The sequence below is a fragment of the Sander vitreus genome, chromosome 20 (genome assembly GCF_031162955.1).
Source record: "Sander vitreus isolate 19-12246 chromosome 20, sanVit1, whole genome shotgun sequence".
NCBI classification, from domain to species: domain Eukaryota; kingdom Metazoa; phylum Chordata; class Actinopteri; order Perciformes; family Percidae; genus Sander; species Sander vitreus.
Window position 1 is genome coordinate 20114017 of NC_135874.1, and position 143658 is coordinate 20257674.

Genomic DNA, 143658 nt, shown 5'->3' on the forward strand with positions numbered 1-143658 from the left:
GTATTGATGTCTGGAAATTTAAAAGTCATATACTGTACACACCTCTATTCCTGTTGTTTTGATCTGATCTGCACACTGCCATTGTAAATTTGAATTAAATACAGAGGAAATGCTCATTTGCTTCTTCCTCTTTTTTCCCTGTTACTTTACTGTTACTCTTCATTTGAGAGTCATTTATTATGAAGATGTTTTCTCTTTTGCATGGCAATAGTCGAGCCCTGCCTATTACTGTAGCCAATGATGTTTTGTTCTGTTGTGATGTGCTCCCATCTGGTTTCCAGTGAAAATGCATCACTCCATTAACATTGCCTGTGATCTAGAGGATGCTTTAATCTAAGACTATAAACTCCACTTAATTACATCCTCCAAAAGAGCTCTATTAGTATATTGCAATCAAACAGGGAGCACATCCATTTTGGCAAGTCAAACATGCTCAAATGCTCTTGAAAGAGTTTACTTTCATCTTCTGATCATAGAATCATAGAATTATAGAATCGTAAAAATGTCATGCTTTGCTAATACATATGAGATTCCACTTCTCTGCAGCAAAAACAACCATAACAATTGAGTTTAGGGGAGTCTGAACAGACTCTCTGTGTGGCACACACTGATGACTTTATGCTTGACCTTTCATGCCTCTTACTGTATAACCTCCAGTCATATTCATAACTGCTGTCTGTGTGCGTCATGCCAGTTTCCATTAGTCGAGCAGTATTTTGCTATGAATTTAAACTTCAAAAGAAAGCAAGATGGCATGGTTTAAAATTATACACAAAGACATTCCTGTAAAATACAAGATGCCTGGCAATTACTTTTGCCATGGTGCCATGATAAAAAAAAGATCATTACATTGCAGCAAATAATTACAGTTTCTTGTAATCTAACAGGTTTGACATTTTATGAGTCTGATGACACTAAACTGCTATAGGGTTTCTAGTTTTCAAATAATTCCTGATAATACTTTCTAAACATGAGCTCCTGTCCTATTCTATTTTTCTGTTGTTATGTTGTTATGTTTTTTTTTTTTTTTTCAAGTAAAGGGTTTTCTTGGGTTTCCTTGAAAGGCACTAAAACAATGCAAGCTATTATTATTATGTCTATTCCTTGAATGTTTGATCAGATAAGAACATTAACAGGAGTTGTAATAAATTACAAAATGCCATCTGTTCAACAAGGGAAAGCCTCCAGCTCTTTTAGAGAAGAACGATGTAAAAAGCATCCTTCACAAGACAGAATTGTTTTCAAAAAAGTCCATTGTGACCACAGGCCATGTGCATATACCAGGAAATTTCATTTTTGTGATAGACTCATGTAGACACTCCACTGTTGGCCTCCTTGATATTGTTATAGGAGGTGCCCCAAGTTCTTTTGTAAATGTAAAAATGATTAGGTTAGACCTCTGAAAAAGCTGACACATATTTCAAATTGTAATCTATCCTCATATAATTTGCATGTGGGGCTTCCTTGTCATTAAGCCCCTTTTTATGTAATGTTACTTCTACTTGAGCCAATAGAGCTGTCTCTTGCACCTTACTTTGAGTAAAACATAAAATGTCAACCTTGAACTAAGCAAAAGGAAAAATAAAGGTCAGAAGCTTAAAGCGTAACTCTCGCCAAAATGCAACCTAGGGTCTTTTTGTGAATGTACCCGAGTCAAACTTTCGTTTAAAAGCATATTTAGGACGGATGCGTCACTTTTAAGATTTACCGTTTTCTCATTTTTCGGTCAAATGGCCTTTTGAATGGGAGTGCTAGGGGCACTTTTATGCTTGCCTCAAAATAGCTATTTTTAAAACACTAAGAAGGCTCAACACAACATGAAACTTTGCTCGAAGTATCACCAGTGTCTCTACACATGAATTCAAGCATTGAGAACATTGTTTGTGTACACAGAGTTTACTAAAAAGAAAGGTTTTGCCTTCTATCGAGGCAGTCAAAAATAGTCAAGGGAGGAGAGTAAAGATGAAAAGCTCCAAAAGCTTAGTTCCATATAAATGCACGGATAATTTGTTGTTTTGTCGTTAGTGAAACACAATATTGACCTTGTAGTTGAAAAAGGAGCCTCATATAAGAATGACATTTCCTCCTATGGAGTCCGTTCATTCACATTCGGAGATCGCCTATTTTGGACTGGGAAAATGGCGGACAGAGTAAACAACAACTGCTAACGTGAGTTCAAAGAATTTCTAATAAGGGAAGAAGTTCCACTCTCTCGTTACTTCCGGCTTCTGAACTGGTTGCAGTTCCACCAGAGTTCCATATAGGGGGCGCTCACAGGCCAGTGCAGAATGAATGGGACTCTATGGAGCTATACCCCTCAAAATCCACTTTTCTCAGGATATAATTTTTTGTCTAGTAATTTGAATGTTGCATTCGAAAGGGGAGGCTAAGAAAATACACACTGCTGGGTGTTAGATTTTTTTAAAGTGGCTTTTTTGTTCTAAAAAGCCTTTTAAAATGTAAATGACGTCATACACATATACGGCCAGAGATACTGCTTTACTGCAAGCTCTGAGTCGCTTCCTTTGTTCTCTCGAAGCATCGACAACACAGCTGACAGGTTAGCCTCTCCCTGTTAATACACGTGCTAGAAAGAGGTTTGCTAATGTTTTAAAGACCACGCCGAAATATTAACTCTGACATTCTGGTTCTGCTTTGGATGCCGTCAAGCGGGATCTCCGATCGTAATCAGTCCTTCACTGACCAATCAGCATTCATTAGCAGAATGCTAGCGTGTTATGGGCAACAACGACTCAACCTGTAAGAAATCGAAAGGACACAAGTACTCGTTCATTCAACTTTTGACCTATAATCCATGTTGAACTTGCAAAAGCTACAATCAAATCTGAGATTTCTCAACGACAATCAGGCGAAAGAGACAAATTTAGCCATCTAGCTCCGTAGAGTCCCATTCATTTAGCACTGGACCGCGATCACCCCCAGTGGAACTCTGGTGGAACTGCAACCAAATTCGGTACAATGGGGCTGAATAGGGAGTGGAACGGCTTTCCGTAGACGGGCTTTGGTGAGTTGCTCAAAACCTTTCTTTTTAGTAAACTCTGTGTACACAAACAATGTTCTCAATGCTTGCGTTCATGTGTAGCACTTCGAGCAAAGTTTCATGTTGTGTCGAGCCTTCTTAGGGTCTGTTCGGTATTTATGGAATGGACCACCGGAGGAAAATAGGGGCGGGTCATGTCTTTTTATTCTTTGCTGAGGGGAGGGTCATCCAACATTTTTCAGTCCAGAGGGGGGGGTCACCCAATTTTTGTATTCTAGAAACAGCAACATTTCAAAGTGACTTGTCTGGTGCATATGTTTCCATGTAGCTCTTAGTCTCGGCCCTCCTTCGCTACCAGATGGGTCTGACCCATGAGGTTGCTGTGGGGCAGGGGGAGCTGCCCCCTGGTGGCTGAAACGGATAATTGCATTGTTTAAAAAATGAGTGGAATAATTACGTCTGACATGATCAGATATTTTATAAATATCTTAAATAACACAAAACAACTAAATGGTGGTAGGTAATACATCTGATTCTGATCATATACTGCTTTAGTAAAAAAAGTGAATACTAGTTTACTAGAGGAGTAACTTAGTATTTGAAGTAATGCAGGAAGTGTGCATTTAGTTTCCATGCTTATTGTGTTTCCACAACAATGTTAGTGAGTAAATCTCCTGAAATGGCCACCACACCATAACAGAGGAGTGGGATGTGTCAGATGAGAATGCAGAGGTTTAGTCACATATGTTTTGGCTGTTAAAAAACAATGGGAATATGTATATTTGCCAAGTGCAAACCAGTACAGAAGGTATTGATGAGTTGCTGGGGGAGGGTCATGCCTTTTATCCAAATTGTTTTGGAGGGTCATAGAAATGTTTTACTGGCAAGGGGAGGGTCATGTCTTTTTTTGACTAAAGGTCCCAAAACTCCTCCGGTGGCCCCTTAAATAAATAACGAACAGTCCCTTAGTGTTTTAAAAATAGCTATTTTGAGGCAAGCATAAAAGTGCCCCTAGCACTCCCATTCAAAAGGCCATTTGACCGAAAAATGAGAAAACGGTAAATCTTAAAAGTGACGCATCCGTCCTAAATATGCTTTTAAACGAAAGTTTGACTCGGGTACATTCACAAAAAGACCCTAGGTTGCATTTTGGCGAGAGTTACGCTTTAAGCTTCTGACCTTTATTTTTCCTTTTGCTTAGTTCAAGGTTGAATACAATATTTACGTATATATTTTTATATAAAATAAAATACATTAAAAATTTTATTTTATATATATAAGGTAAAATATGACACAAATGAATGAAAATTTAAATTCTATTTCTGAAATTGAAAGAACAGAGAAAAACTAAATTTCAATCCTCTTGCAGAAAACTGCTTCAAATTAATCCCTCATCTTAGAGGAAGAAATGGAGCCCTCCCACACATTTGACCTTTCTGTATTAAAAATATGTTCTGACAAAATAATAAAATGTAAAACGTTTTTTTTTTGTAAAACGTTTATTTTCTTCGTAGTATCCGGTATGAACGTCACACTTCCTGTCTTCTTCTTCCTAACCGTAACATTAGTGCAACAATGGCGTCATGTAGTGAGGTTAGTAGCTTCATTTTAATGTCAAATTACCCAATTTATTTGGTTTTGTGGCAAAAATATTGTCGATTAATATAATTCCTGGGACAGCGATGATTCATTTTGCCGGCGGAGACTGTGTTTCTGGTCCACTCTTGTTGTTTACAATATCGTGTTGTTGTGCTAAGCTAACGTTAACCAGTGTTTGCGATGGCTAATCAACGTCAGCTCGTCCCAGACTATTTCTGCTCAATATTTTAAGCTGTCTTGTGTGAAATAAACTACGCTTTGTCATTAAACATCTCGTTCTATAGTGTATTGTCCATAGCTAATAGTAACGTTAACTGTCGTTATTTTCAGGAGTCAGCTAACGTTACAGCCACTGAAGAGGGACCGAGTGAAGCTCTTTCGTCCCAGAAGAGGGAAGCGAGATTACGGAAATTCCGAGAGTTGCATTTCAAACGGGTAAGTTGTTTACCTTTTCCTGATTAAAGCCCTTTACGTTCTGAAGACAAGATCGTATTTTCGAGTGTTCCTCTAAGCTATTTGGCTATGTGGCGATGGCAAGCTGGACTGACTCACGCCTGTGAAAAACCCTTTTAACAAGAAATTATCGTGTTTAGGCAATAAGACAATATACGCGTGGATGGTTATTTCTGATATATCCCACTTGTATACAGCTGCTTGTAAAACATTTCATCATGTGTTGTTATTTTTCACTGCAGAATGAAGCCCGTAAGATCAATCACCAGGAGGTTGTGGAGGAGGACAAGAGACTGAAACTCCCGACTAACTGGGAGGCGAAGAAAGCCAGACTTGAGTGGGAGCTTGCTGTAGACGAAAAGAAAAAGGTATTTATAAGCATAGTATGCATAAACTCTATGTAATAAAGAACCTTGAACCTATGGTACTGTATTCAGCATGATGACAAGATGTAGGGATGCACCCAAATGAAAATTCTTGGCCGAAGCCGAATATAACGAAAAACTTGACCATAGGCCGGATAACCTAATGCGGTTTTTCACCTTTTTTCCTTTTTGTTTTGCCAACTTTTTCATCATTGCAAAAATGAAATAGTCAAAATGTGCTTTTTACCGTTTGTCTTGCTTTTCAAAGGAAAAATCAGTTACAAAATTACAATTTAAAAAATATTTATTCTTTTTTTAAATATTCCAGCAGACATTATACCAAGAAAGCAAAATATTACTTAAAATAAATAAATTAGTAAAATATTTTTAATTTATTTGTCCATCTTTGAGCCCCCCCTTGAGTAGCCTATTAGACCCATAGAAAGAATGTAATGTAGCCTACTTTGTACGCCTACAACAATAAGTGGATTGAAAAGCGTGCAAGTGAATGGACCCACAACAAATGAATAATCGTCCTAGACAAAACACTACTTCTTCAGGAAAAGTGGCAGGTTCTTCTTTATGAAAAGTAGCTTCTCTGCTTTCTCACATGAAAGTCAACTCCTCCTTATGAGAGTAACGTAACTTAGAGCAAGAATGTCGGGTGCGTTGAGTGAGTGACGTCAGTGGGGGTGTGGAGCGGCCGGGGAGTGAGAGTAACTTAGCGTACAGGTGCGACTGTGTGAGGGAAAAGCGAGAGGAAAAAGAGATAGCAAAGACAATGTAAAGTGAAGTAACAGTGAACAATAAAACAACAAGCTTCTCAAGCCAGGGGGGGGCTTCATCTGTTAATACTGCTGCTTCCTGACCCCGAAACAGGAAAGGTGTAACACTCTTCTCATCGATGACATGAGATGCATGGAGCAGACAATTACCTAGGATCGGAGTCGTTAAATATTGGCGTTTTTTTTTTTTTTTTTACCGTGACAGTGCTTCCACCCTGCCGACATGTTTGCTGCATTAATAAAGCGTGCGCACTTTTCACTCTACGCTGGTTGCTATTTGATCGCGTCATCAAAGACCTAATTGTTCAGTCAAATTAATTCAGCCTTTTCACTTTTTGGTTGCCGAACATTCAGTGCATCCCTCACAAGATGGCACTGACCAGATTGTCAAAATGTACGGTGACTTGAAGCCGACAGTCTCTCTCTCTCTCTCTCTCTCTCTCTCCCCCCCGCCCCTTCTTCCTGTCTTCAGCTGTCCTGTCAAATAAAGGCCAAACATGCCCCAAAAAATATGATTTAGTAAAACTCCACTGACTAAGACAAAGGGCTGTGGTAGCACATTAATCACTGTGCAAAATATGTAGTTCACTCTGTCTTTAATTAAATACATGGCTGGAGGACCACTACTTGTTTGACTCCTGCTATAAGCCTGATTTCCTTATGCGCAGCTCTCAGGTGCCTGTATCGCCGTTTGCATGCATATACTCAGAGCCTAGATTGTGTACGACAAAATTAATTTCCCCAAGGGAGCAAATAAAAGTGTATTGCCACAAACTCAACAGTTTACATTATGAAATATCAAATCAAAGAGTCATATATGGAAGGGATAATGTAGAGCGAGACGGTCATTATTGCTATTAAAAACCAGACAGAGTGATACAGGACTTAAAATGATTTCATTCTTTTAAAATGGTTTAATTTTATTTAAAAATAGTCCGCCAGAGTCTTCGGATCAGAACTCTATGGCAATGAAGAATGCTGTGATTGGCCTGGCCATGTAATAACCAGATATTAATGTTTGTTTTTCAGGAATGTGCTGCCAAAGGGGAGGACTATGACAGAGTGAAACTGCTTGAAATCACTGCTGACGATGCAGAGCGGTGGGAGAGGAAAAAAAAGAAGAAGAACCCAGACACAGGATTTGCAGGTTGGTGGCAGGGTCTCCCGTGAAGACAGACATAGACTGTTTGCACTTGTTTTATAGTGTATATGAGACATGACGTGAAGTCATTAGTAAATAACTCAGAATTCATGTCAGTTAGTCGGCCTGGTCAGCTTTTGTAATTTTATTAATTTATCTTCAAAATATAAAATGGCAGGTGAATGACAGATGATCTATCTAAGGTCTAAGGCTGCGTTCAGACCGACTTGGCCCATTTGGGGAAAACGCAGCCCTCTCATTCATTAGAATGGAGCCAGTCTGTTGATGTGGCAGGAGTGCCAACGCACGGGGCTCTGGTAAAACAACGAAGGGTCGTCAATCATAAAAAGTGGAACCTTGCTCAACTTTTGTTGAACGTCATCCAGCAAACATTCCTGGTGGTTTAAAGAAATAGTTGGTGATAACGTTGTAAAATCCTTTCTGTGAGTATTGCACCTCGTTGTGCAGTGTTTTGGCATCTGAAGAGCCATTAAGCGCTCAAATCTGTTATAAAGACTGGACTTCCTTGATTGTATTTAACGTCTCACTGGTACCTTATGCACACATGCTTGGGGTATAATGACACAGCCTCCGGCAACTCTTCTTTTTTTTTATTTTTGCTTTTCAACCGACCTTGTGTCGGTAGGTAGGGCTGGGTATCGTTCAAACATTTTTGATACCGGTACCGAGACCAATACCGTGACTTCGATACCGGTTCCTGAACGACACTGTTTTCGAAACCAATTTTATAAAATCCATTTTAACAAAAAGAAATTACAACATTACGGCACAGATCTTAGCTCCTACTCGTGACATTAGACAGCCAATCAGCAGCATTATTAGATCTTGGTAGAAACATGCTGCATGCTTATTGGCTCACTGTTGCTGATTTAGATTTACTCTTTTAGCTATTGAAATTTGGTATTGAATTACAAGGCATTTTTTGATACTAAGGAGGCAATTCGGTCGCTGCCTATAAAGTATTGAATTCTGTACCTAGCCCCATCGGTAGGAGGAACCCAAAGGATGCTATCTTTTGATTACTCAACACCAACCTCATATTCACTTGAACAACTTATTAATTAGGTGTGTGAATTAATGAAGCCCAAAGTACAGACTAAAGACTGCAGTCTTGATTGGCTTTATTTTTTTTAAAGAAATCTGAACTAACACATTTCTTCAATCAACGGGGAATTTCTGTTGCTTTCACACTTAATATGATCAAGGCTGGCAGTCATTGTTTAACACACTGAAGTGATTGTCACTTACTGATTGTTTTGACTCTAATTTTATAGTCTCGTCAGAAAGTAACATGGAAGCAAATTGGGATTGGATTGAACTGCTTTATTTTAGGCATGACACCACAGAACCTCAGTCTACTCATTTAGTGAATAGTCATTTAATGCAGTTTACTCATGAGGAAACAAGTGGTAAACTGTGATTCTGGTCTACTATTCTGTCCTGCTGTGACATGGCATGTGACTTGTTTATTTTTTCTTTCTAGTTTTTCCACTTCTATACCACACACTGTAATGTTGCTACCTAAATCCTATACAGCAGCAGTGTAAAGAGCAGTACTGGTTGCATGTAAGAACCCCTTGGGATGTTAATCATCTCAAACTGCTCCCAATTTAATCTACTGGCGAAAAAAAACGTGCTGTGTCTCCTAAATATGGCTTCCATCTGTTGCATCCAAACCTCCTGTGAATTAAAACCTCTGGGGAGAAAATTGTCACCAGAGGGGCTTCAAGAGACGAAGGGAGGAGGAGAGTTGCCCCTTTACCCTCCCTAACCAGCCGCCGGTTGTGTTGCTGATCCTCGTGTCTGCTTGCTGTTTGTTCCGGTAATTCTAAGTCAGTCGGTTTTTATTTCTCTCCGTCTCACACGACTGCAGGTTATGCCGAGGCCCAATTCCGACAGTACCAAAGGCTCACTAAGCAAATCAGACCAGACTTGGAAAGCTATGAGAAGCAGAGAGAGGAATGGTGAGTTAAGCCTCTGTCCCATCTGCTTTTGCTGTGACAATATTGTATTTGTGCCTTTTAATACATTGTCCAGACAGTTCAACATGTGAAGAAATGTGGCATTACTAGATTTTTGTGTATTCCCACTAACGGGTCCATAAAAACGATGATGACATAAGAACCCTTTCTGATATTAAGTCCGTAACTGTGAAATTTCTAGTCAAGAAAAATAAATTTTAACAATGTTCTTGGCCTAATCATCTTAGAATTCCCCCATCACATGGTACACAAAGCATTTTTCATGTAAAGTTATGTACCCCTTCATTTGCCCTGGGGTTAGTATTGACACACTTCTGACGTTCTTTTAGGATGCAATGCATGTACACGAAGATGGAATAGTTCAGTGCCTGCAGGTTTTTCACCCTTAAGGACTGACGTTCATGCTGAACCGTGAAGAATACACATAACACATTTTTCTCTGAAAGCCACATTATCTTCTCTAATTGGGATGGCCATATCACAATGATGGAATAGAAAAGTCAGTTTTAAGTCTGTTAGAATTGTGATAATCTGTGGTTATGCATTTCTAATTCCTTTGCTGGTGCTCCACAGTGGTGTTGACTTCCACCCCACTTCTAATAGCCTGATCCACGGCACCCATGTGCCATCAAAGGAGGGCATTGACCGCATGGTGGAAGATGTTGAGAAACAGTAAGTCACACTCAAAAACAGACCATAGTCCCTTTCATTTCATTCTTACTCTCAGCCTGCCCATTAAGTATCAGCTTGACTTACTGGGCAAACGACTAAGATAAACCTTGGTACTAACGGCCCGTTCTTTGGTTTTTGCTCTCTGTGGCTGCTGCCCGTGACAAGTAACAAGCTTACATGGCATACACCACTTCCCACGCAAAAGTTGGGGGAATCTATAAAAACAAACCTGACGGGGAGAACGTACGGAAACACTAACAAATCTCAAATCAAATTCCGCTCAATATTTTCATCAGGGCTTTCTCTCCATCACATTCCCCAGCCCTGGAGTACCATGTTAGGATGATTCCTTTTTACCTCAACCACCCCTAACTAAGCTGATTTAATCAACATCGCTTGATGAATTGAGTTTTCATGTGGTTTTTGTGTGTAAAATCGCTGCAGTGAACATGACTGTGCTGCATTTTCTTTAGTTTGTGACCCCACTGCCGTGGCCACCAAACAATATGTGAATTCTACCCTCCACCTCACCCACAAGCATTTCCATTTCTTTGTCCCAAAAAATCCTTTTTTGGGTCTTTCTCTCGGTTGTTGCCATGACTCACCGTAAAGAAGAGTTGATCAGTAGGCTCATTTCTATGCATCAACATTCATTGCCTGCAGGTGTACGTGCACACAGTTTTATAAATTGGATTATTTTTTTGCCGCACACCATTTGCAGCTTTTGTGCGTACATATACACAGTATGGATCCTACGTACTGTTTTATAAATGAGGCCCCTGGTCAGACCATAGCAGACTATGTACATGACCTTATGTCAAACAAATGGTCCATACCATACTTGGTGTTTTGGTAAGCTGGCTTGCCAAATCTTTATGAAAGCCACTGTAAAGCCAGAACACAGGGTTAAAACCATTATCTTCGGTGTCCCTCACATGTAACTGACTGCAGCTTCAAACAGTTTTGGTTCTTAAAGTTTTTGTCTTTGCTACAGAAGTCCCTTTCACCTTTTGAAAAACAAAAGTCCAGGGTGCTCAGGAAGTTCAGTCCAATGTTTGAAGGTGCTCTTTGGGGTCGGGAATTCAATTAAGTGTAGAAAAAAAAAGGAAAATCCAAGGCACTCTTCTTCAAAATTATTAAAAAGCCTTTATTTTACTGGCCATTTCGTAATAGAAAATGTAAAAGACATGGGGAGAAGCAACCCACGCGTAGCGGCACAGAGCCTTCTTCAGGGTCCCTTTCACCTTTGATTACCCTGGTCGTACCCTGAGCTGTTCTATATTTGAGACAGCCTGTGGCTTGTGTTAGAGATGCGACTGTGGGGCATTAGACAAGGATTCAGTTGCCAGGGTATGACGCACAACAATGCTTTGAAGACACAGTAAATCAAGACTGGGAGCTCACAAATTGACAGTATTTTCCTCGAGTATGCATGTGTGTGTTTGGTTTTCCATCACCACTCCTTGCCAAATTTAAATGCACACCCCCAAATAATTGCCTGTACCCAATTATTGTTATTGGATATGCCATGGATAGTGGCCATACTGGTTTATGAAATCCTCCCTTAAGCTGCTTTTATTTGCGATTGTCAGGATAGAGAAGCGGGCCAAGTACAGCCGACGCAGGGCCTACAATGACGACGCAGACATCGACTACATTAACGAGAGGAATGCCAAGTTCAACAAGAAGGCGGAGCGTTTCTACGGCAAATACACAGCCGAGATCAAACAAAACTTGGAGAGAGGCACAGCTGTCTAGTGGGTCCAGTCAGTCACCTCAGTGGACATGCTCACTACTTCGTCATTTCTGTGATGGATATTCTTACCTAGAATACATATATTGAAATGCTAAAATGTACTCTGTATTGTAAGGCAGTTTGACATTTTTATACCATGCTAAGGTTATTTTGAGCCGAAAGATAATGAGTTATCTGTTAGCTGTGTGGTGTACCTTTTGTACATTATTAGAAGTTAAAACAACTGTTATCATTATTATCCTTTTTATTATTTTTTAAATAAACCACTTCCAGTTATCTTGCACACTTGTTTGTTTTGCTGTGGGTTTACTTGCATGTGGTCTCATGATAGAGATGTTTTTAAGCGTGAGAATAAACTAGTATCAAACCAAAAGAATGTTTTGGTGGAGGTGCACAAAAAGGACCAACAACTGAGCAATTCAATTTATTCATTATCAACTACATCTCAGTCTAACTTACTTGCCCCAAGCTGTGACATAAGCAGGGAAAGCCTTGTGACTGGAGAAAAGATAAGACAACAGGTTCCCATGCAAGCCTCCCATTCATCCAACTACTGTCTGTGAAAATAGGCGCATTGCACCCTCTACAGGGTAGACAGTCATTGGTGTGTGTAGACATACCAGCATTGAATTGAATCAAACCATTAGATATTCTGTTATATCTAATCTTGAATCAATCAACCTCACAATTAGAGCTGCATTAGTTGTCAACTCTTAAATTAATCGCCAACTGTTTTGATAATCGATTAGTCGGTTTGAGTAATTTTTTTAAGACCTAAGTAAAAATTCTTTGATTCCAGCTTCTTAAATGTGAATATTTTCTAGTTTTCTTCAATCCTCTGTGACAGTAAAGTGAATATCTTTGAGTTGTGGACAAAACAAGACATTTGAGGACGTCATCTTGGGCTTTTGGGAAACACTGATCCACATTTTTCACCATTTTATAGACCAAATAACTAATGGAGAAAATAATCAACAGATTAATCGACTATGAAAGTAATCGTTAGTTGCAGCCCTACTCACAATAAATGTATGGTATGCATTCGAAGGATAGTGTGCGAAGAGGCCATGACACAAATTGTTTGTTTTACCGATGAAGGGTAAGGGAGGGCTTTGATATCTGACTCTGCTCTAGAGCTTTGAGGGTGTGGATTAAACGTTCAGGTTTATGATTGTGATATTTTTGTAGTCTTATCCGATTAGCCTGAGGACATTGGCTGGGAATCGTAGAAGGAATAACGCTGCATAAATTCACTGTTGTGTGTCTCAGATAATCTGACGCCTTTAATTATTCCAAGACCAACTGCCAGTTAAAACTGTTTCCTGCAAAGCAAAATGGTTATGTTTTAAGCCTAGTAAACATAGGAAAATGACTGTATAAATAAGTGATTTTTTTTTCCATAGACACAAAAGCCTGCAAGCACCAAATCTTTTTTTCCAAACCTATTATGTGATGACTCCATAACAAAACAAACCTTGTCGCTCTTCTCTGCTTTGTCCGCTTCAAACTAGAGACTACTATGCTGTGTGTGCATATCAATGATTTTGATGCATATTAAGTTCTCAGTACCTACTCCCTGCGTTATGTATTTAAGTAATTCAATAAGTAATTAATCAGAATTACAGGTCAGTTTACAGCATGAGACACGCAGTCTGGCACTCAGACATAATCGGCAGATTGTGACATGTATGTTATTATCAGCCTAGAAATCTTGGGAGCATTAAAGTGTATCAAACTCACTTTATAGTTATCTTACCCAATAGATAAGTTACCTTCTGGCAATAATACACTAGTATATTTTAACATGTGCCAAGAACCAGTCACTTAGCAGCCACAACAGCAGGATATATATCAAGTTACTCAAGAAAGAACATGTTCAAATCATGTGTAAGCAGATGGATGATCACCAAACGTCAATCACCATCAGAGTCCCACAGGCAAAAAATTATTCTGTGACTGCCTGTGATCGATAGGTAGTACTAATGATACATTACAGGGGTTATTCACAGCAGAGGTTGTAGGAAAAGCACATTCACATTGAGGGCTCTGTTCTGTTCAAGTGCCTCAGTAAGCACAATTATGCACTATACCAGGAGGACACTAAAGCTAAATGGAATTCAGCCATCAAATATTAAACACCTGTGGTTTTCCAACTGACATTTCAAAATGTCTTCCGTTAAAAAGGCGTAAGTACAATTTGATTCAGAGAGCAAAATGAACTACAGATAACGGGTAACTTTTTTTGCCCTACTGTGGAATTGTTCGAGGTATCATGGGTTTTTGAAAAGACTTGTCACATAGCATTATATACATACTTTGGTATTATTTGTGTACCTTTAGAGCCACTGCATCATCTAGGCTGATATTCAGACTGAATTGCCATTTTGTATCACTTCATTTTTCATTTAAATCAAACAAATCAGAGTTGTTGGCAATTCAGAGGTCTGGAACCAGGCTACCACATCATCAGTCTGAAACATTACCCGTTCCTAATAAAGTGACACACAGACAAATTCTGAAATGTATAATACTGACAGTGTGGTCATCATAAAAAAAATGCAGCCAACTTAAATCCACACAAACACTCGGGCTGGACTGTAGGATAAAACCCTTTAGAAAAATGTCCAAATACACCATTACTTTACTCTAGTATGTAATTCCTAAGTAAGGAATAGGGGTGCACGATTAAATATTGATTTTCAAGCTCAAGATTCGATTCAAAAACTATTCTCAATAAAAATAACGATTCACAGTATATAAATATAGTTACTTTTCCCATGTGATTACAGTACACATACAATTTTTTGTATTAAAAAGTATGAATCGGTAGAGCTTGAATCGCGATACGCATGTCAATTTTTTTGCACACCCCTAGTAAGGAATACTATTGGTCAAGTTAAAACCTCATTTCTCTGCATGCCTGAGTTTAGTCAGTGTTCTCTACCAATTCTGATTTTATCAAGGCTTAAGATTGACTCACTGGGTGCAGTTCATTGATCTATGAGACTAGTTACAAAAGCAGTCAGAAACAATCTATCAAATAAATCTTTATTCAATCATAACCCGCACACTATACAACAAAAGGAAAAATAATCCCACCTGAATGAAATCTCCACTTCTTCCCACTTAACTTTTAACATCTGAAAGAAAACCTTGACCATGAAATGGTAAAATATATGTACAAAATATTTACAATGTCCATGTACTCTCTGCCACTCTAGTGTGATGTGGCAGGTCTGTGTTTGCGTGCTTTGGAGGTTTTGCCTGATTGGACTGGAACCCAGTGACCATAGGGCTTCCTGCTTTCATAGATGTCCATTCTGGAAGTTACCTTAGCACAAGATGAAGCTGCCACTGTTTGTTTGACCACAGAATTCTAACGGGACAAGATTAGGAGAGAAAGAGACATTAGAATACATAATTATATACCCAGGAAAAAATTAAAGCAGTTTGGTTTGGCTATTAACCGTTGGAAGATTCAAGCAATTCAAGTCACTTACATGAAGGCTGAAAGAGATTTTCCTTTTTGGGGACATTGTTGGGCTGGACACATCAGACTCCCCCTCATTGCTCTGTTAAAAAGAGACAAGAAAAACAGACCTAGTTAGACACGTGTGTAAAACTGATGGTAGGGTGAGCTTTGACAGTTTATGTTCGTATAGATGAATTATAGTTCCCATTGTTAATATTGTAAAAATAAAATAAAAAATAAATAAAACAACTTCTATTTCATTGTTAATTATTTAAGTGTTAGCTTCAACACTTAACACCCCCGTCCCACTGCCATCAAAAGCCTGGCTCGACCATTTAATGAATCCTACAAGGACAGACCTTGAAACAGAATAAAATGCAAACAAAAATAGGAGTAAAGGTTTGTCTTTTCTGTCTACAGTGGCAGAATGATGGTGACGTAGGTTTCCCAGCCCTCAGCACGCGGCTGGTGAACCAACTTATCTTTGGCATATGGAGAGGAGTTCTTCGTCTGTTTTTAGCTCTCGACAGGGATAGTCACTATAATGCAGTCCACACGCCTGTGCTCCATCAGCGAGTGGAGGATTCTGCTAAATAACAATGACCCATTTCAACTGCAAGCATAAATACATTCGAAATGTCAAAATTCTACTGCCTATCTATATGAAGTGGAGTCAGTGTAATACAATAGCTGAATTGCATCATCTACGTATCTATGTGTATAATTAGCATGTTTATGGACTTGTGCATCATCTGATTGTGAGGCAATCTACATATGTGTTTGTTTAATTGCAAGCCTCTAGTTGATAAACTTACACATTGTGAACATTACAAGAGTTATCAGATAACCTTTCACGCAAACACATATTGTCGTCACCCAAGTCACATGACAGCCCTTTAATCCCAGGTGCCGATGAGTGAAGGAGACCACTGTCATGTTATCTATGAAGACAGGAATAAATACAGAGAGCATGTGTATTCCCTCAGGGGTCCAAAGGTTAACACAAGACACAGGAAAATCAATCAATAGATCTGTAGACATCACATTGTGCTTCATGCACTGTATAATTGTTGCAACTTTACTTTTATGAAAAACCATTTGTCCTGTACAGCCAAAGACCTACGAGTCCCTTACCCAAGTAGTAAAAATGCATTAATGGTCAGTGCACTGTTAGGCACAAGTTGGTTGAAAAACTGAAAAATAACTAAAATACTCAACACCGCTTACCTTGTATTGACATGTAGTTCAAGATGGGAAAAACGTGTCTATGCCTTTAAAAAGAATCTGTGGCAAGTGGTTCTTTAGTGTGTGATAGGTTCAATGTGTAGCTGACAGTCACTCTCAGACACCCACCTGTGACAGAGTCTTTTCAGGGTCTTGTCTCACCCATGTATCTGACGACACCCATTTGAACTCCACCGACTGCTCTGACAGGATTGGTTTCACACAATCAGGAAGTTCCAGCTTCTCCACTTCTAGGATCCTCTCGGGAAGTTCCAGCTTCTCCACTCCTAGAATCGTCGTAGCATTGGCCTTTGCAGTTTTGAGGAGTTCTTTATCTGGGCAACACAAGTTTTGAGAGAAGATTTAAGGACTTGTGCAATTAAAAAAAATGGTCAAAGTGTGCCTCTTTGGGCAATGAATACAAATAGAGTAGGGACTGTTCCCTAATTTTGATCAAATCATCTTACCATCCAAATTTAAGTTGACAGAATGCTCTGAAGATCCGGACCTTGAGCCGCTTTTGTGGGTTCTGGGTGGGGATTGGGAAAACCGACTCACAGACCTCCTGTACCTGCGGCTGGAAGGCCTGGAGCGGGGCTGGCGCTCACGGCCATTTCTGCGATGATTGTCACAGCGACAACGGGAGGAAGGTCTGTGGCAACGAGGGTGAGAGCGGGACCTGGTGTGAGAGGAGGACCTGCTGCTGGATGAAGACGATGATGAAGACCTGTAACGTCGCCCGTGTGTGCCACGTCCCCTGTGGCGACCAGAGACGACAGAGCGTCTGCCGCCACCGCTGCTTCTGGCTGGTGAGCGGGAGCGAGATGAGGCAGGGCTGTTCTGGTCAAAGATTACATTGATGCCATCTCTCTGACGAACGTCGGCCATTTCAGAGTGCGAGTCTTCTCCCTTGGCCATTGTTTTGTTTGTTTTTTGTCACAAGCTGAAATGGCAAATATAGAAAAATCTGCATAAGTAAAATAAAAACTAGTTTTGACAGTATTCTGTAAACCTTGAATGGGCTGGCCCCTTGTAACGTTAGTCAATGTAGCAATAATGTGCGTCATTAGACCTTTTAGTGCCTTGATAACATCACCCACAGTCTAAACACATGACTATTGTTGCATAACAGTTTCCTCAGTGTTGCCCCTAGCGAGCAAAGCAACGTACTGCAGCTAAAAGAACTGCAGCGGCCCGACTGGAAAATACTGGAAATTTCCGGAATGACGCAAGCTAAAGATAGCCGGACTAGCTTGCTACCATCTGTTATCACTCCAAAAACGCAATATCCAAATAATTCGCACATAAACATTAAATTACATAGACAATACATTTATATTCAGTCGATTAACGTTAAATGCAACCGTTTACACATTACTCCAGTTTGGCAAAACAAAGTTAACGTTACGTTAGCTAACGTGAAATGTAGCTAAGCTGAAGCTACCTTTGTATCGTACCGACTTACCGTCGACTGTAACGTTAACTTGAAACCTTTGGTCCTGATGACTTTAAAATATACAATATATGAGAAAAGTCGCCTTCAAAAACGTAAAGATATCTTTCGAATAAAACTCAAAAATGCTCAATTGTGTTGGTTTGAGGAAACCGTTGTCTCCTCGTCGATGTTGACCCGTGTCTGTCGTCGTCACTCTAATGGAAGCGAACCGGCAGCAGCGAGTAGTAGCTAAGTAGTAGCCTATCCTCTCTGGAGGAAATTCCAGTCACGTGTTCTTATTCTTCTTCTTCTTCTTTGGGCATTACCGCCACCAACTGGTATGGGGTGTGAATCAGACTATCTAGTATTTCGAATATTTACACAAAACATAAAATAACATAATAATAATATATGAAAAAACGTATATCTTCTCATTCATATTAATTTGTCTAAGATACTGAAATAGAATCAGAAAGGAGTTTATTGCCACAGTAAGTTGCCTGTACGTGGAATTTGACTTGGTGATTGGTGCATACATAGGCTACACAAACAAACATATGAAACATTATTAAGGAAAAAACGATAAATACAGAAACAGAAAAAAAATATATACAAAATAGATCAATGCAATCAATGAAGCTCTTTTCTTGAGTTCCTTTCCAGAATATCTATTCGATCACACTCAATTGTACTTTTATCTTTGTGAAGTTTGGGTGACCAGCAGGTTTTCCTATGCCTGGGGCTACTACACAGGAGGTAAGACTGACATAGTGTTAATGTAATGTGGAAAGACTTCATGAAAAAAAGCACATGAACTCAGTTCATCCACTCTTTTTAACCGTCTACATTTACACACAGTTCTAGGCTACACACAGACTACCAATATTATTTATAATCTATGTAATATGTTATATAATAGTACTTGGGTCAAAGGTATATAGGGGCCCTTAAGGAATAAAACACAATCCACCACTACACTGCTAGTAATAAGGTAGGTGATACAATTAAATAAATCCTGTCATTCTTGTGAGAGATTCAACTCACAACAATCCATTTATAATTTCCACAATATAATACTCATAATTGTAGCATTAGATGTGTAAAGGCTGAGGTATATGTGTCACAGAGGTTACAGTACAGTGATTGCCAGAGCATTTAGTTGCTTCTCACCTAGTTTTGTTTAATCATTTACAGAAGATAGCATTGAGCAAAACATAGTAAAAAACTATCGATGAGGTCTAACTTATGGTATGTGTTTAAGTTAAGTAGTTTATGAACAGGACATTTAATGTATTGTCTGCAAAATATTAGGTGTGGATTTCAAAATCAGACCAAAACATTCCCCTGTGAACAAATAGTTCGGTATTTATTTTATTGTATTTATTGATATTTCATATATTTAGTTCTGCTTTGGTGAAAGTCTGTTTTATGTTTAATTCCAGATCCAGCCAAGAGGATGAATGGTGCCTATGGCTACATTGGATACTTTGGTGTCATCTTTCTGTCCATATCTGTAGCCTTGCAATTGCTTGGAGTCTTTTAAGACAATTGTCACCTTGTTTACTCATTTACACAGGCTTATATTTACATTTTCAGATGTGTCAACTAAAGTAGCTGTACTATTCTTTTAAATGCTAATTTCAAAATCAGCATATTTGTATGGACCACTAACTTGATATCTCTTTATTCAAATATTTGTTGTGAATGCCTACACCATGTGATCGTCGACAATAAAGTAGATGCTGATTGATGCTACAGCCCCAGATCAGAATCAGAATCAGAAAAGCTTTATTGCCAAGTACGTTTTTTTTACACATACAATGAATTTGTTTTGGTGTTGTAGGTGCATGTCACACATTCTCTAAAATAAGAGGTTAAACAGAACAAAACAATATAAGTATAACTATATATATATATATATATATATATATATATATACACACACACACAGTATGTATTAAAAATATTAATACAAATTAATAAATAAAAAGATACTGTATGTCCTCTAGTATTCTGTTCCCAGTTACAGGTTTGTGAATAATGAAAGGGTTGGCAGCATGCATTAAGGCCCCTTGTGACTCACACATGATGGGCACAAATCTCCCATCAGAGCATGCAGCAAATGGCTTCAAGAAGATCTACAGATAATCTTAACAAACAATAACAGATCTGAGAAAATGTTCTTTTGGTTGCTTTCCGAAAGTTGTTTCCTCTGCTTTGAGATAATAACCAAAGTGTAAACATTTCTCCCTTTGTTTCAGTTAGGCATGTTTTAAATACAAATGTAGCTGTCCTGCACTCACACCACTGAACCACGGATTAAGCAGTGTCAAATGCAAATAGTCCTTTAGACACATGAAATAAAATAAAATTTACATAAATCCCTTGTTTAACATCCGCTTTCTCATATGTAGGCCTATCTTTTAAATTATACAGTTACTAATTGAATTATATTTTAGTATTTATTGTTTTGTATTTCTGCTACGATATTTTAAATTAGTTACAAATATAGGCTACTCGTATTATTATTTTCAGGATCGAGTCCAGCGTGTGATAAAGTCTGCAATAGCTTCGTAAGTAAATGTGAAAGTATGCGGTTCGGTGCTTCCTTCAAGAACTAGTGCTAAGCTCGTACCTCCAACTTAATGACCTGTAAGTAACTTGTTCGGCAATTTTCTCTGGAAATAATGAAGAGCATAATCACGAAGTGGGGTTTGCATAGTATGGTGAGTGTTTGTAACATAGGTAGCACATATATTTATACTGCACTGTTGTACAGAAGAAAATGCGGATGTAGTATATTGTTTTCTATTTATCACTTTTAGTATGAACGAGTTACGATGTGATACTACCACTCCTATGCGTTCATTTATACGTTACATCTTTTCACATCTAAGTCAATTAACATATTCATAACCCTACATACCAAGTAGGCTACTTTTTGAGTAGCTCATTTCATGTGCTTGTAATTTTGCACAAATTACCATTTTGTCCACAACACTTGAAGGCACCAATATCAACAGCGTCTCTGAGGTTCCATCATCAAATGGGTGTGTATGAACTGCGCATGTGCATGACCGAGCTCTGTCTGTCGGAAGCAAAGTCAGGCTTATCCAGGGGATTCACATCAAAAACCGAAAATAAAACGTAAGAATTCCTTTGAAAATGACAATACAACCAAGAAATGCTTTTGGGGTGTGTGTTTTCGCTTGGTACTATCGTTGTCGTATTAGTTATGCTATTATTTGTAGCAACTTCATAGCAAGAAGAAACCTTCAAGGAAATGTTTGCTAGTGCCAAAGCGATGAACAAAAGAATCCGACGACACAGCCCTGTTTTTTATCTACTGTATAAATACACTTTATGTTTTTAACAGCTATACAACGGATACCTCGACAGCCTTGTTGTTGAATAGATGTTACCGAGCTTTAGTGTACAAATAGTTGGTGTTTGTTGGTGCTTGGTATATAAGCTAGGGAGTTAAGCATCATCGTTACAGCACGCACAGCGGTTGCGCACAAACGTACATTGGTTTTCATAGTTCTGAAAAGTGTTTGGGAACATTGAATTGTACTATTAAATATAGCGTACATTTGTGATGTCGATGTGACTATGAAGTTTATGTTGTTTTTGCTTTTACACATTGTTGTACACTACGCCTTTTCCCAGAATTATGTCAGGTTTTCTGGACGGAATCCGGTGCGGAGACTGCGAGTGCAATGTGGACTGGGGAGAAAGAAGAAACACAATCGCATCCATAGCAGCAGGAGTTCTGGTATTTTACTGTTTTTCTCCGGAGGGCAGATATGCTGTAGCTACAGAAGGGATATGTAGGCTACTCTGATTTGTCTTCCTGGTCTGTGTTTGCCTACTTACTAATGATGTATGTAGAGCTGTGGATTTCTGTTTTAAACTGTGGATCTTGTTGCAGTTCTTCACTGGTTGGTGGATCATCATTGATGCAGCAGTGAAATATCCTGACCAGGGGCAGTTTCATCACGCCTATCACACTTGTGGAGTCATCGCTACAGTGGCCTTTCTCATGTAAGACTGGCTTTGCAGACTGTTTCTATCACAGGAAATTTTAGATTCTTCAGTTTATCAAACCATTCCAACAAGGTTTAATTATTTGGTGTTTCTTAAGCTTAAAGCCCCATCACCAGGCCTTCCTCAGCGTATGGAGCTGCTCATTTGTCATGGAGATGGTATAGTTGAAGTCACATGATAACTGGTCTCGCATTCCCAGACCTTCCTCCTGGCTAGTCCACAGAACATTATCGGATAGGAGAAAAATGTGTCCTGGTTTATTGGCATTTCTTAAAACCAATCACAATCGTTTTGGGCGCTGGGCGGAGCATCGGTGCCTCCGCAAAATAGCCTCGGGAAGGAACTAGTTTTGGTGGAACAATTGTACATTCAAAAGTTGTTTGTCGTGCAACAGAAAACTCTGATTCAACAGTCAAGCTAGCTGTCTGGATTTACCCTGCAGAGATCGGAGGAGCAGTTAACCATAGTCCTCATATATCAACCAGAGTTTAGAATGCCAACTCAAAGAAAGCAGAAGGTGACGGAGAGCCGGTTATATAGACTACAGGATAACGGGTGGTTGTATAATAAGGGTGTGGGGGTTGTTACCCCTGCCTGTGTTCAAGAATGGTCTCTGGTGTTAGATGTGGATGGCCTCCTTAATCTTTCACCAACTAAACCATCTCCATGACAACTGAGCAACTCCAGGGCCATTGCATAATAATTACTTACATTTCTCCCTGGGGGGGGGAATTACATTTTTTAGGAACACACATAGACCTGAAATACATACACAGAGATTTTAGAGTGACGTGGCTGCCACCGAGGGGCTCGGTGCCTTGCTCGAGGGCACCTTGGTAGTACCCAGGAGGTGAACTGGCACCTCTCCAGCTACAAATCCACATACTTGATCCGTGCCGGGACTTGAACCGGCCACCCTCCAGTTCCCAAGCCAAGTCCCTGACGGAGTAGTGTATATCCACGACGTTCCACCAAAACAAGTTCCTTTCAGAGGCTATTTTGCAGTGGCACCGTGGCTCCGCTCGGCGCTTAGCACCGCCCAAGACGATTGTGATTGGTCTAAAGAAATGCCAATAAACCAGAGCATGTTTTTCTCCCATCTCGGATTGTTGTGTGGGCTCACCAGACCTTCCTTTGCAGCGCTGCGGAGGAAGGTCTGGCAATGCGAGACTACTGACGGAGCTACTGGGACTGAAAGCTTCTGAAACACTAAATATGTGGAGCTTGTGATTGTAATTTTTTTTGTCAATTTGCTATTTCCCAGCACGTTTCCCAGCTTCTTATTGTATCGAATTACCATGGAGACTGTCAACATAAGGAGTCAAATAAGTCACTTACTAAGTAGCTTTTGATAATGTCTGTAATTTTTTAATTTTTATCATTTGACACATCTAGGATAAATGCTGTTTCAAACGGCCAAGTGAGAGGAGACAGCTACAGTGAAGGCTGCATTGGACAGACAGGTGTGTATGATATATGCTGTACAGCTCTATATTTGGAGTATATTTCCCCACAAATGGTTAACTTTCCCCATGTATAGTGATGGGTTTCTTTACTGGATATTTTAATACTGTCACAGTACTTTTGCCCTAATTTCAGACTGTTTCCTTGTATTAGCATTACAGCATTCATGTAATTCAGTAAGACACAAACTTATAGAAAGTGTTTGTGTTGCATCACCCAGTAACGCACCCTTTCTTATCTGTTTGCAGGCGCTCGAGTTTGGCTCTTCATTGGCTTCATGCTTGCTTTCGGCTCCCTCATTGCCTCCATGTGGATCCTGTTTGGAGGATTCGTAGTGCCTAGTAAGTTCTGTTCTTCTGCCTAGCACATCGTGACTTGCGCTGACTGTTCAGTAGTCCGTTTTAGGGTGTGACATTGAGAGGTATTTTAAAGCAATTCAGAAGTGTGTTTTGAAAAATGATAGTGATTTAAAGAGAAGCTCGTATGATGCAGTAACTATGTAGTTTGAAGCGAGCAAAATGTACAGTTCAATCATGAACAGTTCTTCATTTACTAAATGTTGTACTTTGTCAAATTATAAATGTGGCCTTATTTTGTAACCTGTAACTCTGTCGTCCCTTGCAGAAAAGCCTGTTGTGTACCCTGGTATTGCCATTTTCTTCCAAAATGCATTCATTTTCTTTGGGTAAGTCAATGGTCCTCTGCAGCATCTTACTCCAAACCCATGCTTACACTTCAGCTAGGGCTGGGTATCATCAATGGGTATTCAATTCCAATTCACAAGGTCCCAATTTAATTACATTTTCGATTTGATTTCCAATTCAATGTACAATTGTACACCTTGTACAAGGTTCCCTCTAACCTGCCGCATTATTAAAAGTATCAGTGTTTACATTAAGAATTGCAGAAAAGCAAGTACATTAATGCACTTTTTATTTAACATGAACACACAAACAAGTGCTGCTCTACAGACTCTACAGTGAGTTTTGAGTGACATTTCAAAAAATATTTTGCTAACCCTCATCTTCCTGTCTTCTGGTTAGGGGTCTGGTCTTCAAGTTTGGACGTACAGAGGATCTGTGGCAGTAATGGACTCTGTGTCTTCATGTCCACTGTTTATACACTCTGCTAGCTATGAGACATTATGCTTTAGTGGTTATTCACTTTATATATACACATTGTTAGCTTTCAAATTAACATGTTTAATTTATATTGTTTGCTGTATAATGGCTAATCGTAACGCAAGCACAAGTGTTCATAGATTCGTTTAAAGTTTTGGATATTTTCAAATGTGGCATATCTTTAAACATGTCTATTTGCACTCAGACTGTGTAGCCATGTTGTTATAATGTTTCACAACTCATGTATAACAATGTGTATTTTGGGAGCTTTACTTCTCTGAACTGTCCACATTTCTTTAGGTATCCTTACTTTTATGAGATCCTTTAATTTAGACCACTTTTAAGTGGAAACAACATCAATTATTATGGTACAAAATATCTTTGAGGGCAATATTTCATATTACTGTACACATTTGCTGAATGTAACCATAAGGGATTGTTTGTATTTTTCCTGGAATAACTCTTGTCAGCACTGAAACTTTGCAGTCGTCCAGATTTATTGTTGAAGATTCACTAGCTGACACTGCTGACATTAAGTAAACAAAGGTTTCAGAACTGTAGGGTGATGTGTAATGGAGATTTGTATTTGACTGCAACACTTACCCATTTGCTTGTGTAACATCCAAACCATGAGGTCAGTTTCTGATGACCATTAAACAAAAAAATATTGGGCAGTAAAGGACCCTTGCATTCATGCTTCCACTGTTCAACCTTGATTTTAATTAAACATTTTAAATCCCAGACTTACACATAACATCTAATAACTTTGATCAAGTTATATACATTGATATGAATGAACACCAAAAATAGTTTGTACTTCCAGGATCAGACTTGATCTACTTCTTTCTCCGTCTTACTTGCGCACAGCAAGCTGGGGAAACTGCAAAAGATGACATTTTGTCCAGTTCTGTTTAATGAATTAACTTTTTTTTTTTTTTAAGGTGTAGCACAACACAAAATAATATCAAGTCCATAACTGTTTAGTATCCTGATAGATAAGAAAATAAAGTCTTGATTGCCTACCTCCCAGAAAGCCTGATCATCAAAACATTTCTTGTCCTGGGGCGGTCTCCAAAAGTTCCACTTCAGTAGTAGCCCTTTAAACAATGACATATAAAGTAATTAGGAAAGCTTACAAATCAGAATCAGATTTATTGGCAAAGTATACTTACATACACAAGGAATCTGACTTTGGTAGGTGTTAACTCTATACATTCAACAATTCAAATGGCATGCATACTGCATTATACAGTGTTGATATACACTTGTAGTTATCAACCTGTATATTGTTGCACTGTAAAAAGAGATGACTTCAGCTGACCTGAATTTCACTAAAATACTGGAAACCTAAAGATACGTGCTGGGTCAAATGTAACTGTTGTGGCATTCTGCCGTGACTAAATAATTAAAAAGGGACCTTCTGTCTCAGAGTATGATTATGCCAGACCTCTTTATATACAGTCTATGTGCCAGAATGTTGATAATGGAAACCTTATAGAGAGAAGACATATTCAAGATTCAAGAGATGCATTGCACATGTACAGGTGCATTGGAATTATTGTGCATTGTCATTTTTATTATTATTATGACTTACCTGTAATGATTCCCATGGACAGACTTAGACTGATGGTGATGAAAAGAGTGCAAATGTGAAATACAGCAAACTGGATTGCTCTGTGAAATAAAGGACCAATTACACAGGGTGTACTGTTTGTTTTGTGTGTTCCAAGGCAACCATATGGCAGTTGTGTACTTACGTTGTGTGGTCATCACAGTCTTTAATCTGTAGGAGGAGATGTGCTAGCCATCCCAGTAGACCTGCGAGTCCATGTGTGCTCAAGACAGCGCAGGTGTCATGGCACTTGAACGCAAGCAGCATGTGGATCTGGAAAATAAGAGCTTATGATGAACTGTGGTGTGTAGATTATTTAATTGAGGGGTACGTGTCCATGGGGTGATCAAAACCTTGAGATATCGGAATCCAATTGTTGATACAAGAGCAGCAGTGAATCCGATTGTCATGGCTTCCCATGGCTGATGAACCACTGACATGGAAACCCCAACAGCAACACCACCAGCGAGGATGCTTGACTGCATATGGATCTGACAGAGGAGTGAAGATATACACTCTATCATAAATTAGATCTTACTGCTATAAAGTATACTGATTTGATTCGATTTTTTAGGGGGTATTTATACGGGTAAAAGTAATTTCACTCCAGCCAATTCTCTGTTCATAGAAAAGCATAATGTTAACATATCAAGTGTCGGAATACCGGGTTGAGTTTTCCCTTGGGGCTGCAGAGCACCAACACAGCAGCTGCTGTTACAGCACTGACAGCCAGGGCCAGGTAGGTGCTGAACACAGCCCCCAGCTTCCTCCCAGGAGTATGATTGTCCACAAGGACTGAATTGAAACTAGGCCAAAACATCCAGATAAACATAGTACCTGGAGAACAGAGAGCAGATTATTCAGATTCTGCTTTAACAATGTAGATGCTTGCCAATGCAGGGTTTAAAACTTAAATTCTACAAAACCCTATCAACGTCAGGAAAACATAACCTACACCTTACCCAACATAGAAAATAATCCGGTTTTGCGGTCAAATTTCTCTTTTTCAAATTGCTGCTCGGATCCTTTCCGATACAGGATCCAGGTCAGCATGAGTCCAAAGAAGGCCCCAAAGATGTGAAGCAGCATGATGCTCTTTAGAGGCTGGACCTAGATAAGAAAACATAATTATGAGCACACGCTTGGTCTAAGAAATTGAAGTCAGGGTTCAGCACATTAAAAATTGCTTTACCTTTAGCAGAGTCTGGAGGAGCCATTCATTCAGGACAAACCCTGACACCTCGAGCAGCGCGATGAGGACGAGATGGACAGGGTTGGTCTTCCCCAGCACGGCTCCAATTGAAATGAGGGCAGAGGCTGAGCACATCTCAGCAACCACCAAGCTATATATATATTAAAAAAATAACTATTGACATATATTGTGAAATATATATATATATATATATATATAAAAATATATGAGGTTTGTAATATTTCAGAATTTTGTTGGTTTGATATATCTTTTGTCAATTAAGTGTCATTTTCTTTTGCTATATAGGCTGTAGATACTGTATAAGGACCAATTGATTCATTAGAGATCAGTTTAAACAGATGTGTGACATCAAATAAAAAAAGTGATAAAATGACTGCCTCAGCTGACGGCCTATCTTACCTTCTCAAATTTATCCTGATCATTCCTCTGTAATACCAGGACTCAATTCCATTGAGTATGATTGCCCATTGGGTGGCCATGACAGCCACAAGGAGGTTGAACCCCAAGCCACTGAAACCATACCGCACTAGAAAAGTGCATAAGAAGCCAAAACCTAGAATCACCATCACATTCACATCCTGGAACTCTGCAAGAGAAAATTAGTAACTTTAAAAACAGCTAGATACCTAAATCACAATACAGTCCTATAGTCACTTGTGCTGTGTTTCAGCTTATAGCCTAGGCTACAGCTCAATTATCAGGAGACAACCCAGCATCTGCTCCTAAAGAACCAGCACATGTAGCCTGTAGCTTATCACTGCCCAACAGTAATAACTGCAGCACCGCCCCATACTCATGGATTCTAGCATGTCATTTTATTTAGCTTTTAAAAGAACCATGGAGTAGCTAAACATTTATTTTTCATTAATGAGTTGGACTAACCTCTCAACCCTCATAGTTTTACCCTTGAGGTACGCAGGTTACCATTTACTTACCTGCGTAAAAATTGCTGAAGGTTATCCCATCTTCTTTTACATGGCTTTCAATCTCAATGTAAAAGGCATATATGAATATGAACCCTATCTGCAGAAAAAGCAGCAAAGGTGCCAGACGGGAGCGCAGACTTGGTGCGTACTGAGGAGCCATTGGACATGTTCCCTGCGCACTTCTCTTCCAACTGACGCATGTGTAGCCCCGGCGGTTTGAACAGGGTGCAACCCCAAGCACATCTTTTCGTTTTTATCAGCTGCTGGACATGAACAAGTCTGTGTAATTAGCAGGCCCGACGCCGGGATGGGTCCTCCTGGCCCTCCCACGGAGTTGCGAGCTGTTGTATACCCCCCCCAACACACACACACACACACACACACACACACACACACACACACACACACACACACACACACACACACACACACGCACACACACAGAAGTTTGATTTTGATGCATAAAGAAAAAAGCATGTCCATGCCTAATTGTTGAATTGCATATTGAGTGAAGTCTTTATAACTACCATAAAAAATAAGGCTGTTGGCAAGAAGAGGGATAGAACAAAATGCAGTATTGTTAGCCTATAACAGTAGCCTACCATATTTAGACAACATATACTGTAAGAATAGGCTAATTGACACCCTAAAATCATGTCATAAAATACAATTACAGATCGCAAAGTAGCCTAAATATCAATTATATTTGTATTTTTTCTACGAAAATCATAAAGGTCACTTCAGTTTTTTTTATTTTTATCATGCCAGTTTGTTATGGTCCTGAATGCAATGATAAACAAAAAGCCATACAGTTCATATTATTATAAGCAACGATCAACTGCAACCCACGGTTTTGGGTCAAACACGCGCGCGTACAATGTGCACACTTACCAACCTGATAACAAAACATAGATGGCATACAAGGCCTTGGGGCAAGTCTGTATGAACCACATACATGAACATATGAACACACACAACAAAGGACCTGATATAAATAACCCCCGTATGTTGGAAATGGTGTTGTTGTGTCTCGCACAAAGGGAATTTTGTCCCAAAGACTGCATATTTTCTGCTCATAATAAACCTAAGGCAAAAACCACTAAGAAAGAAAACCCGCCTCCGTGATTAGTTCATTGGTCAATCAGCGATGCCCGATTTGTCCACAAAAATCTGATTGGCTTAACGGCGAGACGTTCCACACACTCGCCTCCTCGCTCTCCCCTGTTGTCTTTGGCGGAGGACAACTGAGCGACCGGCCACGGTGCAACGTAAATGGCTCATCCCTGTATTCGTCAAAGAGAGAAGCCTCGGCGGATAGATTGATTGGATATACCAGCCGTCTGACAAGTGGACGTACGTAAAATGCAGCGCGGTTTGGACTTATGAGTCTGCGCTAACAGAAAAAGAGGAGGTTCCCGAATAGAGTCCTTTATTTATTTCTTTGTTTCCAGTGGGGAAAAATAATAAGAGCGACATATACCACAGGCACTTCATTTATTATCTTTGTTCGTATACACAAGAAAACTGGATAAGATTACAGTGGTTACTCGAAGGCCAAAGCCAAGGGGAGGAGGATGAAGCGGCGCAATGCGGACTGCAGCAAACTCCGACGGCCGTTAAAACGGAACCGAATCACTGAGGGTATATACGGCAGGTAACTTATATGGAGCCTGACGAAGGGGTCCTCCTCACGACAATAACGGGGGGGGGCACTGAATGGAGATGCTTGCGGCTTGATATCTGCAGAATGGGAAACGTCCTAATGTTGATGTCAATGAACTGCCACCGCTAGCTAGCTTATTAACCTAGCTAGCTGCTAGTGATAGCGTAGTGTATGCTAACGGTATGTTTTCGTTGTACATTAGCTAGCAGGTAATGTTAGCTGTTAAGCTAGCCGTAGCGCTAGGCCCTAAAACAGCCTGTTTTGAACCATGTCACAGGGTCTGCCTCACAGCAATTTTAAATAAGTTGTAGTGGATTTTAGACACTAATTAACAACCCTGACTATCTGTTTGCACACGTCAGTTGTCATCTGCAAGCCGCATCAAAATGACTCGCTGCCCTCTTAACTAAAGTAACTTATGATAGCTAGCACAACAGCAGCTTTGTCTGCTTATTTATAGTTTCACCACATGCGCCTTACATCCACTAGCTAATAGCGTAATAAATCATGAACTGTAAACATGAGTTGCTTAGACTGCAGTCAGTTTGTCTCACTTCTGAAGCTTGTGTTGCACTATTCAGACAACTTTAAGTTGCTTAGTTCTTCCCAGCCCCACCTGACAGGTCCTACCTCTATGTGACTTCCTTTGTATTTAATAAACCAAACGTTAAAGGCCAGTAGTTAAACACGTGGCGTCTAGATGTGGGGCAGTTCTTGAATTATTGAACAAGTGACCCATCACAAAACAGTCGTGCTTTGTGATCAAAGAACACCCCTACTGTGTCACTTTCTGGGTCTCAGTGCTCTAACAAAAAAGTCAACTACGAACAGATATATCTGTTTTATTAAATTGACGTGAATTGTGGCACTAGAAAAAGAACAAGCAACACATTACAACATTATGTGTGTATGCGTTACCTCCACAACCCCTGAGAAATGCTGTAGTTGGGCACCGTTTAAAGCAGCATCACATAAGAACATGTCAAGTACAGACACAGACCTCGTCCGGAATGTCTTCACAAGTCTGTTAAATGTCTATGTTCTGTATATATGCCAAGTTGCATTTTATAACATCAGTTTCTTAGAATATAAGTGCAATGCACACAGACATTTCATTTGTCAAACGGCAGCAATAGGCTCCAGACATGCATCTTACACTTGATTCACACACACACACACACACACACTTACAAAAAAGCTGAATCTCTTCTGATGTATTGACATAATGATGATTTGCCATATATTGACTGTTAGGAGTACCATACTTATTAGCACAAATCACATTGCCAATATAAAAAAACTCTCTTGAATGTGTATTTGTGTTCCAAAACAACTTGTGTCATCCAATTCTTTTCTCATTTTTAGTACCTTCCTGTACCTGAAGTTCCTGGTGGTGTGGGCACTGGTGCTACTGGCAGACTTTGTACTGGAGTTCAGGTTTGAGTACCTCTGGCCATTCTGGCTCTTCATCCGGAGTGTGTACGACTCCTTTAGATACCAGGGGCTGGTGAGTGGCTATGTCCTTTTTATATTTATTATGATGAAGTCATATATATATATATATATATATATATATATATATATATATATGTATATAGTGTGTGTAAAGACATTACACATTTGTGCTATAATTAAGGACTTATGTTATCATCATGTTCTGATTTTCCCATTGAGATGTTCAGTTTTGCATGTTCTGCACCATAGCGCTACTGTCACTGTATTTACATGTGGAATTAAGTAACCAGGTTATTGTTGCTTTTCTGCAATAACTTGTTTTTTAAATGTCATGTGAACAAGAAACAGTTAACAGTAGCTAGATAGCAGTGTGGTGCAATGAAAGGAAAGATTATTTCTCTCAGATATCAATAATCAGATTTCCTGCAGTGATTTACTTCGCCAGCGTAAAAGTAATCATGTCAGATGATTTCTCTTCAGAATCCTAGAATAACCCATAACATGGTAACATTGTTACTGAGACAGCCAAACCCAAACAAAAGAAGAATACATTTCTGAAGAACCTGGAGGTGACCAGGGGTAATAAACAGAAGAGAACATCTGTAAATATTAAAGGCAGAGAGTGTTACTGCAAGTGTACCATGCGGACAACGCATTTCAGATTGTGAACGTAGGGCATTCTTTAACAAATCTTTCGGTTGGTTTACAGTTGAGTTCTACTACACTCTCAAAACTCAGAAATTGTTTTCACCGTCACCTTGTTTGCTGCCTCTTAGGACCAGAACGCTAATGTGACATAATGTACAAACTATGGATTTGATCAGGCTTGCGGGTCATTAGTATTCCTGTTATCTAAATTTTGTATGTTAATCTATTATAGTTTTATTTTACAGTGAGTTCATAATTGATGCTGGACAGCTTGTTCTTATTAAAATGCATTGCGTAGGTGTGTGTTTGTTGGTGTGTCTGTTTCTCACAGAGATGAAGGAAATGAGAACCAAAATGTTATATTTGCATAACCATGCATGTTATAACTCAACAATGAAATACAGAGTTTATTCACTCAGAATGAGATCACTCCAATTATGAAGGATTAAGATATGGCAGCCAACCCTTCTGTGAAGTGGTATCCAACATCTTAAGGCTGGTTGTTAGCCTGGAAACCTTTCCTTTTTCATTTTTTAAGGGAATGATTTACATTTTGAGCATGAAATAATTAAGGGTATAAACAACCTACATCTTTCTCTGCTGCATATGTTGCTGGTTTATCATAACCACCTCTCATCCCCCCCCCCTAACAGGCCTTCTCAGTATTCTTTGTGTGTGTGGCGTTTACCTCGGACATCATTTGCCTCCTCTTCATCCCAGTGCAATGGCTATTCTTCGCTGCCAGTACCTATGTGTGGGTACAGTATGTTTGGCACACAGGTAATGCACTTCAGTGTGTCTTAATATTTGTATAAAATACTGCATATGATAAATTGGCAAATGCCCGCAATTAACTTGGCTCCTGCTGTGACGTTAGTCTCATTTGTCTCTACATTAGTTCTGTTTTACAATGCTTACAAAAGAAGGAAGGACGAAGCTTTCTGTGTATTTACACGATGGATTATTAAGAACTAATTCTTAAAGTCAGATCACACTAATTCTTAGAACTTGCACTATTTTGTGTTGTTCTTCCACTTAGTGCTTCAGGGAAAAACAGGTGTGAAAAACGTTGTGCAATATCCTTGCACATCGTGTTATCTTATTTACAAATAGTTGCTTCTTAGCATTTGCATAGTGTGTGCAAGTGAGCTGCACTCTGTCGGATTAGTTGTCAGTCTGATTTAGTGGTATCCCCCTGCGTTGACCAAAGGCCAGGTGTCAGATGGAAATCCGAGTGCCAGTTGGGGGAGGGAGAAACACAGAGTGGTCCCCAGTTGCTTTCTGAGCCCTCCAACTTTACTCACCAGTGACATTCACTGTACGAGTATTAATATCTCTCACCACTCCACAGCATGGTGGTGAAAGTGGCTTGCAGTTTATTGCAGCCAAGGAAACAATGGGTAGTGTCTGTATCCTGACCACCCCGTGTGTTTAGTGATAATGGCGTGTCACTAAAGACCTATGTAGAGTGTAGAAAAGCTTAAGGTTTGTATAGAATGATGGTCTACCTGTTCTGACTGTGTGTGAGAGGGAGAAGGACCGGTCTGTGTTCATTAAGTCTTTCCTCTCATGACAACATTTTGGGCAGGTGCTGTTTGATCGGATGACCTCTCACTTTCCCTGGCGCATTTCAATACACTGGCGAGAGTGGTATTTTGGACGGGTGGACCATTCACCTTTCAATCGCATACAAAAATATGAAGCAAAAAAATAGCAGGATGTGCTACATGAGCTCAAGAGCACAGTAGGGACTCACAGCAGGGGGGCGATGGTGTCAGTAAAGATCCTGCCAATCAGTGAGTTTACATGCAGTTTAAAAGAACCTGATTATATTCGGGTTAAGGCAATACCCTGATTTCTCAAACGCCATGTAAATACCTTACCCCGGTTAAAATCGGATATCTCATAACCCGGTTAACAGAGGTGGAGAGTTACTTCAGTAACTTCAGGAGGGTTGTTCCTCCATGTATATACCTTAACCGGGCTATGATCGGTTTAAGTGGCTGCGCGTGCTTCAACTGCCCTCCCCTCTCTCCTGGAGCGGTTTTTGAACCAGACATAATCCGTCAGCGCCCATGGTCAGCACACTGAGTTGTAGTCGTTGCTATGACACCATACAACAAAACAGCGTTACCCGAATCAGCGGGCCATCTGCAGCAAAGAGTCTGCGATCCATCCGTTTTACTCCACGCCGAGGCAGCAGCGGACATCGGGAGATGGCTAGACAGATTGTCCATCTCCGGGGCTGTCAACGCTGTGTCTCGGCAAAAAAGTGGCGGGACTGAGCAGCCCCCGCTGCGGCCGTTGGCTAACGTTAATGTTAGCTAGCTTATTCCACCCGACACTGCTTACAGACGTTATAATGAGCCGTACAAGTTGTCAGTCATCTGGCGGGAACGCTGTGCTGTCCTACGCTGTGACAAGAGTGTGTAAATTAAACGTTAAATTGTTAAATTTGACTAATTTAGTGATCTGTCTGTGTAGTTTTGACAACCGGAAGAAAAAGCGGTGTGCGTTGGTAGAGCAAGTTATTTCTGTTATTCTCCCCATTCTTCCCCGCTCATGTATACGAGGAGAACTGGCATACCCCGGTTACTGCTGTACATGTAAACACACTGAATGTCCGTATTCTAAAGTTTGTTTGGGACATATAACGGATGGACATATAAGAACTTTGTCTGAATACAGCATAAAATTATGATTTTAGGCAGTATCTTATGAAAGAATAAGTAAAAAAATGACCAAGCATTCTGTGCCAAATATGCCCATTCATAAAATCTTTGTCCTGCTTTATTTGTTTTTTTCAGAGAGAGGGGTTTGTCTGCCCACCGTGTCTCTATGGATACTCTTTGTGTACATAGAGGCTGCCATCAGATTCAAAGACCTGAAGAACTTCCACGTGGACTTGTGTCGTCCTTTTGCTGCACACTGGTGAGCCACTGTTCTGTTTGAACTAGGTGGAATGCTGTCGTTGACAGACGTGCTTTGACTGAAAGGCATGTCTAGGTTTAGTGCCGACTATGAATATGTCAGCATGGTGGACGGGAATGATGTTAAAACGGCATTATTTTACCTAATCTAAATTTTCACAAACCTTCGCTCATTGCGGCACACTAAACAAAGTCATATGACTGACTGGTTATGTGGTGGGCCACTTGCCTCTTTTTTTCATCCCTTTGATCATTTTTTATTCATGATAAATCAGTTTAAGGCTGGATTCCCTCAATGTATTAAAGAATAAATGCTTAACTATGCCTTATTGTACAAGTAAGATCTTTTATATTTGCACTATTCCCACTTTGTATTGCGACTGCTGCACAGCACTTTTTCTCAGGATAAATAATGTTTTATCTTTTACAGTGGTGTGAAAAAGTGTTTTGCCCCCTTCCTCATTTCCTGTTCCTTTGCATGTTTGTCACACTTAAGTGTTTCGAACATCAAACCAATTTAAACAAAAGTCAAGGACAACACAAGTAAACACAAAATGCAATTTGTAAATGAAGGTGTTTATTATTAAAGGAGAAAAAAAATCCAAACCATCATGGCCCTGTGTGAAAAAGTGATTGCCCCCCCTTGTTAAAACATACTATAACTGTGGTTGTCCACACCTGAGTTCAATTTCTCTAGCCACACCCAGGCCTGATTATTGCCACACCTGTTCACAATCAAGGCATCACTTAAATAGGAGCTGCTTGACACAGTAAGGTCCACCAGAAGATCCTTAAAAGCTACACATCATGCCGAGACCCAAAGAAATTCAGGAACAATTGAGAAAGAAAGTAATTGAGATCTATCAGTCTGGAAAGGGTTATAAAGCCATTTCCAAAGCTTTGGGAATCCAGCGAACCACAGTGAGAGCCATTATCCACAAATGGCGAAGACATGGAACAGTGGTGAACCTTCCCAGGAGTGGCCGGCCGCCCAAAATTACCCCAAGAGCGCAGCGACGACTCATCCAAGAGGTCACAAAGACCCCCACAACAACGTCCAAAGAACTGCAGGCCTCACTTGCCTCAGTTAAGGTCAGCGTTCATGCCTCCACCATCAGGAAAAGACTGGGCAAAAAATGGCCTGCATGGCAGAGTTCCAAGGAGAAAACCACTGCTGAGCAAAAAGAACATCAAAGCTTGTCTCAATTTCTCCAGAACACATCTTGATGATCCCCAAGACTTTTGGGACAACATTCTGTGGACCGATGAGACAAAAGTGGAACTCTTTGGAAGGTGTGTGTCCAAGTATATCTGGCGTAGAAGGAACACTGCATTTCATAAAAAGAACATTATACCAACTGTAAAATATGGTGGTGGTAGTGTGATGGTCTGGGGCTGTTTTGCTGCTTCAGGACCTGGAAGACTTGCCGTGATAAAAGGAACTATGAATTCTGCTGTCTACCAAGAGATCCTGAAGGAGAATGTCCGACCATCTGTTCGTGTACTCAAGCTGAAACGAACTTGGGTTCTGCAGCAGGACAATGATCCTAAACACACCAGCAAGTCCACCACCGAAATGGCTGAAGAAAAAACTAAATGAAGACTTTGGAGTGGCCTAGCCAAAGTCCTGACCTGAATCCTATTGAGATGTTGTGGTATGACCTTAAAAAGGCCGTTCATGCTCGAAAACCCTCTAATGTAACTGAATTAGGACAATTCTGCAAAGATGAGTGGGCCAAAATTCCTCCAGGACGCTGTAAAAGCCTCATTGCACGTTATCGCAAACGCTTGGTTGCAGTTGTTGCTGCTAAGGGTGGCCCAACCAGTTATTAGGTTTAGGGGGCAATCACTTTTTCACACAGGGCCATGATGGTTTGGATTTTTTTTCACCTTTTAATAATTAACACCTTCATTTACAAATTGCATTTTGTGTTTACTTGTGTTGTCCTTGACTATTGTTTAAATTGGTTTGATGTTCCGAAACACTTAAGTGTGACAAACATGCAAAGGAACAGGAAATGAGGAAGGGGGCAAACACTTTTTCACACCACTGTATATGAAGTGTAGAGACATTTGATTGTGCCATGGTCAAATGCATTTTTTGCACCACAGACAAAATGTGTGTTTGCATATTTGTTTCTGTGTTTTTGTATAAAAAAATAAAAATAAAAAAAATTAAAATCTGAGGTTTTTCTTGGATTCTCCCCAGGACTACATATTTATGAAAAATCCTAAAAGATGTTTAAATTAGCACCTCTAAAGTGTATGGTTATAATCTTTTTTTAAGGAGGCCCAAAGAGCTTCAAGATGGATTTGGCTGTGTTAACCTATATTATGTTGTGAAGTGAAGCTGTTACCAGACTATAATAAATCATTCTAAATGATTGATACCTTAAGTACATGTTTTTGTAGCGGTGTTTCCTTGATCAACTCAGTAATCACTAGATTTATGAGTGTACTTCTTGTGTTCATCTCTGTAGCATTGGCTACCCAGTGGTCACGCTGGGCTTCGGCTTCAAGAGCTATGTAAGCTATAAGATGCGCCTCCGAAAGCAGAAGGAGGTACAGAAGGAGAATGAGTTTTACATGCAGCTGCTGCAACAGGCTCTGCCTCCAGAGCAACAGATGCTTCAGAGGCAAGAGCGAGAAGCAGAAGAAGGTAAGATTCAAACATACATACATACATCAGAGATGTTCACAAGTCATTTTTTGGAAGTCGAGTCTCAAGTCTCTGGCCATCTGATCTGTCCCTAACACTGTATTGTTAAATCTTATGAATTCAAAGTATGTCCTGTAGCTACCATCCATACAGTACAGTATCAAAATCAGTTGTGGGATTACTTTATGGGGTCTATTTAACACATCCCTCTAGCCCTCGGACCTGGTGAAATATTAACCTAAGTCTGTCACATCATATGGATACAACTATAAAGATACAATGTGCCTGTTCCCAGGATTAGCACAACACTTTGCGATGGTTAGCTTGTTACCTGTGGTGATATATGCTAAATGTAACGTCTCTTTCACTCAAAAAAAACCACACCAGTTACAGAACAACATGCATCTCAGTGTCAGTCCAAATTACGCACAATAAGCAGTTTGAACTCACTGATGTAATACCATTTATTTTCTAAGTGTTAGTACGCTAACAGTGAAACTGAGTCCAGCGCGAGGGAGATCCGACTCAGAGGAGGAGAGGTTAGTGAGGCCAGCGTCTCCACGGCAGGTGACAGTGCGCACGGATCCGCTGCGCCACGCATGGATGAAATAATGAATTAGTAAATAGGACTACAGTAACAGAAATATGTGCAGAATTAAGACGACCAAGACGGCCCAGTGTTTGGTGGACCGGGTACACCTTGTTCACTTAATAGCCTACAAATCATCCACGGGATGAATTATGCATCACATGAGTTTGCCCATCCGGCACAGCGTTTGTTCCTGGGGAGATGGATCCATGCGTCCCGCCTCCTGTGTGCCATGGATGTCTGAGCCTCAGCAACTACTAGCTATGAAGATACAATGTGCCTGTTCCCAGCATTAGCACACTTTGCGATGGTTAGCTTGTTACCTGTGACGATATATGCTAAATGTAACGTCTCTTTCATGTTAGTGTGTGAGTGACTGACCTATCTGTGTGCGTTTTGAGATGCCTGATAAAGTTCGACGTTGTTGATCCGGCATCATTTATCTTGGTGCCACACACCTTGCATGTAGCTGTTGGCTTACTGCCTCTGTTTAACACGTTATTGTTGAACAAAAGGCACAACTCTGGGAGGACTTTGTGTCGCCGTTGTTTTTTTTATGTGAGTGTGCACACATAAGGCAAAACGCATGCGTTACGTTGCACATTATGGCAAAGGGCAGGGGACATGAGGCTCATATGTTTCCCCAACGTATATGCGCCAGTAAAAGAAAATAGAAATACATGAATAAATTTAGATTTAAAAAGCAATAATTGCATGAAAACATGTTGTTGACGAGTCTCGAAGCTCAAGTCTGAAGTCTTTTGGGTCGAGTCGCAAGTTAAGTCTGAAGTCAGATGTTTGTGCGACTCGAGTCAGAGTCTCAGACTCCAGTCTCCATTGCTTACATACATACATACATACATACATAGACACTGTATTCACACATGAAGCATCTGGTTCAGGAAATCAGAGACTCGCATACACCATCTACTAGGACTGAACAATAAAATCACATTATTTGATTAAAGCTTTACTGCTTTTAATATGACGTTAATGAATGTCCGTAACATTCAAGCCATAGCCAAATCAGTTGCTACAAAGCTAATTAAGACTATCAGCTCCGCACAACTCTCTCTGTATTTCTCAGTATGGCTATGTTCAGAAGATTGTGGCGTCTGGTGACTTTCCCACGCAGAAACTCTAGTGAAGATAATTACCTCTTCTGAAGAGTCCAACACGCGGTCACGGAAGTCTTGTATCATGTGGACGTGCCGACAGTAATGTTGGCTTGTTTGACAAGCCAACATTACTCCAATGTACTTTTGCAGCATTTCCCTCCCTAGCCAAAGTCTGTGGTTGCAGGTGTACATGCCTCCCAGTTCAAACAAACAAACCATGCACATAATGATCACAAGAGGCTCTGGTCCTTGGGTGTGATTAGGCAAAGATTTGAAAGGAACTTGCAGGGCAAGAAGTTAGTGGGAAAATGTCAACAATTGCAGAAAAAGGATCACTTGGCAAAGTCTGGCCATTTCACACAAGTAACACCTGGGGATCCTCTGTCAGTGCTCACACTACTTACATAAAGTCATGTTTCAGATATAAGATATGGAGAATTACACACTGGTCTAGAGAGGATAGAGAACATCTGGAGTCTCAGGACTCTTTAAGATGTCTCATGGCAGTTGTACAGTGTGTGTGTATATATATATATTTCACATGTATCCCCTTCACTTCCCTCTTTATTCATGCAGCAGCAGCAGCTAAAGGAATATCTGAAGTGGACACGCCTCCAGTGTCACAGAATGGCGCCCCAGCCAATAAAAAGACATCGGCATCACTGCCGGAGTTAGAGTATAGAGAAAAAGGGAAAGAGGGGAGGGGCGGCGGGGAGGCTAAAAAGCAGCACAACAGCAACAGCATCCTGCCATCATCAGTGGACTCTAAACTCCAAGAGATGGAGTATATGGAGAACCATATAAACAACAAGAGACTGACCACAGAGCTGGGCAGCACAGAGAACCTGTTGCTTAAAGAGGACAACAATTCCTCCTGCTCCTCATCATCCTCCTCCTCCTCCAAAAACTACAAAAATGCTAGCAGCAACGTGGCGACGCTCAACTCTTCGCCACGCGGCCATAGTGCTACCAACGGCACTGTGCCCTCCTCTACACCATCATCCTCCTCTTCCACGGGGAAGAACGAGAAGAAGCACAAGTTAGCAGTGGGGAAGGGGACGTCGGGAGGCTCCCACAGGGATCCCACAGACAACTGTATCCCCAACAACCAGCTGAGCAAGCCAGAAGCACTTGTTAGGTAAGAAGCACATGCTCAGACACAGGACGCATGCTCATTAAGACTAAAGTATACTGACTGACAAACTATTTTAGCTTTGCCTTGTGTTTGAGACAACATATTCTGTCAAACTAAAGTATTTCTTCTACTGTCAAGTATGCGTTGAGGCTAGGGATGTCCTGGTGACATTAATTTTCTTGATCCAGATATTGATACCAAGTATATATTTTCTCTACACTGTGCACACCTAAAGCAGACGTACATTCTGTTTAAGTAAAGTAGTCTAAATGTTTAACAGCTGAAGAGCTCTGCATTAAAATAAAATATAGCCTGCATTACAGCTGACTTTTGGTGGTTTACTCTAATATTTTTATAGCCCCATGGTATTTTGTGTCAGTGTGGATGTGGCAGAAAGGTTTGAACAGGACTTGGACAACTTCTCATATCCAGCATGAACAGAATACTAAAGTGCAAAGCCATCCAGGTTTCATCAATAACAGTATTTTCAAAGCATTTCCTTTTGACTTTACTTTTTCTTGCATGGCTTGTTGCTTCACTCTAGCATATCATTAACTGAAACTCTGGCAGGCTGCTATTTTTTTTTTTTTATTCTTCACTCACAAAACCAAGTCGTTCTCTTTTTTTTTTTTTTTTTTTTTTCTCTTTTTTTTTTATGGCACCTGGAGCAAACAAACAAAGGATTGAAATTGATGGTGTTTTATACAGCCTAAACAAAAAATTCCTGAATCGGCCCCTATTCTGTTCAGCTTGTGACATCCTTAGTTGTGAAACCACATATTGGCAAACATATGGTCATCAAGAGGGTCTTTTGCTGGTGTGATTTAATTGGGCTGAGAGTTTAAAACAATGTCATTTCAAGAAATGTTCGTCTTTGGAACTGGAATTTTGATTTAATGACGATAATGTTTTTTAAAGTGGGGGTTAGTTTTGATGGAAGCAGATAATGTAAAATGTCAAAGAATATAGGCATAATGCGAAGAACGTCTGTCATTGTTGTAGTGCCTCCCTGCATGTCGGTGGTTTACTCATTGATTGTTCTTGTTTACGGTCTCAGGTGCCAGCAGATAAACCAACATAAATTCATACCACTACCTGTAACTTCTACTTTTAAGGCCTCAGCTTGTTTGTTTTTTTTATCATAAATCTCACACTCTTAGAAATTATGCTGAAAGTTTGACTATGACTGATGATATTCTGTCTTCTAAATAGGACATAGAAATGGTTCCTTCACCCATTTGATTTCAGAATGAAGGCCATCACCATTTTTGCAACACTCAGAAGCATAAAGTTAACGTGCAGTTTGCTTGGTTACACTTTGAATTTGACTCATGTAAGACTTGGGCTTGTCCTTTTTTTTATTTTTATTTTTTATAGTATATAGAGTATGAACATGCCTTGGCTGCAATAAGAATTTAGAGAATGCTTTTCTGAGGCAGCTGTTTGCTACTGTGGTCTGGGGCATGTGTATAGTTCATGGTTGGACCATTAGGCCACAATATTTTGAATCATGTATACCATAACTACATACATGTTTCGATCCTAAGGTAAAACATGACTTACAGTGTGAGGATACACTTTTTATGCATTATTTTTTTTTTTTTAATATAAGCTGTTCACTCTCCCACCCGGGACAGATTGGAGCAGGACGTAAAGAAGTTGAAGGCAGACCTGCAGGCCAGCCGGCAGGTTGAGCAGGACCTGCGTAGCCAGATTGGCTCGCTGGGCAGCGCTGAGCGCTCCATACGCACTGAGCTGGGCCAACTGCGCCAGGAGAACGAACTGCTGCAGAACAAGTGAGTGGGGCTACTATTTGCCGGATCAATGCAAGGTCACACTGGTGGTCCTTTTTTGTTTTAGGATCATTACTTAATGGGGCATTGGGGTGTTCTTTGTCATGCGTCAGTATAAATAAACGCTGTATGAAAAGAGCAGTTGTAAGCAGAAAAATCATCGCATCAAAACAGCTTTACATTCACAAGGAATGGGAAATGGGAAAATGTCCCTCTGATTGGTGCAGACTTTTCAATTTATTTCTAAAATACCAACAATTTGTATGGGCTGCTCAAATAAATTCTACATCAAGTACCCTGTGTTTCCTGCTTGTTAATGTGCTGTCCTTTTATGTGTCTGTGCACTCGTAGGCTCCATAATGCTGTGCAGGCAAAGCAAAAGGATAAACAGGCAGTGGGCCAACTGGAGAAAAGGCTCAAAGCAGAGCAGGAGGCTCGAGCCACTGCCGAGAAACAGCTCGCAGACGAAAAGAAGCGAAAGAAGTTAGAGGAGGCCACAGCAGCCAGAGCAGTAGCACTAGCAGCAGCATCCAGGTAGGTGCACATCTGACATTTTAAATGTCATTTTCAATAACCATTTTACTCCCGATGTGTCGCTCATTGCTTTCAAGTTATGATCTTTTTATTATGATAAATTCACTACTTTCTTTCCTCCCATGTTTTTCAGAGGGGAGTGCACAGACACGCTGCGGCGGCGGATCACTGAATTAGAAACAGAGTGCAAGAAACTAACAATGGACATCAAGCTAAAGGAGGACCAGATCAGAGAGCTTGAATTAAAAGTTCAGGTAAAAAAAAAATTCAATAATTTAAATATTCATAAGAATTGTCACCATGTAAATCAAAACAATACTGTATGTGTTTGTCAGTACATACAAATAGCTTTTGCAATATGGTGTGACAAAGCTTCACGCAAGACAGAAGTGATGCAGCAAAATGTAACATGCCCATGTCTATATGATGATGGAATCATTTCTTGGATCTGTGCCCCAGTTATAGTGCCCCAGAACTAGCTAATGCCTGGGTGCAAAAGTCAAGTAAACACAGCTTAAAAACAGCAGATAGTCAAATTGTTCTTGGCAATATTATATAATTTCTTTACCTTACCTATTTGCGGTAAAGCCTCCAGTCACGGACTGTAACCCCCGAACTGTATCTCTTCTCCTCCATCTCTCAGGAGCTTCATAAATATAAGGAGAATGAAAAAGACACAGAGGTGCTGATGTCGGCGCTGTCAGCCATGCAGGACAAGACCCAGCACCTGGAGAACAGTCTGAGTGCAGAGACCAGGATCAAACTGGACCTCTTCTCTGCACTGGGAGACGCCAAGAGACAGCTGGAGATTGCACAAGGTCAGTCTGATATCCATGAACAACATATTTACTCGCACACAATGCTTAGACTGTGAGCACACCTACAAATATTCTGAACAATATTGTCAGTTACCTTTTGTTTTTGGCTTGACATGTTGTTTTCAGGTCAGATCCTGCAGAAGGACCAGGAGATAAAAGATCTGAAGCAGAAGATAGCCGAAGTGATGGCCGTCATGCCCAGCATCTCCTACACAGGCGACACCAGCAGCATGAACCCTGTGGCCCCCCACTACTCCTCCAAATTCATGGACACCAATCCCTCCGGCCTAGACCCCAACGCCTCCGTTTACCAGCCACTCAAGAAGTGAACGCTTCCTCCCACCCCTCTCCTGCCTCCATCCTCCCATCATTTTTATTTTTCCTGCAGGCCCACCACCTTCAAGTCTGCTCGGCATGTCTGCGGCTGAGGACGTTGTTTTTCTTGGGTTTTTATTTTTCTCCTCGCCAGGTCAGAAGGATGTTGTATTGTGTGACTGTATTTGTTGTAGTTAAAACAAAAGACAAAAAAAACAACTTTAAACGGACATCACATCAACTACGAAGTCCCAGTTTTCTTTTTTTCTTTTAAGTGTCTAGTGAAACCTCACAGATTCGGGTATGTATCTTCATCTCAAGGGTGTTGCTCTACCTTTCCCACCACCGCTGCAACCACCTGCAACCAGTTACCTGCTCTTTGGTCCTGGGGAATAGCTGCTTTATTATTTTACGTTGATGTTTTTCCTCCTAAAACTTGGAAAACAGAGTTCTCCTTTATCATACAGTCATACAGCCTGACTTGTATCCCAATTTCTTTGGCAGATTGTTTTTTTTGTTTTGTTTTTTTTCCCCCTCAAGGAAGTAATATGGCAACATCTGTACAACCAGAGGAATGTAATGCGAAGTTGGCACAGACTTTCACCCCAGTTATGTTTAATTTATTTTTTAAGACACCAAATTAAGCCTGCTCTCTTGGGGTTTGGTGGTAAATAGTTTTTAAAGTGTATTGTGTGGTTCTATTTGTTCACTCTTTAAGATTCAAGTGTTGATTTCAACAGGCTGGAAGTGTTGATTGCAATAAGTAGGAAAAGATATTGTGTTAACAGCAGAAAAGTAAACCTTAAAATGAAATGGACCCAAGCAGCTCCTAATGTTCAGCATTAGTTCTCCCACTCTATTTTGTGTGTGTGTGTGTGTGTGTCTGCTTCTCAGTGCTCTGCATAGTGTTTCATCAGTTGTCATGATGACCGTGCCTTGATTTGAGGACATGGAGTGAGTTTGGTAATGAGATACGGCCCAACCCTTCTGAATTAGTTGGGAAGCATCTGGCTAAGCTGGACATGATAAGATTTTGACCTTGCTTAGTGAAGTTGGACAAAGTTGCCTTCACACGCTGATTTGGCTTTTGGACTCCCTGCTGATTTCCCAACCATCGTGTCCACTGGAGGGCAGCTTTGTCCCTTTATGTAAGTCACATTAACAGATACATTAGACGGCACCAAATTCGTACTCCTATTATCAGAATGTTGACATGACCTTAGCCACCACAGAGTCTACTGCTTATATGTCCACTCACAGAAGCACATCTCTACTGCTGTTAAACCCAAATCCCTCGGCTTAGCTGCTTCCCCCTCTGTTCTTCTTGATTTCCGATTTATAGTTGCACTGTAGCAAACACATGCTGTTCAAAAGGGAAAACCGTAAAGATGGACTGTGCAATGTAAGCAAAGCTTTGGAGACGCCAACTTTGATATAGCAGTTAAATAATTTAATTTGATTAATCCTCCACTTCAGTTTGTGTGCCAAGACTGGGAATGCTTGTTTCTCTAGTAATGTGTTCAAGAATGTACTGCAAATGCATTGGTTGACGTGTTCGTCAAATATCCAGTTGAATATCATTTAATGGAAGTTTCTGTTAAGCAGGTAGAGAAAAGGGGTCACCTGTTTGTAGTAGACTGTGTAGTTAAAAGTAAGGGACTAGAAAGTCACATTTCTTTTTGTGAATGTTACAGTATTTGCAACTGTTGGGGAAGTGGCTGTTTTTATAGCAGTTTTACTTACTCCTGTTTCTGGTATTATTATTTTCCTGCAGGGAGAAAATTGCTTGACACTGATGTGATTTCACCATCATCAGACATGGTCATTGTTGTGCGTGTGGTTTCCATCTAATGTGTATATGGAGATTCCCCCCCCCCCCGCTCAGATTGCTGTCATTGGCTCCTGGAAAAAAGAAAAAAAAATGTTGTGAAAATTACAGTTTGGTCAGCTGATTGTTGGAAGTTTAGAAAAGTGTTTTGTTTGTTTTTCGTTTTCTATGCCCACAGTCACTGCTCTGTTTCTCCCCAGGTCTGACTTTGGCTGTGCTCTCGCTCTGTGAGGTTTACAAGGAATAAACAGTTTTTTTTCTTGCAAATTGACTTTTCTCTGCTTGTTTGCCTTTACTCCGACAATATGTCTAGATATTTCAAAACGACGTGTAAGCTTTGTTTTGTTGAAAGTGGCATTGTACCGATTTTACACATTAAACCAGACCTTGCCGTCTAAAGCCTGCTTTACAAACTGAAGTTGTGGGGTTAACAAAATGTAGGAATCTAGGAGGCAGGGTATTTAATACAAGATGCTATTGAGTTGCATTATGGGAAATGAGAGATCCAGCGTTACAGAAGCTTGACCCATACGTGACTAAAAGTCAGTATATCTCAGCCTCTGTTGCTTCAATTTGAACCATGCGTTTATTATTCTGTCTCTTGTAAATTCCTACACTTTATGGAAGTGCAATACTAAAATGCTGGAGTACCCCAGAACCATAATCTATTTATGGCATCTCAAACACTTTTTTTTTTTTTTATTGAGTGATTCAGCTCTAATGAAAGTTTGCTACATTAGTATAGTTGTAAATTTGCCAAAAAAAAAAAGGTTAATTAAATTGTTAATCTGTCTATATTCTGGTATTGGAGATTAAATGCACTATTGCTTTATTGCCACTATGAGGCAGTGTTCATCCATATGATGTGGGTTAGATGAGATAATCTCTGTCCACACAGACTCTGGTTATTAACTGTCACAAACCACTACCTACCTTTTTTTTTCAAAACCCGAACATCACATTTAGCTCTGACAAAAGAAATGTATGAGAGATTTGTTCATGCTAACTACTAATCACTGCTAGTCAAAACATGGTGAGTGTTGGGGGAATGCTACTCTTTGATGCTCAATCTGAGTATTGAAACACATCTTTCTACCCCCCCCCCCCCCCCCCCCCCTATCTACTTTACAAATTCAAATGTAATCACCATCGGGGAGTTTCTGTGCTCCGCTGACCTCTGGGGCTTGACATTTCAGTCACTGAAGGAATCGTAAATGGGAGCAAATTATGGGCTGCCACACATTTTGATTGGAGTGATAATTAATTTATATAATGCACTTAGCGGTTTGGGGAGGGAGATAAAGAATCCCTGTGCCAATGACGGTGAATTTCAATGCGTAAAAGAAGCCCTCTGCTCAGCATTCTGTCACATGCCAGGCTTCCCCAAATACGCTCGATTAACCTGTGCAGTGAGACAAATGTGAGTAAAGCTCCTCACTCGTTTTCTCCACATTATCCAGTGCCTAGGTTGGGCATAAATTTGTTTTACACTCAATCCTCAGTATTTTATTGCTCTTCTTGTTCCAATTTGGCACCATACTGTTTGGCAGAGTCAACCATGTGGAATTAACAGATTCAATCTGTCTTTTCTAGCAGTCTGCATTTGGCGCAGCTGTACTCACGATGCCATTAGACCTCACCAATCTACAGTGAATCCAGCTGTTTGTCGAGGAGAAGCCATAAATGAGACATTCCAGGTATAGCTCTCATGTTTCTCTTGACCTACTCAATAAACATAAAGTCCATGAGAAATTTTCTTGGCGGAAATTTTCTTTGTTTTCTTGTAAGCTTAGCGAAAGTCAATATAGAAATTGGGCTTGCCACATTTTTAGCAACAAAGTAATTCAAAGTGCTTTACATAAAACATTAAAAAAGCAGTTAAAAACATCTGTTGACGAGAATATAAAAACAGCTAAAACAAACTAAGACGTATGAAATACAAGAATAAAAGTCACAGTGCAGTGTGAGAAATGAATTACTTAAAAAGGGAAGTATCAAAAAGAAATGTATTCAGCCTTGATTTAAAAGAATTGAAAATTGCAGGGGACCTGCAGTTTTCTGGGAGTTTGTTCCAGATATGTCGTGCATAACAACTTGCAACACTGCTTCTCCATGTATAGTTCTGACTCTGGGGACAGAAAGCAGACCTGAGAGGTCGGGTGGTTCATAATGTAGCAGTGCTATAAAACAGTGCTTTATAAACCAACAGTAGTTTTTTTTTAAACCAATTATTTGGGAGACAGGAAGCCAGTGTAAAGACCTCAGAACTGGAGTGATGTGATCCACTTGAAGTTTGTGATCCACTTGAAGTTTGCCTAAAAACACTATACAATCATTAGCATTACAATATAAATCAGTATGTTATCAAAGTATTACTAAATGAGACTAAAGTTACTATGGACATATTTTGGTCGGTACTCGTAAGATATTGAAGTTCGACACGAGTGAATAGAAAAATACTATTTGTGGGTATTATTGTGCTTTCTAAATTGGTTGGCCTATCTCACTTAAAATATGCCTACTACTGTTTCCTTGCATCATTTAAAAAGTATTAACACTCTGCAGAAAAGGGCACTATAAATGGTCACAAAGAGTAATTTGGATCTCTGACAAATGTCAACTGTCAGATTGTTGTTAGTTGACCGTATCTCGCCCTGTTGGCCCTTAAATGTGTATTTTTAATCATGAACAAAAGAGGTCAATGTGACATAAATTGCTCTTGGTTAACCAGCTGGGTTTCCTCTACAGGGCTGTGAAATGAGGCATTTGTACAGTCTACAGTCTAGATCTCCCTAAGTTCATTTTTTTTTTTTTTCATCAGAAGAACCCTCTCCTCCAGATGTTCAGCAGGGACTCATTGGCTCTTAATTTTGAACAATGACTCACTGATATAGTGGGTCTTTTCTAAGAAAGGACTTCCCTTCCTCCCCTGCAGCTGTTTACTTGTATTATGGGCTATCAGAGCATAATATGGGGGCTAGGGTTGAATACTGTTGTGTAAGTTTCTGCTGCAGCAGGGGGAGAGTTTTCAAAGTTTAGTGAATGAAACAAATAAGACTAGACGAGAACTAAACCAAGTTAGGGTTTTGTATTTTATTAAGATATATTTGCAAATATAGGAAGAATAACAGATTCACAAAAAGCACAAACAGCTCAGTGAGTACAGATTCTTCAAATGAGTGAAGGGAACACTGAGCTTAAATGCACATGGGGGAAAGGGGAGTGACAATTCACACATGATCAAATTGCAACAGGACTTTACATTTTCTCACAGGCAGCATAAAGATAAGGTCAGAAGATTAAAGCCAAACACGCACATGAAGATATAGATCCTGCCAGATACTTTTCTAAATTGCAGAAAGCGTCATAAAACCGCTTCATCTAATCTCCTGTCCCCCACTTTCACATCTGGGGTCACATTACCCGGACATCGTAACTGACAAGGGAGGAACGGATCTGGGAAGGAAGATGGTTTACAGTGGCCTTGTAGTTTATCAGTTCAAACAAAGGGCCTACGCTTCGTCTTCCAGACTCTCTGTCTCAGCAGTTAAGCAGGATCGAATCAACATGATAAAATAGGATAAACTGTCTTTCAATAATGCAGAGAAAAGGCTATGTGCTAATGAAAACATAAGAATTAAAAAGAACACTGCTTAAATGTAATTTTTGCCATTACAATACAGACAGTAGAGGGAACAGGATGCAATTGATCAGAAATAATATATTACAAAATCAGAGAGCTTGCTTGAAACATACATTAAACAGTTACCTTTAGGCAGTTGCCATAACGAAAACACTCACAATAATAAAAGTTAGTTTTTACTATTATAATGCATGATGTGAATTAAGCTGCTATATCAACCTGAAAAGGAGAGTCAACTGAATTGAAGTAGTTCCACCCTCCAACCTATTTCTTGTTATGACATTCCTGACATTTCCACTGAATAGAAGATGAATTTTGAAGCTCAATAAAGAAGAAGCCATGTGGCTGAATAAAACATGAGAGGTCTAACCACAGCCCGTGATTTGACTACCAAATTATTTGTAACAAAAGACACTGGGTGGGATTAAAACTGCACCGTGTAATAACAGGAACAAGAGCAACAGCAGCACCGCCCGCTCGGGATGCGAGCGCCGCTGCTGCAACAACCTCACTCGCGTGATTCCACAAACGGGCGTCACGCACATTATCCGGTTCATTTACATACAAAACACCGCCCAGGGGGACGAACATGATAATCACCCATCGACTGAAAGCTAACCGTGTGGATGGGAGGAAAAAACAGCTGAAAAAAAGTTTGGACGGGAGAGGACTGTATTAAACCAAGCGAAGTGTTTCGACACAAACGAACAGGCACTTGTCGGGCTTGTTGCCCTACTTTTGGATTACGATATGGACGCTTTGAAATCCGCTGGAAGGGCAATTATACGGAGCCCCAGTATCGCCAAACAGTCGTGGGCTGCGAGCAGACATAAAAGTGAGTATTCAGTTGTTCAATACGTTACAATGATGGCGTTAGCTGCTGCTAATTTGGCTAAATCGAAGCTAACTTGGCTAAACCAAGCTAACGTTAACGTTACCCTCTCGACAAGGAGCTATCATTACAACCGAAGGTTTACTTAGCGTTACTTTACAACTCGTCTGTGGACGTCAACTAGCTACAGGGATGAAATAGCTGTCAGTGTAAGGGTATTTGGTAGACCTATCCACTCGAAAAACGAATAGTTTAACATTAGAGCGAGTATTTAAAGTCGGAAATGTTTGTTATGCTTTTGAATTTCACACTGACAGCTGCGCCCCGCAGCTCGTAAACTGACTCCTGTTGATGCTTTTGCTCACCGAGAAACAAGTTCGGCTGCCACACTTGTTCTCCGCATATCATATCATATAGCTAACCTGTCGAATGAGTTGCTCGGGTTTATTTACTCTGACCAAAACCGGACAATGTCATGACAAAAGTTTGTGAAATCCTGTCTGCAACGTCACTCCGCCTACTGACTGACTGACACGGCTGTGAAATTACAACAGAGGCTCAGCGGGGAGCTAAAATACTGTGAGGTGGACTGTTGTGGAGAGAGGAAGCTAACATTAGGGGAGTCACGGCAGTGAAAAGGCATCAAAAGATGAGTGGTCGTCTGCCTTGCAAGGCTGTACAATCCTAGCAACGCACAGTTGCTAGGCAATACACTATTTGAAAAAAAATGTGAGGCTATATAAGGAGTGGTTGCAGGGACTACATCTTATTCTAATTATTTGTAGGAAAGCCACATTAGGGTTTTTCTTAGTATTTCTATATGACTGGCTTCAACTACTGCTGCTTTGTACCCTCCAATGTACAATCATCACCCAGGCGGCTGAGCATGATCACACGGACTATGCTAGCATGGCTGTCAAATGCAAGCTGAGCTGCCTAGACCCTTTTTATGTTTGCTTACACAAAGAGGGAATGCCCCCTGCCCCCCTCTTTTTTTCTTTTTTTTTTTAAAATAGACAATAGAGCAGTTGGCAGCAAGATGTCACACGTGCCAGACAGTGCAATCGATGCTTTGTTTTGGTCCACTCCTCTCTGGGGGGGGGGAGTGAATGATGCACAATAAGCATGGTCCTTCGACATCTGACCAGGCAGTGGTCACAGAGGGCTAATGATCGATCTATCCCCACCGCTGGAAGCCCTGGCCGATGGTGAGCTTTGCCATGACTCCACATTTAATCTGTGGCAATAGTCTCAACATCCTCCACTCTCTCTGTTGACAGACAGACAGACAATAATCGGATGGATATTGAATCAATATTTCAATATCTATCATATTATTTCTTCACCCATATTGTATATTCAGTGGACCTTCCGTTTTTTGTCTGTGATCAAGTACCGGTTCAGCTTCCTCCTTTTTTTTTTTCAGTCAGTTGAGATAAATATAGGCTTAACTGCGTTTCAGTAGGCATCTGTGAACTGCAGAGTCGTGTATAAGAAGGTAACTTGTTTCATCTTGTGTCAGTAGGCTTCTGCCCCAAGGTGGATCCTGTTTTCTGCATGAGATGTATCCAGAGACTGTACTTTAGACCACAGAATACAAATTGTAGTAATTCGCCTTCTGGCTTGGGTTGCATTTCTAGATTTAGACAGATCCATAATTTGAGGCAAAGTTTTGCAACATTGTCTCCAGTAAGTTGTCTCTCCCCCCTGTGTGTAGGCTTGGCCGTGTCAAAGCAGCCTATTCACTCCTTTGGCATCTATCAGCACTGCATTCCTTTTCTCCCACTGTCAGCATTGGGTTGTAACAGGTTCCAGCATTGTTTTCATAGAACTGGCCCGTGTCTCTAATGATCAGTCACTGCATGTCTACATTTGGAGTAGGCGCCTGTGTTGCCCTGTTTTCCTTCCTTTTGCAGTCTTGTGCCTCTGCACATGCAAGAATGAATCAGCCATGCCATTTCCTGCATGGTTTTAAACAGCTCAGTTGCTTTTTGGCAGTCTGCTGAGCTGACAAAATGTTTTTTGTTTTTTTTCTGCACTGCCCTCCCATTACATCTGAATAGTTAAATGGGTGGAAATGGTATGAAACATCAACCATCTTTTTAGGTCATGAAGGCCCTGTTATTTTTTCTTTGTGTTAAATGAAAAAGTGTGGGAGGCAGAAAATCTCTGTCTACATTGAAGAGAGACGGTTCCCTCCCACGGGTCTGGCGGTCAAGTAGCTGTCTTTTGTGGGGTTGTCAATATTGAAGCAACTACATATCAGGATGTCAGTCGACCCATGCAGATGGCTAATGGGGAGTGTGTATGATGTTAAACCATGTGGACTGCATCATTATAACACCTAGATGTGTGAGCCAGTGTCGATGATGCTGACACCGGAGATGGCTCTTTGTGTAGCTGTTGACTAATTTGCATTGGGTACATTATTCACAAAATGAACAAATAGCATCAATGCATTGACATAAGTTGGTGTTAAATGATACGATCTGTAGCTAGAATTTAAATGACATAATGGTAATGACAGACACAGTAGACCTGTAATTACCTTAAGGAACTTTTTGTGGAACAGACAATGGGTGCATCTCACTTCCCATATGTGATAGCTCCTCGGTTGAACCAGAAGTTGTTCTGTCCCTGCTTCGTGAAGGCAGTCTCAAAACTCTTATTCCTGCCCCAAGGAGGGATTTTTTCCGAGGAGCTATGAGCGAGGATACGCGAGAGCAGCCTTCCTGGAAGCAGTGCAGCTGAAAGCCGCTGCTAACTCCACCCATACAGCTAACCAATTAACATGACGCTTCAGAGGAAAGGACGTCTTATCCCTCTAAAACACATTTCCTCTTTGCCTCTCTCCTCCCATGATTCCGTCTCTCCCATGCTTCCTGAGTGGGACGGACTAAGACGTGGGGAAGGGACGCAAGTGGAGGAGCCTGGGATCCAATTTAAGGAAAATGAGATGCACCTAGTGTGTGGTCTGCACTGGCCAGTCCCCCTGCACCTCTGGCCCCGCTCTGGCCAGTCAGTGCTCCGTCCCCATGCACAAAGTCACCTAAAGGTAGGGCTGTAATGGAGATTGCTGCAAGATTCCTTTATGGAGTTGTAAAGGCCTTACTGATTTATAGCTCTGTTAGATCTTCTGTATCTCTAAGCTTCTGTGTGTAGAGTCACCGATGATGAAGTCACATGTGAATATGTGTGGATAGGACTGCACAATCATGCTTTGTCACTGTTGAGGACAATTTTTCATCCTGCGGAGACATGGATGTTTGACTTTCTCTTGTTTCAGCTGAAACAGCAGGAAAAATAGGAAACTTTAAACATCATAATTGTTATCATTACACCAGTAACTGGCACAGGCTAAGTTGAGCGGTATGATGAATTTGTGAGGCAATCTATTTTCATCGGTTATTCACTGTGCGATTATTGCATTCAGTTGCCTGTGATTAGAAAACCTGTTCATCTATTCCCATGTGTTATTATTTCAGAGAACACTATATCCCTTTCTGTGTAAACTGTAAAGGACTTCTCATAATTAAATAAACACATTTATGGCAGACACAAAATAAGAAAACCGAGTCCCCACTATGAGTCAAGGAAATAGACAGAAAATCTCTTATTTGCCCCACTTTTTCACAGTACGCCCTACTTTGAAAGACTGACGCCAGAAGGGAAGTCTGGTCAGTTCACCTTCCTGGTAAGAAATAATTGATTTAATCTCCTTTAGCCATATGTGTAAACATATGGTCAGTGTGCTAGTCCACAGTTCTTTAGCTGTAGCTTCATTGTCAGTAGGACATTTTGGTGACTAAATAAACGCCACATAAGACTTTTACAGCAAGGGGAAAGCCCACAAATCCATATTTAGCAGTTACGACGTTGGTCATTCAGAATCCCCAGCAATTGCAACCACTTCCTTTTTTAACCTGTTCTGAGCAAGGGAGTTAATAATACAAGTTACTATTGCAGGCATGATAAAGCCATGGCTCTACAGCTCCTAAAGCTTAAGCAAGACATTGTTGAGCAACCCCAGCAGTAATTCCTTATTTTTCTCTAACTTGTCAGTCAACTATGGAGGTTTATGGATGCCTTTTTGGGTGTTTGCTCAATAGACATGAATGAAACTCAAAGTAGTTGAAGCTTTCCCTCCCCTGACTTGTAATTCAGGTAAGACTTGCTCTTTTTTTTTTTTTTACCACCAAAACCTTCAAAAATCCCTGTTGCGTTCTGCCAGTGGTAGTGAAATAAACCTCACATGACACACCCTTTACTCGCAGTTCATCTTGTAGGCCTATGTGAAATCCCTAGGAATGCAGAGGGGATTTTTTTTTTTTTTTTAATGAATGGAAGATTCCTTTACTGCTCATTGGCCTGTGTCTCTCCCCTCCACCTGTATGTCTGCCACCGCGGCCAACATTACAAGTTGAAATATTTCTCTTGCAAAGAAGCACATCATAATATTGGAGTAAAGATGCAGAGAAGAGATTTGCAGAGGAGCTGACATGCCCACCTCCAAAATCTCAGGGACGCATTACACAAATCTGTGGTCTTGGGTGTCAAACTGGTTCAACAAGGATACTCATCAGCCCTTGTGGCAACATGTGACCAAACAAAGAATCAAACGGTTAAAGCAAAGGAATGGTTTATTTATTTTCCACGCGGTTTTTATTGTACTGGTTTGGTGGGGCGGTCCTCGTGTGTCCTACCAGGACCCGAGTGGGGCCGGGTCCAAATTCCATTCAGTTTAAGGTAGGGTCCCATTCTGTTGCTGCAGGTCTCTGCTTTGTGTGTCACTATGTCTAGAACTCTAGTGGGCTCACTATCAGCTCTGATCACACCGCCTGATCATAATCATCACGTTTTTTTTTGTCCGTTGGTCATGCTTGTATACTGGTGTGGTGCATCATGTTGCTGACAGTGTTGGTGTTCTGTCTGTATTTTGTTCTTTTCGAGTCAATCACATTTTGGACATTAATAAACTGTATATAAACCCCATTCCCCAGTTTACATTTGAATATTATGTGCAAGTATGTTGCTCACGGTCACAGACTTTAAGATGAAACCGGCCCAGTTGCATCCTTATTTGTCATCATTTGAGTTGCAATAGTAACTAGCTCCTCCTGGCTAGCGTGCTTTAAGGATCAATTTCATTACCCTGCTTCTTGTTGAGAGTACATTCTGGCCTCAGCTCATCAGCTGTAATCCCTGACTGGCATGACCACTCATTTCCCCCCCCCCCCCCCCCCCTCCCTCACCTCACATTTCCTTCTTTGAGTGGATTTAGCCAATACTGCAGGACACGTGTCTCATGTTGTGACTTAAACCATGACTATACGATTTTTATCCTCTGCAAATCCTTTGCTTCATCCAACTGGAATTGTTTTGTGTGGTCATCAAATTAAATACGGATACACAGTCATGCAACACTTCCTTTTGTGTTATTTGAAATGCTACAACATACCATAAACCTGCTGTTGTAGAAGATGAAATTAGAGGAGCACCCCAGTGCCCAAAGACAGTGAGAAAAGAGGTCACAGGCTGCTGGTCATAAAGGATCCCCACTGACTTTTAATTGTACTTACTTTGTATCGATTGCTTCTTTAGCGAACTGGCCTGTAGTTTACGTATGTCTCTGTGGTAGGGCTGCACAATATATCGTTTTTTTGTTTTGTTTGTTTTTTTACCGTCATCGCAATATCAGCTGGCCCAATATACACATCGCGAAAGGCAGGGACATATCACAAAAGACACTTAGAGATTTTTTTTTGTGTTAGTTGAAAGAAAAAGTCCGTAGCATATAGGCATGGGCCGGTATGCGATTCTGACGAGATATGATAACCTTCAGCAAAAATATCACGGTATTGCGGTATTGGAATTGCAGTTTTTAAAAGGTTTTATTTTTTGAAATGTCTGGGTCAAATTTTAAACACACTGCACACTGGCAGGGAGTGTGATTTCTAAAATGCATTTCCTGTCCTTGAAGACTCCTAAAAAAAAACAGCTCATACCTTAGGAACAGTATAACAGAAAATGTTAGTGGTTTTAAAACTGTGACTTTTTCAAACCGTGGTATACCTTGAAACCGGTAACCGGCCCAATGCCTAGTAGCAAACTAAAGACTTTCTAAGATAATTTTTTGCCATTTAGGCCTTTATTGTGACAGCTTAGACCCGCGACCTCTGCGTCGAGGACTGAGCATCTATATATGGGCGCTCACTCTACCACTAGGGCACCCACAAACTGCACTTTTTAATGTAACTGTCATTCTTTTTCTAGTGGTGCTTTTTATTCAATTCAATGTTCAATAAAACAATGTTGGACATTATTTGCTTTGAGAATACTGGAAGCAGCAGAAATGCAGAGCGGAGCACACTTTAATATCTGTTTATTAATCGCAAGTAATATCGTTATCGCGATATTTTCCTCATATCATGCAGCCCTACTATGTGGTCCTTTTGTATTTAATGCTGTTGGTGTATGTGTGTATGTCACGCAGAGAGGTTTTGACCTGGGTTTCCGATAATATGTAAAACATTTCCTGTATCCTTCCCACAGAAGCTGCAGTTAAGAGCGGGAGCAATAGTACTGGATCAGTCTTTGTACCATGCAGGGACGGATAGTGACAATGGCCCCATGTGTAACACACTTTTTCCCTTTGACTAACACTCAGAGCATTGTTAAGAAGAGAGAGACCATCTCAGCCTTTTCCTGTAATGGCTGTCTGTCTTTTTAAGAAGTGGTGAGGATGGTGCTCATCTCTGACCTGCACTGACATCAACAGCCTGAACAGGACATAATGTAACATACAGTTACCCCCATACCATGGTTACGTGAGACTTGACCACAGAAAATAGTCTGCAAAAGCAATGTAGTACTTAACTTTTCTGTGGCATAGTAAGAAGTTGCCCAAGGCTCTCTCTCAACAAACTTTGTGCTGTGTCTCTGTGTATCCCTGCAGGCGTCTTTCCTCATCTGAGTCGGCAGTTTCTAAATTAAAGTGTCCTGATTGGAATCTAATAATGCTGGAATAGGTCTTTTTTTGCACTCGTGTCTTGTCGCTGTGCGATTTAGAGGAGGTCATCTCACTGCTGACCTAGGTCAGCTGAGGCCTTAAATAGCTGAAGATACATGAGCTAATTTGAATATTACAGTGCCTGTTTGGCAAATTCTTAAGACTTTCAGAGATTGTTGGTCTGCTGTTTGCAACCAAACATGACAAGCATATCTTTTACATCAGATGGTTCCCTCCCATTCCAATCTGCTTGGGTTGAGAGTTGCACAAGGCTTTACGCATGGACACCCAAAGCATCTCTGGAGTAGGCCTGCACGATTCGGGGAAAAATATGGATCACGGTTTTTTTAGACTACACACAACAGTAAGCATGATCAGTCCGCGTACAGTAAAGGCAATGAGTCTGTGTTACCTTATTTGACAGAAAAGCATTTTCCTTGTTATTTCTGCCAATTTGATAAACAAATGTATTATGCTTGAGTAAATGAAAACCCAATTAACAAAACTGGTTAAAAAAAATAATATTTAAATCAATCTGTCTTACACAGACAGACTCTGGAGATATAACTGAGATTAGCGCTCCTATTCAAGTTTATATTCTGCTTGCTTAACGGTTGTTTGGTAAATTGCTCTTAAACACATTTAGAGAGGATTTGAATCACTATTTTTATTCTCAGTTTTTATCGTTTTGGTGCTGGTGATTTTCCTCCGGGGCTGGATGAGCCTCGTCGGGGGGGTGCCAGAAATTCCTCTATGCAGGAAAAAACCCTGACATCTCCAACCAAAGCAACAACAACAAGCACCGAAACAGGCAAACGCCCTGTTTCGGTGCTCGTTTCCCTGTGCAAATGTGTTTTAACACAGCAGAAGCCACAGTGGAGATTTGTTCAATTCTAATCTTGTTCAGGAGACGGCATGCAGGTATGCTGGTGGGCACGAGTGTGTCCAGCCAGACACAGTCATTCACAGTTTGGGATCCAGAGGGCTCTGATGAATGCGCTGCATGGGATTCTCTCCTCTCTCATTCACTGACACCAATGCGACACCACGCCTGAGAGCTCTCAATGCTCAGAAGCTCCCTTCAAACCTCGACAAAGGGGAAATTGTTGATGCAGCAGGCTCGACTCGTGGAGCCTGCTGGAGCTGTGGAGGGGTGGTGGGGCTTTGACTGTTGACCTGAAAGTCTTAATTTTTGTTTGTATGTTAAACCAAGCTGGGCCATGCTGCCGCTAGTCCCCTCCTCCCCTTCCCTAGAATCCCAAAATAATCATTCACGAGAGACTGTTAAATATATAACTGCTGTCACCTAGTGTTTCAGCACTGCGGTGGCTTACTCATGTACATAATCTGGTATCACTCGTAGAATGATGTCAATAACAAGGATGTTAAAGGATTTTTCCAGATACCGCTAGAACATCAACTCCTACTGTTGGACGTGATAGTTAATCACTGCGTAGGTCTGACTCAGTCGCGCCAAACTTATATCACATGCTCGTCACTGACTGCGAGGAAGAGTTGGCATTTCCATCCTTAATTCTTCTCTGTCCTCAGTCATTGCTTAGACTTAGAAAACTTGAATGTCCCCAAAAGGCAATTTGTTGTACAGTACAGGCATATTGACACATAATCAACGACACAAACACTGAACCAGACATCTACAGCGCTGTTTATCTAACACATAACCTACACAGATCAATAAATGGAATACAGTAAAAGGAGTATATTGCACAATATCATAAATAAATAAATAAAATAAAATTACTGCACATTAGCCTACTTCACATCTATTCCTTCAGTCATACCCCTCCCTACATCTTATTTAATTGGGTTATTGCCATGGGAATGAATGAGTTTTTGGCTCGGTTGGTTCTAACGTTAGGATATCTATATCTACGACCAGAAGGGAGCGGCTTGAACTCCTCTGAAAGTGGATGGGTTGTATCCATACAAACCTTGTCTGCCTTCTGTGCCAATCTGGTCAGATATAGCTGGTACAGGTCTACCTGTTGCCTACCAATGATTTTTCCACATGTTTTAACAATCTTCCCCAATTTGTTCCTATGGCTGATTTTTATGGCTTGTATTTAGAGAAGCATGTCCATCCACTTTCGAGCAGTTGGCTGGAAGCAAGCTTGATCGCAGTGATAAAACGACTTAAGTTGTCAGGATGGCACCGTGGTGATTTGTGTTTTTATGCCTGTATCGCGGCATCCACATCTCCATCTTTGCCAGCCCCAGACTCTTAACTACATCATTTAGCCTGCATCACACACATAGCGTGGAAGAGCGCTCATGCGGTTTCCACGGTGATTCAACTTTATTTCATGATTAGCCTACCTCACTTCGTTTCCTCTTTTATCTGCTTGTTCTTCATTTATGAATGTCCCAATGACTCTGCATGTCTTGTCTCCCTCCCTCCCCCCTTCTGTCTGTCTGTCTGTCGAATTCCCTTCTTAAAGCCGAGGCAAGGCCAAGATGGCTTTTCTCTCTTCATAACTGTCACTTTTGCTGGCTGTTGACAGGGAGAGCGATGGTGATCCTTTCTGATCCTCCCTTGTCAAAATTGCCTGCTTCATTTCCTCGCTGTTGGCTTTGACATTCTCACGCAGTCTAATATGCCATCAGACCCATTTTTCCACAACAAAACCCTTAATTGCTTTAATGACCTCTATTCCACTCATTTAGAGAAACATTTGATCCAGAGGTAAGATGTTTGTGTATTAAACATGTCTGCTCTTTACACCTGTGCTCAGTTGACAGTGTGATATAGAGACTCTAAAGGTTTGTGCACTACAGTTCAGATGAGGTGAACTGCAGAGTGAGGGAATGGCTGCGTGTATTGTCTTTGTTCCGCTCCTCTTCTCTTGGCCGAGCACTGCCAGCGGAGTGTTGAGACTTGTCTGAGGCAGGAGACAGACGGGATGGGAGCGGGTTTTCGTCTAACTGGCAGAGTGGACATTCACACAGGCTGGTTTCGCGGCTGCCATTGGGTCTTTTGTCAATGGTTATGAGTGTGGCACACTGCTACACTAACACTTATCACATCACAAACTACACAATGACTACGTTTACACGCACACTCATATTCCACTATTATTCCGAATATGACAATATTCAGAATTTGATGAAGGTCATAAACAGCTTAGTCAGAATATTGTCTTTTTTGGAATAAGGTCAAAAACCAGAATATTGTGTGCATGTAAACGTAGTCGATGTGTAATTGTGGGCAGTTAAAACTAGCTATCCAAAAACAATTTCTTTCATAAACACACGGGAAGGAAAATAACTTCGGAGACTTCCTGAAGGTTGCTGACCAGTTCCCTTGGACACGGATATCATTTCTCATGTTAAGAGTGGTTAACAATACATGAAACAACATTTTCCCATCTGAGATTTCTCCCATTTTCCTTGAGTGCTGTGTACGGTGCAGACTTAAAAAAACAAACCTTAACCTGACCGTTAGACAAACTAATTTGGCAGCAACGAAAATTAAACCAACCAACTTTTATCTTACAAAAGTTATTATTTCCAAGCTTACTTGAAAAACTTGTATATGGTGTGTTTATGGTGGGTTTTAGGGTGGGTTTTCTTTTTGGCCCCAGTTTTTTTGTTTGTTTTTTATTTTTCAACAGAGCAAAGGCGATTGTCACTGTTTTGTTTGAGGGCTTTGATGTAACAAATTCTTAATTTAGACTAGTTTTTCCCAGATGAGATTATTCTGATCTAAGACTTAATCCAAGGTTGACAGATACTGGGAGTGGTACATTCTTATTTTTCAATCGCCTGTCATTTGGTGGTCAACCAGAGTCTTGTTCCATAACAGATATTTCTCTCGTCTGGCATGAGTTAATGATTAATATTTATGTAATGGTTTGTGTGTTTAAAGGGAGTTTTCCAGAGGATTTCAGTTCAGGCACCTGGCCCTGTGAAGACTTGCAGAGCAGGAACCAGAGCACGTCCGAATGAGCCCCACTGGTTCATTATCCACATTATACTTTGAAGATAATTGGCTAAACACTCGCTCACATGTCTTTTACACTCACTGATGCAGTTGCTGCCCTGTACCTGCCTCCCCAATCCTCCATCGGTCCACTCAGCAAACCTCAGTGCTCCCTTGCCTGCCCTTTGGTTTATTTACAGGCCGTGTCAGCCAGGCTAGCAGCGCTCACTGACCAGCCACCGCTCCAGCGTAGCCAAGAAGCCTTTGAAGTTTGCTCTAATCAGCACCGCAGCTGCGGAAAGCTGCCATGGGGGGGGGGGCGGGTGTCGTCGCTGGTGTTGGCTGGGGGGTTGGTTGTGTGAATGCAAATGTGACCAGTATGAAAATGGATTATTATTCCATACAAAGCGGCTCTCTGGGTATGCACCAGTCTAAAAATAGCTCTTGTTTATGAGTTGCTCATTTGAACTGCCATTGTGTTAGTTTTTGAAGAAAGCTATTGTTTCATTGCTCACTAAAATTGCAATTTTTTAAAACCTTTGCAGAATATGAATCTACTCGTATTTCCAAGCTGAAGAACTCAGCATCATCTGCATTGTCTTGTCTTACTGTAGCTTCCTCAGTATATCTTGGGATGGGGGATTCCTAAGACTGCAGTCAGGGTAAACTGCTGGTCATTCCTAGTTGAAGTCTGAAGTACAGAATCTTGCTTGTGATATCTCCGCTGGACCAGCACAGGCCTGCAGCTGCAGCATGTGTAATGCGAATGACCTCTTTCCTAAAGCTTGAATCACTCAGAGCATCTTCAGTGCACTTCTCACAGATTGTTGAAATTCAGTGTACAGTAGCAGACCTGTCAGCAATGCTACCATTTGTAAACACTGAAAATCTCTGGACTGAGGTTCACTGTTGCCTTTATAAACACAAGCTAGCACTAAAGGTTAGAAATATCTTGCTGGCTGAGGTTGAGCCTGCATTATCCCCATCATATTTGTGTAACTGCCTGCAAATGTCCTAAGTGGCTACTGCTCGTAATGGACACTCATAGTCCACTTGGTAACTTGATTTAGGTCTTGAGTAGAAGCTAATGATTCTTTGCCACAGGTTACATTACGGTAAGGCACTAATGTAACCACGGAATCAGCAGAGGACGACAGCCTTATGTGTTCCCCACACTTAGTAGCTCAAAGACCTTGACCTTAGAGTGGGTGTTCACTTCAGACTCACCCATTACTTTAGTATGGGTTTGGTTTGAGCTGCATTTAGACAATTATAAACCCTTCTCCGTCTCACGACTCACAGTTGGCTTGGTTTGGCTGGCGAAGGAAGGAATATTATAGGTTAGGCTCTGCCAAAGTTTCCAAGCGGTTCCTTGAACGATATGGGTTCTTAGGCCAAGCGATAGTGTTTTATAAAGTACAAATGCATTCAAAATACCAGTCATTTTCTGTCTATCAATTAAGGGAGTAGTGTAAGTTTACAGATGACAGAAGGCCAAAACTATTCATTCAGTGAACACTTATTCTCCCTAAAAAGCATTTTTTGAGTTAGCCCAACCAATGACAGTATTATACAGTACATGAGCAGGACCCTTTTTACCATTTATAGCTGGCTGCACATCTCCTTGGAGAAAAACACAGTGACAGAGACGACAGGATTCTATTTAGATCACCCTGAAGATACTGGGTGACATAAAGACCACCCAGGAGAGATGGGCATAATGTGGTTGATTGTGTTTTAGGGACCTTTTTTAGACAAGGATGAGACGAATGGATCTCTCTTCCCCCACTCACTGCTGCACATTATAATGGCAAGTCCATAAACTTTTTCTAAGCTTCAAGTTGAAGTCGGCATGTTTATTGTCGGAGCAAATGGCTGAATACTGAAGAAGCAATTTGATTGTTGTCTACTTGTGTGAACCTCTCTGAAATGCTGTTTCCACTTTGGCTGTATAAGAAAACTGTTAATGCAGCTGGTTCCTAATTAACTCATGGTTGGTCAATTTGAAAGCTGCTGAATGTTGAAGATCTAGTGTTGACTGTCAGCATAATTCCAACATTGGTCCTAATGATTTGGTGTTATTTGGAAGGCAGGCCAGTTATTTTTTTCTTTCACTGCACCCTCTCTGTGGTGTAGTGACCAGGCACCCCCAGATACCTTCATATTTATATAATATGAAGAGAAGTACATTGCCTTGAGCAGCTCAAGCATCAATGATTAAAAAATCAAAACCACAGCCTCAAAATTGTATGTAGGCTCGAGGATATATTTTAAGAATGACTTCACAGCAGTAGTTGGCAGGATTGTAAATTAGTTCTGGCAAACAGTCAAAGGGACCAGTTTTATCACCTGTATTTGACACCTAGTTCAAATCTGTGTTTATTCCAAATCCCATCACAGATGACAGATTTCTTTTCTAGATTTTGAGTGGACCTGGATCTCTTCACCTAACCAGGTCACAAGCTGTAAAACCGCTGTGAAAACCGCTGTGAAAAACGTTCACCTCACAATTCTGAACTGCGGTACCAGCAGTGACTATAGCTCAACACTTCTTCTAGCCCCAGAATTCCCAGAGTCCTCAGTACAAGCAGCAGGGTTGTTTAAAGAGCAGAAGTGTCACTGATGCATGTCTGTCATCTGCAGAGCTTCCAGAGAACTGGACAGACACGAGGGAGACCCTTCTGGAGGGCATGGTGTTCCAGCTCAAGTACCTGGGGGTCACAATGGTTGAGCAGCCCAAAGGAGAGGAGCTGTCTGCGGCTGCTGTCAAGAGGATAGTGGCCACGGTGAGAGACAACACACACCTACACGCTTGCAGCAGGCAAGACACACACAAAACTGGTATAGCTTAAAGATAGGGCACCCTAAAATTTAATGTCAGTGCACTCTTATTCAGAAACCTATTCCAAGAAAATGAGTTTCTCTCAAGCACATGTATATCTTTCCCACATCACTACCTCCACCCCTTGAAAATCAGTCATTCGGTAGTTTTCTCCTGTTTATGACCTGAATGACACCTCGGTGAAAAGTGACTGGTTGGCTGCCTTCCACCCCCCGGTTCTCCATTCCCCTTCCCCGTTCTCCATTTCCCTTCCCCCACTAGACCCAGGCTGACATTTAGAGTAGGATGCAATTAGTTTGGACACTGTTGCTCAGTATATGGCTCAGCCAGCTTTATCATGGTAGAAAAGACTTAATGTTATTGGACCTGGCAGCTCGGCGGATAATGAAGTTAGCGGCGGCAGAATGGTGGGACTCCTGATGACACAGTGATGGAGAGGAAGGCAGAGGCTCTGATGGGCCTAATCTGTTGGCTGCCCTTGTTGTGCCTCTGAAAAGGCTAGGCTGCTTAATGGGATATATATTTTAACTTGTCATATATTGTGCAACAGTTGGTGTAAAGTAATATTTTGTCAGGCCATAGTTGGGAAAATATGTGATTTATTTTGGATTGAATGTCTCTTTCTCACTCGCACACAAACTTTATTTTTCTTAAGAATCTTTATTCAAAGTTGTTTGTGTGTTTGTTTGGACAACGTTTTTGCTTGGCTTATTGCATATACATATTGTTCTACTGTTAATCAGACCAGCAGCTCTGCAATTTTTGATTTGAAGGTCTCCAATGATTTAACATATCTTTTGATTGCCTGGCATCTTTTGTCCTACCGTCTGGATTCCATGAAAACTTGATTGGCTGGTCTGATCAAAAATTAGCAGCATTTACATAAATGCAAGGTTAACACTTGGCTAGATTGATTTTTCTCTCTGTCTTACTCACACACTGTCCTTTTTTCTCCTTGTGGCCTCTCTCCACCCTTTTTTCTATTTCTCCCCTTCCTTCCAGGCCAAAGCCAGTGGAAAAAAACTACAGAAAGTCACATTAACGGTCTCCCCACGAGGAATCATCCTTTATGACAGTGCCTCCAACCAGCTGATAGAAAACCTCTCCATATACAGGTCAGTCCTTCTAACTGTTTTGATTATTACACACTCGGTGTCCCTGACTCAGTCGGGTGGCCCCAGTTATGAAATACTTCCCCATCCTAAGCTTGTCCTTATCACCTACAATAAAACAAAAATATGTTGTTGTTTTTTTTGCTCTCATCCATCACTGGATGGATGTGTAAGAGCAGGTGTGGTACTCCGAGGCAGTGTAAAGTGTTTCTGTGTGTGTGAGAAAGAAGAGAGTACTCAGTCCATCAGTAGTATGTCGCATCAATCTCAACTCTCTTGGGAGCATTACAACAGCTGTCTGTCTGTCTGTGTGTCTCTCTCTCTCTCTCTCTCTCTCTCTCTCTCTCTCTCTCTCTCTCTCTCTCTCTCTCTCAATGCCTACAGATCTCTCTTGCCTACCACAGCCTGCACATGCTTATCTTTCACTGATGACTCCTTTTTCTCACTCACTCACACACACACACACACACACACACACACACACACACACACACACACACACACCTCTCTCTCTCTCTCTCTAAATGCCTACAGATCTCTCTTGCCTGCCACAGCCTGCACATGCTTATGAGCCAAGCTTGAATCACTTTTCTAAAATTCCACATTTATGAGTCTACATATTAAGGAGAGTTGGGAGTGGGATTTTATGTTGAATAATTTATCCTGAAATCTGGCAGGTTGTGGACAAATCTTAATTGTTGGCATTTTGACAACAGTTTGACAAGTACTGACCATGTTTCTGGCTTTCCTGTGTCACCTTTGGGATGTTGTTCTATTTTAGAGAACATTCGTTTCATTCCTCCCACCCGCTCAATTTTGCATCACTTGTCATTAAACAACTGCTTCGTGGCTGTGCAGCTTAGAGTAATCGGGATGGATTTCATTTCTCAGGCATACATAACTTATCTATATTTAAATCAGGGCTCTACATGGGCTGTTTTTTTTTGTTTTTTTTTATTAACCTGAGGAACATTGCACACAAAAGTCTATACATTTAAGTTAATAAGGTGTGTAGGTTGCTTTGAGCTTCAAGTGCATCCAGTCACACTGAAATCAAACAGACAATGTCAACATCAGTTTTGATTCACTGACCGCCTAACGATTATTGTTTAGATTCCTCGTTTGTCTTTAAAATGTTAGCTATCATCAGTTCCTGTTTGCAATGTGCCCATGGATATTCAGACAACTATCGCTGAATGACTTTGATACAAAAAAAACTAAGGCTGTCAGCATTAACGCGTTAATGCTGACATTCGCGATGCGATTAAGGGCTGAGCATAATGCGTTAATTTTTTTTAATCGTATGCCGCCATTTATTAATTTATTTTCACTTCACTCGGCTTTGCGTCGTGCCTAACAGGCTACTATTTTGCCGTACTTCCTCGTAACACATCCTGCTACTGCAGGAATAGCAACGCTGATTTCGGTGCCTCATTCTGGTGCCTCATTCTGGTGCCACTGATATGTCTGCACTTCTCTCTGATGCTCTGAAACAGACGTTACAGGCAACAGAAACATTGCTGCACATGACGCTAGTTAATACTACACTCGACAGCAGCTAACGTTAGCCTACCGCTAGCTAGTAGCTGGATTAAACACGGTTACAATGCTGACAGCTAACGCTAAACGGTGTACAGTGTATCTGTATTTCACTGTAGAGGATTCAGACACCGGGATGTAACAATCTGCAGTTGCTGTTGTCGGAAAAACACAGACGGTGCGTTCAATGAAACTGGTAATTTACACCCTCGTGGTCAAAGTTGTTAAATTCAAATGTGTGACTAGATTAAATGTATAATCAACAAATACAAATCTTAAAATCAAGTTCATAAAGTCACTTTCTTTGCATTTATTTGACTCCCAATCAATATACACTGGTAAGAATGGCTTTCCATTGTTAATATGTTCTTAAAAACTGTTCTGAAATGCAAAATAATAGAATTTTAATCATGTGATAAAACGTGATTAATCGCGATTAACTATAGAAATTCAGTGTGTGTTCTGGAGTTTCTTTTCTAAATTTTTTTTTTTAATGTTTATTTGTGATATATCGTATACACTATATCACCACATATTGGCGCTAATATCCTCAAGAAGTGTAAGTTGCACGGAATCTTGAAGTATGTGTCCAGATTTGACTAGGAAGAAGTCGCTTAAGTACCTTAATTGCCTCCATGAGCTATGTGTCACGGCCCTTGCTGCTGCAGACCCTGTTGGTAAATGGGCCATATGAGGGCCAAACTTCCTATTGTTTTTATAACACTGACAGGCACATATCTTTCACCTCGGGCAGTGTCTTTGTGTTTCTCCCTCTGTGCTCCCGTTCTTAACTCTCCTGCGCCTCCCACGGGGGTCCAAGCATCCCAGTTTGAAAACCTCTGAACTAATCGTTTCAGCTCCACAAATGACGTCTTCATCACAAATTTCAGAGAAGTTTACAGCAGCTTGTCTTGTAGTTTGTGTGCAAAAATACCCAAATGCATACACCCCACACACACACACACACACACACACACACACACATTTTTGCAATGCTCTCCAGTAAAATGCTGCACTGATAATGGATTCTCTAGTTTGAAGAATATGAGGTAAATATGAAAGCAATTAAAAGGCTGACTGCGTGAAGTGAATCCAGCTGTGACCTCAGGATGGTGTGAGGACATAAAGCAGCTGGTTGAATCTCACACCCTATTGGAGCTCCCCTGCTCGAACATCTGCTAAGAAGATGGACGACCAATAAAAGAAATGGATTTGCCTAGACACCCAATTTCCCTGACGCCCTCTCTCCCAAACATTTGCCTGTAAATCTCGGTTATGTTGTGCAGACTGCAGCTGTGATTCTTAAACCTTTCCAAACTTTTCCTCCCTCGCTTTTATTTATTTTTATTTATTATATCCACATCTGTATATTCCTTAGTCATTCATTAGTTAACCGAGTGAAGTTTGAGCACAGTGCTGATGCCCGAAGGGGAAAGGAAGGACAGATGGCAGCCATTCATTATAGCCTTCCTCCATCGTTTTGGGTCTCCCTCCCCAACTGGCCAGTGTACCCGTCACTTTGGTATTGGGGTAATAACATGATGATCAAATGGTGGAGAAAAGCTAGTTGTGGAGCATTACAGCTTAATTTAAATCCCTACTCTGCACCTGAGACTGACAAGCAAGACTGATACCTCTCTCACATGCGACACAGACAATTCTTAGTGCAGTAGATGACCTCTTACACTCGAGCACAATGGGAATAATCACCTCTGTATGTCTTTTCATCTACCTTACAGGGGCCAGACCCAATCTAAAAGCTGTAATTTAAAACCGTGTGTCGTGGTTGTTAAGCAAGTGGACACAGTGGGAGTGTGATGTAGTAACTTTTAAGAAGCGGAAAGGAACGGCATCCGTCTGGCGAAATAGCACAGACGTCCACTGCACTGTTCAGTTCAAATACATGGCATTGTTCACCTCTGTACCTGCAGCCAGATCGGGTGCGTATTTGATCATGTGCAGAGCAGTGAGATTGCGAGTGCAGCTGGCTTCAAGAATGGCAGGGATTTTTTTTTTTTTTCTATAACAGTTCAGAGAAATGCTAGATTGAACAATTTGAATCAGATTGCTGGACTAGCTTATGGGCTTAGTGCAGATGAAGTTGCACGATGGACCCACTTGATGTATGATGGCTCTATAAAGTCTTTGAGTTTTTATTAAAGCGTGCGCTGTCTGTCTGTTTTTTCTCTCTTAGAATATCATATTGCACGGCGGACAAGATGCATGACAAAGTGTTTGCCTACATCGTCCAGAGCCAACACAATGAGACTCTGGAGTGTCATGCCTTCCTCTGCACGAAGAGAAAAATGGTACGTAAACTGTCTTGCAAATCTGTGTGCCACTGTAGGCTGTTTACCCAAAGTAGTCCAACAACTTATTCATGTGAAAGACTCACCTACTACTGTACGTGGACACAAAGAGTTTGCAACCAACTGGATCCAAATATTAGATATAATGTTTAATGCTCTTTCCATTTCGCATTTCTAAATAAAGGAATAATTGAACATTATGGGAAATTTGCTTTTTTTTGCCAAGAGTAAGGAGAGACGATTGATACACTCACATGTCTGTTATCAGTGGTATCAGCACCTTCAAATCTGACTAATAAGCAGATACTAGTGACAAATAAACAAACAAGATATAACATGTCCATTAGTGAGCTTTAGAGGGTTAAGTAGGTGTTTTTTTTTTTCATCTTTTAGAAAGAGCCAGGCTAGCTGTTTCCTCCTGTTTCCAGTCTTGCACGTTACTAAGCTATTCAGCTTTTGGCTGTGGCTTCATATAGATGTAAAAGTGGCATTATTGATATTTTAAACTAATTCTCAGCAAGAAAGCAAATTGCCCAAAATCTTGAACTATTCTTTTTAATGTAATTGGTTACATAAATACATGTATAGTGAAATAAGGCCGCAGGCTGTAGCTACGAATGTAGGCTACAGATTCTTTATGGTGCAGGATTCTGTATTCAGGTATTCGATTCAGCTTTGGCTCCTGGCAATGTGTGGAAAGCACTTTATGCAGATACAGTATGGTTCAAAGAGACCTCAGAACAACTGCACTGCCGCACTTGCGTACTTGTATGACATGCAAAATGTCCAAGTTTTAAAGCTATAGTGCATAGTTTCTGTCGCCCCCATGAGGAATTCTAAGTAATAATGACAACAACACTGTCGGCGCGTCCACATGATGTAGCCTTCCGTGATCGCGCACCGCCCCCCACCCCTCCTCCACTCAGTTGCTAGTAGCAAAAGAGGACACGGACGATTAAAAATACATGTTGGACTCTTCAGAAGAGGTAATTATCTTAACTCGAGCTTCTGCGTGGGAAAGTCGCCAGACGCCACAATCTTCTGAACATAGTCATACTGAGAAATACAGAGAGAGTTGTGCGGAGCTGATAGTCTTAATTAGCTTTGTAGCAACTGATTTGGCTATGGCTTCAATGTAACGGACGTTCATTCATATCAAAAAGTTACGCACTAAAGCTTTAAGTCAGGGATAATGACATGCAGAATGTCCAAGTATATAGTCAGGAGAAAGACGCGGAGTGAGAACATGAAGGGCGGGGAGGCTGCCGTCCCCCTCTGGCATTCTCTCCATCCCTGGAGGTTTGCAGAACGAGTGAGCCACTCCCTCTTCTTCCTTCCCCTCAATAATTTAGTTCTGGCCAAAAGGCCACGTATCCTCCCAGTTACATAAACAACTCGTCATGGAGCCAACTGGTTTCTTTTCCCCCCTCTTCAAGTGTCTGTGAAGGAACCCCTGCTGTTGGTGGTCACTTCCTGTTTTTATCACGGCCATAGCTCCACGACTTCCTTAAGTGTCCCTCATGTGGATGAGATGCATATAAGTACTACTCATCTTTTTCTTTGATTCTTTCACATGATCCCTCTGTCTCACAATCTGTCTCTCTGCTTCCCTCCAACAGGCCCAGGCGGTAACCCTAACAGTGGCTCAGGCTTTCAGAGTGGCGTTTGAATTCTGGCAGGCTGCCAAGGAAGGTACGCATGGTCGCCCCAGACGACCAGAGGAGTGTGACGGACGAGTCTCTCTCCTCCCCCCACTACTGTTATTCTCTCCATTTACTGTATACACCCTTTATCTTCTTCTTTGTGGCCAAACAATGATCCTGTCTTCTATCCTAAGGTTTCCCGCACAAAGCGGGAACATACATTTTCTTGTGTCTTATCTGGTCTTGGCCTTGACACCCTCTAGAGGGGCATGTGAAATACTGGAGAACTGTCTGGCTGTTCCTGCCTGTCAATGTTGTCTTTCTGACACACGCACGCACACACACACACTCACACACTCACTCACTCACTCACTCACTCACAGGAAAGGAATGTCCTTATTGATAGAACCAGTCATGGTTAAAGACTCGTTTAGGTATCGACATGGGGAGGGGTGGGGCCTGCCTAGGGCAGAGGTGGGCTGACTGGAGGTAAATCTTCTCTGTTTCCTTGAATAGGACTCAGATGTGTGGCAGCTGGGATTTTTTTCTCTGGATATATTTTATCTTTACTGCAAAGAATTGTTCCTTTTCTCCTCTATTATATATTTATATCTTTCTGTTTCATGTCAAACATGGAAAGCATTCATCCTCTAGGCACCTTTTAATAGTAGACTACAGTGACATAAGCAGACAGCGCGAGTTCAGGCAACGCCGTGGACACAGCAGGCAATCAAAGTGCTGTGTAAGGACGGTGTCGCACACATTCTTTTGTACAGCTCAGCAGAACATGCATGTAATTTACTGCATGTATGACTCCAGTGTAAATGAGCAGCTCTTGCCACAAAATATTGGTTTCTGCATCACAAACCCCTCCCATCTTCTTGATCTTTACATGTGTGTTGCCTTGTAGGCGCCCTTTGAATTTTGTGATTATCTTTTGTTGCTGTCTGTCTTGTTTTGCACCTGGCACCTTGACACCCACCCCCCGCCCCAGCATCACAACACTCGCTTCAGCTTATTATAAGGAGGGAGATGGATGAAGAGGAGGAGAGCGAAGGAGGGGGATGGGGGATAAGAAGAGAGGGCAAGAGAGCATGAAAGGCGGGGCAGAGAGGGCTGTTGGGATGGGGAGCGTGTAAGAGAGAAAGGAAAATGATTGTGTGCGTGTGTCAGTGGGAGCTCAACCCCCTGACAGGTTCAGTGTCAGTGCCATTGATCCTGTCTCACGCGAAGGGAGCTTATTTATTCAGTCCTTTAGAGACAAACACTTGCGCTGTATTAAAAAATTCCAGCAACTCTTTTTATCTACTCCACATTTCTACCCCTTCTACTGTGGTGTGTAGGAATGTTTTAATGTGGGCACATTTCCATTTTGGGGAGGGATTATTTTCCCAACATCAAGGCCACAGGCTCCTTGGCTCATGCCTCTTCATTTGGTTGTTTGTAACTGAGCTGAATGTTAAATCTGCTGCCTCCTCACTCTTTCACCTCATACTTTCATTATGTCTTGCTTGCCCTTTCCTTCTCTCATCATTCTTCATCTCTCCTCGGCTTTTTTTTTCTAATAAGCCGTTTAATAAGCCAAGCTGGGTTCTTTTTTTTTTTCCCAGTTCAGTACGGTGTCACTGATAGGGAGCTGATGCCTAGCTGGTTAGGGGTTATGGATCGGAAAGGAAGAATATTTTTTTTAAATAAGTAGTGGTGTTCTCGTGTGGCAGAGAAGAAGAATAGGAGATAGGGAGAGGCAAATAAATCCTTTTGAGTCTGGGTTCATTAAAGTTACAAGACCCCAGAGGATCAGGGCAGGAAGAGGGGGTATCTACTGTATGTCTGTCTAGTTTGCTGCTCCTGTTTCTTACAACTTCTCCTCCACCACCCACAGTGGTTCTCCACAGCCCACCACACATTCCTGACCCACATTCGTCTGTACATTTCTGCTCCCCTTCTCTGTTTATGAATCTGTGTTCATATAATATTCACTCTAAACACTACATCTAGCTTTGAACTTGCATATCTTTAAGTTGCTTCCATGTTAGCAGGCTGATAACTATGCACTGGAAAGGCAATGGGGGAAAACAGGTGCCCTGGGGAAAGTTTTGTAACACTGTCATCACTACGCTACCTGGGCTCATGGGAAATGGGGTGGGTTTTTTTTGTTTGTTTTTTAGATCAAGGATGATGACATTTTAAAAACTCCTTGATGTAAGCAGGTGTCCCTAGACGGAAATGGACATTAATTCTGTAGCCACAGTATTCTAAGCTTGAGTTACAGCGGGTCAGAATCTTGGCCCCTCTGGGAGTTCACACTTGCTCAGAAGTTTTCCTGTGTGGCTTTTTGATTTAGTTTTGAGCATCTGTCTTAACCTCACACAATGGAAATGGTGATATTTAAGTTAGTAGGTAGAGATGGGTGTTTATGTGTGCATTTGTGAGTAGACTAGGCCCTTATCAAGCGTCTCAAAAGTAGGAGTGAGGATCATTCCTTACTGGACAAAAATTCCTAGGGTGACGCATTTTTGGCTAATTTGTTTACACACAATATCTGCTTGGTTAGTGAAACCTTTTCAGTATCTTGAAAAGTAAACGGTTCCTTTAGTCACCCACCCTGTGTTAACTAGCTCCTGAATCATAGTTTGCCTCTCTCTCTCTCTCTCTCTCTCTCTCTCTCTCTCTCTCTCTCTCTCTCTCTCTCTCTCTCTCTCTCTCTCTCTCTCTCTCTCTCTCTCTCTGTGTTCCCCACACAGAGAAAGAAAAACGAGTGAAGTCGTGTTCAGACGGAGAAGGAGCCAGTAACTCTCAGTCGGACAGCTCGGCCAGCCTGGGCAGCCTGAAGGGAGGAGGTGAGTCATGTCACCCATCATCATGTTTTTCTCTCTCCCTCGCCCTCTCTGTCACAGTAATCGTAGCCTCGGGGGGGGGGGGCAAATTACATTTTTAGGTGATTTTGTATGATTATAATGGCAATGATTATGCTTGTTTAATTTAAAAACAGTACGCTCCCTTCCTGTGTTGTAGATCAATAAAAAACAAATCTTGGTTCACCGATCACTATGACATTTTATAATAACCGAAGTGTTCATGGACAAACAGCCATATTCTGCTTCACCCTGGAAGCACAACTACAGTCCTGTTTGCATAAAAAGCATGAAAGAAGCCTACATTTTCGGCCTACCTTTCATTCCCCCCCACCAGTGGCACAATGGCTGTACACTTATTCCTCCATAATGCTTTCTCTTTGTTCGTCTGTTTTGTGCATGCCTTTTTCCTGTCACACTTTGTGAGCGGCCACTGTACTAATCCTTTTGGTACTGGAGGTTTCAGTTTGAGACGGAGGCAGGCAACTCCAAAAACATCTGAAAACATAAGCTTTGTACTGAGCCTCCCCCTCTGCCAGCCAGGTGGCCTCCGTCCCGAAAGAGATCTCTCTAAATCTGTTCTGACACTTTATTTGGGGCTGTGGCCCTGAATGTGAAGCATTTTATGACAGACACAGGTTTTAAGGATGATCCCCTAGTGAGAAGACTTAACAAAGTAGGACTTGGAAACAGATTCTGGCAGCAGAGAGGCTGGCTGTGAGCTTTCGGACTGACGTTATCCCACTGACCATTTTGTGGGTCATTCGTCTGCCAGCGGATTGTATTTCTGTAAAGCAAATTAACGTGAATGTACAACAGAGTAATACACGGTAGAAGCTTCTGAGTGCCTTTTGAAACGGGCTGAACATTTCTTTCCTGCAAGAGGTTTTCACTGCCAGCCTTTAAAGCAGTTATTGGGCACAGCAGAGCTTTGGAGCTATCACAAGGTTACATTTATGTACCCTTCACTTTGGCTGATCAAATGGCACGCCACTGTGTCAGAGAGACTGTTGGGATCAGTGGTGTTGTCAGAGGTGAGTCAGCTATATTCATGAGACACGATACCCTCAGCTCTCTCCTGGCACCAGGCCTCTTACAGTGGCTACAAAATACAAATGCAGCTTCTTCCTGTCTCACCCCGATTGTCCGAGGATTTAGCCTGCTTGATACCGATCATCCTTTCTCAGTCTCCTCCTCTTCACAGGATTAAATGTTTATAAAGGTTAATTCTCCCGCAATGTCGAAAAACCAGCGGCTGAACTGCGTTACGCAGTATTTATTCACACAGGAGTATACAAAAAAAGGCTTTACCATGTTGTTGGTTATTTCTCATAGACTATTTTTTATTTATATATTACTATTGAATTACCAGAAAACATGCTATATTGGGATTTATTTCGTTATGAAGATATGTATATCGGGATAGAAGCTTTTGGTCATAGCTGCTGCTGGTAGTTAGTTGCTAGCTGCAACTAACCACTATTTTCATTATCGATTAGTCTGCCAAATATTTATTTAGTCTATAAAATGTTAAACAAAATTGTGAAAAATGCTCCTCACAATTTCCCAGAGCCCAAAGTGACATCTTCACTTTTCTTGTTTTGTCCGACCAACGAAAGACATTTCATTTACTCTCATAAATGGCAATGAAAAGTATCAAATCTTTACATTTGAGCTGGAACCACTAAATAGTTGGCCTTTTTGCTTTAAAAGTGACCGAAACAATTAACTGGTTATCAAAATAGTCACGGATTAATTTTCTTTCTGTCGATTAATCAACTAATCGTTCGAGGCTCTAGTTTAAGTGTGCCAGCTGGGTGTTTGCTCCCAGAGCCTAACTTCCTAGGCTGTTAACTCAGGGGCTTTGCCATCAGATGAGTCTTGATCCCCCTCTCTTGTCCCATGAATGACAGCCCCAGTCCCACAATATTTCCTTCATAACAGCTGAATACTCTAAATGCCTGTGAGCCAGTGTTGACAGAGATGACAAGTCAAAGGGAATTTTTTATTGCAGGCTGGCTCACTTGTATTGAGCCTCTCTTGTGCAGGGCTGTTTATCGTTCAAAAATTGATTGATACCAATACCGTGACTTCGATACCGGTTCCTGAACGATACTTTTTTTGGATACCAATTTTATAAAATCTATTTTAACAAAAAGAATGTACAACATTACACATTACAGCACAAATCTTTTTATTTATATTTTCAGCTCCTACTTTGTGAGCCCTGTCTCTATGCGTAACGTAGAGTGTTTCCTGCATTCCTCCACGACGTGTAACGTTAGACAGCCAATCAGCAGCTTTATTACATCTTGGTAGAAGCATGTTGCATGCTTATTGGCTCACTGACGCTGATGAGATTGGCTCCTTAGGTATTGAAATGGTATTGAATGACGAGGCATTTTACGGTACTCGATACTTAAGAGGCAATCCGGTCGGTGCCTTAAAAGTCCTGAATTCTGTACCCAACCCTACTCTTGTGAGGAACATAGAAAATTGGGAAACGGTAATTTAAGGATTTTAAGTTTCAGCAGGGAAGAGTTAAGTTGTGTGAACATTAGAAGAGCCAGTGAGCCTTTACTGTGGACAACATTACCTTAAGACTAGACAGAAATTAGTGTTGACACACATTATTGACATACATTAATCATCAGGCAAGGCCATTACAAGCCAATCCCATTACAGATCAGTGGTGTCACCGTGGTTAGGCGTGCAAGTTAGGAGGTTACTCAATGCTCACTTATCATAAGTGACAATCTACAGATGGCTGCATCGTTGAGATACATTAGAGGCCTTAAAAAAGAGAGTGGACCTTAACCAATATCGTGTCATCAGAGACTGTCTGCATGCGTGCTTGTGTACTGTTGCATAATACTGTGATAATCACAGCAACTCATCAAATGGTTAATTTATCAAACAGTCATTTATATTCATTCGTCTCAAGGGCTAGGAATTGCATCTCATGGAAAATTTGGAAGGTTGCATGTGAATTCAAATGCATTTCATATGTTTTTGTGTTTATTTTGTATTACAGAGGTAGCCACAGCAAAGCTTCTGGATTTGGCAGAGGGAGCCAACGTGGCGCTGGTCCACTCAGGAACAAAGCAGACTGAATTGGATCCCTTTATGGTGCATAATCACGCAACAGAGAACAACAATACTGTATGGGTAAGACAATAATCGGGCTGGTTAGTAAGTTTTGGCTGTTCAGGCTTAGATAAGATGGGAAGAGCAGAATGCCATGCAGGAAGCACCGATAAATTAGCCAAAGTGCTTGGTGATGTACTGTACCTGCTGTATTCAAAGGAGTGGATTCGACAGTTGTACAGCTGCTATAATAGCCTATAGAACAGAACAGAATCAAATGATCACATAGCTGGAGAGGGTGTGGGCTGCTAGATTAAACATGTGAGGCTAGAAAAAAGTGTCAAGAGGTGACTGTGTACATCTCATTAAAAAGCAGTATTTGCTTATCATCTCTCAAGACATAAACTTATCTTTAACCAATATGTGTGTGTTCTGTGTGGCAGGAGTTGGAGGACGGTCTGGACGAGGCTTTCTCAAGGTGAGAACCAGTGTGGATTTGGGTTTTCCCTAAAGGCCCGGGCTCTGCTAATCGGCCGCGTAGGCTGCTGTTCTGGAAATAGCCACCTGCGGTTTTGGGCTGCTCTCGCAATAAATACTGCCTCTCCCTCTGCTCGGTTTACCCCCGGTGCGCTCCCACGGGCAGGAGACGGGCTCAGTTTACAGGCCCTGACGCAGCAGACACCCGCCCTGAGTCATGCTGCTTTTGTAGGCAACGTTTACTATCGTCTCAGGCCCACACTGATTTCACATGAGCTTCGAAAAGCCTGTGATTACAAATGGGTGCTGCTGAGGGACACATTGCTCGGTATTTCTATCACAAACCCACAGGAAAGTAACTTATCCTGCAGGGTAGTACTCTTTTGAGTGTGGAATAAAAGCACCAGAAGAATACTCAGGAAGAAGATCACGTCTGGTAATTTGCAGGTTCAAGGTTGACGGGCAAGTCCATTGTCTGGGCTGATTGGAATTCCTTAAACTCTGTTTACGCCATCAACAAACTAATCTGAATGGAGTCCACTGTGATTAATGTTTCAATTTAGCTGTGGTGGTCTGCTGTTTTACAGCTATTTGTCTCGGACTGCCATAAAGACTCATTCAACACTTTTATTAGTGCATTTATTTCCTTTGGCCCTGCCTTTTTTCCCCTCTGCTAACTGGACAGTGGACTTCTTATTCTCTCACTTTTATTTAGGGAAAGGGAGAATGGACTCCACAGTTTCTGTAATTAAACTGCTAAGAGGCCATTTTAGCCCTGTTATCAGATGATTATTTGTCTGCACATACTGCAATTACACCCTAACGCCATTTATCTCCCGCTCTGTGATTAATGAGGAGGCTCCCAGCATAAGCGCAGATGCATCCGCATGTAGATTTCTGTAATTGAAGGAAATCCAGGGGGCCCTGAGGACCACGTTGACATCTTTGTCCATCAGGAGAAAATGATTGTACCGGGTGATGTTGGGGTCAGAGCGGAGAAGAGAAAATTGGAGGGCGATTCATGATTCTGTGAATGCGAAGATTACAGAATGATGGTTAAAGGATGATACCTGATATTTGGTGCGTGGCACATACAGTTTTACGTGAGGATTGAAATAAGCTCCAGATTAATGGATAGCTGTGCCTTGAGTAAAGTCCTTAACCATATACAGAGATCTGTGGTCAGAGGGTGTAACTTATATTAAGCTTGAGATTAGAAACACATGCACCATTATACAGCTACTTTGAGACAACTTTATTCTTGAGGCTTCAGTAGTGACAGATTATACACTCATAGATTTGATTAAAGTACTCGGTATGTTAACCTCACAGGCACCAGGGCCTCCTCTCCCTCCTAACAAAAGAGATCATGTCACAAAAACATCTGCTCCCTTACTGCAACACCAACGTTTTAATTCCCAGGTTCAATGTGGCTATTCTTAACTTTTAATTCCTGTTCATTTTGATGAGCGGCATTGAAATTCTCTTAGATGACAGTTTTGTCTCTGTTCTTTTCGCTATGAGCTGCAGATGAATTTGAGAGACTGTACTGCCATCTGCTGGCTGTGGAGTGTCAGCCCCTGTTGTAGCTGTTAAAGTGCCTGTTGATCAGAGTGAGGAAAAGGGCAGTGTGATGTGAATGTTTTCTGTCTGGCAGAGATTAAGGCAACATTGCTGGCCTATAGTTAGTAGTATAGTATAGTTAACCCTGACGTTATGGCCTCACGGTAAACCATAACAATTTGGACATAGAGTAATGCTGTGGCCATGCAAATGTATCCATTCACTTTATTATGACGCTGTTAAGAAGAGCTCAGAGTTTAATTGTTGCCTGACTTGTGATGTTTCCTTTGCACCCCCAGCCGCAGTCTGGATAGCTTTGAATCCTACTCAGGTAACAATGTCATTCACTGGATCTAGTGACTTTCACCTCATTCTCCCCTAGTCAACCTACTATTCAAGCTTGCTCATTTGTCTGGATATCAGTGTTCATCCAGATTGATTGGGACTCATGTAGTTTCACACTTTCTTTTGAAGGCCATATACCATTAACAAGGGGGGGGAGAGACTCCTCGCTGTCACTCCTCGCTGTCACTCCACAGTTTAATCCATCCCTGAGCTTCATAAAACAAGTTTCACTGCCACAGAACCTGCTGTAGTGTGCCACTGTGTCCCCGTCTCCATCACAAGTGTTTCATGTCTCCGCCTCACATCCATCAGTTTTGCACTCTTGTTAGTGCCATGACACTGAATGAGAGATGTTACGGTGAATGTAAACGACGTGTGTTCACATATAGGTCTAACATGTATGTGTTTTAAATAGGCATGTTGTATATGTATGTATGTTAGGGTGGTTTATGATTGGGTTGCCATGATTAGTTCATGAAATGCCTAATGTGGCTTTGCTTTTATTTTATCATGATGATTCCTTCCATTACAAATAGCAGGGTTTCCGCGGGGTCTTAAAAAGTCTAAAATTTCAAAAACAAAATTTTAGGCCTTAAAAAGTCTTAAATTGTGGCCGGGTTGTCTCAGTGGGTAGAGCAGGCGCACATATATTTAGAGGTTTATGCCTCAACACAGAGGTCCGGCGTTCGACTCCGACCTGTGACGATTTCCTGCATGTCTTCCCCCTCTCTCTCCCCTTTCTCACCTGTCCTGTCCATTAAAGGCAGAAAAGCCCAAAAAGTCATCTTAAAAAAAAAAAGTCTTAAATTCGCTGAAGTATAGTGTTCAAGGTCTTAAATAATTTGAAACCTGACTTACTTTCCCTACGTCCATGCAACGCTACCTCTAATGCTCATTTTCTTTTATTCCTTGGTGTTGTAGTTCTTTAATTTCACTGTATTACAACTACAAATGAGACCAACATTCAACTTATATTGCAGCCAATCAGCTTTCATGTTATTGGCACGAGTGTCTTTCGGATTGTACCACAGACATAAAACGGATTTTCTTATTTATACATGGCTTGAAAAATAACTGAATTTAGGGCTTAGTTGATGTGATAAATGTCTTAAATTTCATTCATAATGGTCTTAAAAGGGTCTTAAAAAGTCTTAAATTTGACTTGGTAAAACCTGCAGAAACTCTGAAATAGGAATGCCACTCAGTTTAGTAGTCATATTTATGTCCATAACTTCTGTACACTACACACTGTACTTACAATTGTTCACATGTTGATTTAAATGTAATGAATTATCATTATTATTATTATAACTATTATTTATTATAACTGCAATTTTGATCACAACTCCGGTTTCGTCATAGCAGTTACTAATGTCCGTTTTCCTCTGTTCCTCCAGACTCGCTGAGTCTCGCACTAACCCCCAGGTCCTGGACATTGGGGTAAACCCTCAGGACTTCAACACTGAAGAGTGCCTGTCCCCAGGCAGATGGGACCAAGAGGACATGGACTTCACCACACAAAAAGACACTTTTTTAAAGTGAAGCCTCCGGGAAACAGGGAAACGTGAGGAGAAATGGTGGTAAAACATGGTTGGAAACTGAAATGACAAAACAGACATTTGTGACATCAGCACGGTTTCCCACCTTCTCCCTGCTGCCAAGTCCTCTCCGTGGTTATGTCGAGTGGCTCTTTGATGCTTCTGCACGACCAGAGGAGGACAGAGACACGAGCAGGCTGCTCGCAGAACAGGCCAAAGCAATACAAACCAATTTATCCCTTTTCTATGAAAAACATGCAGTCATTTAATGTTTGTTACAGTCAGTGTATAACTTCCTTTTTTTGTGTCTGTTTACCTATACACTGTTAGTAATGTCTTTGTGGTATGTGCTCGTGTACATTGCGTTGAAGAAAGCGTGTGTGTGGATGTACAGTATATAAGTGTACGAAGTGAGATATGAGAACTATGATGTGCTGAGTTTTGGACAAGTGAGGTAAAGGTCAAAAAGGGTGCTGTCACGTATTTAGTTTAAAGTGCTCATATTATGCTTTTTGGCTTTTTCCCTTTCCTTTGTTGTTTGTTTATATATATATATATATATATATATATATATATATATATATATATATATATATATTATATATAAAGATATAATATATATATATATATATATATATATATATATATATATATATATATATATATATATATATATATATATATACATATATATATATATATATATATATATATATATATATATATACATACACAGAGAGCTACTCTGTCATAATTTAAACAACTGGAGACTGTGTAGGAGCTGATATATGGGTCTGATAATAACAATTTTTTCAATCGGAATCGGACCACAGTTTCTGTGACTTCCTGTTCAGCCTGATGGCTGCTGGAATCGGCTGGAAGCCTATTGCTTACCTAGTTACTGCGCATGTGAGACTCACAACAAAGATGGAACAGAAATGAGATGCCTCACTCTGTAGCTAAAACGGAGAGCTCAACACACAGGGTGAAAAGAAGAGCTGCAGTAATGTGCAGTACAACAAAAATATGGCGTTTTTTGAAAATTAAACCACATAAACCTATTCTAATATTCTAAATACAATTATGAACCTGAAAATGAGCATAATATGAGCACTTTAACTTTCTCCATTTAAGATAAAGAAATGTAACTGGATTAGAGGGGAAAGTATGTGGTGAAGGCCACCAATGCCTCAGTTTCAGTATTGGGTAAAACAAAGTTACTACCTATATGTGCTTCAAGGATTCAGCCTTTCGTTGGGCAACAAAGCTTTAAAAAAAAAAGTGTGTGTGTATGTTTTGGTCAAAGAGTGTTTGTGTGAAAATGGATGACAACAAAAAGACAATCTTATTTTTGTTTTCTAATGCAAAATCTATTTTTGCACTCTGCATTCATCCACCTTTTAAAAGCACATTTAATGTAAGGGAATTTAATATCAATAAGCATCAAACTCATTCTTCAGGCTTATATACAGTGCCTCTATTCACTCTTTTCATGTTTCATTGTTTTAACTAGGGTTGGGTACCGAAACCCGGTGCTTATACGGCACCGGTGCCTTAACAACCGATATCTACCGGATCGAATAGTAACGCGGATTTTGGTGCCTCATTTTGGTGCTACTGAAATGCCAGCGCTGTCCTCTGATGCTCCGAAACAGACGTTAGAGGCAACAGAAACATCGCTGCATGTGACGCTATAGTTAACATATTAATACACTTGGCAGCAGGTAACGTTAGCCTACCGTTAGCTAGCAGCTGGATTAAACACGGTTAACTGTGACTGTGTCTCCCTGTAGAGGATTCCAACACCGAGACAGTCTGCTGTTGTCGGAAAAACAACACAGACGCTGCGTTCACTTGAAACTTGCCTCGCCAGCCTCGTAGTGCATTCAAAGTTATTGTAAAATACCCTTTTTCTATCTAGTGGTTGTTTTTGTCGTTTACCAGCAATTTACAGGTGAAATAAATTATTGTTATAAGTTATTGTTATTCCATTTTTAATAAATCATTTAATTTAGACCATATGGCCTTAGCAATAAACAAGCCGTTCTTAAATGTCGCCGACTGTCGTTTTGGGCTCCATTTTATCTTTTTTAAGTATTTGCATTTTTTTTTTTTAAGTATCGGTTTAGGCACCTGCACCGTTTTAAAAGTATCGTTTTAGCAGCGGTATCGTAAAAAAACTAAATGATACCCAACCCTAGATTTAACTGTGAATCACATCGGGTTTTTTCCAACATTTAAGGAAACTGCGAAACTCCAAATAGCACCAAGTTTAAAAGTTGCTAAGTTGTCACTTTAACATGGCAGTCTTTCCTTTGACCATGTCAGTGAGTCGTATTAATCAACTGTGATTCATAGTTAAAAAAATAAAACATGAAGTCCAAAGGGGGTGAATGTGTTTTATCGGCACTCTACCACTGTATGTTAAATTATATTGTTGCATTGACTTTGCTAGTTTACTATTTTTTTTCCGGGGAGGGTCCCAGTGTTATTTTTTGGCATTTGTTTATATATGAATTTAATTTAATTCATTAATTTCAATAAAAGTAAAATTGTGTACGTGTGATGTTTATTCCTATTCCTTCATTCGTGCCCTCTGTCACCGGATGAGAATCCAGCTGCAGATCAAGGTGTGAACCACTGGAATGCTAGAAAACCACTCTTGGAAGTAGGGCAGGGCGATATGGAGAAAATCAAATATCACAATATTTTTGACCAAGTACCTCGATATCGATACCGCAACGATATTGTAATGTTGACTATTGGTGCTTTCACAAAATATTAACACAATGAGATTTTTGATAAATAATCATCAGTAATGTGGATATAATGACTATTATTAAAGTGGGTAAAGGCAACAATTACAACAGTCTGGTAAGTTCAGAAAATGACATAACTTTACTGTAATGCAGCCTGTAAAACCAGGAAAAGACAACACTTGTGCCATATTACGAAATTACGATATCCAAAATCTAAGACGGTATCTAGTCTCATATTGCCCAGCTCTACTTGGAAATGTCTGTCCCCAGGCAAACAGGACCTAGGGGACACAGGCTTCACTGCACACAAAGACACTTTGGGGGGGCGGCCTCTAGCTCACCCAGTAAGAGCGTTTGCCCCATGCGTCTGCTCCTGCAGCAGCATGGGTTCGAATCCCCCATCTCTCTCCCCCTTTCATGTTTATCCACTGTCACTACATAATAAAGGGAAAAAGCCCAAAAAAATCTGGACACTGGAGTTCTAGAGTAAAGCCTACTGCATACGAGTGTTGTATTGCGTTGTTCGATATCTTCCAAACTAAGAAGTGTCTGTCCTGGCACAGAGGGCAGATATCTTTGTTTGAAAGAACACACTGTGTGTTTGTGGATTTCATTCTGCAAAGGCACTGACATTTTTGTTTGACCGACAACATTTAAGTGATGGCTCTGTGAGCTTATTGATTGGGGATGAATTTTTCCTTATTTTAAGCCATTCAGCAGAGACCATCACCATTGCACGTCTGGCTGTTCCAGATGTTTCCAGTGGTGCTACACCATGGGTGCTACACCCACCCAGTAGCCTACCAATTGCTGCCACTTCCTCTGGTACATGCCCTAAGTTGGTGCTGCTTGTCTCTTTTATCGCTCTCTCTCTCTCTCTCTCTCTCTCTCTCTCTCTCTCTCTCTCTCTCTCTCTCTCTCACACACACACACACACACACACACACACACACACACACACACATCAGCCTCTGCTCCACCTGCCCATTCTCACATCCGCTCCACATCTCCTTTTTTAATGAAAAATGGCAAAAGGTGGCGAACATGGCGACATGTTCTAACCCTATATAATGTCTATGGTTCTAATTGCAGTATTGCGCACTTTTTTCAGGTCGAAATAATCCACTTCACCACTGTAATGTACACGTGGTTTCATCACATGATGAATTCCTTCAGTGTTCCCTTGCATCAGCCAACTAATTTTACTGTCTGTGCTGCCAACAGACCCCTAAACAAGTGTATAGCTACAGACTAAAGAGCAGCACCTAGAGCACCCATCATCAGACTGGAGAGGAAAAAGCCTGGCTGGCTGCTGGCAAGATGCAGATTGAGTGTTGCTTATTATTTTTATGTGAGTAAACTATAATGTATTGTTTAAAATGAATTGATTGAAATCAACAACCTCCACAGCACAGAGCAAATACTTTACGTTTCGCGACACTATCACGTTGCGTCACTCGTGAAAACTGCTTAGCTATAAAATTGTAAACAATAACAAATGGTATGACTATTGTTGTGAAGTGTGTCATATAGCGATATTGTTTTAGCATTGTTTAGCCGTTTTAGCATATTGACCGCTTCCCGAATAGCCTCGATGGACAAATAACGTTAGCACTGATAGCGATAGCAAGTTCACCTGAGTTAATACGTTATGGCAAGAAAAAGTTTGTGGACTGTGATGCATTCACAGATTAAGTTCGTAAAGTATCGTCGAATGAAGTTTTTTCATAATTGCCCGAAATGAGAAGAAACATATTTGTTAGATTCGATGTGTTGTGTGTGTTGTGTGTGTGTGTGTGTGTGTGTGTGTGTGTGTGTGTGTTTAACAACTACTATACGTGACATGGGCTGTTAACACGGGTGTATCCTTTTCATTTCGCCGGCTGGTCAGCCATCTGCGTTTCCTAGGATGGCGAAGGCATGACCCGCCATTTGCCTCTTGGCTAATCAAAGGCAGAGTAGTCTATGAGCCCGGAGTGCACGGTAGCGGAGGATAGGCAGAGATTTTCTGTATTGGGGTATCGGCCTGGAATACACCCCATGCCCTCTTCTGTAGATCTTTATTAGCTTACAATTCCGTGACACCATATTACCCGATACACCTGCGATTTAGGGGGTGTTACAACATTCGACAAAGAAAATACGCAGATTATTACTGTGTACTGAAGCATTAGTGGTATAGTCCCATGCATGTTTCAGAATAAAAACTATAAAGGGGTTAATGATGTTTAACATCTTCTTTCCCAAAACCAGATCATTTGAGGAGCAGTGTAAGTGTTACCATTGCCAGTTTCATAGTTATTTGCAGACATAGTCTTCACGAATTAGAGCATTTCATAACCACATCTTGCTTCATGGGATGTATTTGTCTTTTTGTCCACAGGTGGTGTTCTACGACTTTGCAGTGGACAGGACATTAACTGCATGGCCGCTCAGGAGGCTGAATTTACAATGTACACAATATCAGAAGTGTCTCGTGTCTCGGATGTCGAGCCATCCGACTGCGAGTACTCGTGGACAGCTGTAAGTTAGACAAGCCAGAATAGTTTAGCTTAGTGTTTTCTGACAAATTTTCTATGTTTCTCATATCTCTCATGACATTATATAGCTCACAAATACATGATCAGAATCAACGGAAGTACTTTTCCAGGATAAAGCTTTGTCCCTCACCTTCCGCTCTCTGTCTGTTGCCGTTCTCAAAATCCCTTCAGTCTAGCAGGCCACATGCTGAAAATGGCAAGTTTTGAAGAAAATGTGGATCGTGCAACAAGGCAGACCTGCTTGGTTCTTTCGGGGAATGATTGTAAAGATTTACAAAGAATTATGTTTACAACATTTACTATCTAACTGGTATGTTTTGGGACCGATTGGTGGGGATTGCTGTGGACAAAGTACACACAGCGATACACTCGTAGGAGCAAATTGTATCCAGCTAATTTAAATAGCTCACGCTACTGTGTTGGGCAGTTAACTTCATTTAATATTTTATGTGGCATTTGACATCTGCATTTGACGATTGTGATAGGTCTGGTAAGGCAAGACTACTTGCAGTGTGATAGCCAAGCTTGTTTTGATGAGCATACTGTATCACTGTAACCTCGCTGGAACAGACATGAGGGTTTTTGTTATATGGTTTGAGAGTTGGACTCACTGTCTCCCCTCCCCTCGCCCCCTTTTTCTGTGTTGACTTTAGGACCATGTGATTGCAAACCACAAGGAGAAGAATCCTGAGCTGGTTTTGACACACACCATCAATGCTATCGTCACCACAAAATGCTTTGACACTGTCATCTTCAAACGAAACTGCATCTCAGAGGTATTGGACTTTTACCACATAAAAAAGCATTACCTCACAAGGACCAACTCACAATATGAGCTCGTATATACAAAAATATAAGAAATGCGAGAAAAAAACTAAAACAAGAACGAGATCTTTATTAATTATGTAAGGTACTGTTTTAGTCCAAATAATATTGTGTAGTTAGGAGATTGAAGAGTTAGTTTACATTTCCCTTGGTAATCAGATAATGGCACTATGGATAAGCTATGATAGCTTTGACATCAGAAGTACTAAAAACATAGAGTTAAGATAGGATTCATTTGAAAATGTTGTCTTTCTGTCAATAATAATCTCACTGTATTGCCCCTTTGTTTCTTCTCCATAGAGGGAAAGTTACATGGCTTACTGTGCGAGTGAGTATCATTTCCTGTCCTAGACTGAACTCTTAAATGACATCTATTTCCATTGGAATTGTAAAGATTTTGTTCCACCATTGACCTTTTGTCAGATTGTCTCATCCTGTTGTATCTGTGATTGTCATTATGAGTGTTTTCCTTTATCTGGTGTTCTGATGTAAGAATGTCTTCTTTTTCTAGTCAACTGCACGCTGAATGCCCCCTGGTTTCAGAAACACCGAGGTAAAGAAGAAGTAAATGCCATAAATATTAGTTAATCTGTGTACAGTATCAGATATGGGTGACATCTTACAGCAGCAGTGTGTCTCCCCTGTGTTTTGCAGTCTAAGCATGAAACATTTGTTAATGAAAGGTTACATCATGTGTCTGTACTGCTTCCCGTTTGAGTGAAACAGGAGGCAGTGCGGTGTGAAATCACTACAGCAACACAGACCTTAGATTGAAAGAATTTTTCATTCGTAACTAAATAGACAGCAGTAGTTGTCATATATGAAGCTAAATTGGCTTTTTCCGTAATGAAAGAATGCCTTACGAGGCCTCACGCAGCACTGTTTGTCTTACCTTTTGTAGACATCTGTAACTCTTATCACCAGTTACAGTAGAGCAGGTGGGGGGATCAAACTATTACCACAACCAGCCTGATCAACTCATTTATTAATTTGACAATACACTGCAGCATAAATCTATGGATGTATTAATAAATAATAAGTAACTGCTTATTTACAAAATGAACGATGCCAATTTTTTGTCGATTACCGTTCAAAATATGCATGAATTGTAGTAAACTAAAAGAAAATGCCTATTTTCTTTGTGATAATTACGTTATTTGAGTAAATAATTTAACTTTTTAGGTAAAAAAAAAATTGTCTGTTGTTTTGATTAACTGTCAAACTCTTTGTCCTGACAGAGTTTTCCTACATCTGGATCGGAATTGTTGGTGTTGCAGCCATCTTCCTGGTGGTGCTAGGGATACTTTTTTTCAGGTATTTCCGAATCAAATCGGTATGTAAAGTAACATGCATTCTTTTATATGGGCAGTTTGAAATAATGCTCTATTTTCATTGGTAGGGAATGCAAATCGGACGCCGTTAAGCCAAAAGCAGCTGATGTGGAGATGGGGAATTAGGGGGAAGTGGAAAGCTTTTCGTCTTTTCACCTTTCTTCAATTGATTACATCAATCTATCTAAATATAGACTGCCATCTAGAGTAGCTTCTTAGTAAACCTACTGTAGCCCGCCTAACTATCTACATCTGTATTATGACATAATCATGCTGAGAATTATATCAATGCTTCTTACAGTGTTTCCCTACATTCTTTTAGTAGCATTGTGCTTTCATTATTACTATATTATCAGTTTAATTCTGCTGCACTAATCTTTACATTTGGCAAAAAAATCTGTGTGGTTGGCCTTTCTTTAGGTTAACCATCTTTTCCCAGTTTGAAACAATACACTAGATTCCCTCGTTAAATCCATATTTCTGCTATCTGATTTGTGTTATGCATTCATGTCACAGTTGAAATCATGTTACTGATTAGGTTAGTAGCCAAAATATCTATTACCATAGCTAATCCGTTTTTGAATAGGTTTCTCTAACCGACATCCACCAATACCATCATGTCAACAGGCCACTGCAGCAAGTAAAAGTTTCAAGGAAACACTTTATATATATATATATATATATATATATATATATATATATATATATATATATATATATATTTTTTTTTTTTTTACTTTTATATATTATCTAAGGCTGTACACTTTGTTAAAGAAAATCCACAAATGCAATCAGTTCAGGACAATCATATGTACTTGAATGTGATTTAAGAAACTATATACCTTGTGTTGTATGTACAGTATCATGGCATTATAAGCTCAACTCATTGTGTCATTGTTCCTGGCCACATTTAAGACCGAATCCACCACAGTTCTCTCTAGACATATCGCTAATTTTGTCAACATATGGCCTTTTTTCAGTCTCATCTTTGGTGAGATAAAACTTCTGTTACATTTGGCGAAGCAGTATCTCAGCTTAATAGTATTTTAACAGTGTCACCCTTGATAATAATTGCACAGCCAGTAGTTGGCTATGATGTATTGGTGCACTGCACATATAAATAGTTTTGAGGCTGTGGAAGCAAACAGACAGACAGACCGCAAGTGCACTTTGTGGACCAAGGCCCATTCCATTCCAATAGCAATATAGTAACCTCCCCAGGTCCAGTCAGAAGCCCCATATTGGTGTTAAAGTGAACCAAAGCTGTGGAAGCTAAGAGACTCGTAATGCAGCACCAGGGAGTGCCCTTTCAGTGTCCTGTAGCATTATAGCAATCCCTCTTAATGTGCATCTGAATCCTTATCATTCATAATATGTTATTGAAATATTTAACTATAAATTCATATGTCCATACTGTTGGGTAATACAAATATAAACTACAGTAAGTAAATAAGAATGAAATATGAAATGATACCTGATATTTATATGCAGATATACATATGCTAACATAGTATTTATATGCCAAAATGTATTTTTATTATTATTATTATTATTATTATTATTATTGTATACACTATATATATATATATATATATATATATATATATATATATATATATATATATATATATATAATTATAAATACACTGCAGGGTTTGGATGCATGTAATTTTATCCAATACAATTGTTTTGTGGAGCGCGATATAGTGACGATATAATTGTAGTGGATTGTGAGGTGGTCCAGTCATTGAGTCATGAGTCCGTCTGGTTACTCTGTCTGCTTTATGAAATTTGTTTTTATAGTAATTTATCAATTCATGTCACATTTTCTGCATTAAAAAGGCTACCATTTTAAAAACAAGAGTTTTTTTGTTTTTTTTTGTCAAAATGTATTATTATGTAGATATAGGTTTCTTTAGCAAAAGGGTGTGTCTTAATATCTGGTGATATGTCTCAGCCAGTGAAAAGTGGGTGAGGTGGTGTGAGAGATAACGTGTGACAGGAATTTGAAATCACACTTTCAGAGTTGTTTATGCTGAGAGCTCCTAGCAGCTGTCACACAGGAGAGACCAGATACTTTAACCATCACAGGTCCACACACTGTACTGTAACCTGACAGTACTACTCAGACTGCCATACTTTCTCTCTCTGCCTATTTGAAGATTAAAAGTCACAACAGTGTCAGCTCTATAAACTGTTTCTTACATGTTAAGATAGTAGTGAACACTGTACTAATAAAAAGGGGGAAGCGCCTTTCTGGAACTACAAGATAACTAATGTTCTCATGGTGTTAACTTTTAATTGACTAAATGTAAAAACGTTAGAAGTATTCATCAATAAAGTTTAGGGAAATAATCTACAAATGCATATGTTTCAGCAAACAGCTGCCCGACTTCTTTCTCTGTGGAAACTAAACATGATTTATTCTATAAAACACACTACTCCACTTTTGATTCACTGGGGTCATGACCTCAAGTTTATGAAGGAAGTGGTGGGACGGCGTCCTAGTCATGTCATCGTCAATGGGTGTCTGTGTATAAACAATATAAACGTAGTGGATGATGATGTGACCGGTTCAGCCAATGAGAAACAGGTCTGCTGTTATGTGTTACGGTAAAAAAAAAAAGTGTTCACAGATAGGCAGATGTACTGTATGTTATGTTAGTGAATGGCCAGATGTTCGTATGGGGGTGGCTGATCTGGCTGAACTTGTCCCCGTTGTCGTCCCCTGCCTCTCCCTCCTACTCCCCTTGCTCTCTGTCTATTGTTGGCATCCATTGTTCAAAACAGGTCTTCTGACCTTTGACCTATATATACTAAATCAGTGATTGGTTAGTAATCTGTTAAGCAATTAGCGTTTGCACATGTGTGTGTGTGTGACCTGGTGAACAAGTGTAGCATTTTGATTAGTTGTGTTTGGAAAAGGAAAGCAAGTCCCTTCATGTTAGATTTTTGGGTCTTAGGTAGAGAATTGTGTGTAGTGTTTTGAAAAATGTGAAAGGCTGAGAAATAGATTTTGGTTTTAGAGATTTGGTGTTGAGTTCTGCTTTTTGAGTAAGAGGTTTCAAAATGTGTTGTGTAATGTAAGGATTTTGTTTGTAAGCAGTTGTAAAAAAAACTGGAAGCTACAGGAAGCTACTTTTCCTGTAGCTAGGATGGTAACAAAGCCCCAGTTTTTTCCCCCCAGGAAGCTTACTGTACATCTGACCATATTTGGACAGTTCCTGTAAAAAAGGTGATGGCATTTAACTTAACTTGAACAGTCATAGTCTGCGAGAAGACTGGATCTTTTGTTAGGATAAGAGATAATTACCCTTGGTGTGGGGAATCTGTTGCCATATCATGTGACCCTTCATTGTTGTTCATGTTGTACAGTAGTTGCCAAGACAACAGTGATATTTTGTGATTTACCAAAACACAATTTTTAGGGTTCAGACTTCAGGGAAGTAGGAGTCTAAGCTTCATGAGGTGATTGTTACTCAGAAGTCATGTGATTAGGGTTTGTGGTTTGTGTGTGTGTGTGTGTGTGTGTGTGTGTAATATGTTTGTGTAATAAAGATAAGAAGAGAGTGTGTAGGAGTGGTCCAGTTTCCAGCCCTCACAGGAAACAATGCTTTTCCCCTTGTAAAAAAAATCAATCAAAGCTTTTGAGAACGTTTCAAAAAGGAGAACATACACGCGTGATGAGTGCATGCTTATGGATCTTGACCCTGATACTTTTAGGCCCATATTCACAAATTTTAAGAGAAGCTTAATCTGAAACTATAGCTATGTCCCAATTCAGTGGCTGTAGCCTTTGGAGGCCACAGCCTTCGAAGTCTGCAGCCCCTGCATTGGGACATAGCTTACATTTCTACAACCGGATTGGAGTCTCTCATCTCCCCCTGTCTTCTAATCACCTAATGTATCTCACACCAACAAAGGTATCATTATCATCTCACTAATCTCTGTCTCTCTGTCATGGGAGTGAGACCTGTAATGAAGTTTGACTTCAGGACAGTTTATCGCTTACACAGAATCCTGCAGGAGTGGAAGTAGTGTTAGAATATTAGAGAAGTACTGGTTTCACTTAAAAATAGTAAAGTACATTTATGGTTACTTGTGTTGAAAATGACTCAAATTAAGTGCTAAAGTAGCTTTTATGAGAACTACCTTGAGTAACAGCCATTGAGATAGATGTGGTCACTAAGGCTACTTTTTTTTAAACCAAAACATAGCAATGTAAATGTCAGCAGAGTTAAAATCTAAAACATATGTCAGATTTTCTCATACTTTTAAAAGTGATTATTTGCCTTTACAAAAGGAGCGGATTACAGAAATTGAAAATCTACTTTACTGAAAGTGAGATTTTTGATATTCGACTGTACTCAAAAAATGTCAACTACCATGATGGAATCAGTACTTCTACCGACTTCTACACTGTATTCAGGTCAGTCTATATAGTTACACTGGATCTGGAGTGTATTAACAAATATTTACATGTTTAATTTATGTGTTTAATTATAAAAGGTGGATGCTTTGTGTTTGGTTATTGCACAGGAATTAATCCTGACACTCTTCATAGGTGACGGCTTGTGGGATTAAACTGTTCTTGTCTGGATGTTTTGGCGAACAGTGTTCCGTAGCGCCCACCAGGGGGGAGAAGCTGAAATAGGTGAGGATACTTGCTTCCTGTGAAGTAATGTCTGGAGGCATCAGTCTTATGTTTGACACCAATGCTTTTCTCTGCCGTCCTAACTGTCTGTTGGAGTCTACCAGAATTTCAGAATTAGAGTTTTGTCAATTCAAAAGTCGCTAATTAAGAGCCGAACTAACAACATTAAATGACAACAATGCAGCACACTAGCTAGATACAAGTCTGAACTTGAACAGTGTCCCCATCCAATGCAATGCCCTTGTGCACGTTCTTGTATCAACCACATTTGCGCGTGGCCGATAGTAGCGACAGGTAGTTGGTGTTTTCCATAGTTGGCTGATGTTCGATAGGAGGTGAGTTAATTCATGTTATCATATTTTGGTAGACCATTAGTGCAGAATTCCGTTGGCTGGCATCAGCTTACCTTAATTTATATTACCGTTTACAGTTTAGCTACCTATGGTATGCCAAATTATTAGTAACGTAGCTAAACGAAATTAGCTGACATTAGCCAACTGCTAGCGTAGCAAAATGCCCGCCGAGCACTTCTAGCTAACGTTAGCTACATTGAGAACCACTAATGTGTAGACATTTTCTAGGTAATGTTAAGATAAGGCGACGTTTGCAAATCCCATACTTCACTAACGTTAGTTAACGTTAGCGTGCAACATTTATTTTTTATTTCTTATTTTTTATTTTATTAATTACAAGCTATTGACCGTAGCTAATGTTAGCTAGCTAAATCCCAGTCAAGGCTACGTTGAGGGAAATTATATAGCCAACCATGATGAATTGACAAGAAACTTAGCTTTGTTGAAGAAAATTACAGGGTGACCCTAAATGCAACGTTATTGGAGAAAATGCACGCTGTGTGTAGCTAAGTTTTGTTCTGTAAGTAACGTTAACGTTAGCTACATGTTGTCGGTGCCAGCTCATGCTGGCAGTCCCCTTCTTTGAAACCCTAGACGTTATATTTTTGAGGAGTCCGCCATTAGCTAAATAATGCATTAAATGCATAGAACGTTAAATAGAAAAACAAATGGTTATTCGTTTTATTTAAACCACCCTGCCAAATTTGGTGTCTTTTGAAATGATGTGTTCTTTGTTTTTCTTTAAAATGGAACCCTGAGTTTATGCTAATATGAGTTTGTGAAGATAAACCCACCAGTTAACTAGTTAGTTAATGTAGTTAGCTAGCTAAGCTATAGCAAGTGTGTGTCGATTAATTTCCGATTTCATTGTATACAGGGTTTGGGTCAGGGTCATGCACTTCTCATTAACGTTACTTTTAATTAAGTTGACTTATGAAGGATGATGGATCTAATGAACACAAATATTTTTTTTGAAATATTCAATTTTCAGCTACTAGCTAATGAAATTAAAACATTTAAGTACTATCCAAGTTCATTTTATATTTATATCACTTTGATTTTAGCTCCAATCATTGACTATAAAAACATTTTTGTTGCTGTTTTCCAACGATGATCTGAAAGTAGTTAACTGACGATCTGATGTATGTGTTTTATTCTGTTTTCAACAGACATGGATGATAAAGCGCATTTGACAACAAACCCAATTTTCAATAGGCTCAATCCAGCCAAACATTTTACACCTCTGTCCATTTATTCAAGGATGATCACTTGTGAGGAAAAGGCCAGTCTCGATCACCAGACAAAGCTCTCAAACCCGTTTATTAATTTTAAAATTGAGTTGGTAAACAATAGTGCCGAAAAAAGAAAATTGGAGGATGACAGTTATCAGACTCCAGCAAAAAAGCCCTGTAGTTCGAAGGATGTGTCCCCAGACCTCGGGTGTTTCATGGACTATAGCAGCTCTCCTGCAACACAGGACTCAGTGTCCCCCTTTGCCAACTCTACGCCTGCATTGTTAGATAAGACACAAGATATTAAGAGTGAAATAAAAGAGAGTATGAGTTCTCAGCTATGCTCAGAGCAAGTTGAGTGCTGTTCCTCAACACAGCCAGGGGGTAGTAAGGGAAATGCACCACACAGTTTGAGGTGTGAGAAAGATCTTGCACCTGCCTTTGACTGTGATGTTGAGGACATCTTGTGCCTCAATCCCTTGGGCACTGCTGTAGGATTTTCTCAAAATAAGCCAGTCTTAACTGTGGCAAATGGACAAGAGTTGAAAAGAGGAGATGGACAAGTGGAGGAAGGACGAGAGGAGCTTAAGAAAGAAATGCATCTGAATGTAAATGATGTAGAAGAGGATAAGGGTTATTTCTCCATGTCCTACATAAAGGACCTTAAAATGGGAAAGAACCCCTCTCAGTCAGTATACTCTCAGGTGCCTCCAGCTACCTTGAGTTCCCTGCTAAGGTTAGGTGAGGTTGAGACTCCAGAGAAGGAGTACCTGCGTGTTAGATCCAAGAAGGGGGACCATCCTGAATGTTCATCTGAGCCAGGTTGTCCTAAACAAGCTGTGCGGTCTGGACAGGAAGTTTCCTTCACAGTTAGGGATTTGTGTCCTATTGTAAGTGGGCCATTGTTGAAGCCTGATAACTGTCCTGTAGAGCCTTTAGAAGGTGATGTTGATGAGACATGGAATATTGGTTCCCCCATATTTGAATCATCCATGTTTCAAGCCACACCTGGCGGAGCGGAAACCACTCTGGACACTTCTTATGAGACCACATTACCCCTCCAAGTTCAGGTAAGCAGAGTTGCCATTGATGTAGTCCTGCACACATGCGGTCATTTTTGTTTGCATGTCACATGCTCATTTTGTACAATATGTAGTGTGCATTCTGCAACTTGTGTGTTTTTTCAAGGTGAAATCGGTTGTGGTGGCTCTTGGTCAGCACACCTCCAGTAGTAAAACAACAGCAGCAGCTTCTCTGCCAGAGCAAACCGCTAATCCCACCAAGCTGAGCCAAGATGAGAACAGAGGTTCCACGTCTGCCAAATGTGTCAGTGCCAGGAGTCGAAGGTACTGTAGTAGCCTCTGCCACCTGTAGGGAGAGCTGTAGGACCATATAAAACACAATGTGGAAGGGGAACTGTGTTTGTCCTTGATAATACTCTCATATTTTTACCTCTCTCTTTCTGTGCCATAGGGCTGTCAGAAGTCGAACATGGGCTTATTTAATAGTAAAAAAAAATCCAAACTATCGGATGCTGAAATTACTACTGCAATGTTTATTTTTTATAAATGTGATGGCAAACTTCAGTGAATCTCGCCCATTACAACTACAAATGAGACCAACATGCAAGTTGTATTGCAGTTAATCAGCTTTCGTTTTATTGGCGCAAGTCTCTTTCGGACTGTACCACAGACAAGAAATGGATTTTATTCTTCAGCAAGTTTAGCGATAGCCAAAAAATGAATAAATGTAGGGCTTGGTTAAAGCCAGTTCCTAGCAGCGTATTTGAAGCCTACTGCTTCTTATGCAAGAAAGCAATTAAACTGGGAACGTTGGGTGTACGGGCACCGGAGTCTCAGGGAAAAAGTGAGAAACCTCTAACTGCTGTGAAGGGTCTCCAGCAAACGACAGCCATCAGCCAGTTCTGCCAATTATCTGGTGGCTCCGGCCCCAGCACTACCTCCACACTGCCTATGCCAGGCCCACACAGCAGCTCCCCAACTCCTGTAAACGATCTCCGTGTCGCTCTTAGATCAGAGCCAACACTGAGAGCGGAGGTGCTCTGTGTCCTTCACACAGTGACTAGACACCGTTCCTATAATGCGAATGAGGAAATTGGGGAATTGTTTCCGACGATGGTTCCGAACTCTGACATTTGATGTGTTTTTGTTTTTTTGATGTTGTGATATAGGTCGTAAATTTCATTCATAATGGTCTTTAAAAAGTCTAAATTTGACTTGGTGAAACCTGCAGAAACCCTGTTCTTGCCTTGGCCTACCTGCATGTGAAAACTATAGACTGTTTAAATAGGTTAAAACTAAATGCTTTTGTTATGTCGTCTGATGCCTCACACACACACCTAGGCGAATGGCAACCGGCTTGTGCTGGGCTGATGGTGGCTGGTTGGAAAATTTTAACATATCGCCCAACCTTACTAGCTAGTTGATTCTTGTTAATTTTTTGGTCTGATAACCCATACATACATTCAAATGTAATTTGAATATTAAATTAAAAAAAGGAATACAATTTAAATGGTATTTTAGAGGAAGATTGACAGCTCTACTGTATCATTATTGTTTATTAAGGATGTCAATGATTAATCCATTATTGGTTAATTGCCTGTAATTATTTAACTGGGGCTCATTGTGTAGATTTGCTGTAGTATGCTGTTGCCCGACTATGTGGAGCCTTTAACTTTTTAATGAGATTGAGTTCCAGGTGTGTTTGGTTACCACTCGAAAGGGCTGCTCAAACTGTAAAACTGAGGCAGCCGTGTTGTAGAACTCTGAAGCAGAAAGAAGAATTTATGAAAATTCCAGAGTTTTTGTTTGGTGGCTGTGTGGTTTAGCTATCCGAGGCCCATACTTATGCTTGAACAGAAGCAGCTGCTCAGCTATTGCAAGCTGAGAGCTGAGTGTCAGACAGCATCACTTTGATTACTCTTCTAACAAGATCAACACAAAAGTGATTAACTGTGTAAGCGACAGTTTCCTGCTCTGAGTATAAATGCATTTTAGTGATGGCAGTAAATGGACAGATTAAGTCGAAGCACAGTATTGTTCATCCCTGAGACATCTGTCCAGCTGAGCAGCTGTTTTAAGTAGCTTGGCTAATGCTAGCTACAGTTAACATCATGTAGATGAGGTCTGCAAATTATTTTATACAAAACCAGTGAGGCTGAAGTCTATTGTGGGTAGATTGGGGTAACCTGTTTTACATTTATGTATTCAATAACATTTATTTACAGGGTTATAACAGGGTTATGTACTATTTTTCTATTCTGTTATCAATTTTGATAATGAAGGTAATTATTTGTAAGCTATGTCCAACACCTCTAGCCTGATCTAATGAAGCTTGAAGTTTGTGGAGCTGTTTGCTATGGGCTACTCTTAGGGCCCTGACACACCAACCCAATTATCGTCCGTCGGACAGTCTGGCGAGGTCAGTGACTCGAGTCTGCTCGGTGTGTTCCGTACCGTCGTAGGAGCTGTCGGCCTTCATTTTGGCCGACCCGACATGCTCAGTCGGAGACAGGGCAGTCGGGACTCACCCGGAAATGGCGAGCGGATGACCCTCTCAAAATCTGACAAATCATTTTAAACGGACCTTTGTCGATCTGAAATGAAGACAGATTCAGCAACTGCATGGCCTATTTCTCGCTTAAAATGTTTTCAGAAACGCATATTTTAGTACAATATGAGATCGTATTCTGAACAAGCCGCCATGACAGTCTGGCTGTGGATTTCCGGAGAAAAAAGACCCACGCGACATGTTCGTCCAATCAGCTGCCAGTTTTCCTTTTCTGGGAAACCATACAGAGAAGAGCCGCCTTCTGCTATGGAGACGTATTACGTTTTGCGCACACGCAGAGCGTACGCTCAAGTCGGCGTCGCCTCAGTGTTTTTTGAGGCATTTTTTTGGACCTCGGGGACCCGACTGATCAGTCCGACTGCCTTTTCTGCCGACGGTCGGCCGCCTGGTTGGTGTGTAACAGCACTTGCACTGAGCTGAAATGGAAACGCTGTGCTGTTATGGGGGTTTTATCAAAGGTATTAATTTTTTTAAGGTTCCTGTTATTCTACAGTATTGAAGCCGGGGGGACACAACTGAAAATTCGAATACCAAAATTGCAAATCGGGTACCTACCTAATAAAAGAATATCCTAATGGTCGAATATTGGGGTCCAGCCTAAAAAATTGCCTATTCTATTTTAAGTATGTTTTGTCTTTTTCAGGCCGGTGATCTTTGACAGGGAGGTGGACTGGGAGCGTGAGAAACGGCTCTATGTTCATTCTGTCACCAGACACGTGAAAGAGCATCGAGGCGCCAATCCAGGTATGACCCTGAGCTCTACCAGACACACCAGAGAACCACAATACACCCGCCTATCATGTTCATTTTTTAAAGGGGTGATAGAATGATTATAGAGGGTATTTTACACTGTTCCTTAAGGTCTCCTAATAGGGTATGTAACATTAGTTGGGCTGAAAATTGCCCGAATGCTATTTTATTAGGCCCTTAACTACCCTGTGAATATGGCTCTATTTGGAACAAGAGCTTTTCTTCCAAATATGGTATGCTCAGGAATATTTAGATGAGCTGCGCGCTGATTGGTTTGAGCGAACCCCATAGAAACACATTGGAGACGAGACAGCAGGTCTCATATTTCAGACACTGCAAAGTTATACATTGTTTGTTGGGCTATTTCGTTATTAAATTCACTTCTGAGACTTTTTTAAGCGAGAAATCAACTATATAAAGCTCAAATATGGGCTGTTTATAAATTGATGGTTAATTGCAAATTTAGTAAGACGTGTCGGACTTTAGGAGCTCCACACAGTCTGACAAGAAAGCGGAAACCTCTATACCCAGTGAAAGTCACCGTTTCTCGGTTACTGGACGACCGGGGCTCGTGGCTCCGCGGAGCTCCGGAGCTGCAGGCTAGGCTGTGTCCCATTTAATCCTATGAAAAAATTGTTGCTACACTTTCGGCATAACTTTCGTATATTTACATTTTTGAATTTCGTCACGCCACTTACATAACATCTACCCCAAGGTCTTATAAAGCTAACTATGGTGTCCGATTTCAATTTAATGCATTTTTGTGAACATTAGGGATTTCGTTAGCTGCTACTGTCCATTCAGTCCTATGAATCGCGGCTAGCTGCAGGCTTTGGAGCTCCATCAGAGCCTCTGCATTTTGTAGTCCAGTAACCCCTTCGTGACTGAGATCCAGCTAGCTCACAGCGAGCTGTAGTCTATGAAGTAGGACACGCCGGGCGGCGAGGCAGCACTTGCCGCTGTCACGTAGCCTGCTGAGCTCCTGCTGAACTGCGACACACAGTCGGACACAATTTGCAATTAGCCATACATTTTCGTAAAACAGCCCATATTTGACCTCTACATAGTTGATTTCTTGCATAAAAGTCTCAGAAGTGAATTTAGTAATTCAATAGCGGACCTCTGGAGATCTGCATGACCTAGCTAGATTCAGAAGACTAAACTGACCTCAGGTCAGTGGTGTAGCCTATGCAAATGTTGGGGCGTGACAAAGACTAGGAGTTGGGATGCTTACGTCAGCTTGCAGCTTTGTTGAGGTTGAGGTTCGCCCGTTTTCAGCGGCAGTTTCAAAATGTGAGATTTGCAGAGGATAGGGGTATCAATGGGAATTTGAGCTTCTATGTTATGTCCTATTTACCAACCGAACTGTCGTTATTCAACTATGACAAGGTAAAATCGGTTTTGCATTCTATCACCCCTTTTAAGTGTGGTTTCACAAAAGCATACTTGTGTTTCCTGAAGATGTCATGAGTGAGCTGCTGACCCTGATGACCCGTGTGGCCGACCAGGCTTCAGGCACAGATGGCCGAAAGTGGCAACATCCCTCTGATCTCACACGCAGGTACGTCACACTCACTGGGTTTCTTCATAGTTACGAAGAGGTGTGGATTTCAAATAGTCCTAAAGCAGACATGTTTCAGCCAACGCAAAATACAGATCTGTGCTTATTTTTAGGAACTACCAAAGACGGCTTGGAATCCAAATGCCTAAAATGACCCTCCGTGAATGGCAGGCCAGGAATTACGCAACACACAAGCGCTTTGCCAAGGTCCCAAAAATCTTTGAAAGGAGCCCATTTCCCTAAATTTGGCTAATGTTTTACCTTGTACCAACGGCACTTAATATTAATGTTTGTACTGTTCTTCTTTCCTATTTATATATGTAGTGTTTATTTTTGTTTAAGTGCGGCTCTCTATTTTTGTTAACTATGCATGCCCCCATGTTGACAATATAGAAATTATGCTAAGGAGCAAGCATCTTAATGTTTTACTATATTTGAAACTGCATGTTTTAATGTGTATGTGCATGTTTTGTTTTTCTGCTGTTTGAAATGTTCTAAGTATTTGCTGTTGTGCCAAGTGCAAAGGTATCCTCTATTCATGTTTACTCTGGATATGATTAGGACAGTCCAGCCTGTATTGACACGTTTCCTATCTGTTCCTGTTGATTTCTTGCCTCTTGGGCTGATGATAGCCTCACATCTGTTTCTGAAAATGACAGCAGCTAGCAGAATTGACAGTTATGCAACAAATTTGGCAGGCATATTGGAGAACATCATATTAAGTGTACTGTTACATTGTCCACCCTTGTACAACCTTTGAAGCCTAGTGTTTGATTGGAGGGGAAAACGTTGGTGGAAGATATAGTGCAGGGCAAAGCAGAGTCATTGATTTAAATGTTTCATGTAATCCTGGTAATGTTTACCAAGAGGTTTTAGTCCAACCCTGCATACGACCTCTAGAGATTCATGTAAATAGACATTACTCCACATTTAACTCAAAATCGAGGAAACTGATAATATTGGATTACTTATTTTTATGACATCACAGTCAACACACCTTTGCAGTTATGTGATTTAATATGTTTTATATGTGGGCAGGCAGACATTGTTTTTGTGCCCCACACATTGGCACGGTGTTAGCAGGAAGCGATTGAGAGGTCTCAGTGGTGGATATTTCAAAACATGACCACTAGGGGTTACATGGTAAAATGTTCGCCGTGATTTGTGTGAACTGACCTTTTAATTGTAGAGCAGCAGTGACCACAGTGTACTCTCAGCTGCTTAAGAGGATACTCTGCACTGTGGTCTCATTAAACCCTGTAACATTGTAAGAAAAGTTTTAAGTGCCACAGGTGCCGAGTGGAGAGCATGGCTGTGTAGGGTAAGATGTGTACTCATCAATTATAATAAAGCCTAGCCTGTTCATCTGCCACTACAGTTGTCATCACTTGTGTGTTGTAATGTTTGAATAATGCTGCATCTTTGTCAGCTTTAAAAGAGAGTTAACTTCACACCATCCGAGTGCTGTGTACAGGCTGACAGAAGTGACCCTGTGGAGCCCAAATACAGGGAACTAATCAGCATGACTCCCATTCGTTAAATAATGCAAGCTGTTAAAGTACTCCTGTATGTACAGATAGTGGGACAGCCTGTCCCTGGCCAGCCATCCAGAAGGCAGAGGTATGTGGGTGTCAGTAAAGGCCTTGTGACACGTGCTGTCACATGCATCAGAGGAGCCGCAGCACCTCTCTACACCTTTTCCAACCATGTTTTGCCCCTCCAGAGTCATGAGCAGGATCTCAGCAGTGAAGAAACGGTTTCTGTTTATCTGACATGCTTTACAGTACTCTGGCTGTGTTGGGTTTTGTCAAAACAGTGCACCGCTCAAAACCGAGACTGAGATAGAAGCCATGCATGTCAGCTACAAAATCCCACAGCCTTAATTTGACCCAACAATTGCTCTTGTATTGATAAATGGATACCAGATGTACCTAATTTAACTTGGGACTTGGCTAAGATCCAAGTGAATTGTGTTGTGCTATTTAAGTCTCATTGATTTCAAAGTCATTACAAATTCAGGCACGTTTTCTTACACAAGCTGCTGACTGACTCGACAGTAAATGTTGCCTAAAACCATATTGTTTATGGTCTATGTGCTTTTCTGATGGAGGAAACTGACAGTTGAAGCCAGAGCTTCGCTGCCTTGGTTCTGTAAAAGTTTTCTTTAGAAATAAATTCAGTAACCTGACCTTTTTTTTTTGCACAGAAATGTTTAGACAATCTCAATTTTAGTTTTAAATGTCACTTGTTAATGCCATTGTTCACAATTAAGATCAGACAGACTTTGGTTGAAAATATTAGATATTTTTCATTTTATTGAAGCATACACCATATTCTAAATAACTGAAGTTGTGTAACCTTGTGCATAATAGTAAAACCATGCTAGCCCTCGTTAAGCAATGACTCCTGTACACTTCATTCAATTAATATAAACATGATAGCACTAATAAAGCAGTTCATTTTCTAAACCATGCTTCTTGGTGGATCTCATTACTATATTTAAAGAACTTATGAAATAGTCCAACTTGCCTGTAATATCACAATGATGCATTCCAGGCATGTTTGTAGTTTAATACAAAATACACGTGTGTAAGATGTTTTAAAAAAGAATCCAGTGTATTTTTTACTGCTCTGTTGTCTCGTCACAAAGTAGTCCCATTTCTGCTACTAAGCATACCGTATTTTTACATATCATTTTATGATGATATTTACGTATCATACATACAGTAGCATGAGAACACATCACTGAAAAAAAAAGTCCTCAGTGTGTTGCTAGAAGAGTGGTTTGCCACCACAGGGCCCAAGTGGAATGTTGAGTTCTTAGAGTCGTCACCATAAGATGTAAGTGATTAATGGCGCGTTCATGCCACCTCGGAATGACAGGGACCGCCCCCGTGATTACGTTGTTTTTCCGTCTACCAGTGTTCACATGGTTAGGATGGTCGGGATGCGTGTTGTTCTTCTGTTATATTGGCGTTTGGCATAACAACTTGTTGCATGACTGCCACCAACTGTTGGCCGTAGCCTAGAGCATCAGGTGTGTGAAAACATGGAGGCCACAATGATTTGCTGCTGTTTTCTTATGCGAGCATACAAACAGCACATCGTCAGGTGTTTGTGTTATCTGCAGGACAACGAACGGGAAAGGACACGGATAAGGTGGTGGTGTTTTATTTTTATTTTTTTATATATATACCTAGGCCTATTTATGAATAATTTGAAACATGCTATGTCTGTGTATGTTTCTCAGCAGAGGCGTTTGTCCACAATAAATAAGTTTATTGCCATTGAAATACGTTCAGTGAACCAAATTCGCCTACATCAAACGTCAGTTGTCAACAACGCGTCACCAACTGGGAAACTGTTAGCAAAATCTGGCCCGAGTTTCCCACCTCTGATTCCCACAGGAAGGGACGTGAATGATGACGTTTTCACTCGGAAAAACGTTTTTCCGATGTCCATGAACGCACGGTAAGGATCTGTGGTTGACAGGTGTATTACTAAACCTGTTTTAACCAGAAACACCAATAGTGGCTGGATGTCCTTAGAGTTATAAATAAGGTTGGGTACCGAAACCTGGTTCCTACGCAACCGGTAGGAATCGGACCGGATTAGAACGCAAATTTCGGTTCCTCATTTCCATTCCACTTAATGTGTCAAATTAAATATTTTCCCTCTGTTGCCCCAAAACGGATGTAAAAATATCACACTTTCTCTGTAGTCTACCGTTAGCTAGCTACCGTAAATGTAGGCTACTTTTAAAATGCCATATTTTCCCTCTCACCAAAACGGACGTAAAAGCATATTAACCATTCACTGCATGTGATCACTAGTAAACATATTACACTTTTTCAGTTTTTCAAGAATCAGTTTATGAATCAGAATTGTTTTAAAAGTAGGCTAACGGTTTGGCATCGGAATCGTAAAAATCCAAACAATACCCAACCTTAACGACTTGAATCCAGTTTGTTTCTTATAAGTAGGGACAGTAAAGGTCCACGCATGACTGACCGAGCAAACTGCACTTAACACCACAAGGTATGAAATGTGTGGACTCTAATTAGCTACCCAGATGTCTTCCACTAATTCCCAACATGTCCAAGACCTCTGTGTAGTTGTTAAACATTGTCTAACCCCTCAAATTATATTATTTAACTGTTGACCATCAAACCGAGGCTGCTGGATTATCATCTCTGTGCAGGAGAGCTCACTCAAACACATTGCTTGTATGCAGAAGCTGTAACCCTTAAAGGAATAGTTTGACATTTAGGGAAAAAATGCTTTTGTGCCAAGAGTTGGATGGGAAAATTGATACCGCTCATGTCTGAAGCCCTGTTTCCAGTCTTTATGCTAAACTAGGTCCTGGTAACAGCTTAAACATCAATGTTAATCAGTCCGACGGGCCACATTCCTTTTCCCTTTTCCCACTTTGTGACTGTACTTTAAACCTGCTCCTGCATCTGATGTGAATCTGAGCTCATTCGAGGAGTGCAATCTTGAGCTTTTTCACTCTCAGTGGGAGGAGAGGGAGCCAAGGAGTGATAAAAGCCTGCCATTGTATTAGTAATCATTCTACCCACTCCGCTCAACCGTATCCTTCCTTGCTCTCTTTTAACCATCTTTTCTGCCTCTCACTACCACCACACTCAAGGCTATGGGTGTTGTGACCTGTTGTGTTTGTGTGCATGTATTTGTGAGATGGATGTCCAGCAGCTGAAAGGCTCTCAACTATTTATGTTGGGATGATTATTTAAAGTATTGAGCGCTTTTCATCATGTTCCTCATCAAAAAGAGTTTTTTTTCATATTGCACATAAACAGCGCGATGACATGATTTAATAGAAATACATAACAGTATAGGAGTGCTATGAAAAAGACTTTAACAACAGTGTATTAACAAAAGAAATCACCAGTAGCAGTATCCTTTTACATTAGGATTCTATACATTTTCCACATTAGTCATATTTCAAGGCTCTCTAAGCTGACACCACCAAACTAGAATAAAATATAAAATGTATTTACACATTCAATGTCAACCATTTTTTCCCCAGATTTTCAATCTTACCTCAGCTCGGTCTGCACGTCATCTGTAATGTTTCCTTTTGCTTTGCACACAGTTAAATATTATGTGAAAGCTAATGAATATGACTCAAATATGAGATACAGGGCTTTTCCATCTTATTAGATAAATCATAAGATACAATTATTTTTAAGGCAGAACTACTGAGTTTGAATCAGCCGTCAAATACACTATTTGCTTTCTTCAAACAACTTCCCTTGCGGTATACAGTGCACAGTACCGTATGGCAACAGTGTGGATCCCTTATCGCTATTCTTAGTCTCCTCAACATGGAGTTTCAACGCAAATGTTCACTCTGATTTGTGAAAAAGTCTTGATAGAAGCCCTTGTGTCTTGGTGACATCTGTTCAGGATGTCATAAGGAAGTCTCTGGGTTGAATTTTGGGCCCATAAAAAGTTTTTTTTCCATGCTCTCAATCAGAAACTTAAGTTTTTACAACAGCGCTGAAAGACTTTTCACCGAAAGTTCAGGAGAGGGATTACCTGCAAATGAAGCTCAGGGTTAATTCCCTCAATATTCGATGTGCAGTTTGTTCATCTGTCTGAACATTGCATGCTGGGAGGTCAAGTTTTGGACGAACAGGCTACAGAGTTTGAGTCCTTGCTTTCGTGCTTATTGCTGATATAAGGGATCTCTTCAGTGTCTCTGCAGAAGCCACTTCTCCATAGACATCCATAGAGTCCAGTCCCTTTTTATAGTCCTTTAATTGGATGAATGCACTCCATTATGACATTATGCTTTGAAATTCATCACCCTCAAACAGAAAGACACAAGGGAATACTAAAGGGCTCATCGTGGATGTGGAATGTAACATTTCAGAAATCTATAATAAAAGCATAAAAGAAGTTAGAGGAAAAACGCAAATGTAACCAAAATGATACCACAGCTGGCCTGGTTACACACTTCACTGTATACATGTGTTCTGATCAGAGAAGCCTTTCAATATTAGTGAATTACTTTTGTCTTTTCTGACAAATTGGGTGATTCAGCTCCGGGGGTGAGCCGAGTGATCCCTCTAAAGCTGCAATGGCGTCATCACAGTACATGTAAGAAATGGCTCCTAAATCAGCCAGGGTCTGAGTCTGGATTCCCTGAGGGGGGAAAATAAGCTTGCCAGAATGAAAACATTTCCCACAGGAGTTTCCTTGCCTGAGGGGGGATCTAAAAAGATACCAGGACAACACAACTGCTCTGGTGGCACCTTGTTAAAAGTAAAATAATAAAACTACATTAATACACATGAATGGTCTACAGTGTCCAGTACCTTCAATTCAGAGAGCGTATAAAACATTATGAAGAAAATAAGGTGTAGAAGATTAAAGTACAGGAGACGATTTCAACAAAGTGGATGCATCTTAGAGCCACCCAGTAATTGGAAATGTCCAGGTTTGTGGTTGTTTATAATGCACTGAAAGACGGTGAGAAGAATGAGGTGACAGAGAGAGAGAGAGAGAATGAAAAGGTCTCTGGCTTTGGTCCCTGGGGTTGGTTTTTCTCCACCACCGGAGCCATTTGGCCCTAATCTCTGCTGCCCCATGGTACAGTAGTTATTGAGCACGGAGCAGCCTCTCTGCTGCAGACTCAGCTCTCAGACCAGCTCCGGCCAGGTCTTGCCTGACCCCCAGAGTCACGCAGCTTCCCTTCAGCGGCAGGGCCCCGTGCCAAAGGAGAGTAAGCGCTGCCGAGGGGCCCACAGTCCTAGCCTCATCCTGACAAGCAGATGGGCCTATAAAAGGGGCCTGCTTGCTTGTGAGAACACAAAGTCTTTTAGATAAAGAGAAGATGTTCTGGCAGTCACACCTCAATGATGTTGACAGATGGCATTCTATTGTTGTTGTTGTTGTTCTTGGGGAACTGAGGGAGAAAAGAGGAAGATGACAGGTATGAGAAGGCCGAAAGACCCACAGGAATCATACAATAAGAGTCTTCAATGAGCATGAGGATGCCTCTGTGCTCGTGTCCTAAAAGCAAGAGAGTGAAAGGGATTTATTTTGTCTCGTGTTCTGCACTGGTTTGAGGGCAGGAAATGGATATGGTATAGGGCTCTGTGCGTTTGTCAAAAAAACGTAGTGTGTTTTTTATTTGAAGGTTGCAAAGTCATGCACACAATGGCGGCATGTTAAAGCCGTGTTTAGCTTAAGCCTGAAGCTGAGTTTCAGATGACACTATGATTGTGCATGAAGTGTCAGTGGAAAAAGTCTAGAAGTGGCCGGGGACCATTCACCTGCCCGGCGCCGCTGTGGGGGAGGCACCCGGGGGGGGGAGGAGGAGGGGGGTGGGTTATACCTTACTGCGCAACAGCCCCCCTGTCGGATGTTCAGGAGTGCTGCACTCGGAGGAGTTTTTGGCTTTGTCCTTGTTGTTGTTGGGCTCGTTGTCTTTGATTATGTCGTACTGGCGACAGAAGAGAGCGATCACACCTGGGAGGAGAGGCACAATGTATTCATGATCAGCCGACTCTGGTTAAAGTGATGGTTCGGAGTAATTTCACCCTAGGCTGCTTTGCACCTTGACCTCGAGCCAAACAACCCCCCATATAATAAGCTTTTTTCCCTTGTTATAACGGTCGAGTTAGCGTTATCAGATGGTTAGCTTAGTGCAGGCGCTAATGGATCCACGTTTGTATCTCGTAAATTACCCCACTAATAATGCCCGAAATGATACCAAACTTCTACAGTAGTACAAATCGTTTCTGTACTTATAAAACGAGGCATTAGAAAGTTTGTAACTACACCAGAATAATATTTAAATAACACTTGCCTGATGGATACTCCTCTCGGCTGCTACCGCGCTATCGGCACTATCGCGCAGTACTTACATACTACTACTACATACTTCTGGTGTAGTTACAAACTTTCTAATGCCTCGTTGTTTGGGTTGTCTGGCTCGAGGTCAAGGTGCAAAGCGGCCTAGGGTGAAATTACTCCGAACCATCACTTTAAACACAAATGAATGCTCCTGCTTTTGTATTTTTTTCTGTTGTTTTGTATGGCAACAGTGTGGATCCCTTATCGCTATTCTTAGTCTCCTCAACATGGAGTTTCAACGCAAATGTTCACTCTGATTTGTGAAAAAGTCTTGATAGAAGCCCTTGTGTCTTGGTGACATCTGTTCAGGATGTCATAAGGAAGTCTCTGGTTTGAATTTTGGGCCCATAAAAAGTTTTTTTTCCATGCTCTCAATCAGAAACTTAAGTTTTTACAACAGCGCTGAAAGACTTTTCACCGAAAGTTCAGGAGAGGGATTACCTGCAAATGAAGCTCAGGGTTAATTCCCTCAATATTTGATGTGCAGTTTGTTCATCTGTCTGAACATTGCATGCTGGGAGGTCAAGTTTTGGACGAACAGGCTACAGAGTTTGAGTCCTTGCTTTCGTGCTTATTGCTTATATAATGGATCTCTTCAGTGTCTCTGCAGAAGCCACTTCTCCATAGACAGCCATAGAGTCCAGTCCCTTTTTATAGTCCTTTAATTGGATGAATGCACTCCATTATGACATTATGCTTTCATCACCCTCAAACAGAAAGACACAAGGGAATACTAAAGGGCTCATCGTGGATGTGGAATGTAACAAGGTGCAAAGCAGCCTAGGGTGAAATTACTCCGAACCATCACTTTAAACACAAATGAATGCTCCTGCTTTTGTATTTTTTTCTGTTGTTTTGAGTAAGATTCCCACGGACCGCTGTGTGTGAAGCTGTGTGATCCTGGTTTAATAAACAGTTTTGTCCTCACCTGCCCACATGATAAGTACCACCACGATGATGATGAGCTCCCCCGCCCTCAGCTGGGTGGACTGGCCCACTTCTTCCATCGTCACTTCGTCTGAAGGAGTCAAGGGGCAACATATTTAACTGACTTTCAGTGGAAGTGGGTTATGATTGACTAAAAATGTACAATTATGTACAATAAATGAAATATTTGGTTTGCCTGGGGCCTGTTTCACAAAAGCAGAATATATAAATCCAAGATAACTGATAAAGCGAGGCTTGACCTAGTCTAATCTGTGCATCCAGGCTTGGTGCGTTTCACGAAGGCCAAGCCAGGCTGAGAAGGAGCGACTAGGTCGAGCCAGGCTGAAGTAATTCAGATAGATGCGCGTCCACGGCTTTCCTCAAAAGACCGCGAGGTCGATCACAGATTTACTGATGCCAAAATGGAGAATATACGCATTGTACATACTTTATACAGAGTGAGCAGCAGCTTCTTGTGGCAGTATGATGACGTGAAACACATTATTTGTATAAAAAGAAAAGAAACACGGCCACTGTAATGAAACAGCGAGAGAAAGCGTAGCAGACGATCGCGGACCGACTGAATGCGTAAATATATACATTAACTGACCACTGCTCTGAATTGAAACCGTTGTAATCATTCCATTCAAGGATTAGGCTACTAATCATTTGCACAAATTAACAGTTGTACTCTTTGCCTTAAAAGTAAGCAGAAGATAATGTTACTCAGGAAATTTACCATGAAGATCAATTTTCAATGCTCACACAGGTGCCCCCCCTCTGTTGTTACATGAATGTACAGTAGCCTACATCACTAGATAGTTACTGGTTCAGTGAACTAAGACTATCATTTGGGAGGATTGTACAATTAGGATATGTTCTTTAAATTGTACAGTCCTCCCAAATTATAGTCCCAGTTTACTGGACAACACAATTTGTGTGCTAAGACTACCAAATACAATGCATATGGAAGCAGAACAAACATGATCCTTATTGTTAAAGATTTTTTTTTTTTTAAATGAATCAACTAAAATAATTCAAGGTGCATTAGTCAACTATAGAAATGTACAGCATTGTATGTATTGCCCTTAGTAACAGACTTCATTTAAAACACATTTGAAATTGTATCAGCCTTTTCTAATTATCTCAACAACTGCCATAATATATTCATCAAACTTCTAACAACAATATGAACAGCAGTCTTCATACAGCAATATAACAGTAACAATGACTGTCACATGAATAATTATTAAGAAAAATAATGGTCACAACTTTAAATAATAACAGTACTTAAAGGAACAGCAATATGCACCTGTTGTATTTTAATCCAGGCTGATAACAATAGGGTGAAACCACTGCTGGGTGATCAGAAAAGGCTCCAGGATTAAATAAATCCTGGCTGTTAGCCTGGTCAGGAGCAGGCTAGCTGTTAGCCTGGCTGTTAGCCTGGTCGGGAGCAGGCTAGCTGTTAGCCTGGCTGTTAGTCTGGTCGGGAGCAGGCTAGCTGTTAGCCTGGCTGTTAGTCTGGTCGGGAGCAGGCTAGCTGTTAGCCTGGCTGTTAGCCTGGTCGGGAGCAGGTTAGCTGCACGGAATAAATCTCCATGGTGATTTATGTGCCTCCGCTTTCGTGAAACCGAGTCAAGGCTAAATTCATCCAGGATAACGGGGAAATCCTGGCTTAATCCCTTATCTTGGTTTTGTGAAATAGGCCCCTGGTTTGTGGTCACGCACACGCACACACACACACACACACACACACACACACACACACACACACACACACACACACACACACACACACACACACACACACACACACACACAAGGCCCTGCTGTTTGTATCAGATTAGGCTGGCTGAGCGAGCTGCCGACACATCACTTCATGTTCATTTCCCTGTCAATAAGTCACATAGTATGTTGACAGACATATATATATGTGTAAAAAAACAAAAAAAAAACAAGAAAAACTATTCATCCATACTCAATGTGCCCTGGGGCCACCCCTTACAATACTATACAAATGCACAAATGAAAATCTATGCATTATTTATTACATTTAAGCTGTTACATCATTATTTCAGCTCATTTATTGTTTCAAGTTTGGAATAGGGAATGGGGCAGAGTCTTTGCGATTGCCGCTGCCGTAAAACGCCAAAGAAGAAGATTATCAGAAAGACAGCCTCTGATTGGTCGACACACTCTTAGCCCAGTAAATTCAGGAAGTCATGATGGCCGGTGCTAACAGAAAATGATGACTAAATAATAAACTTTCAGTTGTGGATATATCGTTCTGGAATTATTGTGGAAAGTTTTCAAAAAGACACAGAAGTTCCAGGCCAGCATCTGGAAGGGCTAAGATCAAACAGAAGCCCTCCAGATGTTAGCCTTCAGGCTAAACATACAGAACGACGCTAGCTTGAAGCGACGCGGATATATAACGTTATATTAGGAGATTACGTAACGTGATTAATGGATTCATCATTATGGATTTATTGTACAAAGACACTGTAGTTCCAGGCTGGATGAAGACACTTCTAAAAGGCCCACGATCGCATTGAAGACCTCGTTGAAACGGCGCCTTTCTCTTCAACAAAACAAAAGTAAGTCTTACACTGTATTGACCTGGAGATATTGAATATGACATAAAAGGTGTAATTGTTGACGTATACGACATCGTCAGGTGGTTAACGGCAACTTCTTATAAATTAAAATTTCTCTTGATGTTGCCAACATTATTTAATAACATAAAATATTGCCGTTGTCTGTCTCAGATGGCCTTGACCTAAAGTTTGGATCCCCACACTCACTGTCGTAACGTTTCTGCATCATCGCAGGCTGTTCTCGGCTGTTCTGCATTGAGGTGGTAGTGTTTAAAGTATTGAGTCAAGGTGTTGTTTGGAAGACGAGGAGCGAATTGGCTTTGAACTGCAACATTGTTCAACGTATCAGCAAAATAGTTTCCTATAAAATCAGGATTTTCACTGCGTCTAATGACTGACACTTCAATCACGCTGAGCTTGCAGGCAAATACGTCAGCATCGCTGTGTAATACGAATTGCAAGGTTGCTCTATCACAGAATGAGCACAAATCCTGTGCATGATATAACAACTTTGCATCAACCATCTCCTCTGAGGTAAAACGGTTGACAGATCAGGGTGCTGTGATCAGAGACGAGGTTTGTAATGTGAATAACTTCAGAATGTGTGACACGGCTGATATAACATTCAGATATCAAACGGTAAACAACTTCTGAAATCCATTTCTTACTCCTATAGCAATTAAGGGACTGTACCACAATCAGGTGTGTGTGTGTGTGTGTGTGTGTGTGTGTGTGTGTGTGCGCGCGCGCGCGCGCGTGCGTGTGTCTGTGTGTGTGTGTAGTTAGCTGGATTGCATGATTGAACTATTTCTCACCGCAAATTTTGATTTAATTTAAGCCTTCCCCTGTGAGTCTTACTAGCTAAGAGGACCAATATGATATTTTTTTAGAAACACAGAATACATTGCCATGAATTTGACAATTGCCAATTCCACTTCTTATAGACCCACTGGGGGCTATTGTAAAAACAATTATTTCCATGAATATATCAAAGGTATCCTAAAAAGACAATGTATATAGACTAATACAGTAACAATCCCTCTCAATCATCACTTATGACCCACTAGAAGTGTGTGGCGGTGTGTATATTTTTAAATGATGGGGGGAGGGTGGCGTATTTTTAAGTCAAGGGGAGCATCCAAAGAAATTATTACTAATATAGGGGAGGAAATATAAGATTCAGTCCTCCTCCACTTCCCTCCCCAAGAACTTTTGTCTAAAGAAGACTAAACTGCAGTCTGCACACTGGGACATTACTATCTCTGCAAACTTGAATAATGCGCTATTAATGCTGTTAATAATACTTACTAACTATTTTTTAATTGGCTCATTAATTTTGTCACTGCACCTGCTAAATATCTGATCACACAACCATACATACTGCGTGTCTTGGATATCTGCAAACAGCACGCTTCTTTAACTTTGACTGTGTGTTCAATGTTGACGGGGCTACTCTAACAACTTGCTTGTCGTCATAATGTGATCAGTTCTTTAACTTTTGACCGTTTTTTGAGTTATTGCATTTGCTTCTGCTTCATAATTACGGGCCAATGCGGAGAGAATGGAGAATTCACTTTCCCAATTCTCGCCGTTTTTGGCGGCACCCCGGTAGGGCACCTTACCTTCATCAATATGGATTTAAATCATCCTTTTCTGCTGTTGCTGAGAGGATAACATTCCTCTTTCTGTCTTTGCTTTCTGAGTTCTCAGTGCACATGTAGAGCAAGAGCAGACCTGATTCAACTATACTGTTCAGTCATTGTATTCACCTAGGGTTTCATTGACGTACTCTTTTATTTGACATCGTTTGCAGTTCAAGGTCTACATTCTTACTGTAGAGATCTGAAACTTCCTCAAACACTGTTTTTGAGGGTCGGTGTCACCATTTCACAGCTGTCTTATTCCCTGAATGTTCTGTGAATCAAGGGCTTATACCCATTCTGATCTCAGTCTAGACTTCATTACATCCATAAGGAATACTGCCACTTGTCAGCTTCTCCTGGCGTCGCCATTATGTCTTAAATTACATGTGCAGCAAAGTAAATGGCAGGGAGCTGAAGCACAGGGGGTTTAAGGCAATTAAGTGATGATTTTCAAAAGACTGACTCCATACAGGCAAGCATCACACAGCCAGACACTTGCATGCATGAGCAGCTATAGCTATATATATATATATATATATATATATATATATATATATATATATATATATATGTATGTATTTTGTGTAATCACTAATAGGGCTGATTCTGTGAGCGCCCGATGGAGTCAAAAGATCACAGAGAGGCAGAACATGAAGAGAACAGTTAAGGCTTCATCTAGGCCACTGGGGATCTTTCGTACTAGCGTGATGGAGAGACAAAGCAATGACAAAAGTAAATAGCGGCACTCAGGATCAGTTTTCACCCACCTCAATTAAATTCTATCATCATATTTAAAAGTATGATCAGAAGAAATATCAAAGAGAGAAGTGAGTGTTATTTCGTTGTTTGCAGCAGTAGATGCCTGAAGGTTTCTATCGAAACAAAGCAACACACCGTAGTAACCTTTTGTGTTTTGAGTGTTGTGGAAGTCAGAGGCTTGATGTGAAGTTCAGCGCAGCGCAGCGTAGAGAGCGCTCCTATCCTTTCATTAGATGCAGCGGGTGACATTTGGAGGGCCCCGTGTGGCAGGAACCCCATGCTCCAGTAGCTTTTAGCAACAAGCAATTCTGCTGATCGATTGGCCTCTGTTGCCCAGTATTAACTAATCAAAGCACAACATCTCAGGGCGCCTGACGCTGTTGCCAGCCGGCCTCTCTGGGGCTAACTCGTCAGCTGTAACACCTCTGATGCATGCTGACCATTCGCTCAACAAGGTTTTGTGAATGAACAGCTTTAAAGTTCAATTTACTTTTAAGTTTTAAGCGCACAATTTCAGACAAGAGGAGACTAATGGCACGGCTCTACTCAACTCAACTCTCTCTGTTTTGCTTTTCCATTACCAAAAGTTGTGGATAGTACATGGTACTTTTTTGGTTCCACCTTGGTCGTTGTTCCAAGCAAGCTGAGCTGGTACTAGAAGGTGGAGTTAAAACACCGCAGACCACTGATCGGTCAGAGAGATCATCACTCGTGGGACATAAGACATTCTGCACAAATCCACCATTTTTAAATAGCCATTTTTTGTATTCACTCGCCCCAGAGTTTAATAAATGGCAGCCTGCAAAACTACGCTGTACACTAGTGCCTTACAATTGACAAAGTGCAGACATTGTTGCCGATGAAAGGATCCAGCGAGTGTTGCATTGACGATGATGTCACGGCAGTTTCACATGGCGTTACTGTGGCAATCAGCTGAGAATCCCATCTACCCTTGATTTTCCATGTTTGTGTGTCTGGTTTGAGTAACTTGTCCAGAGAGCGTGTACATGTACAGTACATCTGTGCAAAAGCACACATAGTAGGCTTAAATTGTCTGTTACTCACTGACAGGATTTCTCAATTTCCTGTACCACTGTAAAAGCCCGACATATCCTGGTAGATTTAAACAAATCACTGTCTCGCTTGTCTCAACTTAAAGAACATCTGCTCATCTGTCATCAAAAGGTTTCATTGTTCCAATGTAGCTAAGCTAATTAAACAGACATCCCAGAGCAGGCGGTGCAAATGAGACAGAGGAGGATCTGTGGTGTTGAGCTAAACTGTGAAGTTGTTGTGTAAGAGTGAAGGGTGATGAATCACAGACCTGCTCTCTGTGGAGACTTGCTTTGTGAAACGTGTTCATGGTGGGAAATGTGTGGAAGAGCGGAGAAATCTCTTTCGCTTTGCAGCGGGTAGGGACTTTACGGGCTTTGTGTGTGTGTGTGTGTGTGTGTGTGTGTCTGAACTGAGTCAAAGTGCTGTTACCATAGAGGCATCAACTGCATTTGATTCAACGACCTCATTTAAAAAACTGGAAGGTCTCCCTCCATACTACTCTCATGCTTGTATATGAAGCTACTGGCCAGCCGGCTAACTTACTGTAGCTTAGCATAAAGACTGGAGGCAGCTAATATATGCCTATTAGCACCTTTTTAAAGCTTACTAATTAACCCATTTAGTCCGTACAAAAGTGTAAAAAAAAGAGTGTAAAAACAACAATTTTTCGTTTTATTTCTTGTTCCAGCCAAGAAAGGGGGAATTATTGTTTTTTACACTCCGGTTTTTGTATGGATTAAACAAACAAGATACAACTTGTTAATTAGTGAGCTTTAGAGGTGGTAGGTGGATTTTGTAACCTACGGACAGAGCCAGGCTAGCAGTTTCCCTTTGTTTTCAGTCTTTATGCTAAGCTAAGTTAACTGGCTGCTGGCAGTAGCTTCATGTTTACTCTCAAAGAATGTGAATGTCTAACTTTAAGAGCTTTTCTTTAAGGAGTGTATCATTTCCCTATTGCCACTACCCCTTATACAAATTGAATTACCACTCTCAATATAACTTATATATCTTGTCTCATTGTTCGCGTTCGAGTGTGGGTTTGTGGTTAAGAGGCACTTCTGTTTATTTCTGTGCGTTGTGTATGAGTTGGAGCCACAGTTCTGGCTTCATGGCTTTTGAAAACAGCAGGAGAGAGAATCATATCTGCAACGTCGAGGAAACACGCATGTGCATACTACACAAAAGGATGAAATCTGAAAACAAAAATCTGGATGCTGTGCAGGTATTGATTTCTGTAAGTTCTTTCCCTCACAGAAACAACACACAGACCACACCGCCTGTGCTAATAAGGCCTCAGTGGTCAGAAGAACATGTCTTCAGTGCTCTGCAATGATTGCATTTATATTCTACATGTTTCTGCCAGCCCACTGGCCGCCATAACACAAGTGCAGACTCTTTCTGGCTCCACACCCTAGGAAGAATCGAAGTTTAGCTCACATGAGAGATGAGTGTGAATGAGAGTAGGAATAGATGGAGCAGGGTTTCAGCCAAAAGCACATCGATTCGTCATCCCTCGCAGGTCTGACTGCTTCCTCTTCGTGTCTGATAAATGCCTCTCTCGATTTTGGTTTACTGTGCACTCGTGCTGGGTGCATTCAGGGTGAGGCCCGCAGAGGCACATCAATACACAATGAAGTATGGACCCCCCCTCTGCATTTTTAATTTTGAGTTGTGGTCAGCGGCGGCGGCGAGCTTCAGGAGCACTCTGTTGTAAAAATTCATTTCACGCTTTGCGCGTCTATTGATTTTTATTGGTCTTAAGACAAAATCAGTCAAGATTTTGTCAAAGGCCAAGTCCCCTCTGCACTCACTGTGTGCAGTTTTTTTTTTCCTTTAAGTGTGGATATGTTGGATGACTGAGCAAGCATTCTTATATGTGTGTGTGTGTGTGTGTGTGTGTGTGTGTGTGTGTGTGTGTTTTGTCTTGGTGCCACTTTACCTTTACTCTTAGAGGCCTGAGTCTCGGCCTCCTTCGGCGTTCGGAAGCGCAAAGGTTCGCTCAGCGGGCTCGTCCCAGACATGCTGATGGACTGGACATGCACAATGTAGTCTGTCTCTTCCTCCAAGTCCCATAATGCACAGGAACGTGTGGTGGTGTTGACTTCCTGGATGAATCGCAGCATGCGCACGTCCTTCTTCTGTTTGAGCACAGTACGACAAGAGAGGATGGTGAGCATTGTTTGCAGCAGGACGACAGATGTTTTGTGTTCCGTCATCATGCTCTACAACAGTGGTGTATAGACTTACTAAGGGGAGGTTGTGAAAACAAAAAGGGCACCACTCACCATGTACAGTAGAGGTATATGGTTAGGCTGTAAATTGCAGAAGAATAATGACAATTTAGCTAACTGGAGGGCTGCTCAAGAGGCCTTCTGGTGACATAGAACTCAACAGTCCCACCCCTCCTCTGAGAGACCTTGGGTTCCGGAAGTAAATTTCCCATTCATTTCTCCCATTGACGTCTGGAAAAATCCGTATATAAAAAGAGTTTTAGACCATGCCTTAGGCTAACCAGCCGGTACGTGACTCATAAGCATACGTTTCATTTTGAGTGAAAAAACAGAAAATCCCAAAAAAGACAAAGGTACAAGACTGTGTGCATATTTTCATTTCAGAGCGAAGGAACTACTCGTCCCATAAACCACCGCGCACCACTGAATAAAGGAAGCTGCGTTAGTTTAGCTAACAGCTAATTTGGCTAACCGCTAGCTGAGACAGCATGTAATAACTTTAAAAGACCTTAAGTAAAATATATAACAGCTGTAGCCTGCTTTTCCCTAGTTTGAGTTAACGTTATTTTAGACTGACTCAAGCTGTCAACTAGTGGTTAGCTGAATTAGCTGTTAGCTAAACGAACGTTAGCTTCCCGGCGGAGGCTAACGGCAGAAGCATGGAACAGATCTTGATTTGTGCAGTGTCGTAAATCCTCGTTAAACAGGATTATCATCTTGCGCATGTGCATGACGGATCGTGCAGGTAGCGCAGATCGGGTACTGACACCCCTCCTCACCAGCATGAGTTCCACCAATCAGAGGCATCACTGTGGGATTGTTCAGGATTGTGGGTAATGAAGTACTTATCCAAGACATCGCGAATAAAAGACATTTATCTCAAAACAAGGTTGGTGCCCCATGAACTTTTAGTGTCTATATGAGCATATACAATCGCTTCGAGGGTCATGTCGTAGCTGGGTTTAAGTCTACCATCGACGGTTACAATTTTATGGCTCATACTCCAATTGTCAATGGAGAAATTGCATTGTATTTTTACCTCCGGAACCTGCTGTGGGCGGGACTGTTGAGCTCTATTGTGGCAAAGATGATGTTTCAAAGTATCCTATTAGGGCAGAGAGAAGTCCTGGTTGAATAAAAGTTACACTTAACAAGAGTATTTTGACAATAAGAGCAAAGCTGCTGTTGTAGTCAGACTGTTAGACATTAACACCTCACTGTTAAAGAACACTAGTTCAACATTTTAGGAAATGCGCTTATCTGCTTTCTTATCGAGAGTCGATGACACTCATGTCTTGTAAGGAAAAATATAAAGCTGGAGCCAGGAGTGGGTTAGCTTAGCTTAGCATAAAGGCTCGGGGAAACGGCTAGCCTGCCTCTGTTTAATCGATTTTAGTATGGATTAAACAAACAAGATGTAACTAGTTAGTGAGATTTCAAAAACGCAGGTCTTTCCATTAGACCACGTAGTGCGTTTAGGCTGCGGCGGGGATTGTAACTGCGTTACTCAAAATAACGCAGTGGGTCTGCAGCGAAAAGTTGAGACCGACTCATCTTTTGGAGAAACGCAACTCTACATCACACTGTGGTGGCCAATCATGTAACCTGCGATCAGACTTGTCGGTGTTTTGAGCCAAGGTGTGACAATCCCGTACAGTAAACAGAAAACATCAGTGCCTTTATCGCTGCCACAAGAAAGTTTTAAAACACTATAAGGGTAAAAAACAAAACTCAAGCACTGAACTGTCCAGGAGTTTGTGTAATAGCTGAATGTTTCCTGCAACAACAAAGCACTCGCTATGTCTCGCTCATCTCTTTTCTTTCTCTCTCTCCCCCTGTGAAATAAGCTGTCTTCAAGTGCAGTCGAAATAAAAACAAACAGTAATGCCACGTGTTGTTTGTACCTTCAGAAGATCACAGTTCACATCTACAGCATTTCTACTTCCTCTGCACACACACTACGTACAGTACGTAGCGTACCACTGTGACCCTCAATGGTTCTGCAGCTGTCCTCAATCACATCACTCCCCACTCCTATGAATGAGTGTGTTTGTGTCCATAGAGTCACACTTAAAGTAATCCGATTAATGTCTGTGTGTGTGTGAACCTGAGTGATGTGTGTTGGCAGCAAATAATATCACGTTTTATCACGTCACAGAGCTGTCAGTGTCTCCTGTCGTCAGAGAGCAGACAGGCAGTCCGACAGGATCCAGAATCCTGTGATAATTCCGATAATGCACACTGACTCCGAGCAAGGGTTCGACACGGTAAAGAGAACTGCACATGGCAGCAAACAACCAGGGATTCATTAAATTAGTGTGTGTTTGCATAGTTTATCCACCTTGTTGGTACATTTACATATATGTGTGAGTTGTGTCTGTACTGTATGCACGCTGCTCACCTGCTGTGTGATGGCGAAGCCAATAACGGGGTCTCCCTCTGGGATGTCCCATGTCACCACAGCAGAGTTTGCTTTCACTGCTTTGATGGTCACATTGGCAGGAGGCGACAAGCTATCTAGAGAGAGAGAGAGAGAGAGAGAGAATCATTATTTGTGGTATGAAGCAAATGAGATGACTACTAGAATGGCAGGAAGCCAAATTCAGTGGTGTGAATAAATGGCTCAGCTGAATCCATTATGTAAGGTGGAATCATTGAATAGAGTAGAAATAGAAACCCAAAACAATTCCTCAGTGTTACAGTGGTCCTGGCGCACAAGGCTCAGCAGACACTGCAGTATCTATGATATGAAAGGATCAATGCAGTGTGTGAGGTAAAATCAATCCCCATTCATGAAGATTTGAAAGGTCGAAATTAATGTTTTGAAAACGGATTGAATGGATTGCCATGACATTTTAAGTGCAGACATTCATGGTGCCCAGAGGATGAATCCTACTGTCTCTGTTGATCCTCTGACTTTACTTTTTGCGCCATCATGATGTTGACATTTGTTGCTTTGAGTGAAATGTCTCTACAAGTATTGGATGGATTGCTATGGAATTTGAAAAAGACATTCATATCCTGCTGAGGATGAATTGTAATCACTTTAGGGATCCTCAGATTTTTCCTCTAGCGCCATCAGCAGGACAACATTTTAAATTTGTCCAATACGTTGGTTGACATCCAAATACCTGCAAAGCTTTCCATCAGCCTCAGCTGTACTTTGTGTTAAGTGAGACAAAGCAAATGGTAGCTAAACTAAGATGGGAAACATTGTAGAAGATAAGCATGTTCTTCATTGTAGAGTGTGCTCCATGGTGACATAAGCAATTAGCTCAACGCACAGTTGCTTCCTCTCAGAGCTGCTAGCAGGGCTCTTCTAAACTTTGTGACATTCAGCACACACCTCAGACATTCAACACTTTTCTTTTCAGTATTGCATGCATGGATTTCTAATAAAGTTTTAATGATGGGGAGATACTCAAGTCTTAAAGGTCCCATGACATGGTGCTCTTTGGATGCTTTTATATAGGCCTTAGTGGTCCCCTAATACTGTATCTGAAGTCTCTTTTATATAGACCTTAGTGGTCCCCTAATACTGTATCTGAAGTCTCTTTTATATAGGCCTTAGTGGTCCCCTAATACTGTATCTGAAGTCTCTTTTATATAGGCCTTAATGGTTCCCTAATACTGTATCTGAAGTCTCTTTTATATAGACCTTAGTGGTCCCCTAATACTGTATCTGAAGTCTCTTTTATATAGGCCTTAATGGTTCCCTAATACTGTATCTGAAGTCTCTTTTATATAGACCTTAGTGGTCCCCTAATACTGTATCTGAAGTCTCTTTCCCGAAATTCAGCCTTGGTGCAGAATTAAAGCCACTAGAGCCAGTCCCACAATGAGCTTTCCTTAGTATGTGCCATTTCTGTGTCTGTAGCTGTTGAGGAGGAGAGAGGGGAGGGGGGGGAGGGGATGGCCTTGACCAACTGCCACTTTGCTCGTTTGAAAGCCATGATGTCTCTCACTCATGGGTGGGCCAAATTCTCTGGGCGGACAAAGCAAAGAAAGGGGAGGTAACCTTGCTCCTTATGACGTCATAACTGACGTAATAATTACACCTATCGCCATTTCTAGCCACTGTGGGACCATAGGCAGGCTGGGGGAACGCATATTAACGTTAAAAAACCTCATAAAGTGAAAATGTCATGCCATGGGACCTTTTAAAGACAGAGCATCCATCCATCCATCCATCTTCGTCCGCTTATCCAGTGTCGGGTCGCGGGGGCAGCAGCTCCAGCAGGAGACCCCAAACTTCCCTTTCCCGAGCCACATTAACCAGCTCCAACTAGGGGATCCCGAGGCGTTCCCTGGCCAGGTTGGAGATATAATCCCTCCACCTAGTCCTGGGTCTTCCCCGAGGCCTCCTCCCAGCTGGACGCGCCTGGAACACCTCCCTAGAGAGGCGCCCAGGGGGCATCCTTACCAGATTAAAGACAGAGCTGGTCAGATCAATTTGGCCATGAAGTAACGAGAGGTCAACCAACCATGACTATGTCAATGAGATTTATTTGAATCTTTCTGTATTGCACTATGGATTTATCATTTTCTTTTTGTCTGTCCGCCTGTTTGTCTGACTGTCGGCTCTTACCTAATGGCTACTGAGATTCCTAACTATTTTAACACCAAACAACTTTGTGAGGAAAAGCTCCAAATTTTGCTCTTGATTAAGTCCCCCCAAAACCCCAAGTGAACATTGCTGCAGTATTTCAAAGAGACACAATACAACCTATCGTGTATTTGTAATGTACAAACAACAATACTGATGCTAGAATATATATAGAAAAGAAATAAAATAAAAACTCTTAGCACATAACAAAATCTTTCTCTCATTAAAACAGTGTGTTCATACAGTAGCTGAACGTAATGACAACAGCAAGTCCTCATTAAATGCTACTGCTGAAGTGCCCACTGACCTGTTTCAGTATTTTGAAGTTCTGAAACCGAATTAAATACAAGTATGATTAAATGTAAACAGAACACAGGATCGAGGCTACAAAACTTGACAATAATGACTTGGTTTCATTAAATAATTAAGTATAAGATTGTGTGTCTCTGTTTGTGAGTCTCACACACATACCTAATGGATACAGTCTTAAATGAGAGTGTGCAGGCCAGATGATGAAAGGATTTTTCTCTCACACTGTTTCTCATATCGTGCACGTTTTCCTTTCTCATAAAACAAATTTTAAGGGTCACCATAATTTCAAAGAACTTAAAAGTTCATTGACATCATTGGCCTGCAGCAGAGGTGTAACAATATATTGTGTCTCCATATGTTGTGACACAAAAATATGCCACTAGGCACCATGGAGCTATAAATGGATCATCATTTCATGTATATCTAATCAGTTATGACTCCAAAAGTCTTTGTTTTCATTTAGATTTATTTAATGCCTGAGGGGCTAATTAAATTCTGTTAACACTGTGAACTGTCAGAGGTCTGAACTCTCCTGAAAATGCAGATTTTCTAAAATAAAGGCCAGAAAACACACGATCAATAAAATCAGCTGTAAGGCAAGGCAAGGCAGCTTTATTTGTATAGCACATTTCAGCAACAGGGCAATTCAAAGTGCTTTACATGAAAACAGATTAAAAAATGTAAAACAGATTTACATGAAAACAGATTAAAAAATTAAAAACAGATTTACATGAAAATAGATTAAAAAATTAAAAACAGATAAAATACGAGAAAAAAAAAGTTACAGTGCAGTATAAGAAATTAAACATTGAAGAGCAGTTAAAACAGTTAAATATATAAAAGCAGATAAAATAACTTTCCTGGACTCAGTGATCCAGTTTTTGGAAAGCCAAAGCTTTTTGACCAATATGACAGCAGTCCGGTCCATACTTTCTAACCATCTCACCCACTATGGGTCCAGATGCGTCGCACAGCTTTGAGGTTTCATTCCCCATAGTTACAGAAGCTTTTCCTTTAGTATACTCTTATCATTTTCGATGTGGTCGTCACCGCAAAGCTTAGTTCTTTTCTTCGGCAAACCTTGTAAAACCCGGTACAGCCCTGCAGACAGAAATCTTTTAATAGTCCAGAACGTGTTCTTAAACCATTTTATTTCTTCTGCAGTCTGTCTCTAAATAGTCAAGAACTCGCTTGTTTATAGACAATTTTTTTCTTTTTAGGCCTGACTGACTGAAGACTGGAAAAATGTTGCCTGGTCTGATGAGTCTCGATTTCTGTTGAAACATTCAGATGGTAGAGTCAGAATTTGGCGTAAACAGAATGAGAACATGGATCCGTCATGCCTTGTTACCACTGTGCAGGCTGGTGGTGGTGGTGGTGTAATGGTGTGGGGGATGCTATCCTATCAATATGGGCCAACATTTCTAAAGAATGCTTCCAGCACCTTGTTGAATCAATGCCACAAAGAATTAAGGCAGTTCTGAAGGCGAAAGGGGGTCAAACACGGTATTAGTATGGTGTTCCTAATAATCCTTTAGGTGAGTGTAAATCACAGAGGTCTTTTGGGATTGATTGATATTTGTAATGTGAAGCAGAACTGAGAGAGATGTATAGGGGCGAGGAGAAGTGGTCACTCACCAGTGACGCCGCTCTTCTGTCTTTAATGGGATATAAATCTAATTTAGCCCACGAATGCAGTCAATGAGTTATTGAATAGGTTAACGCTCACTTGCCCTTCGACGCGTACAAATCACACAGCTGGTAATCGCAGGACGACGGGCCGCTGTAGCACTTGTATACACTGACATATTCAGAAACAGCACACCATATCCGAGCAGGCCTCTGTGTTACATTTCCACTCGCCTGCTGCTGACGTTTTGATGAATGGCCTGACTAACAGTAGATGACAGGATGGGAGACCTGCTGCCTCTCTTCATCAGCGGGGACTCTGATGTTTAACGTGTCTTTGCTTTTGTTTACGGTTTACTAAAAAAAGCATGACATGCGACTTGGGCGGAGGATGCTGATGGGACTGAAGAATTCACAAATCAAACTCAATATCTCTCGGTTAGTCCTCTCTCACTGACTTTCTCTCTCTCATGCACTAAAGCCACTCTAAAAAACACACAGCGACTGTTAACATTTAGCTGCTAATGCGCCTGCAGGGAGTACATTAATTTCGGTCTCTGACACAGGCCGTTGCTTTGTTTGCACATGCGAAAATGTTTTTCAAAATTGAAAATGTCTACGTTGTCTTTCTCCTCTAACATACCTAAGAGGGGTTTACTATTGTACTTCCATAAGGTTGGGAGACTTGTGAGAACCAGGCAAAAATAATAAATAGATAAGAATTATCAAATATCAGTGCAGCAGAGGCTAAGATGGCCCAACTTGTATGTCTCTTTCACATCTGTAGTTTAGTTTATTTGTTCCGGACCAAGGAGAAAAAATTATACACTAGTCTTTTAGTTGTGGTCCGATTAATGTTAACAGATTTAAAACAACTGAACCAAGAGGAGTAACCATGAAGTCATACAGACTGCTAGCAAGCAAGCAGCTCACGTTTTGGAGGGAGCTGCTGACGGTGCTTACTATTTCTCCTCTTTTGGCAACGCTAGAGGCTGTCTGCCAACAGTCAATCAGAGATAACCCTGGGGTTATTTTCTCAGGCTCATATTAGAAGTACTCCTCGTGACTAGTTCATTGAACTGCAGAAAATGAAAGCTGATTTTGACTTTCAACATGACTCTCGTCAACTACGTGAATAGAACACAAAATGTCATCTTCCAGACGTGATAATAGAACCAGGCTGGTGTCACGCTAACCCTCTCTCTTCTCAATAATCGCCTGACATCAATGTCAAGGCTCTACTTGTGAAGAGCTGTACCTCACACCTCATGTCCATAATTTTGCCCAGCGATGGTTAGCTTTTAATAAAGTCTCATATTAGTAAGAGTACTTTCTCTTTGCTCCTTAGAATAGAGCTGCCTGCCGCAAAGCAGGAAAGAAATTAGACTTTCGTTTCCCACTGGATGATCTTAACATAATGATACCTCTTGTTTTCATTAATGTTTGTAACTTTGAATAATGTAGCAGAGTGTAGCATTTATTTTGTTTTCCCCTTGCTTGATTGTATAGCTGACTGCCTGTTGGCATGCATAAGTGAATTATTGGGTTTTCAAATCTCTCCTGGAAAATAGACCTTGATCTGTCTGAGATGCTAAGATTAAATGAGAGACAAATGATAAAAAAGATTATTACATATAAATTACAGGGATTGCGACAAGGTGGAGAGTTAAAAACAAACTATGTCCTTGTTATTTCTCCTTAGCTTTCTGCAAAACCATCTCTTAGATTGTCCTCACGTCCTACAGTTTCCGGTCACTTTTTATCTGTCTTTGTCCGTCTCCTCCTCTCCGTATGGCCGCGCTACGCTGAGGGACAACAAGAGCGGACGTTGGCCGTGACCGCGGGCCTTAAATATCCTCATGACATGAGAGTCAGCTCTAATGAAACACCAGACAGATGTCTTCATAAACTCTCGCTCATCACGGTGGCACACAGTCTGCCTCACCCTGAGAGATGGGGGTGACTTTGAGCCATGACGGATGTCCCTGGTGAATGAGGGTGTGTGAGTGTGAGTGTGAGTGTGTGTGTGTGTGTGTGTGTGTTTTTTATTAGCCAAATGATGATCGGAGTGACAGCTAGTTGCGTATCCCATGCTGAGGAGTGTGAAGGGTGACAGCTCCTTAATATCACCGTTCATTAGAGAACACACAGGACAGTGAACAGTCCTGGTCCATTAAACCAATCATTATTTAAAAGATAATTCCGGCACAAAACGAACCTAGGGGTTAAAAACAGTACCCACTCGATGGCTCTCTGGGACATGTTTTCATGCTAATCGAATGTGTTTGTAGCTTGAAACAAGCTAGCGCGGACCACTGATTAGCTTACAAAGCTAGTATTCGGGGCACAGGGAAAGTAAAAACAAATAGCTATTTATACCACTAAAAAGGCTCAAAATATCCCCACACTTCAATGGTAGCATAATGAGGGTCCCTAAATGTTTACCGAAGCATTGAGAACTTTGTAAGTGTACAGACAGTTTATTAAAAAGATAGATTACAAAGACAGTCGCATTCTCGTATACAGGCGGCCGCAGTCTTGGTAGCTACTGTCTTTCTAAACTATCTTTTTAATAAACTGTCTGTACACTTACAATGTTCTCAATGCTTTGGTTAACATACCCTCATTATGCTACTGTTGAAGTGTGGTGATATTTTGAGCCTTTTTAGTGGTATAGATAACGATTTGTTTTTACTTTCTCTGTGCCCCGAATACTAGCGTTGTAAGCTAATCAGCGGTCCGCGCTAAGCTTGTTTCAAGCTACAAACACATTCGATTAGCATTAAAACATGTCCCAGAGAACGATCGAGTGAGTACACATCTGTTATTAACCCCTAGGTTCGTTTTGCGTTGGAAATGTCCTTTAATGAAGGTTCTCACATCTCTGACCTCAGAAAGACAAGATCACTCCTCCCACACATCCTCCAGGCCTGCTGCCACCCCTCGCTCCTAACTCCTCTGGATGTCTTCTCAGTTTGTTCTTTTAAGGTAGTGACTTTCTGACTTGATTTATAGATTGGGAAATTTTGCAGGTAACATGAGATGATGTGGCGATCATAGTTTGCTATAAAGATCAAGTTTTTCCTTTTATCAGATGTGTGATTTGTGTTACATTAATGCACATCTCTACTAAAGAATAGAATTGAATTCCTTTATTTTCCATGGACAGTACAACAAAATGAAGTAGCAATCCTGACGGTGCATTCATATATATTCACACAACATCGCACATATCAAACAGTATTTAAAAATAGAGAACAATCAATAAATAATAGAAGAATATCTCCCCACATGCACATATTCTTGTATTTTATACTGCCTACTGTGAACTTCGCACATACCCTGGTCAATATTTGGCACCTTCCTGCACAAATCTGTACATCTCTTCCACTTTAAAACATATATTTGTATGTATTTCTTTCTATTTGTAAATTGTTTTATTTTCTATTATTCTTGACTTTTACACTGTATGGCTATGCATCAAAACACCAAGAACAATTCCTTGTATGTGCAAATCTACTTGGCAATGAAACCGTTTCAGATTTTGAATGCTGAGGTTTCCTGTTTGGTCTCTATGGAATTTGTTTTCTCTCTAACAATCATCTTGTATAAAGGGACCACATGTACACCTGGTATTAACATGTAATCTGTTTCTAAATATCTTATCTGGATAAGATACAAACACATGGTAATGCAAGGTGCAAATGCAGGCAGAACGCTAACAGTCAGTAGGAGGGTGAAAGACGTGCCGCTCATTTTTTGCTGTCCCTGAGGTTTGAATAACTTAAAAAATGTGAACATTTCATAATAAAGTTATAGTTTACTTTAAATCTTTTGTTATTGTTTTTGTTATCTTTTTGTCTATTGTTATTATTATTATTATTATTAACAATGTTTTATTTTATTAATATATTTATTTTATATAATTAGTTTAATCACACATCCATCAGGGGCTCCAGTAGAGGAGTCATGATACTAGCTAGAGAGGAGTGCTAGCTAGCGCTAGCTAGCACGCCTCTCTAGCTAGTAGCATGACATAATGATTACATCTCCATGGTTGTCTAAATACATCAATTTTTTATTTTGATAAGCATTACTAATTAATACATACCAACGTGAACTGTTATTATGAACATTGTCGTTGACTGTTGATGTTAATTACAACAGGCTAACCTTAGTAGCTAGCTAGTGCTACTAGCTAGCTACTAAGGTTAGCCTTATTGTTTGTTGGATTTGCGAGATCTCGCAAATTAAACTTGAGATCTCGCAAATAAAACTTGAGATCTTGCAAAAGTATAGTCAGTGTTTGTCCCCAGTACTTTTTTTTCGGGGCTCCGTAAAAATCTACAAAATCTGTTTTTAATTTCACATTTCTATAGGATAATGCAGGTAAGCAAGCAATATGTGGGTGGAAACTTGTGTATGCAAACAACAAACTCTCTCTTCTTCTCCTAATAGATGCCTCTTACAAGTAAAGAAAAAGTGGCTCGCCACAGAGCGCGGGTTAATGCGCACCCTGCTGCAAGGGCAAATTACCTGGCTAAAAGAAGGCAAAGGTACACTACACCCCGAATGTTTTCACCTGGCCTCACCCACCCGACTTCCTCTTGTACTATGAATCTGATGTCCTCTTCATGATCTCTGAGCCAGAGCCTGTCAACTCCCGTCATTCCAAACTCACAACAGAAGACTGGAAAAAATGTCAGTCTCAAAGCCAGGATGTGTAATCCTTGTGAACTTTTCTCAGAGATATGGATATTTAAAATGTTCAAAACCTTAGAAGTAATTAGAAAGTAGTAATAAAAAATATCTCCATTCTAGTAGTCATCTCATTTGCTTCATACCACAAATGATTCTCTCTCTCTCTCTCTCTCTCTCTCTCTCTCTCTCTCATGCACAATGTATACACAATTTGAACATAGAGGTAATTTTTTTTTCTCTCTGCTAGATATTGTCTTAAATTTGATTGTAGACATGGTTGTTTTTAATGTAATATGATGAATAACATGTATGAATTGTTCTTACTCATTTTTCCTTCAGAAGTGCCATTTTTTTGGACTAAGCAGAAATTGTACTGAAATCAGAGGTCAATCCGTTTCTTCATTGTTAAGAGTATTGTTTTTATGTGTAATGAAAAAAAATCTATTAGAGTGTGTTCACAGTTAGTTAGTAGTTATTAAAATACCTAAATCATTTTACTCCATGACTTTTCATTCAATTTTATGTATCAATTGCTTGTGTTTCTCTGTACAGATAAATGTCAATTGGCGTAACCAATGTTTCTCATAAAATTCTGATATTGCGCAAAAAAGTTACTATGAATATGATTTTAGCACTCTACTACACTGTAAAAATGAAATTTTAAATTATTTTAAACCAACTGACCCAAGAATAGAGAGAAAACATTAATGTATACGGCATACTGACTTGCTCAGTACAACAAAAACCCATATTATCTAAGTTTAGAAATAAAATATTTTAAATATAATTTGAGATGGTAGTTCATAATAAATAACTTTTAAATAAATAAATTTTCATCAGTACACTTGCATAACTTCTAGGAGGGTGAATTATTTAATACTTAATACTACTTTTGTGGTTACACCATTTTACAATTTAATGGGACTGTGATTCTTTAATTGGTTAGAAATGGTAGAAATGTTATATAAATAAGTTTATTTGATATAGCACCTTTCACAGACAAAGTCACAAAGTGCTTCACATGATAAACATTTGTACAAAACATAGTAAGTTAATTAAGTTAATTAGTAAGACTAAAAACAATAATTAAAAGACACCAGAAAAAAAAAAAAAAAAAATTACATACATGAATCAAAAGCAAATTTAAACAAGTGCGTCTTCAGCTGCTTTTTAAAAGCTTCAACAGAGACTGCAGAACGTAAGACAATAGGAAGGGCATTCCACAGGTTTGGAGCCACCGCTTCAAAGGAACGGTCACCTCTAGTTTTTAAACGGGTGCGTGGGACAACCAGTAATCCCTGGTTAGAAGACCTGAGGGGCCTGTTCGTAGTGTACGAATGGAGCAGGTCCGAGATATACACAGGAGCCTGACCATGCAAAGCTTTATAAGTCAGAACCAAAACTTTAAATTTGATCCTGAAGTTAATCGGAAGCCAATGTAATGAGTATAAAATCGGAGTGATGTGCGACATCCTGCTAGACCTGGTCAGCAGCCTTGCAGCAGAATTCTGGACTATTTGTAGACGGTCCTGGGACGATTTGCTGAGACAGGTGAAAATAGAGTTGCAGTAATCAAGCCGAGATGAAATAAAAGCATGAATGATCATCTCAAGCTCAGAATGTGAAACAGCTCCTCTAAGTTTGGCAATGTTTCTTAATTGAAAGAAACGTGCGGGTCAGAGATTTAATGTTGATCCAAGTACATGTTATTATCAAATATTACACCAAGATTTTTCAGTTCAGCAGCTGACTAATCTTGGAAGCTAAAGTGTCCGGAGCAAATAAGGACTTTGGTCTTATTTTCATTGAGCTGTAGAAAGTTGTTTGCGAGCCAATCCTTGATTGAATTTATCAGTGTCTTCTGGCTCAAAAGAGACATACAGCTGGATGTCATCTGCATAGAAGTGATAAGAAATATCTCCAACTTGGCTAATTATATGTCCCAGGGGGAGCATGTACAATGCAAATAAAAGCGGTCCTAACACAGAACCCTGCGGCACCCCACAGGAAAGGGCCGCAGTTTCTGAGGAATAGGGACCAAGAGACACAGAAACACTTATATCTGATAGATAGGAGGTGAACCAATCCAGGGTGCTTCCTGAGATACCAACCCAATGCTTAAGTCTTTCAGGCATGATGTTATGATCCACTATATCGAAAGCGGCACTAAGATCCAGCAGCACCAAAACAGAGCATTGACCCTTGTCAGAGGACATTAATAAATCGTTGGACACTCTAAGAAGAACGGTTTCAGTTGAGTGTTTCTGACGGAAACCAGATTGAAATTTGTCTAAAATGTTGTGTGCATTCAGGACAGCAGTGAGCTGTTTAGCAACAACTTTTTCTAAAATTTTGGAGATAAAAGGCATTTTCGAAATGGGCCTATAATTTCCTGGAAGTGATGTATAAGTGGCTGAACACTTGCATGTTTAAAATATGAAGGGACACAACCAGATTGCAGAGAGCTGTTGAGTATAGCGAGAACCCAAGTACTCACAGACCCAAGAACATTTTTAAATAATGAAGTTGGTATAATATCTCCTGGGCTCGAGGATGATTTCATACTGCTAACCAGTTCAGTGAGTTCTTGTAGCGAGATTGGAGCAAAATGGTTCATGATTGGTGGCCGGATTGAGTGAGCCGAAAGTGGAGTAATCGAAGGGATAATGCCATTTCTGACATCACTGATTTTCTTTACAAAGAACTTGAGAAAGTCACTGCAGTCCTTATTTGAAAAAAATTGGCACTTCAGGGGGAGCAGGATTGACAATGTTGTTGATGGTTTCAAAAAGGACTTTAGGGTTTTGTTTACTGTAAGAAATAAGATTAGCAAAATAAGTTGTTCTCGCCTCCTTGACCATGTTGTTGTATTCAGTTAATAGGTCCTTGTAATATAGCTGGTGAACATGAAGCTTGGAGGATTTCCACTGTCGTTCCGCCCTCCGACATGTACACCTGAAACAGCATATGGAGTCACTAAGCCATGGGGATGAGTTGACGGGGGAAACACAACGCATTTGACATGGAGCCACTTTATCCATCACTGATATGCAATTTGTGTTGAATGAATGGACCAGATCATTAATGTCAGTATGAGAGGACAGCACTGCGCTTTGGACAAAAGCTGCAGTAAACTTCTCAGCTGAGGAGTGATTTAACATGCGAGAACATCTTACAGTTTTACTGGGCAATACATCTGGATTAAAAGACAAATTAAACAAAACACAATCGTGGTCAGTAATATGCAGTTCCTCAGAGCAAACAGAGTCAATATTAAGACCAAGAGTAAAAACATTAATCAGACATTAAGAAAATCAGCAGCTAAAGTGCAAGACAAGTCGTCAACATGAATATTAAAATCTCCAACCATAATAACTTTATCCAACATAATAATGGATGATGAAAAATCACTAAATTCAGACAAAAAAGAAATGTTAGAACCAGGCTGTCGATAAATTAAAATACAATAAAATGGATTAGAACTACCAACTTTGGTAACCTGCAGTTCAAATGAGGAAAAAACTCTAATGGGTACTGTCCGACTTTGAAAGCAGCCTTCATATACCACCGTGAGCCCTCCATCCCAACCTGAGGTCCTGGGAGTACTGATAAAACAACAGTCAGGTGGACAAAGTTCAATTAGAGGGCCGTATTCCAAGTGTTTCTGCCAAGTCTCCATCAGGAACAAGAAATCAAGGCACCTATTAATAAACAAATCATTCAGAATAAAAGATTTGTTTGTAATGGATCGAGCATTTATCAGCGCCATCTTGAGAGGCGCGGACCCACTGCTAGGTACAGCAGGGGCCCGGGCCAGGGGACGCAGATACCTTGGAAGTGATCCACCAAAGCGTTTCTTCAGGGTGGACGGCCTAATTGTTAAAATGGTCTGTATGGGACGATAGAGTGGTGATTGTGTAATTGCCACTGACGGGATGTAGGGGGAGATGTCGCTGCTGACAATGTCCTGAGAGAAAGAAGTGGTACTGAGAGAAGAAGAGTCTGCGAAGGGGCTGTGTGGTGTAAACAGTCATTCATGTGAGGCGGACTGTACAGCGTGCTGTATGTTAGCTGTTAAAAACGAGTTGCCCAGCTTGTTTAGGTGGACACCATCGTTCCTGAAATAGGAGGGGCGGTTCCAAAACAAGTCAAAATTGTCGATAAATCCAAAATTATGGGCACAGCAGGTGTACTGGAGCCAGGTGTTAAGACTCAGAAGCCGGCTGAATAGCTCTGAACCGCGGGACAACGTTGGCAAGGGGCCACTGATAAAAACAGATTTGCCACAGAGCTCTAAAAGGCTAAAATATAAAATACTATGACACCAACAGAAATGCAAACTATACATTTAAACAAACATCTAACATGTTTTAATAAATTTAAAGCATATTTTTGATTTGGACATCATACCAACCCTTATTTGTCACTGACCCAGGAGCACCATCTGCAGGATGTCCCGCCGACATGCTTTGCATAGTGATGTCTAATCACAACGTGGGCAGGATTGAGATAACAAGAACGCTTATCGATATCAGGTGTAAATGCAAAGTGTGATCAGATGTCATTAACCAGCTAATAGATAAAGATTGTACGTTAATACCAGGGATAAGGAGGTTAGGAAAGGATGGATTAACACACCAGGGGGCCCCAGGGCAAGATTGAGCTGTGGGTCCCTATCTCTCTACTTTTGCCGTTAAATAATCATCAGGTAAAGAGCATACAACAAGGCTATACATGGCAGCTTCATTAAAGTTTGTCTAAATCTTGACAAAACAACTGGTTCTTCAGTACGGCAGGCGTACTACCCCATGGCAGGTTTGCTGTGTATTTGCGAGTTTGTGATAATTTAATGAAACATCAATCTATTTAGGATTATATTTCAAGCATAATCACGCTTGAAATAATAAAGGTATTAAACCTAGTGGAGCATGACCGATATATATAATATTTGGTGATTTAAAAATCCGATATTTCGATATACATTTTTTATTAAATATATCCAGAAACGCTTAACAAAACAGATTTCCCTAACATTAGTTATTTGTAGTTATTTATGAGTCCTCACTAAAATAATATAATAATGCAGTTTAAAAATAAACTTGTTTGTTTCACAACAGAACAGAGGAACATCAAAATATATTAAAGTTCTGATAAATAAAATGTATAAAAATACAAACATAAGATATGAAACCTTAAGTCCTTTGAACAAAAACAAAAATTCAAAGAGTGGACAAACTATGCAACGCCAACACTCATAACATGGTTGAAGGGTGTTTCGTCCGTTTTTAATTTATTTTTTAAATATTCATTTATCGGCCATTATAAATGCCGATACCGATAGTTTGGAAAATGCCTAATATCAACCGATAATATCAGCCCGCCGATATATCGGTCTGTCTCTAAAACCTAGTTTTTGATACAGGGCCTCTTTTACAAGATTGGACCTTTAGGTCCAATCTTGTAAAAGAGGCCCTGTATCAAGATTGGACCTAAAGGTGAGGTGAAAATGTAGAACTCACCCTTTTAGTTCATAATGTCCTTTAGTGGTGCAAAAACAATTTAAAACGAAGCAATTCAGTTTTAAAGGTGACTTATTATGCTCATTTTCAGGTTCATACTTGTATTTTGTGTTTCTAAGTTTACATGTATTAATGCTCAAAACCACTTTATTATTTTATATCATACTACACAACCGAACATGTTCCAGCAGGAATGTGAAATGTGAATGTGAACCCTGAAATTGGAGAGAGAGGTTTTATATAGGCCAGAGTTGGGAAAGTGTAATCTAAATAATACAGTTATTGTTGCTTCACAGAACAGAGCCATTGTCCTACTATGACAAGTCAAAATGTCTGCTGGGGAAAAGGCCTATTTGATTGTGTATTTGGTAAAGCTGCCCAACTGCAACTCAACTATGGATATATGTAAATCTTTTGAGTGTGCACCTGCTCTGAACAGTCTGATTCAGTAAGACACCTGAGCAGACAGCAGACTAAGAGATCATGAGAGCTAGCATGGTGGTGTTCCAGCCTCCATCTACCACTGTGGGGAGATATAATTGATTTGTACCAAATTATTACAGCTATGCAATAGTTAGAAATGCATTAGTAAGAGTCAGGGCTCTGGGGCTGGCTCTCCTCTCCGGGATGCCAATGAATCATTCTGTCAGCTTGTGAACTAACTTGGAAACTGCCAGTTAGCTAAATTATATTTCACTGTTACCTGGTATTTTAGAAGCAGGCACAGGCCTCATGCACTTCCTGCTCTTTTATTTGAATCCCTTAGGGGATCACTGTGCAGCTAATAATTCATGTTTAGCATCTTATACCACTTTAGCTCTATTCACGGCTAATAGCAAGTAAACAAGTCACTTTGTATGGAAGATGAAAGTGAATATTATGCATTTGAAGGAACACGTTGGTTGGGGGAAGACATACAACTTTGTGCTGCAGCCATAATGGCTGAGGCCACGAGGGAGTTAGCGGCTATAAATTGACACATGTTGATTACTTGGCATTGCTTGCCGCTTGTTTTCCCTGCTAACATGCTCTCAGAGCTTGTGTGAGCGGCGGTCGCGCTATGCTCTAGGGGGTTAGCGCACATACAGCTGGCAGGGATGCTAGCTCCCCCTCATCCATAGTTAATGTGCCATTGATAGAGCCATCAGGGTTTTGTACTGATCTGGAGTTTGCTCTTGCATGTGTCTGAGGAGACCTTGACACGTGGTCTCGTCCTTGTGGATGAACAAAAACACATTCAGAAGTTAGGAGGATCACAGTGTGACACAAACACGAGGCGTTAATGTGTCTCATTTATAAGCTAAAACATCTGGTGAATAATACAGAAGTGCTATCTACGCATCGGAGCCACACTGTAACACGTCATGTTTTATAATTGCCGTAATGCCATTTTCTTAACAGACTTCCAAATCCGTTCCACCATTTTTCCATAGGACTGCTTGAAATGTTGCATAAACCACAAAAGGGAGCTCCTCTAATGGATATCCTCTTTTCTTCTTCTTCTTCTTTGTCCCACCGTTTGTTTCATACAAGAGCTTTTGGATCTGTATCTCTGTTATCAGAGCAAATCCAACTCACAAGGATTCCTGTATTACCTCATCTGTTCACTTTTGCTTTCAACACCTATTTCTTTCTGACTGTAATGGGCACTTGGTGCTAACCTCCCCCTCACACAAATCCGCACCGTCTGTCTGTTATTCTCTCTTTCTTTTTTATCTCTGTCCGTCTCGCCAACGCTCCCCGCTGTATTTCTGTACAGCTACTTCACCGGGGCTTTTTGGCAGCTCCTCCATAGCCTGGTGTGTAAAAGCTATCTGCCTGTAGCTGACACTTCAATTGGAATCGGGAGGGAGATGGTGGGTGAAAAGGGGAGATGGTAGCCTTGCTGTGACTCACTCGGGTACTATTGATTAGCCCCATGCTCACACACTGGCTGCTGATCAGCTAGTTTACAATGCTAGCAGATGTGCAGCTTATAAATGGAATTGTTTTGAGGCTAGATTTTTGTCCGCCTATAGATTTTAATTGTGGATGAATTTACGATGTCTTCCTTTTAAGGGCCACAGAGCACTTTGTGTGTGTGTTTAGGAGGCTCTATGTGTGTGTTTTCTGCATGTGTGCGTCCATCAGACAGAGTCTGTGCATTGTCTTGTTGTTGTCTCGTTGTAGAGAAATGAGTTATCTACAAACAGGAAATCAAATTTTTTCAACCCCGCTGGCCACGAGAATGCTGAGGTGGGGAGAGTGGGATAGCAAAACAGAATCTTTCTCCCGCTCTTTCCAACACACACACACACACACACACACACACACACACACACACACACACACACACACACACACACACTTTTCTCTAATTAAATGTCAAAAGGCAGGGTATGAAAACCAATGCAGCATTGTGTGCAGAGAGAATGCCTGCCAGTTCAAAAAGGCAAAGGAGCGCCATGAGGTTGATTATTTGACATGCACACTGCTAATGAAATCTCAAATCAGTTGGTGCCAATAATGCTCCAGGAGCCCACAGCCTGATATAAGGCCATGATATTAGCTTTCACTCCAGTCTTACTGTAGCTTCTCTCTCTCTGTGGAGTCGGGCAGAGCTGGTAAAGTAACGCCTACAGTAGCTGCCTGCCTGGTAGGATTGATGTCACAAGCAGGTGGAGGGGGAGAACGTGAATAATAGTCTCTCTTTTTGCCTCTAGCATTCTCCCCATCTTTCTCTGGGTTCGTCGTTCTCTCCTGTGGCTCTAATGCTAGCACTTTCTCCCTTTTGCATACCTTTATTGTCTCTCATCTGTGTCCCTCTCTTGCAAGTATTCCCCTAACAAAAACTGTGTGCGTGACTACTGGCCCCTGAATGAGGATTGAGGCCCCCCCACCCAAAGCCAGACTCGCATCTCCAGGCACAAAGGTTGATCATGGGAAACTGACTGACATACACGCTGAAAATCACACACACATGTTTACACCTTAACTGTCACATTTACATTAACACAACATAAAAAAAACAAATTCTGACTCATATGTGATTCGACAACACTTTTGTAAGAGGAGACAAGTGTGTGTGTGTGTGTGTGTGTGTGTGTGTTTGTGTTTGTGTGTGTGTGTGTCTGTGTGTGTGTGTGTGTGTGTGAGTGAGACACCACAAAACCCCCCACAGGATTTGACTGCCTATAGTGGCAAGTAAAAACATTATTTTTATGCTCTGCTGTAGCACACTCAATTCCCCCTGTACTTAAAATGCTGTGTGCTATACAAATAAACTTGCTATAAAGGCGTTATGCAACATTCATTTAAACTAAAAGAGGTATATTTTCTGTCAAACTGTTGAGCAAACAAATGCAACAATTAAGAAGCAATTTAAAATCAATCAAATTCATAATCATTCATTATGTTTTTATTTTTTATTTTCACCTTTCCCCAGGCTGTGTCTTTACAGTATTTATATAGATTATCTTTAGACAAGTTACTTGTGAATGTGTGGAATGATACAGCTTGGTTTAGCTACATTTCATTTAAGACTACAGAGATTTTTTTAGCTGCGAAACAATACAAGTGTACCTTTACACAGTATATTTAGGGAACTAACAGCCAGAACAGCATTTCATCCGCACCTCATTTGTGCATACTGTAATAACTGATTGTATACAGTAACTCTACATTAATGATGCTGACCATGTATGATATTCTGGGAGCCTGTGTGTGTGTGTGTGTAAACGAGCCTGCACGTGCACAAATACCAATTTTCTTGATCGTACGGACAAATCCCTACGCACTCATTTATAACTTGTTTTACACATGCTTTGATAAATGAGGCTTCAAGAATCACAACACACACACACTCATGTACACATACTAATGAGTCTGACGCAGAATATGCCATGATTATTCCCTCCAATGGCAGCTCTGACCCCCCCCCCCACCCCCTCCACCTGCACGCATTCAGACGTGACACAGTACAGACCACAGACTGTGTCAGCGAGCTGCCACTACCACGTCAGTCTTTTTGGCATCGCAATCTTTTTCTCCCACAGGCCCGGTGTCCAGATGATTGCACCAATTTGTACTATAATACTTGTTTCATTCCATTTTCAGCAAAAAAAGAGCCATGCTTACATGGTTAAAGAAAAGCTTCCAAGTAAAATGACATTGAAAACATTTTCTGAGGAGAAAAAGATTCAAATCTAAATTATTTTCTTTGTGTTGCTAGCTCCTGCTGTTTGGTCTTAACCATAGTGTTGCCACCAGATCTGAAATCTTAAGAACATATGAGCCCTCACTAGGGATCGACCGATATTTGGAACCGACATGCATTTACAGTGAAAATGAGTCAAAGTCAAAATTAAGATTTTGGAACGTTACAACCTCAAAATGCTTTAAGCAATTATTTAATAAATTAGAATCTTTCAACACAATTCACAGTAAGAGAGAGTCAGATAGTGTTGTAGGCGGGACATTAAGTCAGACTCAGTGGGGAGTGAAACCGAAGCGGAGGGACAGACACAGAGCTGTAGCGGAGCCAAAGAAACGCACTTTTGATAAAGTTCATAACTGTATTGGTTATCAGGCAAATAAAACGCTGATACAGACAATCTGCAAACTGCCAAAAAACGGCCCGATAATCGGTCTATCCCTAGCTCTCACTATCAACCACGAGGCCATCGCTCTATTCATCTGTGTCTCACTAAACCATCGGCGAGCTCTCAAAGAGGAACTCAAAGAGGATTTTTAAAACAAAGAAGAGGCTGATGAGGTGAAGCAGCAGCAGTAATATGTTGATACAAACACTCAGTGCGGCTGCGGCCATGACTGACAGCTGTAGTCACAAGGACCCACGAGATCTCGCGAATTCACGTAGAATAGAACCACAAAACATTGTTTGTTTCCATCCAGAGGAGTAGAGGGGAAACAACTCTGTGCTGTGTTTTCAAGGTGTAGTGCAGGGAAATATGAGCCGCCGTGAGCACGGTGTATTTTATTTTGAAAATTAACCAGATTTTTATTTTGTTTCTGTGCTCGACTTCCTGTCCCGCACTATCTGCCGTGTGCTGAATTGCTGCGGAGCTCTCCGGCGGCCGGCATAAATAGAAGCTCTGCGTATCTGCTCCGGAGGGCTGCGGACCACCGGAGCTGGGACGCAGGTGGAACGCCCTAATTCTGCATTCCAGAAATACATCAGCAGTCAAGTCAAGCTTATAAATTAGTTCTGGCTTTACCTTAAACTAACCTAAAACTTGTTCTGTATTTACATAAAGATCTACAACTTGCACACCAGAAACACCTGTGTGCATGCAGCAAAAAAAAAAAACCCACACCAAATGGATTCAAGTTTTAAGAAAGATATTTTGTCAAAAACTAAATTAAGGACATATATGCATATTAAACAGAAGTATAGCCCTGAATCATATGTTACATCTCATTATCTAGAAGCCAAAGACCGTTGAGAACTGATATTCTTACTCTGTTTTTTTTTTTTAAGGTAGAATAAAAGATATTCAGAGTGTGTGAGCTGTGTGATTTGGGAGAAGTGGAAAGTGAATATCATGTTCTTTTGTATTGGACAAACTATGATGATTTAAGAGTGTCCATTTCTTATGAAATGGCTCGACTGAAATAAAATATAGCCAAGATGGACTGTTATACAGTCTATATTTTGTTTGTGATTTATGAATTTTGTGAAAAGAAAATCTGACCTTTTGAAAATGTTTCAAATTTGAGTTTCTTTATTTTTCAACTTTTTGTAGCCTTGTTTTAAAATGTACATAGGCAGCACTGGATCTGGCTTATATGATTTTGTGGTGTCTTTGCACGACCTGATAATAAAAACTGAATCAATTCATTCTTTGTACATTTTGAAAATAACAGGCCCACTGATTGTGTAGTAAAGGAGTAACAAAGAGCTGTCATCACTTGCTTTGCTACAGTAAGAGTGAATGAGATGGACTGGTGGAGCCTTCCTTACTGTGTTTGCCAACTGCATCCTGGAAACTCAAGTTAACTGTAGTGGCCATTTGCCAATGTCTATTTATGTCTTCTTGAAAGTAATATGGTAAACAAATAGCACTGCAAAAGCAGCTCTAGCATTGTTACCTGCAATTGCAACATAATAAAGTTTTGACCTGCCAAAGCCCCTGAATCTGATGCAACATATCTGTAAGAAATGAATGCAGTGACTGTGATACACTCCCTGTGATAAGCTTCTGGATAAAAGGGCAGTAGACTGCTTTAAAAAAAAAAAGTTGTACACAAGATTACAAACAGCTAATAATTACAAACAGCTAATTGTGCTCACACAATTGACTACAAGGAAACTAATGAACCGATAATCACACACATAATTCTGCTTCTCCCGCGTCTCTGCAGTGTCTTCAGTTACTTTACAAAGATGCAGTGGTGCATATTCAATTTACTAAGATGATATGATACTGTTTAAAAACAGCTCCACCTTGACCAACTACACTAATTACACATAAATATGTCTACAATAGTAACCTAATAATATAATATATCATAGTATTACCCTCACAGGGGGCATTTTATGCATTAAGTACAAATTTACTTTTACTTGTAAAGGGGTATTAACTACTTTAACTCCAGTAAAGGATGAGAATATTCCTGCTGCTCATGGATACATTGGTGGTGATTGTGTTTGTTACAGTGCAAACTCCATCCACACACACACACACACACACACACACACGCACACACATACACACACCTTCCTCCCTCCCATCCTTTCCGGGCCCTGTTAAAGTGGCTATTCAGAGGGAACAGTAATGAGGCTGCCCCAGATACCCAGTAGGTCTAAAGGACACACATTTGAAGAAATTCAGGAGAGCAGCGTTGCATTTAGAGGATTTAAAAGACACCACAAGACACATCTGATGATGTTTCTAATGTGCACGGTAAAGCTAAGGACATTATCATTTCAGTGTTGGACCGTGAACACGAGCCCTGCACACTGTCTGCTTATCCTCTGACACTGATGACGAACTTTGTGTTCAGTGATTTTCGCTCATCTAATTTCATGCAAAGCTGCCGCCTGGAAACAATAACATAAGCGACCCGGGGAGTTGGTTTTTAATGAATAATGCACTGTGCTGTGTCTACCAAACAATCCTTAAAGCATTTGTAATGTGTTTGAGAAATGACTGTGTGTGTGACAAATAGCATAGAGATTCTTATGAAACCACATCCATTTTGATTTAGTCTTTTTCTGCATCTCTCTGACTGGATGGATGTCTGCTCAGAAATATTCACAGTGTAAGTCTGTTTCTCTTTTGATGGTAATTTGGTGAGGAGAAGATGGGTAGCTTTTACCAACTTTGGCTCTGACAGCTGAGGTCTGTAACTCCTCTCTGTGGATGCTACATGCTTAGCACTTGACACATAATATACTGGTACTAATTTATCACCTGGCAGGTGGTTGCCAAATTGTTCCTAGATTTTTTTTCCAGCATTAAAGCTCTCAGCTCTTGAAAGCCCTGGAGCCTTTCCACTGCTTGCATCACTGTTCAATTTGTTGATTGATTCATTGATTTTCTTTTCTTTTTTTTTCATTCTCCAAACTCAGAACTGTTAGGGACTGGGGAGAATTGCCTGCAAGGATTTACGGCCTCATTTGGATGAATGTGTTAGAGAGTCAATTTACATTTTAAATGGAAACATTAGCTTTCCTTTCCGGGATCAACTGACTGTTTATGAGTAGAGATGGTCCGATACCATTTTTTGCTTCCCGATACCGATTCCGATACCTGAACTTGCGTATCGGCCGATACCGAGTACCGATCCGATACTAGTGTGTCATATATTTTATTATGTTTTAACAACTGTATACTACTATCCCTGTATGGATGTGATATGATTTCTATCTTTGTTGTCAGTCTGGCTCAGGTTAAACTCTTTGTGAAACATGAATGCCACAGAACGTTCTTTTATTATCCAGTTTGACAGTCAGTTATAACGGAAAAAGAACATAAATAAACTACTTTAACGTACTTTTTCTTTAAGGTTTTATTACGTGGTATCGGATCGGTGCATAAACTCTAGTACTTCCCGATACCGATACCAGCGTTTTAGGCAGTATCGGAGCTAATACCGGAACATCTCTATTTATGAGTCACTATAAACACAAACACAGTAAAGACGTCACTGTAGTATACAGTTTATAGTGACCACTCACTCCTACCAGTCGACCTCTCCGCCTCGACACTGATCTGGCCTGCTTTTCTTGGTGCAGGTGTCTAACTATAGTCTCAAAATAAACTGGGAGACAAAAACCTATAAGTAATGCAGTTACACTTCAGTCTGCAAATTTCTGAAACAGCCATGTAAACATTTGGACTCACTGGGCAGCAGGTTTATTTAGTAGCTATTCTGGAGCTTCAGATCATTTTACATGACATCATCAGCAGACGAAGTTTACTTAGTTGTCATGGAATAGTAGATGGTAACTTTTTTTCTCAGCACTTTTCTGTGGGCATTTTATGTCTATTTTCACAGGAAAAAATTACTGGAGCACACTAAGTGATTTGCAGCCTTTAATAGCGCAAGCGGACCAACGTTTCAACACTATTGTGTCTTTATCAGAGTCAGAATAGACAAAGACATACGTTAAATACATATATAGTCAACCTAGAATAGGTGTTCAATCATTATTGGAGAGTTGGTTGAACAGGATTTCAAATCGGACCCATTTTATCTAGACCTCTCGTCCAGGTTTGCTTAAAAGTTCACGTTCGAAATTGCAGATAAAGATAATTTTATATGAGCTAAAGCTACACAACAGCTTATTAATGGACCTTAAGGCGAGGTTTCTTTGACAATATTGAAATACACTGCTGTAAACCAGTGATGTATCCTGTTTCTTTGTATTCTGAGCTGAAGCAAGCAAACATGAAGACTACCTTGCATTTAAAAAAAAAGCTATATTCTCAAGTGCTGCTATTACTAAGCACAGCCAATCAAAATATAGCAATGTGCCAGTGCCAACATCCATTACAGACATCTCACAGCCTACCAGTAAAACTGTTAAGGGGCTAAAGTGTGTGTGTGTGTGTGTGTGTGTGTGTGTGCAGCACAGTGATCTATCGACAGTGGAAAGGCTGAGCAGTGGGAGGATGCCAAGCAAACCAGAGGCATTTTGATGGCAGGAGTGTGACCCTCCATAGCAGTAAGCGGGCACAGTGTGTGTGTAGTTTGTGCTGTAAAAAGCATGTTTTATAGATGCACTTGTACAGTATATGTTGGTCATCAGCACACGCACGCACGCACGCACGCACGCACGCACGCACGCACACACACACACACACACACACACACACACACACACACACACACACACACACACACACATGCACAACCCCCAGATGATCAGTTCATTGAGAACGGATGATGTGTGAATGTGTGAGTGTCATGACGTCACTGTAGATGCGATGGTTTTATGCACCTTTATAGTTGCAAAAGCTCCCCAGTAATCCAATCATGTGTTTCCAATGGCTCAGTCCAGTCACATTTTGGATTCTATTGATTAACATGTCTAGCAATAATCAGTAGTCAACAAATGCAATGTTCTAATATTCCCACTGACAGTGTTAATATACAGCTCAGGTCGACATTAAGCTGTGTGTGTGTGTGTGTGTGTGTGTGTGTGTGTGTGTGTGTGTGTTCTTGTTTAACTATATT

General features: G+C 40.7%; 9 protein-coding genes across 15 annotated transcripts; 6 read left to right on the plus strand and 3 right to left on the minus strand.

The window, feature by feature from the left end:
* The first annotated feature begins 4522 nt into the window (after positions 1 to 4522).
* Positions 4523 to 12058, plus strand: syf2 (SYF2 pre-mRNA-splicing factor). Its single transcript, XM_078277099.1, has 7 exons — positions 4523 to 4594; positions 4931 to 5035; positions 5296 to 5421; positions 7233 to 7350; positions 9239 to 9329; positions 9921 to 10019; positions 11612 to 12058. Exons 1-7 carry the CDS (start codon positions 4577 to 4579, stop codon positions 11775 to 11777), a joined length of 723 nt encoding a protein of 240 aa, XP_078133225.1. The 5' UTR covers positions 4523 to 4576; the 3' UTR covers positions 11778 to 12058.
* Positions 12059 to 14809: 2751 nt separating this feature from the next.
* On the minus strand, positions 14810 to 18144 carry rsrp1 (arginine/serine-rich protein 1). The gene is made up of 5 exons (XM_078277097.1): positions 17937 to 18144; positions 16939 to 17414; positions 16601 to 16806; positions 15276 to 15347; positions 14810 to 15151 (listed from the first exon to the last, which is right to left on the minus strand). The coding sequence occupies exons 2-5, from the start codon at positions 17387 to 17389 to the stop codon at positions 14993 to 14995; spliced, it is 888 nt and encodes a 295-aa protein (XP_078133223.1). The 5' UTR covers positions 17390 to 17414; positions 17937 to 18144; the 3' UTR covers positions 14810 to 14992.
* A 2798-nt stretch (positions 18145 to 20942) lies between these two features.
* On the plus strand, positions 20943 to 24609 carry tmem50a (transmembrane protein 50A). Its single transcript, XM_078277087.1, has 7 exons — positions 20943 to 21053; positions 21576 to 21681; positions 21838 to 21950; positions 23349 to 23416; positions 23666 to 23758; positions 24042 to 24102; positions 24461 to 24609. Exons 1-7 carry the CDS (start codon positions 20953 to 20955, stop codon positions 24504 to 24506), a joined length of 588 nt encoding a protein of 195 aa, XP_078133213.1. The 5' UTR covers positions 20943 to 20952; the 3' UTR covers positions 24507 to 24609.
* rhd (Rh blood group, D antigen) lies at positions 24457 to 28622 on the minus strand. The gene is given in 11 exon segments (XM_078277086.1): positions 24457 to 25418; positions 25562 to 25635; positions 26133 to 26212; positions 26296 to 26423; positions 26504 to 26641; positions 26815 to 26987; positions 27113 to 27260; positions 27343 to 27493; positions 27763 to 27949; positions 28299 to 28456; positions 28458 to 28622. Coding segments are annotated over 11 exon segments (1296 nt in total). The 5' UTR covers positions 28490 to 28622; the 3' UTR covers positions 24457 to 25391.
* A 1026-nt stretch (positions 28623 to 29648) lies between these two features.
* maco1b (macoilin 1b) lies at positions 29649 to 46045 on the plus strand. The gene is made up of 11 exons (XM_078277265.1): positions 29649 to 29943; positions 31318 to 31459; positions 32709 to 32835; positions 34863 to 34986; positions 37466 to 37644; positions 39928 to 40489; positions 42124 to 42282; positions 42631 to 42813; positions 42947 to 43067; positions 43457 to 43631; positions 43758 to 46045. Exons 1-11 carry the CDS (start codon positions 29864 to 29866, stop codon positions 43958 to 43960), a joined length of 2055 nt encoding a protein of 684 aa, XP_078133391.1. The 5' UTR covers positions 29649 to 29863; the 3' UTR covers positions 43961 to 46045.
* A 3909-nt stretch (positions 46046 to 49954) lies between these two features.
* Positions 49955 to 81041, plus strand: ldlrap1b (low density lipoprotein receptor adaptor protein 1b). Of its 7 annotated transcripts, none has more exons than XM_078277315.1 (10): positions 49955 to 50252; positions 63842 to 63984; positions 65043 to 65155; positions 68886 to 69000; positions 70620 to 70692; positions 73388 to 73483; positions 76533 to 76627; positions 77029 to 77063; positions 78925 to 78956; positions 80368 to 80500. In XM_078277315.1, the coding sequence occupies exons 1-10, from the start codon at positions 50168 to 50170 to the stop codon at positions 80412 to 80414; spliced, it is 834 nt and encodes a 277-aa protein (XP_078133441.1). In that variant the 5' UTR covers positions 49955 to 50167; the 3' UTR covers positions 80415 to 80500. The 7 variants fall into 7 exon arrangements, with proteins under 7 accessions (XP_078133441.1, XP_078133440.1, XP_078133439.1 ...); XM_078277314.1 differs by having other exon boundaries at positions 49957 to 50252; positions 76533 to 76660; XM_078277313.1 differs by having other exon boundaries at positions 49959 to 50252; positions 76533 to 76666.
* Positions 81042 to 84449: 3408 nt separating this feature from the next.
* LOC144535070 (uncharacterized) lies at positions 84450 to 88616 on the plus strand. Its single transcript, XM_078277342.1, has 7 exons — positions 84450 to 84618; positions 85651 to 85790; positions 86461 to 86583; positions 86933 to 86960; positions 87144 to 87185; positions 87871 to 87946; positions 88032 to 88616. The coding sequence occupies exons 1-7, from the start codon at positions 84588 to 84590 to the stop codon at positions 88087 to 88089; spliced, it is 498 nt and encodes a 165-aa protein (XP_078133468.1). The 5' UTR covers positions 84450 to 84587; the 3' UTR covers positions 88090 to 88616.
* A 4274-nt stretch (positions 88617 to 92890) lies between these two features.
* On the plus strand, positions 92891 to 101476 carry kop (askopos). The gene is made up of 6 exons (XM_078277530.1): positions 92891 to 92952; positions 94140 to 95272; positions 95391 to 95548; positions 98437 to 98537; positions 100005 to 100104; positions 100218 to 101476. The coding sequence occupies exons 2-6, from the start codon at positions 94142 to 94144 to the stop codon at positions 100345 to 100347; spliced, it is 1620 nt and encodes a 539-aa protein (XP_078133656.1). The 5' UTR covers positions 92891 to 92952; positions 94140 to 94141; the 3' UTR covers positions 100348 to 101476.
* A 5502-nt stretch (positions 101477 to 106978) lies between these two features.
* Positions 106979 to 126917, minus strand: fndc5a (fibronectin type III domain containing 5a). The gene is made up of 6 exons (XM_078278149.1): positions 126854 to 126917; positions 119609 to 119730; positions 116916 to 117114; positions 108920 to 109009; positions 107471 to 107604; positions 106979 to 107038 (listed from the first exon to the last, which is right to left on the minus strand). Exons 1-6 carry the CDS (start codon positions 126915 to 126917, stop codon positions 106979 to 106981), a joined length of 669 nt encoding a protein of 222 aa, XP_078134275.1.
* Between the last annotated feature and the right edge of the window lie 16741 nt (positions 126918 to 143658).

What these genes read in the sequence shown, in the direction of transcription:
- maco1b (XM_078277265.1), top strand. Translation starts at nt 29,864, where the DNA reads ATGAAGCGGCGCAATGCGGACTGCAGCAAACTCCGACGGCCGTTAAAA. An exon ending in AACGAACTGCTGCAGAACAA is followed by an intron (nt 42,283 to 42,630) that starts GTGAGTGGGGCT and finishes GTGCACTCGTAG; the next exon opens with GCTCCATAATGCTGTGCAGG. An exon ending in GCACTAGCAGCAGCATCCAG is followed by an intron (nt 42,814 to 42,946) that starts GTAGGTGCACAT and finishes CATGTTTTTCAG; the next exon opens with AGGGGAGTGCACAGACACGC.
- kop (XM_078277530.1), top strand. Translation starts at nt 94,142, where the DNA reads ATGGATGATAAAGCGCATTTGACAACAAACCCAATTTTCAATAGGCTC. An exon ending in CATTACCCCTCCAAGTTCAG is followed by an intron (nt 95,273 to 95,390) that starts GTAAGCAGAGTT and finishes TGTTTTTTCAAG; the next exon opens with GTGAAATCGGTTGTGGTGGC. An exon ending in GCATCGAGGCGCCAATCCAG is followed by an intron (nt 98,538 to 100,004) that starts GTATGACCCTGA and finishes TGTTTCCTGAAG; the next exon opens with ATGTCATGAGTGAGCTGCTG.
- fndc5a (XM_078278149.1), bottom strand. Translation starts at nt 126,917, where the DNA reads ATGGAAAATAAAGGAATTCAATTCTATTCTTTAGTAGAGATGTGCATT. An exon ending in GCTTCGCCATCACACAGCAG is followed by an intron (nt 117,115 to 119,608) that starts GTGAGCAGCGTG and finishes GTGCTCAAACAG; the next exon opens with AAGAAGGACGTGCGCATGCT. An exon ending in GGTACTTATCATGTGGGCAG is followed by an intron (nt 107,605 to 108,919) that starts GTGAGGACAAAA and finishes CTCTCCTCCCAG; the next exon opens with GTGTGATCGCTCTCTTCTGT.
- ldlrap1b (XM_078277309.1), top strand. Translation starts at nt 50,168, where the DNA reads ATGGACGCTTTGAAATCCGCTGGAAGGGCAATTATACGGAGCCCCAGT. An exon ending in TCAAGAGGATAGTGGCCACG is followed by an intron (nt 63,985 to 65,042) that starts GTGAGAGACAAC and finishes CCTTCCTTCCAG; the next exon opens with GCCAAAGCCAGTGGAAAAAA. An exon ending in AGAACAACAATACTGTATGG is followed by an intron (nt 76,667 to 77,028) that starts GTAAGACAATAA and finishes TCTGTGTGGCAG; the next exon opens with GAGTTGGAGGACGGTCTGGA.
- syf2 (XM_078277099.1), top strand. An exon ending in GAGAAGCAGAGAGAGGAATG is followed by an intron (nt 9,330 to 9,920) that starts GTGAGTTAAGCC and finishes GGTGCTCCACAG; the next exon opens with TGGTGTTGACTTCCACCCCA. An exon ending in GTGGAAGATGTTGAGAAACA is followed by an intron (nt 10,020 to 11,611) that starts GTAAGTCACACT and finishes TGCGATTGTCAG; the next exon opens with GATAGAGAAGCGGGCCAAGT.
- LOC144535070 (XM_078277342.1), top strand. Translation starts at nt 84,588, where the DNA reads ATGCAGATTGAGTGTTGCTTATTATTTTTAT. An exon ending in GTGTTGCTTATTATTTTTAT is followed by an intron (nt 84,619 to 85,650) that starts GTGAGTAAACTA and finishes TTTTGTCCACAG; the next exon opens with GTGGTGTTCTACGACTTTGC. An exon ending in CTGGTTTCAGAAACACCGAG is followed by an intron (nt 87,186 to 87,870) that starts GTAAAGAAGAAG and finishes TTGTCCTGACAG; the next exon opens with AGTTTTCCTACATCTGGATC.
- rsrp1 (XM_078277097.1), bottom strand. Translation starts at nt 17,389, where the DNA reads ATGGCCAAGGGAGAAGACTCGCACTCTGAAATGGCCGACGTTCGTCAG. An exon ending in TGTCAACTTAAATTTGGATG is followed by an intron (nt 16,807 to 16,938) that starts GTAAGATGATTT and finishes TGTGTTGCCCAG; the next exon opens with ATAAAGAACTCCTCAAAACT. An exon ending in CTGAAAAGACTCTGTCACAG is followed by an intron (nt 15,348 to 16,600) that starts GTGGGTGTCTGA and finishes TCTTTTTAACAG; the next exon opens with AGCAATGAGGGGGAGTCTGA.
- tmem50a (XM_078277087.1), top strand. Translation starts at nt 20,953, where the DNA reads ATGGGTGTGTATGAACTGCGCATGTGCATGACCGAGCTCTGTCTGTCG. An exon ending in TCAAAAACCGAAAATAAAAC is followed by an intron (nt 21,054 to 21,575) that starts GTAAGAATTCCT and finishes GCCTTTTCCCAG; the next exon opens with AATTATGTCAGGTTTTCTGG. An exon ending in GCTACAGTGGCCTTTCTCAT is followed by an intron (nt 21,951 to 23,348) that starts GTAAGACTGGCT and finishes TGACACATCTAG; the next exon opens with GATAAATGCTGTTTCAAACG.